Consider the following 126105-nt stretch of genomic DNA (forward strand, 5'->3'; position numbering starts at 1 on the left):
AGAACAGTCTAGGATCCACTGGAATGCTGAATTTCACAGTAGAGGGATCCTAGGATCATAGATTTAGAGCTAAAAGGGACCTCAGAAGTCAAGTTCAGCTCTTTCATTTTATAGATGAGAAAACTGAGATAAAGAGCCTTGACTTCAGTCATAGAGCTAGTAAGTATCTGAGGTAGGATTAGAATTCAGGACTTCTTGACTCCAAGTTTAGCTCTGCCTCTTGGGGAAAAATCCTTGCTGACCTCCAGCTCAGGGAAGATTGGGCAAGAGCCCCTCTCTGCTCTCTCCATCTAGATACCTTGCTTTGTGACCATTGGTCTTTGGGGAATGGGGGGAACTGCCAAAAGGAAGGGTCATTGAGGGCAAAGAGAAGAAAGGAGTCGGAGAAAAGGACCTGGCCCCAAGGGGTGGGGAGCCACTACAGGCTAGATAGAGATTGTCTTATTCTTTTGTGGCCATGGCTTGGGTTGGGGGTTGGGTGGCCACTGAAGTGTCTTCCAGTTCTGAGATTCTGGAATCTGTGCTAAAAGGGGGTGAGGTTCATCCGGCCCCACCTAGTCTGAGAGAAGCCCTGCTGGCTTTTGCAAGTAATGTTTTCCTCTCTAAGTACTCGGGAACCCTTTCTTTTATGATATCTCCTAGAATTTCTCCGGGACTCAAAGAGCAGCTCCCTGGCCTGGACTTGGAAGACTCCTGCCTCTTTCTTGCCATGTAAGAGTGTTGGGACCTCTGCCCATGACCTGTCCTCCAATGGCTTCTCCATTCTGGGAGGGCTTTCAGAGGATCCTGACAGTGGCTCAGCAGGCACATCTACCCACCAGTACTTTCAACCCCCAAGGGCCCAGCCTTGAATTCCTTTGTTCTTTTGTGCTTTCCAGGGCCAAACCCAAATTCATTGGTAGAAGAAACAGAAGTAAAAGTAGGTCTGGAGGGCAGCTAGTGGCTCAGTAGTTAGGGCTCCAGGTCTAGAGATGGGAGGTCCTAGATTCAAAACAGCCTCAGACACTTCCTAGCTGGGTGACCCTGGGCAAGTCACTTAACCCCAATTGCCTGCCTAGCTCTTGCCTTCTTCTGCCTTGGAACTGAGACTTAGGATTGATTCTAAGACAGAAGGTCAGGGTTAAAAAAAAAAAGTAGATCTGGGAAGTTCTAAATTTTCCCTTTCATCTGTATGCATCATCCCATCCCCCAAGACGGGTCTGTCCCTTCCTGGATCCTCCTCTCAGCTAGCATAGGAATGGGAAAAAATCAGCCATCAAGTGTCTAACGAGTGCCCCAGGGCAGAGGCAGCTGGCATCTCAGTGCTTTCCGGGCGCCGTTGCTGCCCACAGGTGAGGAGGAGTGTTTCTGGACACCATGTCCTTGGACTCCAAGTGCCAGGGCCCAGGAGGGGCTGTGGTATGGGCACATTAGGTTCTGAATGCCAAGTTTGGGGAACAGCAGTAAGATCCTGGAGAGAGGAGGTGGGATTGCTCCGAGGGCTGGCTCAGGCTTCCGTGGAAGGACAATGACATCTCAGAATGACTTTCCTGATAATTTCCCCTCAGCAAACTATCCCTGTGGAATCTGAGGCTGCAGGCTCCTTCCCTGTCACTAAATGGGCCCTTCCTAAGCCTGGGGTGTGCATTAGAGGCCTGGACTTTCTCCTTCCCTGCCTAGCCCAATCTGAAGGACAGGCTGCCTCCCTCCCAGAATCCTCTTGTCCTCTCCTTCAGCATCCTGTTGTCACGAATCAACATCAGGACCAGGAGAGCAGGCGCTGCTCTGGGCTTATCTTTTTTGAAGAATGAAGTCGAGGATTTTGCCAGATGCCTCACTTGGGTCAGAAAGAATCAGGGCATGTCCTGGCCCTTCAGCCTGTCCTGTGTCCCCAGGGCTCCTGCGATGCCTCCAATAGCCGTGGAGCCCTTCAGAGCCCTCCGAAGCCCTCTGATCTTTGGTCTCCCCAGCCTCTAGCCCAGTGTCAGGCACCGGGCACGCACTCAGATCATGTTTGTCTATTAGGGTCAGGGTTATGATGAGATCATGGGAGTTCCTTTTGTGTGGGGGTCTGATTTGATGACTACAGAGGCCCCCTCTACTTCTCATGTCCTCTGATGCTGTGGCTGACTAAAAATATCTTCCCAATAGATAGTTCTGTCCCTCCAGGGAAGAAAAAGAACAAATGGAAATAAGCATTTATATAGTTTCCACTATGTGCCAGGCTCTAAAGAAGTATGAGTTTATTCAGTCCTCACAATAACCCTGTGAAGTAGATGCTATTATCATCCCCATTTTACAGTTGAGCTAAATGAGGCAAACTGAGGTTAAGTGACTTATCTAGAGTTGAGTAACTAGTGTCTGAGGCTGGATTTGAATTTAGGTCTTCATACCTCCAGGCCCAGGGACCTAGTTACCAGGCTACCGGCTGATTTTATTTCTTCTCTATTTCCTTTGGATAAACTGTACCCTCTCAGAGCTCTGTTCTGCTCCTGAAGAAAATTCCTCCAGGTCTCTGCAGTGCCCAGCAAGCCAGCCTGCCTGCCCCGAGTTAAGCTCTCTCATTCCCCTCATTTAGCTTTGGTTCCGTTCAGGAAACAAAGGTTAGGGTGCTGGAGAGCCAAAGACAGGAGTGAAATGGTTTTTGTTTGGCCCCCAAGGACAGGACAGGGAAACGTGGAGAGATACAGCTGAGAGATTTCAGCTCAATGACAAGAAACATGAGAGGTGAGCCATTTGGGCCTGGGAGGTGGTGATCTCCCCATCCCTGATGGGGATGCCAGCAGAGGCTGGATGGCCACCGGTGTGGTAGACGGAGAGGATTCTCATTCAGGTTTAGTTGGACTCAACAGCCTTGGCGGTACCCTCTAGCTTGGAGATCTGGGATTCTGCAGTTCAGTTCCTACCCTAAGGAAGCTGACCCTCCAAGCGCCATATTCTACCCTCCCTGAAATGCTTAGGCAGTTGAGGCTGTGATCTCATTGGAAGCTCTTCCTTATGGAGTTTGTGCCCCCAGAGGGCCCCTCCATCAGGCACCCTGGATTCAAGCAGACGCGTTCCAAGCTTCCTGTCTCCTGACCATTCCCTAAGGGATCAGGCCCACTTACAATCTGTTTCCTGTCATTCTTCCCTCCCTACCACCTCCCCCCCAACCTCCTGTTGCTCCTGGTCCTGTCTCTGGGGCCCAGCAGAACAAGGCTGATCTGTCTTCTACATGTCAGCCCTTTAAACGCTTGGAGACCGGGAAGTTCCTCCTGAATCTGGGCCAAGTCTGATCAGATGAAATCTCACAGGGAAGAAACCTCCCCACCTAAAAGCATTCACTGCCCAGGTTCAGGACAAGAGGTGTGCTGTGCTTCATGGGAAAAGAATTTGGGGGTTCCGATAGCCTACAATCCATTGAGAGTCATCAGTGTCATGCCAATAGCAGATAGGATTGGGGGGTGCATTCAGTTTCATTCAGCAAAAGGCTTATATTGTGCCTAAATGGTGAAAGTCACTAGAAGGGCAGCAAGATGGTTCAGTGAATTGAGCGCCAGGTGTAGAGATGGGAGATCCTGGGTTCAAATCTGGCCTTATTCACTTCTTAGTTGCATGACCCTGGGCAAGCCATTTAATACTCATTGCCTAGTCCTTGCTGCTCTTCTGCCTTTGAGTCAATACTTAATATCAATTCTAGGAAGGTACTTAGTATTGATTCTAAGCAGAAGGTACGGGGAAAGAAAGAAAGAAAGAAAGAAAGAAAGAAAGAAAGAAAGAAAGAAAGAAAGAAAGAAAGAAAGAAAGAAAGAAAGAAAGAAAGAAAGAAAGAAAGAAAGAAAGAAAGAAAGAAAGAAAGAAAGAAAGAAAGAAAGAAAGAAAGAAAGAAAGAAAGAAAGAAAGAAAGAAAGAAAGAAAGAGAAAGAAAGAAAGAAAGAAAGAAAGAAAGAAAGAAAGAAAGAAAGAAAGAAAGAAAGGAAGGAAGGAAGGAAGGAAGGAAGGAAGGAAGGAAGGAAGGAAGGAAGGAAGGAAGATGGGAAGGAAGGGAGGGAAGAGGAAGAGGAAGGAAGAAAGGGAGGAAGGGGGGAAGGGAGGGAGGAGAAAAGGAGGGAAGGAATCACTAGGCTAAATAGTTCTTTCCCTCAAGGAATTTGTGCTTTATTGCAGGGGGAGGAAGGAAGCAGAGTCCAATAAACACTCTTTGGAAATGGCATCCAGACAGGGGGAGAAGTCAGTCCCCCATGCCTCCAGCCTTGGTCAAATGGCATCTAGACATGTATTCCATTTGGGCCGCCATGTTTTCTGAAAGATGTTGGCAAACTGAAATGTACCCAGAAGAAGCAGACCAGAATTAGTGAGATGACTAGAGATCACGAAGGGGTTGGGGATGTTTGGCTTGGAGAAAAGAAGACTCGGGGGCATAAGATCTCTCTTCCAGTATCCGAAGGGCGGTCCTGTAGAAGAGGGATCAGCCTTGTTCTGCTTGGTCCCAAAGGGCCAAACGAGGAGCAGTTGGGAGGGGAGGGAAGGGGAGATTTTAATCTGGTGTCAGGACAGACTTTCTAACAATGAGAGCTGGCCCAGAGTGAAATGGGTGGCCAAGGACTCCGAGGACTTCAACCCTGAGCATTAGTCAAGTCAAAAGGAATTTATTGTTCTGTGCTAGGTATGTGCTGTGCTAAGTGCTCAGGCTCAAAGAAAGGGGGAAAGTCTCTTCTCTCAAAGAGCTCACAGTCCAATGGGGAGACAACATGCAAAAACAAGATTTAATAGGATAAACTAGGGATGATCTATAAGAGAAGGCCCTAGCATGAAGCGGGGGAGGCAATGGGTTCCTACAGAAGGTGGGATTTTATTGGGGATTTGAAGGAAGCCAGGAAAGCCAGAAGGAGGTGGAGACAAGAAGGGACAGAATTCCAGGTTTAGAGTAAAGCTAGTGGAAATTCCCAGAATTAGAGATGGAGTGTTTGGGGCCCAGAACAGCAACCAAAGTTCCTAGATTGCAGTCCATAAAGGGGATTAAGGTGTAAGAACCCTGGGGAGGTAGGAAGAGGCCAGGTTGGGAAGAGCTTTAAAAGCCAGAGGATTTGATATCAGATCTTAGAGGTAATAGGGAGCCACTGCAGTTTACTGACCATGGTCAGACCTGCATTTTAGGAAGGCCAATTTGCCAGCTGAGTTGAAGAGTGAGCTGAGACTTAGGCAGGCAGACCCCTCAGCAGCTATTGCAATAGTCCAGGCATGAGATGATGAGGGTCTGTACAAAGGGGCTGGCAGTGTCAGAGGAGGGAAAGAGGTGAATTCAAGAGGTGCCACAGAAGGGGCAGCTAGGTGATTCAGGGGCTTGAGAGCCAGGTCTAGAGATAGGAGACCTCGAACCTGGCCTCAGACTCTTCCTAGCTGGGTGACCCAGGTAAATCACTTAATCCCCATTGCCTAGCCCTTACTGCTCTTCTGCCTTGGAACTAGGGAGCTGGGTAGCACAGTGAGTGGAGTGCCAGACCTGGAGTCTGGAGGACCAGGGTTCAAATGTGCCTTCCGACACTTTTTAACTATGTGATCCTGGGCAAGTCACTTCACCCCAATTGCTTAGCTCTTGCTGCTCTTCTGTCTTAGAATTGATACTAAAATCATGTAACCACGGAAAAATATTTAAAATTTTAAAAAATTAAAAAAAGAATTGATGCTAAGTCAGAAGGTAAGGGTTTAAACAAGAAAGGTCAGAGGAGGAAGGCCTGAAGATGGGAAAGCTGAGGAGGCCTGGGAGAGAAGGGGAAGCAGGGCCACCCCAGTCACAACCACCCAGCAAACTAAGGACTGTAGATGTCATTGTCCCCATTTTAAAGATGGGGAACTTCAAAGAGATAGGTTGAATCAGGATTTGAATCCAGGTCTTCCTGATTCCCAACCCCAAAGCTCTACCATCCCGAGGGCTTGTGGGAGAGGCCATGAGGAAGCTCCTGTCTTCCTGGATGCAGAAATTAGCAGCAGAGATGTTTGGGCTGTAAGCTCTTGTTTCCTGTGTCTTAGTCACCCTGAGTTGTTTAGTAAAATTGCTTCTGGGAAAATTCCATTGGCTCTCTCTGAAACCAGGAAAATGTGCACCCATCGGCCCTGGCCTAGAAGGTCTCGGTGCCCTTGGAGGGCAGTGAGCAGCTCCTGGGGGGCAGGGCCAGGCCTTGGCTAAGCAGGCTGGCAGAGAGGCCCAGGAAAGAGGGGAAAAGGAAAGCTTGTGGACATTGACCCCATGGTGACTGGGCTGGGCGTTCCCCCCTCCCTACCCGCCTTGTGCAGTTCTGGGTTATCCTGACTTTCCTCGAGGGTAGAGACTGATGTGGTGGAAGGAGGGAGAGTCAAGGAGACAACTCGTACCCACGATTCAGTTCCTGTGCCCGCCGGCACCTCGAGCCTGCTTCAGTCTCCCTTTCTGTCCTTTGCCCCCCCTAGAATCCTGGGGTCTTTTCCGGTGGCCCTTTCCGGTCACTCTGGCCCACTTTGCATTCCTCACGAGGCAACGGCCTCTGCAGCCTCCCCAGGGAGTCTTTCTGTGCCCTCAGCATCCCAGGATGGTGCCCAGTGGCCCTTTGGTTCTCACACAGCAGTGACCCAGGCCCACCTATGGAACACGTTCTCCGTCCACTTGTCCTTGTGACTTCTAATTGGAGAGTCCACTTAGCAAGATCTCTCCTCCAGCCCCAGCAGCCTGCACCAGACCCCAAAGGGCCCCAACCACATCTGGACAGCACCATTCCCCTCATGACTGGAGCTCAGGGACCAGTAAGGATCCCCCAAATTCTAGAGACCCCCCCAAACCAAGGGTACCTAGAAAGCTCCCCAGTCTTGGAGGGAGAAACCCTGAGGGGACCTTCGAGTCATTCAGTCCTCCCAGTCCCTGAGCTTGCATCCTTTTGGAATCATTTCTCACATCTGCCTGGAGGCCAGACTACAAACCCCTCAATTGAGCCCTGAAAGATCCCCCCAGTCTGGCCGGAGCCCACTTCTCCACACATGACTTCCCTGTTCAAACTTGCCATTCCAGCTGAATTGGCTGATTCCATCTCTTACCTCCCTGTCTTTGAACTAACTGGCCCCATGCCTGAAATGCCTTTCCTGCTCACCTGTCTCCTTCCTAGAACCATGGCTTCTTTTAAGGTTTACTCATGCACTATTCCTACAGGAAACCTTTCTTGGATCCCTCTAATTGACAGATTCTCTCTTCAAAGTCCTGGCTTTGAGTCTCGATGGCTAAATCTTATCATTTCTGCCTCCTTCTCTCCTCTGACACTTCTGGCCCTCCAGTGTAGACCCTCATCACCTCCCTCTTGGACTAGTGGCTGGTGGCTCTCCCTCTTCCATCATCCATTCAGCCACTAAAGCAATTTGCCTAAAACACAGTTTTGACCATGTTCTCCCTCCATATGACAGACTCCAGTGGCTCCCTATTTCTCTCTAGGACAAAATATAAACGTCTCGTGCATTTCACAGCTTGGTGTCTTCTTGGGTTTCCAGAATGCTGATTTCCTGGCTATTCCTGGAATGAGACACTTGCTTACAATGGAATGCCAGTCGCTTCACATCTGCCCCTTGGAATCCTTGACTTCCTTGGAGACTCAGTTGAAATCCCGCCTTCCCTGAGACCTTTTCTAGCCCCCCACCTCAAAACTCCCCGTGCTGTTCTCCTTCCCCTTTGGAACTGAGGCCACGTTTTCCCAGAGACTTTTCCTTCGGCCACTTAAACTTGGGGTGCCTCTTTCATCTCTGGCCCATGCTCAGAGAAGACTCTTGCTTGGAGAATCCCAAAGGAGATTGTCTGAGAACTGAAGTTCTTGCCTCTGGCCAAGTCCTACTGGCCCCTCAGCCAGGGCAGGGCATTTATCTCCACCATGCAGGACGCTCCTCTGCCAGTGGAATTTGCGACAGGGGTTATCCTAATAAATAAATGCTTATTGGCCTGGATTGCATCCAGCCTTCACCCAAAGACTTCGAGATGATAATAATTAGGGGCCCCTCCACATACTTCACTTTGAGGCTTCTGTGCAAAGATTATTATTCTTTCTTTATCGATGAGGAATCAGGTATTGCTAAGTGCCAGGGGCAGAGATTTCCTGGCTTCAAGCTACATAGCTAGGTGGTACAGTATACTGAGCCCTGGCCTTGGAGTCAGGAAGATCTGAGTTCAAATCTTAGCTGTGTGACCCTGGATAAGTCAGTAAACTTCTTCTCAGCCTCAGTTTCCTCATCTATAAAATGGGGATAATAAAAACACCTTACTTCTCAGGGTTTTTGTGAATATAAATTTTTGTAAAGTGCTTTGCGAATCTTAAATTGATATGCAAATGTTAACTATTATTATTAATTATTATATTACCCTTAGTTAGAAGGAATCCACTCAAGGCAGCCCCTTCTACATTTGGGAAACTAATACAATTGTTACAAGTTCTCCCTGATGTCAAGCCTAAACTGACCTCCCACAACTTCTCCTAATTGCTCCTGGTTTTGCCCACTGGGGCAAGCTAGGTGGTACAATGTATACAGTGCTGGCCATTGAGTCAGGAAGACCTGAGTTCAAATCCAGATCCAGACACTTATTAGCTGTGTAATCCAGGGCAAGTCACTTAAGTCTGTTTGCCTCAGTTTCCATATGTGTAAAATGAGCTGGAGAAGGAAATGGCAAACCACTCCAGTATCTCTGCCAAGAAAACCTCTAATGGCATCAAGGAGGAGTCCAACACACCTGAAACGAATGTTCCAAATAGAATGACAGGCCTTCAAATACTGGAGATGATATGAATCTCTTATAAGCTCAGTTCCTCCAACCAATCAGATTGAAGGTCCTTTCCCATTCTAGTCGCCCTCCTCTGGACCCTATGATGGGTCAAGGCTCTTCCTAACACATGCTGCCCAGAACTGAACCCAATTCTCTAGACGAGGTCTGGCTGGGGCAGAGAGCAGTCTCCTCCTTATTCCCCAAAGCTCTACTTCTCTCCAGATTGCACCTGCTGACTGCCCATCAGGGAGCCTGTCCACCAAACCCGGGACCTACCCTCCCTTCCCTGGGAGCGTTGCCATGGAGCTTCAGTGGCATCCAGACATCACTGAAAACTCCCCAAATTTCTGTGGAATTTTTGGCTTTGGAAGGACTTTCTTCAATCATGAAGGCCCAGATGAAACAAGGGCAGCCAGGGCAGAACCGACCCCCCACTCTTGCAGTGGTGGTGGTGGGGTCTGGCATGAAGATAAGGAGAGACGCTGTTGGGTAAGGTGGGGACGGGGACCAGGAGGGGAGAGCAGGCCAGAACTGGGGGGGACTATACCAGCCCAGCCCCCATCTCCTGCCCACCCCATTTCCCCGAGTGTTGTCCTGGAGAAACACCATTCATTTCTCTTCCAATTGATGGAAGGGCAGCCTCAACCCTCTTGGCCATTGGAGCCTGAATGCGGAAGGCTGTTTCTTTACCTTCCTATTTTATTGGCGATTGCTATTAAAACGTTCAGTCAATTTACAAGGACTTGAATCAAAGTCAATAAATACCTGGTTGGGGATTGAGAGAGGGGAAGCTAACCCTTGGGAGATTTGCCTTAGCTCAGGCTGAGAAGGGAACAGAGCCTAGGAGAGAGCTAATTAATGCAGCTAATGATACCTGAGATCCCCAGACCTGACTGCTGGTGACCTCAGGAGAGACTTAACAATGAAATGAGCCAGTAGCGAGGGGAGGTGGTGGTTGGGGTGTTTATTCAGGTAATCACCGCCCTGCCTAGCACCCAGCCAACACCCCACCTGACTACATTTATTATCCCATTTCCTGTGAAATTATTTAATTTTATTGATCTCTTTCATCACCTTCATTTACAAATATACCCTTTCTTCCTCCTCTCCCCAGAAAGGAATCCCTTGGGACAAAGAAATATTAAAAAATAGTTCAGACCAGGGTATTGACTGTGTTCTGTACCCATAACCCTCTGCCTCTGCACACAAGGCTGGGAGGGGTGTTTTCTCATTTCTCCTCCAGGTCCAACCAGTCATTACAGTTGCATAACATCATTTCCCATTTTTTTGTTGGGGTTGTTCATTCCATTTACATTGTTGTAGTCATTGGACAGGCTGTTTTCTGATTCTGGTTACCTAACTTTGTATCAGTCGGTCGGTTAAACTAGCATTTATTGAATATCCATTACATACTGAGGATGCAACAGCAAAAGCACAGTCCTTGCCCTTTAGGAGCTCACAGCCTAATGGAAGAACCCAATTGCAAAGGAGATGTAGGTAGAATGAATTGGTGGACCTCCACAGAGGGAAGGCACTAGCTTTAAGGGGGATTGGGAAAGGCTTCTGGTCGGAGATAGGATTTTATCTGGGACTTGAAGGAAGCCAGGGAAGCCATGAGGTGAACATGAGATGAAAAGGCATAGGAGGCAGTGAGTAAAAACTCTAGGAGTAAGTAGAGTCTTGTAATTAAGGAACAACAAGGGGAGGGGGCCACTGGACTTGAAACAAAAGGTATGTGGGGGAATGTAAGGTATAAGACTAAAAGGGGGGGCAGCTAGGTTGTATAGTGGTTAGAGAGCCAGATCTGGAGTTGGGGGGACCTGGATTAAAATCTGGCCTCAGATAATCCTAGCTGTGAGACCTTGGGCAAGTCACTTAACCACAATTACCTAGCCCTTGCTGCTCTTCTGTATTAGATACTAAGATACTTAGAAACTAACACAAGGTAAGAGTTTAAAAAAAAGACTGGAAAGGTAGAAATGAGAAGGATTATGAAGGGCTTTGAAAGCTGAATGGGGGATTTTATAGTTATCTTGAAGGTAATGAGAGTTATTGGAATTGAGGGCAATGATAGGGTCAGAACATTTTAGGAATATCACCTTGATTGCTGAGTGGAAAAGGATTGGAGAACGGGATAGACTTAAGTCAGGGAGATCAACCAGCAGACTATTAGAGTAGTCCAAGAGTGAGGTGATAAGGGCTTGTCCCAGAGTAGTGCCAGTGCCAGAGGAAAGAGAGAGAGACAGAGAGAGACAGAGACAGAGACAGAGAGAGACAGAGACAGAGAGAGACAGACAGAGAGAGAGAGAGAGAGAGAGAAAGGGAGAGAGAGAGAGAGGAATAGGAGAGAGCTGTTATGAAGGTCAAGTTGGCAGGTCTAGGAACCAGATTGGATACAGGGAATGAGAGCGAGAAGTTGAGGAAGGCACCTAGGTTTTGAGCCTGGGTGATTGGGAAGATGGCAGTACCATGGACAGTATAAGGAAAATGTGAAGATTAAATTAACTTCCCTCCTGCCCATTTTTAGATTTAATCACCAAAGCGTATACACCCCACTTAAACTTGAGTGGGGGAGGTTGGTGACTCATGTGTGCCATAGTGGGTGGCAAATTAGAATCAACTGACTGCCCCCTGGGCAGTCCTTTGGCTGTAATTGGTACATGTAAAATGGAAGAAAGTCACAGGAAGTGACGAAAAGGAATGGTCTTTAAAAATGCCAAGAACTTCCTGTGAAGGAGCCCTTCAATCTTTCTTCTTCAACTTGACTTTGGATGAGCTTTGATTGAGGATCTCTGAGATCTGCTTAGGACTGCCCCCTGGGCAGTCAGTTGATCCTGATTCATCACCCACTATGGCACATGTGGGTCACCTCCCTCCCTCACTCAAGTGAAAGTGGGATGTATACACTTTTGGTGATTAAATCTAAAAATGGGCAGGGAAGAGTTAATTTAATCTTCACAAAAGTTAGGAAGAAGGGAGTGTTTATGGGGAAAGAGACAGTAAGTTCAGTTTTGCACAAGATGAGGATGTACACCCAGAATGAGAACTTCTAAAAGGCACATGGACATAGGAGACTTGGAGGTCAGGAAAGAAGTTAGGGTTGCACAGGTGGATCATCAGAACCAGAGGAGTTCTGGATAAGCTCTGCAAGTGAAATCAGCTAGAGGGAGAAGCTCCTGTAAGTTTTCTCATGCTTCCTTGAATTCTTCATGCTCATAAATTTTTGTAGCCCAGCAAAAATTCTATAATGTTAATGTGTCTTAATTTGTTTAGCCATTCCCCATGGACGGAAATCTACTTTGTTTACAATTCTTTGCTATTACAAAAAGAGATACTGTGAATATTTTTATATCTATGGGATTTTTTTTTTTACTTTGTTCTCCTTGGGGTATGTGCCTGATGGTGTGATCTCTGGGTCAGTGTCTATCGACATTTTAGTCACTTTTTTTGTGTGATTCCAAATTTCTTTCCAGAATGGCTAGATCAATTTAGAGCCCCACCATCTGTGCATTAGTGTGCCTATCTTTCCATAGCCCTTTCAATATTGATCTCTTCCATCTTAGGTCAATCTGTCAATTTGGGGGGGTATAAGATTTAAAGCCTTACCTAGAGATGGGAAGTCCTGGGTTCAAATCTGGACTCAGATACTTCCTAGCTGTGTGACCTTGGGCAAGTCACTTAACCCCCATTGCTTAGTCCTTACCACTCTTCAGCTTTGGAACCAATACACAATATTAATTCTAAGACAGACAGTGAGGGTTAAAAAAAAAAGTTTAAAAGGCTTAGTTACTTCATTTCCCTTATTAGTGATTTGTAACATTTGCTCATATAGTTGTCGATACTTTGTAATTCTTTTGAAAACTGTTGGTTTATATTCATCAAACACTTTTCCGGTCCCCCAGATTTTTTTCCCTCATAGGAACTATCATTTAGCCGTGTCTACTTAATAATTGTGTAAATGATTTTCAAAGACGTGAACACAAGACTTTATGTATAGTCCTACTAAATTTCATCTTATTACATTCATTTTGATGCCACAGTCAAGTAACACACACACACACACACACACACACACACACATTTGGGTGTTGAATCTCTCATTCAGTGTGTTAATATTCCTCCCAACTTTGTGGCGTCTGAGAATATAACGAGTGAGCCATTGATTCCTTTAAGTAATTGATAAAATGTCAAACAGCACAGAGCCAAGTATGGATCCTTGTGGCATCGTTCTAGGGACCCTCTTCCAAGTTGACATTAAGCCATTAAAGACAACTTCCTGGATCAAATCATTCCATAATAATCACATCCACCATTTGAATGGGCAGCTAGGTGATGCAGTGGCTAGAATGCCAGGCCTGGGGCCAGGGAGACTCGTGTTAAAATTTGTCCTCAGACACTAGCAATGTGATCGTGGGCAAGTTGCTTAACCCTGTTTGCCTCAGTTTTCTCATCTGTAAAATGAGAAGGAAATTGCAAACCACTCAAATATCTTTAAGAAAAGTCATGCAGAGAGATCTATGACTGAAAGAGGCATTTAAAGTGTTTTAAAATCTGCCAAACCATATATTATTTAATCCTTACAATAGCCCACCCAAGAAGGTACTGTTATTCTTCTTCTTCTCATTTTACAGATAAGGAAACTGAGTGACTTTCTCAGGGTCATACAGTTAGAAGTCTCTGAGGCAGGATTTGAACTCAGGCCTTTCAGATTCCATGTCTAGCTCTTTTTATGCATGAACATATGTACCTACCTATACCATAATATAACCTGCTTTTCTCCATCTTTAGCATGAAAAGCTTCAGGATCCCAAAGTACTTAGAAATGCCAGAGGTACTCCCTACTGCAGAGGTCTCACTATATTTCAGAGATTCCTAAGATTCTAGAGGCCTTGGAGAAGTTGGAGTTAGAGATGGCAGAGAAAGACCTACCTGGGCTGCCTCGGTTGGAGCCATGAGTGACCACTGTGGTCAGTTCTGGGTGGTGGGTTAGGAAGGGCTTTGCTCAGCCCTGGAGTGTCCCTGCCCCAGGGATGGAGGTCCTGAGAATGTTTGGAGTGGAAAGAGAGCTGGATCTGGCATCAGTTCAAATCCTACCTTGGACATTTATTACTTTCCATGTGGCCCTGGGCAGGTTCTTGTCTTTTGTGGAGCCTCAGTGTCCTCATCTGTACAAGGGGAGGGTTGGATCAGAATGTTTCAAAGCTCCATTGGAGTTTGCATTTTTCCAGTGGGCTCACTTTGAGCTGGAGCAATCAGATCTCTCTCCTAAGCCCTCCCTAGGGCCCGAACTGGGTTCAAACTAAGCACTCAGTACACAGGAGATGCTCCATAAATGTGGACGCCTTTGCATGTTGTCGTTCTGCACCTTTATTTGGGAGCCTGATCTGACATGAGAGGGGTTAGCTGGGTTAGAGGGGAGGGTCTCTGAGCTGGGCTGGGGTGGTCAAAGGGGGTCCCTGATATGGGATGGGGGACTTAGGGGATCCATGAGCTGGGGAAGGGTCAGGAGGGGGATCTCTGAGCTGAGATAAGGGATCCCTCCTAAAGGATGGGGCTCACAGAGGAGTCTCGGAGCTGGGATGGAGGAATAGGAAGAATTTGTTAAGTCCTTTTGTGCCAAGGGCCATGCTAAAGGCTTTCCAACTATTCTCATTTAATGGGCTCTGAAGGAACCTCTGACTTGGGATGGAGGATTTTCTGCTTGTCAGCTTTTAGGGGGTTGTTGGAAGGTGGGAGGTTTTGGGATCCCCAGGAAGAATGGAATATGGGAAAGGGCCTGCAGGGCAGGTAAAGGGTTTCTGATTCCAGATAGCACACACGCCCAAGCAGGACTAACATGTGAGCCAGACCTCTTAGTGATGATGGGAAACGGGAGGATAGAGATGGGGGCCGGAGTGTGGAGACAAGCGGTGAAGGTGACCCCTGATGAAGATGGGAGGCCAGAGGCTGGACCTAGAGGCCACCAGTGAAAGTCAAAGGGGTGGCAGCTGCTCTGAGGTCAGTCAGAGGAGGTTGGCGATGCTGGGTGTGGCTGGCAGCCGCCCAGAGATGCTGAAGATGCTGCTGCTTGCTAGTCCCCGGCCTCGACCTGAGCCTGTAGTTGTGGTGGGCAGGAGGCATCGGCCTCCCAAGCCCGCTTGGTACAGCAGCAGTCCCAATAGCAGGAGGGCCCCCACCACACTCAGGACAATGCCCGCAGTTAGCATGGTGGCCAGGGGCCTGGCTGGGCTGGGGCTGGGGCCAGGACCAGTGGCAGGGGAGGCCGCTAGGCTGGCCAGCACTAGGCCACTGACCAGCAGCACCAGGCCACTGACCAGGACCACGAGACTGTCTGCTCCTCCTCCACTGCGCAACAGGGCCACGTGCTGGGGCTGCCTGATACAGTTCATGTCCTGCACGGCTGAGCCCAGCAGCTGCTTCACCAGCACCAGCAGGGCCAACAGGCAGAGCACAGTGCCCATGGCAAGGCGCCACTCACCAGAGCGGCTGTTGGTGGAGTAGAGCAGGGCCACTCCTCCAGCTCCACAGCCAGCCACTAGGGCCACAGCCACAGAGAAACAGAGAGCAGCACGCCGGGGCTCCTGAGACCACCACAGCTCCACATGCTCCTCCAGTGCATCAAGGGCTCCAGCCATGGGCATGGTCATCCCCTGCTGCTGCAGGCCAGGGGAAGCTTCCAACTGAGCCATCTGCTGCAGCTGTACTGGGGGCTAGGCTGGAGTTAGAGAGGACCAGGGTAGGAGTGTTCTGGGAGACTGAGGGGGAGTCCCAGGGGCCTCAAGGGCATAGCCCCATGGTTGCCTCCTGCTCCACAGCTGGCCTAGGCCCTGGGGGTCTAGTCCCTCCACATAATCCACAGCAAAGACATTGTCACCTAAGAGGACAGAGACATAGTTGAGATCCTTGCTTGCTACTCCTGAAAGATACTCTCTTCCTCCAGATTATCTTTCCTAGGAAGATCTCTGTTATCCTCTCTCCAGCACCCTCCCGGGGGTCCTTTGGCCAGTCCTCCTTCCCAACAATGCCCCTCCCCTATTTTCCCAATAGGACCTTTCCTCAACATCTTTCTCTCCCTTCCTTCCCTTTTTTCTCTTCCACCTTTCAAGATTCCTCTCCTTCTTCCTTCCATTCCCTCTTTCTTTTCTTCATTCTCCCTTCCATAATATTTTCTCCCCCCCCCCCCAATTATATGTAGAAAGAATTTTTTTTCTTGCCCACCTTTCAAGATTCCATTTTTCTGGCTCCTTCATGTTGAGCTGGTTGGGTGCCTATCTGGACAGCTCCAAAGCTGTGCTCACAGTAGCATCCCCAGCAGTGCCTGGAATAAAGGCCCATTGAGACTCAAGCCACTCCCATGACCTCATCTGCCTCTTGTCACCACCAGCTCCATGGGGCTGCAATGTAACTGTTTAGCACCCAGAGAGTTGGAACCCCCTACTCCCAGGGCCTAGGCACTCCCTTTCCCAAAGAAGAAGGGGTTCATCCCTAGGGGTCATCATCTTGGCTAGGTATTAAACTCAGGCTAGGGCCCTTAATGCTTACCCACGATCTGAAATCTAAAGACACAAGAGCTTCTGGTCAATAAGGAGAAGAAGAGAGCAGGTGAAGCTTTGGTCCATGCCTGATACCAGCCCTGAGACATTAATCAACTTACCTTGACCTCAGACTTCTTTCTCCAACCCCGGGGGTTTCAGATTTTTTGGTCCAGATTCCTTTGTACTCTTAAAATTTTCCCATCACCCCCAGGAACTTTTATTTTTATGGAATATACCTTTTGACATCTACTTTATTCAATACAAAAAACATCTTGGTATTATTATGAAGATAGTTTTGATTTCAAAGACCCCCCCCCCTGAAAGGGGACCCTTAGAAACCCGGGAGCAGACTTTGAGAACTGCTCTTTTAGTGATCCTTCCCCTTTCTGGCATTCACTGAGTCCTTGCTTCCTCCCCCCTGCCCCCCACTCCCAACCCCAAAGATATGGCATCCCTGGTCATCATCTCCAACCTTGGCTGTACCTCCTCTCCCCAAGTCATGTGGGAAAGTCAGAATCCTCACTGCTGCTTCCAGAACCTTCCTTTGTTGCCATGGTTAAGCAATCCCTCCTTCTCTGAGGTTCATGCTCTCCAAATTTGCCACCCAACCCAAATCCTAATAGCCATTCTCTACCAGCTCCCAAATCATTTCCCCTTCTTTCATGAGGGATTCAGTTCTTGACTTACAGCCTTTCTCACTGCCTTGCCATCCAACCCTATTCCAGGAGGCTTCAATGTGCATATGGATATTCTCCCAAACACTCTGACCTCCTAATTTCTCCGGCTCCTCAATTGCCATGATTGCCTCCTCCTCCTCTCCGTCACTCTGGTCTCACCCAGGGATGGATGGGGACACCTTTGCTCTTACTGTTATCCACGAGTGTTCCCAAAATCTGGAAATGCTTTATCTGCTTCTAATCTCCCATCATTCCATCTCTCCCTCTGCTTCACTCTTCTGAAACTTATTCCTCAACTAAACTAACACTATTTGCAGATGATATGACAGTATGGTTAAAGAATCCTAGAGAATCAATTAAAAAACTAGTTGAAATAATAACCTTAGCAAAGTGCCAGGATACAAAATAAATCCACACAAATCTTCAGCATTTCTATATGTTTCTAACAAAGTCCAGCGGCAAGAGTTAGAAAGAGAAATTCCATTTAAAATCACTCTAGACATATCAAATCCTTGGGGATCTTTTTGCCAAGCCAAACACAGGAATTATATGAACACAATTACAAACCACTTTTTCACACAAATAAAGTGAGATCTAAACAATTGAAACTTATCACTCCCAATTGGCATGACCTCCTTCCCCTGCCTCTCTTAGTCCCCAGGTCATTTCCCTTGTTCTGGCTTTATTTTCCTCCCTTCCAATCTTGATCTTGGAGCAGACTAGTTTGTTTTCACTTTGTCCTCTCTCCTTACATCCTTTGTCCTATCAGTTCTTATGAGAGATCAGGAAGTCACCCAATTGTGCTTACTAGATCCACTGTCAATCTGTTAGCTAATCTTACTTGGGTCCTTACCTCAGTGAGGTAATTCTTTCATTCTTGTTGTTGGTCCTCTCTCCACAATTGATGTTCCCAACTTTCTCTTCACTTTCAGCCTTCACTTCTCAGCTGAGGATCTTACCTCATACCTTTACTGAGAGAATTGAGGCCATTCACCTCAAGCTACCTTTTCTTCCCTTCTCCTCATCTTACACTTTCCTAACAAAACTTTTTCACTATCTCTTCCTTCACTCTTGTTTCTAAAGAAGGAACTTTTTTTAGCTACAAAACTGCATACATTTTGACCTAGCAATAGTGCCACTAGGTCTCTAACCCAAGAGATCAGAGGAAAAGGAAAAGGACCAGCAAGTACAAAAATATTTATAGCTGCCCCTCTTGTGAAAATTGAAGGGATGCCCATCAATTGGGGAATGACTGAACAAGTTGTACTATATGATTTTGATGGAATACTATTGTCCTATACGAAATGATGAAGGAGATGGTTTCAGAAAAACTTGGGAAGACCTATATGAGTTGATGCAAAGTGAAATGAACAGAACCAAGAGAACCCTGTACATGGCAACAGCAATACTGCTTTTTTATTTTTTTAAACACCTTTCGTCTCGGAGTCAGTACTGTGTATTGGCTCCAAAGCAGAAGAGTGGTAAGGGCTAGGTAATGGGGGTTAAGTGACTTGCCCAGGGTCACACAGCTAGGAGTGTCTGAGGCCAGATTTGAACCTAGGACCTCCCATCTCTAGGCCTGGCTCTCAATCCACTGAGTAACCCAGCTGCCCCTGCAACAACAATATTGTAAAGATAATTGACTGCAAAAGATTTAGCTACTCTAATTGATACAATGATCCAAATAATTCCAAAGAATTCACAATGAACTCTCCATCTCTAGAGAGAGAACTGATAAACTCTGAAATCAGGTCAAAGCACTGAAAATCTTTTATTTTATTGCTTTTTTTGGCCACACGATGTGTGGGAACGTTTTGCATGATTTCATATGTATAATGGATATCCCTTTTTTTTTGCCTTCTTAATGGGTATGAGAAGGAAAATTAAGAAAAAAAGTAGCCCTTCTCCTTGCCAAGGAAGACCCTTCTACAAGCACAGGAATTCCCTTTCTATTCCATCTTCTCCAGTAGATTGCCCCCCCCCCCATCTTGCCCCGCCTCTCTCTAATCTTCAATTTCTTCTTGTCTTTCCTTCCTACATACACACACTCATATCTCCCCTAATTTGAACCCTCCCCCAAAAACAACAAACTAACTCTTACTAGACTCTACCATCCCTTCAAGCCATATCTCTCCTCCCTTTCACAAAGTCCTAGAAAAAGCTGTCTACACTTGTGGTCTCTTCTTTTTCTCTCCCTCACTTCTCAACTCTTCTTCCAACTTCCAACCCCCACTGCTCTCTTCAAAGCCACCAGTGCCCTTTCTTAATGGGCAAGTCTCTGTCTTCATCCTTCCTGAGCTCTCTGTAGCCTCTGACACATCTCCAGACACTGCCCCTTCCTTGTTTGCCTTCTGCATGAGTGACCATTCCTTCTCAGCCTCTTGAGCTGGGTTTTCATTCACCTCACACTCTTTTCCTGTGGACATCCCCCAAGGCTCTGTCCGGGGCCCTTGTTTTTCTCTCCTCTTTTATTTGTGACTCTCCTAGAGTCAATTATCATCTCCAGGCAGGTGATTGCCAGATCTATACATCCAGCTCTCCTGAGCTTCAGTCTCATGCCATTAAACCAGAGAAGGTCATTAAATAGGGAACTCCTTGAGACTGGAACAGTCTTTTACCTTTCTTTGTAACCCGAAAACTTAGCACAATGCCTGGGATAGAGAAGTGGCTTAATAAAGGTGTCTTGACGGGCTGTCTGGAAGAACAACAGCCAGGATGAGGAAAAGCTTGGAATCTATGGCATAGGATGCTGGATTGAAAGAAACCAGAGTTTCAGGGGCGGCTGGAGAGCTGTCTTTAGGGGTCTGGAGGATTCTCAAGGGAAGGAGGGATGGGGCAGAATTGGGAACACATGGGGGGAAGTTGCAAAGAGGCCAAATGAAGCTGAACGATAGAAGAAACTGTCAACATTGACAGCTATCCCAGAGTGGAAGGGGCTGATGGTAAGGCTTGCAGCAGAGAGGAGACAGCATTTGGCCCAGGATCTAGCTAAGAAGGCCTGACTCTGACTGGCTCCGGAGGATGGAATCCTTGAATCCTGAGGGTGTGAGAGGCTACGATGGGGAGGTGTGCACTTTTAGCTGTTCAGTCTTGTCCTTTTGCCTCCATGGACCCTAACCACATGCTACCCCTTGTCTCCCCTCAGTGCAGTTCTGGGAGGTGGCCAGGGAAGATCACCTTTAATCATCTTTATTTGACAAGAGGAGACATGGAGGCCCGAGGAGGGTCAAAGACTTGCCGAAGAGTTCAGGGCAGAGGTGGGGGTGGGGGTGGGGAGGCATACCCTGGGCCCCTCCCTGCAGGACTCTCAGGGATTTCAGGAAGGCACAGGCTGAGGACTGACCTGCAGGCAGAGGTGGGGTCCATGGGGTCCAAGGACTGAGAAGGCTGGGCAGCAGGGAGGGGAGGCGTGGAGCTGAGCCCGGAAGGAAGCCTAAACCCTGAAGAAAATCCAGATGGAAGATTACCAGTCTTCACCGGGCCTCAGGTGAGCTGGGAGGAGGCAGGGCAAACAGCAGGTGGCCCTTCCTGTCCCTGAGCCTTCCCTGGATTGGCTGCAGCTGATCTGCCTGCCCGCCTCCAGCCCCCCCCTGCGGGACCTGGGCAGGGACATTCCCCTGTTGGGTAGGGCGGGGGCCTTGCTGGAAACTGAATCTCTTCAATTCCGGGCCACCCTGCCCTGGGAGAAGAAGGAAAAGGGAGAAGAGGAGGTGTGGGCTAGGAGGGGAGGAGGAATGCTGCCTGTCCACTCTGATCCTCTGGTTCCCCCAAATTTCCCCTAAACATCCTGAAGGGACGGGGTCCAGAGGACAGCCAGAGCCCCTCTGGATACGCTGCAGCTCCCTAACTGTCCCCATCACATACTTCCTACCCAATTGCTGCACCCACTGATCCTGTAGAGCCTTTTTGATATACTCTTGGCCCTCTGACTGCCCCCCAAACCCCACTTCCCCAGACTTATCCACTCTAGCCTCTACTGACCCAGCAGGGTGCACCCACTTTGGCCCCAGGTGCTCTAAGTGCTGCCACCTCCTCAGCTCCAGGCTCTCTCACTGCCTACCCTGATGTGCCTCAAAGCCCCAGAATGATCCCTGAGCCCCTAGATCTCTCTTTGCTCCCAGTGGGGCTCTGGCTGTCCTCTGGACCCCATCCCTTCTGATGTTTAAAGCTGATCTCTGGGGACTCGGGAGTATGTAGGTCTCATGGGGAGCTCTACCGGATAGGTCCTGATGGAAGAGGGTCTGCATCCTGCTGAGTCTTGCTGAGCCTATCCCTGCTTGCTTTCAGTTCCAACCTCCCTCCATTGAGCATTTATTACTTCCCAAAGTCCTTATCCTCATGGAGTTTACATTCAACTGAGGGATATGACTTGTATACGGACAAGTGGGGGCACCCGAGACAAGCCAGGGATTCAAGGAAGTCAGACATTCTAAGAAACAGACTTGAGGAACAGCCTGGGCAAAGGCTCAGTGCTGGTAGATGAAGCGTTATGTACAGGGAACAAGCAAGGCCAATTTAGTTCAACTGACAAATGTGTGAGGAAGACCCCTAGGACAAAGCTAGAAATGTTGGTTGGATCCAGGTTGTGAAGATGACAGGGGCTGAAGGTCTAGACCAACCTTGTGGCTATGTGAGTGAAGAGGAGACAGAGAAAGTGGAGGATGGCAAGATATAGCAAATGTCTGGAAATATGGGGCGAGAGGGAGAATGAGGAACCAATGAGGAGGAGGTGATGAGCCTGGGTCACTAGAAGGATGATGGTGATCTGGGCAGAACATGGCAGGGATAGAGGGCAGGGAATATAATGAGTTTTGTTTGGTCATGTTGAGTTTGAACAAATTGTTCTCATCCACCCGTTCTGCTGGGGGGAGTCTTTACATGGTTGGGCTAGACATATCTCAACTAACTAATGGTTTGAGGTCTGTTAGTTACCCTCAACCTGGTTCGGCAAATCAAGACATGACCCAGTGATGCCACTGGTCCTCTTTGAAAATGAAGGATGAACAATTCCATCAACAAAAAGCTGGGAAGTGTCTGAGAGTGGATTCACACTCAGGTCTTCCTAACTATAAGTCCCTACTGTAGCACTCAGCTGCCTCTAGAATTCTCCCCACCCACACCCTCCATCCTCCTCTCTGTCAGTCTCTGCCTCTCTTTGTGAGTTTTACATCTTTCACTACTTCCCTTGGTTTTGGGTCTTCCAGTCTTCTTCCTCAACTTGTACCTCTGTTCATCCCTTTCTTTGCTAAGCACTGGGGATACATGGAAAGGTAAAAACACATTCCTTGCCCTCAGGTAGTTTACAGTCTACTCACAATGTAGATGTCCAGTAGAAAGTGTGAGCCTAGAGCTCAAGAGAGGAGAGGGCTGGATTCATAGTCATTTGTATAGAGATCACTGGAACCCATGGGAACTGGAGACACCCCCAAGTGAGAGTAGAGAGAAGAGGGCCTAGGGCAGAGCCCTGTGGGACACCCATAGGTGGGTGATGGGAGGATGAGCTAGGGAAAATGACAGGTTTCTGACAGGTGGGAGACCCAGGGGAGAACAAAAGCTGAGGGAGGAGTGTCTGGGAGGAGGGTGACAGTAAACAGTATAAAAAACTGGAGGTGGCAAGCTAAATGAAGACTGAGGAAATGCCATTGATGGAAGCAGTGGACCTTTGGTGATCTTGGAGTGAGCATTTCTGTGAAGTAGTAGAGTTGGAAGCCCAGCTGGAGAAATTTGATAAATGAGTTGGTGATAATGGAGACCAAAGTGTAGACAAAGCTTCCTGGGGCTTTGGTTGTGAAATGGAGGAGAGATGATGCCATTGGACCTGAATCTGAATCCCAGCCCTGCCACTCAGTGGAACCTTAGGCAAATCAAAACTACTCTGGCCTCAGTTTCCTCCTGTAAAAATGAGGGAGGTTGGACTAGATGGTCTCCAACTTCCCTTTGTAACAGTTAAAACTTAGGGGAGACTATGGGGAGACTGAGACAGGTAGAAATTAGTTTCTCTCTGCAAGGAGTATTATATTTTTTAGAGGTTTATTAAAAGTTAAAGATTAAAGAAAATACAGAATAAGAAAAAACACGTGCCTAGGCAAGATAACCTACATTATGGAAAGAGCCACTTCTGCCCCAAAACGGAAGTCCAAGAGAGCGTACAAAAGCCTTTGTAATCAGCTTAAGTACCTTCTCAATCTCGCCCACCTCAGAATTCCGTGAGATTACAAAGTATTTTGGGGAAGTGGAGCAAGGACTTGTGGGGATTGAAGTCCAGAGTTCAAATCTCAATTTTACATCCCGCCCTTTGATCCTCTGGGAAGAAGTCCTTCCCCAAAGGATCATAAAACATAATCAATTTAAAGATTACAATAATTTGAGGATAAGAAAAAAAAAGAACAAAACCAATAATTGCTGAACGCATTGACAAAAAGCCAGTTGGGGGCAGTCCCCTTTGGCATAAAAGTATACATACAAATAAATGTTCAATCAACCACACCCAAAGTTCAATTTTGTGCAACTTGTGGTCTGGAGGCTTCTTCATGGTGGCTTCTCCAACAGTTCAGTTCTGCATTCAGAGAGGTAGCATCTTCTTTACCTAAAATTCTTCTCAAAAAGAATTTAAACTTTGCAATTTAAATAATGATATTTTTTACATTCCCCCCGTTAAGAGGGTGATTGACAAATACAGAATCACTTAGGGATGCATGGCTGAGGTATGAGGTATATGAATCAATTGGCAAGAGATATTAAAAAGATATCAGAAAAATCCAAATAAAAGAAAAATTTCTGGATGAAAATATAGACCATCAAAGTCTTATGTGTAAAAATTCCAAGTAAAAGAAAAATAAATCTACAACAGGTCCTTGAATCAGGGCCCAATCAAAATGATCTAAGCAATGATGCATTTACCCAGTCAGGAGCCAGGACTACAGAAAGGTATCACATTATGGAAGGCAGAAAAGGGACCAGATTACAGGAGCCAAGTTTGGGGATACTCGTCTGTGAGTATCTTCAGAGTGAGTGTGGACACAAGGAAAGCCTATGTCTAGCAATGATAAACACAGTAACCTCGAGTCTTCACACTAGGTTCAAGACCTTTGTATTGGCCTAGAAGTGCATCAATCCATCCTGGATTGGCTTTTCTTTGGCTCTGTGCAATGGCTCTTGTGTGTATAGCTTGTCCTGGAATCAGACAGAATCATTAAGCAAAGTCCCATAATTTATTTAAATAATTAGTGGCATCATTTTTATAGTCACAAGCTTTTTGGGGCATGGATTAGCAAATATATTTCAAACTTGTAGCACTGAAAAGTCAAAAGGTTAAAGAAAATCTTAATACTGGTGACATGTGCTTGAAATATAAAAAAGAGAAAAAACAAATAGTATATTGCACATGCAAGAAAAATATAATAATAAAAGAGCTTTTAAAAATTAAAAAATATAGCTTATAATCATTGACACTCTGTGTCAGATAAGAAAATATAAAATGCAAGGCTTTCTCACCAAAAATAAGATCCATTTCCTCTTAATATCTGGCCATGATCACTGTGAGTAGAAGGCAAATGAATTGAACAAGGTTAACAATTTTTTCATTTTTAAAAATACAGTAGTACAAATATGTAGTTATCAAAATCCACAAAATTCTCAATAGCCCAATTAATTACAACAGCAAACAAACACACTTTCATATTCACAAGAGTTGCTGTATGGCATTTAAAAACCTATGAATTGATGGATATTTGTCACAAGTTTTTACAATCATGGCAATCTTTCAACCTTGGTAATAAACATATTTTTAAACAAAGTAAAACTCATCTTGGGTTAAGAACATAATCAAGAAATCTATATATCATTCTGGTGCAAGTAAAATAGTGAGCTGAAGAGTATAAATAAAAGATGCTCCTTTTTTGGAGGCTTATAGGGATACAAATGCCCTGAGATTAACTGCCCAACTTCCATTCACTGTGGGAAGGTTGGGGTTTATAAAATGTATTTCACTTCAGCTAATGGGCCTTACCTCGGGGATAGGTGCAGGCAAAAATAACCAGAGATTGTTTAAAAAAATTACAAAAATCATATTTAAAAACCCTTAAAATCATTTGAGACATTTAGCACATTAAAACTTCCAAGGTTTTATACAATTGTAACCAGTCCTGAAGTCCATCTCTCCTCTGTGACAATTTACAAAGTGAAAAATAGAAAAACTGTTTTTTTTTTAATATGGGCTTAATTACAATAATATTTGTTCAGCACAGTTATAGGGGAAAACAATAGAATTTCAAAACTCAGTACATTCAAAATAAATTCAATCAACCTTCAGTGTAACAGAGTAATATTGAATCCAGTAATATATGAACTTAAAATCACAAAGTTATATCTTAAAACAATCAGGAAAAATGCAATAGAGTACAGAGATTTGTATAAACCATTGGAGTCTGAAATGCCTCAAAATTTATCCTTTAGTCTCTTTGAAGTTCTTTAGGTGTGTTTATCCATTTAAATGTCTATTGTCCAAAGGCAGAGTGGTAAGGGCTAAGCAATGGGGGTTAAGGGATCTGCTCAGGGACCCACAGCTGGGGAGTATCTGAGGCCAGATTTTATGTCTTTATGTCTTTAGGCCTGGTTCTTAGTTTGCTGAGCCACCCATTTGCAAATTCAAAGTTGAATCTTTGGGCTGAATCTTTCTTCTGGCACACAGGTGAAATCAATGAAATTACCAGAACAGTCAAAAGGTATCCTTTTAAACAGCCCATTGCTATTAAGTTTCTGTTTGAAAAATCTGTTTCTTCTCTCTCCCTTTCTCTGAACCCCCTTTAGTCAATACCCCCATCCACGTGGAGGCTTAACTTAAGGAAAAATTACCTGTTCTCCTTTCCCTCTTGTCTCTCCCCTCTGCCCACATGGCCAATACTGTTACCAGCTGGTCGCAATGAGTCCTGAGTGATCTGCTCCAAGGATCTGGGTGATGAGCTGGCTGGGGTCACGCTCGTGGGTCTGGGTCTGGGGTTGGAGGCCAGATGGGTGAGAGACAGACCACCAGGGTGGGTAGGGCCGGGAGCTGGAGCGCAGACAAGCAGGGCCGGGAGCTCGGGCACCAGGTGAGATGCCAGGAGCAGAAGCAGGAGCCGGAGAGGGCCGCAGGCAGGAGCTGATCAATATGGTTTTCTAAAAAGCATCTTGGAGAAACGTGGCTTTAAAAATCATTATCTAGGCTAAAAAATTTGAGAAGTTCTCATCCCTTCGTGGTCACCATCTGTAACAGTTAAAATTTAGGGGAGACTATGGGGAGACTGAGACAGGTAGAAATTAGTTTCTCTCTGCAAGGAGTATTATATTTTTTAGAGGTTTATTAAAAGTTAAAGATTAAAGAAAATACAGAATAAGAAAAAACATGTGCCTAGGCCGGAGGCCTAGACAAGATAACCTACATTATGGAAAGAGCCACATCTGCCCCAAAACGGAAGTCCAAGAGAACATACAAAAGCCTTTGTAATCGGCTTAAGTACCTTCTCGATCTCGCCCACCTCAGAATTCCGTGAGATTACAAAGCATTTTGGGGAAGTGGAGCAAGGACTTGTGGGGATTGAAGTCCAGAGTTCAAACCTCAATTTTACACCTTCCAGCTTTAAGTATTTATTCATGTGAATTCTTGCCACTGTTCACTGTAGCAACCCCTGAGGAGTCTTGGCTTTTGCCCCTACTTCTGTGGAACCCAGCTTCTCAGCTACCACAGCTACCATAGAGCCAAAAAAGAAAGTTGTGCCACATACTGTTCCATATACTAATAAAATGATATAGCTAATATTTAGATGCCACCTTGAGGTTTGCAAAGAGTCCTTTACTTGGCTTACCTTATTTAAAGGTGTATCTCCCCTTCACACTCCAGCCAAACTAGATTACTTATGGACCAAGCTGTACCATCTTATCTATCACTGTGTTCCAAGACCTTCCTGGATTTTCCCATATGCCCTGCATACAAACCCTCTTCTGTGTGTTGTCTTCTGCTAATAGAAGACCATGGGCTCCCTGAGAGCAGGGAGTGGCTGGTTTCTATGAATTTTATACCTCTTGACACATAGTGCTTAATGCTTTTTCATTCATTCATTCATCCTTTGATAAAATAAAGGGCTTGAGGGGGACACTAGGATCAAGGAAAGGTTTATTTCTTAAGAAAGGGGGAGATCTGGGCATGTTAACAGGTATGGGGAAGAGCCAGTAGAGGAGTATGAAGATGAGAGAATTGGATCAGGTGCAGTATAGGTGGAGGGTCTGACCCTGGGGAGAAGGAACTTGTGGTGAGTGGCCTTGATTTTCTAAGTGAAGGAAGAGTAGAGGTTCTCTGTTGGGATGTGGGGCCAGAGGAGAGAGGAGGTTTGGAACAGCCACTGTGGAGGGGGCAATTAAAAAGTCAATCAGAAGAGAAGAAAAGACTTCTGGGCAGTGGGAAGGCCCTAGCTGAGGACCTATTTGTCATGCATCCAATCATCAAGATCACATTCTCTTTCTCTAAGAGTGTGTGGCAGGAATTGGAGAAGGGGGAAAGAGGAAGTAACTAAGGACTGGGGTATGGCAAAGAGGATCCAGGCCTAAAGGGAACAAGAGCAGCTGATAAGGTAGAGTTGAACAGGCAGGAATACATGAAAGGATGAACAGATGTAGAATAAGGAAGAAGACTGAATGACCCAAAGCCAAGGGAAAGAATGAACAATACAAGATTCCCACAGAATCAGAGAAGAGACTGATAGGAGGTGTGGGTGGACAGCTGGGTACCACAGTGGGTAAAACTGGACTTGTAGTTAGAAGACCTGAATTTGAATCCAATCTCAGCCACATCCTAGCTTCGTGATCTTGGCCAAGTCTAACTTCTGTTGATATTAGTTTCACTTGTCAAAAAATGGGGATAATAATAGCAGCATCTGTCTCTCAAGGCTGTTTTGAGGATCAAATGTGATAACCAAGTGCTTTGCACATCCACAGGGATTCCATTCAAATGCTATCATTGTCTTTGTGGCCGACTAGAGCAAAGAAACTATCTGGGAGCGACTTCTGGTTCAGGGCACGAGAGGAGCATCCAGGACTCAAGAAGCTGCCTAGGGATGTGGGGTCTCTCCTGTGAGAATTGGGGGGGAAGAGCATGGAGGAAGCCTTAGTCTGTCTTCCTGGAGGTTCCGGGTGCCAAATGCTCTGCAGTCCTCTTCACTCATACCTCATTAACCTTCTTATCACTGTAGCTGCTGGACAGCGACACCTGTCTTTGCCTCCTCTCACTCATTTCCCAGAAGCTGCCTGATCTCCCCAGCAGAAGTCATCTCTCCCCTCAGGTTTTCTAAATAAGGTCCTTGTTCCCCAGGGTGTGTCCCCCCCCTCCCCAAGAGACTGGAAGCTCTTGGAGGGCAGGGAGTCCTTCGCTCCGTGTCTTTTTCTCTTCAGAGCTAACCATGTGCACAGTTGGCATCCAGGAAATGTGGGAGCCTTTTGCAGAAGTTAAGAGGCATCTTTGGGCTGGATGGTACATGTGCCTTTCGGCCAGTGAGTCATCCCTCTGAAGAATGGGCTCCCTGGAGAGATGTAGCACTCCCTTCCCTGGAAGTTTTCCAGCAGAGGTTGGTGACCCTGGGCTTATACATAGGTGTAGAGCTGGGAGGGACCTTGGAGGTCCTTGAGCTCTTCTCCCCCTTTCCCTGCCCCTATGGGAGCTCAGCCAAGTCAAAGTGGATGCCCAAGACCAAGAGGGCAAGGATTCAATCCAAGCCAGGTCCTCTGACCCCAAATTCTCCCTCACTGATGGCTGCCACACGGGTCAAAGGTGATAAAGAGGGGCTTTGTGTTTGCATACAGGTTTGTCTGGATGCCTCAGAGGGTCCTTTTACATGAGATTCTGTGACTCTGAATGGGTGTCCCCCCTCCCACCCCTCGCCCCATCCTCATGCAACATTCTGGCTCCTAAACGGGTTCTAGAGACAACAGGGGATTCAGGAATCAGGACCGGACTCTAGTCTTGGCCCCATCCTTTATTGGGAGAGTGAGTGACCTCGCCACCATCACAACCTCTTCGAGCCTAAAACCAGAGCTGGCAGAAGTGAAGAGGACCTTGAGCTCTGAGTCCCAAGCAGCAATCCAGTTTTTTTCTTTTTAAGCCCTTCCCCTCTGTATTAGTAACAACATTTACTATGGAGCCGGGGAACAAAAGGAAATCAGGCCCTGCCCTCTCGGAGCTCCTGGCCTAATGGGGGGACAACAGGCAAGGGCTAAGTCCGAGCCAGGTATAGGACAAATGGGAGGTAATTTCAGGGGCAAAGTGCCAAGGTGTGTGTTGGGGGACAGGAAAGACCTTTTAAAGGCAGAACTTAAGCTGAGTCTTAAAGATAGGAAAGCCAAAAGGTGGCGGTAAGGAGGAAAGCATTCTAGGTGGGAAGGGAGATGACAGGTGTGGAGGCTCAGACCTGGCTCCATTCAAAAATGTACAAAAGGAGGTGGGGTGGCTCAGTGGATGGAGAGCCAGCCCTAGAAATGGGAGGGCCTGGGTTCAAATCTGACCTCAGACACTTCCTAGCTGTGTGAGCCTGGAGAAGTCACTTAACCCCCAACTGCCTAGTCCTTGCTGCCCTTCTGTTTTAGAATTGATGGTAAGTCAGAAAGGGATGGAGTCCCCTGGCTAGGGTGGGTGAGGGAATGGCATTATTCAATTTTAACAAACAAGAAAAAACATTTGATGAGACAACTTCCTTTTTCCTTGTTTGCCTGAATTTACTGGCAGCAAAACCTGTAGGAAAGTGAGGCAGACGGTGCCCAGCTGTACAGGGGACAAGGAGGGTGGCAAGGCCCTGGGGCCCAAGCAAGAAAGGTTAGTGACAAGCCATGGGAACCTCCTGGGCCTCCTGCCCAACAACTGAGGCTTCGGAGGCTAAGGGCAGGCATCTTTCTTTATTCCTCCTGCTCCCCTCTCCCCTGCCTTCCACAGGACCCAGGACCCACGGCAGAGGCGGAGCAGGCCCGTGTCCTGAGGGGCCAGGGAGGGCAGAGGCCTCCCCGTGGCAGGCCTCAGCTAGCTTGAGGGTCGTCTCCCTGGATGGGAGGCTCAGTTGCTGCTCTCTAGCTCCTTCTCGCTGTCCAAGGAAGGCAGCCTCCCGGGGGGGTGCAGCCCTAGGATCAACTCCTGTTCCAGGATGTGGTCTCGGAGGCGCCGGATCTCCAGGCGCTGCATCTCTATGATTCTCTCCGTCTCTTCTTCCTCGTGCAGTCTCAAGATCCCGGGCGTGACGGGCTTCTCCGCAGTGGTTACGACTATAAGGCAAAGAGGAGGGAGAGATCCGGCGATAACCCCAGACAGGAGGTGCAGCTACGAGGGCCAGAACATCAGACATGTCTGGGGAGGGGGGGACCCGGAAATCCCGCGCGGGAATGAGACGGCGGGGGGGGGGGTGTCCAGAACGTGACACCCCACGGTAAAACCAAGGGAGCTCAAAGGCTGGGCACCGCAGAGAAGAGACCCAGAGGCCTGGAATGTGAGACAAAGGCGCAAGGCCAGAGGCGACAGGAAGCCAGGCCCTGGAGGAGGTGCGGACATCCAGAGGAGCAGAGATGGGGATCATGGGATGGGACTGAGGGCCCCAGAAGATCTAACAAGGGACTCCATCTGGGGATCCAGACTGCGGCAGGGGCCCAGGGACGTGTGTGTGTGTGTGTGTGTGTGTGTGTGTGTGAAACACCAGGCCTGTGTGTGTGATGTGTGTGTGGTATGTGTGTGATGTGTGTGGTATGTGTGTGTATGTATGGTGGTGTGTGTGTGTGATATGTGTGTGGTGTGTGTGTGTGATGTGTGTGGTGTGTGTGTGTGTGATGTGTGTGTATGGTGTGGTGTGTGTGTGAGATGTGTGTGGTGTGGTGTGTATTATGTGTGTGTGGTATGTGTGTGTATGGTGGTGTGTATGTGTGGTGTGTGTGATGTGTTTAGACACATGTGTGGTGATGTGTATGTGTTAAGACACCAGGCCCGTGTGTGTGTGTGTGTGTGTGTGTGTGTGTGTTTAGACACCAGGTGTGTGTGTGTGTATGTGGTGAAGGTCATATTCTCAAATAATTAAATCTTGATCCTTTTGCTACAGCCCTTCCTAAATCTTGTTACCCTGAGTAGGGTGGAGATTGTAAGTTCTAAGACCTGGTTCTGTCATTCCAAGTATCTCTATTGTATCAATTCTAAAATCAATCATGACTCAAAGAACTTCCTGTTCTATGCTTAAGCATAGGTCAAAGCCCTTTCCATTGTTTAGCAAAAGGTTTCTGTCCTAAAATAGTCTTAGGTAGGGAGGAGAAGGACCCTCCCATGCCAAGGGTTTCACATTCCAATAGAGTTTCTTACTATCAGTAGGAAATTTTTTCCAGTATGAAATTTCCCAATGGGGAAATTTCCAACATTTATAAGTCTAAGAAATTTTAAGGTTTACAGTGGGGTGTGTGTGTGTTTAGACACCAGGCCCGGCCAGCAGGGCCTTTCCCCACTTCCTGCCTGGCTCAGCCTCCTGACAGCGGAAAGCCCGAGGACCCAATGGCCCAGGCTCACCTGCTTCTGGCGTCTCGGTGTGTCGAAGCTTTTTGGTGAGTCTCAGGGCCGACTCGAGGTCGTGCACCTGCGTGCGGGTGATCTTCAGCTCCCTGCGCAGCTCGTTGATCTCCTTGATCAAACTCACGTTTTCCTGCACAAGAGAAGGCGGCCACCCTCGTCAGCCCCTTCGGGACAGCAGGGTCCCCTGGGAGCGGGGGTCTGGCTGGGGGGACTCGGCCTGGGGCAGTGGGGGTCAGCGCTCTCATCACTGCCCAGTCACCCTGGGCCTGGGCAGTGGGTACCTGCATGATCCGGACGTTGTCGGAGCGGTGCAGCTCGTTCTCCTTGAGCACCTTCTTCTTGAGGGTGGCCAGGTTCCTCTCCAGGTGCTCCCTCTGCCTGATGTACTCCTGCTGCAGGTCTGTGTCCACCCCCACGATCTCCACCTGAGAGGGGGGCAGCAGGGCAGGCCAGGTGGGCGGGGGGGACACCTGGCCAGCGGGGGCCGAGGAGGGCGCTTGGGGGTCCCACTCACCATGTCGGCCTGCTGGACGTACTTTTCAAAGAGGTTGCGGATCCTGTCCTTCAGCTGCCGGGGCTCCTGGATGAAGCCCACGCAGTTGTGAAGGTCGATCTTGAACCTCTTAACCAGGGCTTCCATGTCCCGCTCCTGAAAGAAGCCCCCACACTCAGCAGCTGGCTGGGGCAGGCAGAGGCCTGGAGTGTAACATCATAGGCACCTGAGGGTGGGGGAGCTCTGCTCCCGTGTCCCACCCAACCCCCTCCCTCCTCATCAGGGAGTCAGGCACCTTCCCCTCATCTGAGCCCTACTGCGCCAGGACCAACATCTGCTCATCTCTAGGTCAGGGCTCTGGCCCTCAGCCGGTACCTTCTGCCGCTCTCGGCGCATCTCCTGGTCTGTAGCCCTGAGCTTCTGCCACAACTCCGTGATATTTAATTCCAGCTGGGTGTTCTGTTTGTGGAAGCGCTCTAACTCGGCCTCCATCTACAGAAAAGGAGGAAGAGAAGGAAGGCCTCGAGTGAAGTGGCACAAGCCAGGGGGCATTTATTCAGCATCCCCTGTTCTGGGTAAGAGAAATACAAAAACAAAAGCAAAAGTCTGGGTACTCGAGGAGCCTACACAGGGCAAAGGGAACAGGGAAGAGAAATATATTTAGAAAATTGAACTCAAAGTAATTGGGCCTAAAGTAGGAAAGGCTTCCTGGAGTTGATGCCTGAATGAAGCTTCCAAGGTGTTCCAAGAACAGTTGAGGAAGGAGGGCATTCCAGGCAGCTGGGACAGTCTGGGTAAAGGTATGGAGATAGGAGATGGGAGATGGGGTGCCGTGGCATGTACTACACAGCAAGCAGGCTGGGCTGTTTGAAACAGAAGGTGTAAAGTGTATAAAAGGAAAAGACCAAAGCAATGAAAAAATTGAATTTTGAAGAAAAGTCTCAGAAGAAGAGCAGATGGAACCCCAGCTGAAATTGAGGAATGGTATGAAATTTTCCAGCCAGGCTCAAAAGGCAGTTGGGGGAAAACCAGGAGTTCTTGTCTTTGGCTCTAGGAGCTGAGAAGGAGAGAACTACCCTTGGCTGTGAAGATACACATTCCTCAATCCTTTTACCTGAGCAGCAGAAGATCTTATCTCTCAACTATTGACATCTTTAGGATAAAGACTCCTTTTTCCCTTAGGGGAACCCAGAGCTTATTTCTAAAGAAGACTCCCCTGGTTCAGACCTTCAAGATTGGTACAGGGAAAATAGCTAGGGATTTCCTTATCCCCCTGTCCTCATTACCATTCAACCCTTTATACCCAAATAAATAGAAAATCTTGATTTTAATAGAGACTTCAATCAGAGTCAATGTGTTAGGAGGGGAACTTCAAAACATCATTTCAAGAAGGAGGGCTGAAGGGAATTTCACTTACCCTTTTAGTCCAATTCAGAACTGACTCCATTTGTTAACAGCTCAACTTGGGGGATGGGGAGGAAGGAAGTGTTACCTTATAATTATTCCCCAAGTAGCTAAACTTTGGTTCCTTCTTCAAGTCCCCCACTAATACAAAAGGAGATGAAGTGCCAGCCAGACACTTCCTAGCTGGGTGACCCTGGGCAAGTCACTTAACCCCTCATTGTCTAGCCCTTACCACTCTTCTGCCTTGAAACCAATACACAGGATTGATTCTAAGATGGAAGGTAAGAAGAAGAAAAAAAAGAATGAATGAGTCAAAGACCAAATCGTAGAAACAATAATTTCGTTAAATAGAATGGAAACAAGGAGACAATATACTAAAATTTATGGGATGCAGTCAAAACTAAAATGTATATCTCTAATTGCTTACTTTAATAAAAGAGAGAAAAGAGCAGATCAATGAATTGGGCATGTAACTAAAAAAACTGGAAAAGGGCCAAATTAAAAATCTCCAAATAAATACCAGATTGGAAATCTTACAAGTCAAAGAAGAGATAAATAAAATGGAAAATAAGAAGACCATTAAACTAACAAATAAAGCCTGGAACTCCCCATCTTGTCCAGGGTGGAAGTGCAGGGGCCACTTGGGGAACTGAACTCACTCGTGACCAGTGGGGGACCTTTTACCTCTTCTGATTTCAGCCTGAACTGGTCGGCCCTCCAATCTGTGTAGCCCACTGTAGCAGCCCAGAGCTCTCTGATCAAGAAAACCCCCCTGGGGAAGCCAGTTGTCTCAGGGGATAGTGTTGAACCTGGAGAGGGGAGGTCCTGGGGTAAAATCTGGCCTCAGACACTCCCTAGCTGTGGGACCCTTGGCAAGTCTCTTAATCCCAAATGCCTAGCCATTACTACTCTTCTGCCATATATGGTATTGCTTCTAAGATGGAAGAGAAAAGGTAGATAAAAGGTTTAAAAAAAATAAAAAAGGGACCCACCCACGTCAGCTGCCCAGGCAGCTGGGATTCCAGGTGTGCCACCATACCCAAACCTCTAATAAATTCCACACTTTCCTTTCCTAATCCTACCCACAACAAGCAGTTATAACTAATGACGTCACTCCTTCCTCAATAAATTCCAATGGCTCCTTATCATCTCCAAGATCAGATATAATGCAATCTCTGACAAGTCCTTCATGATGAATCTCCTGACACCCTACACCCCCTGGATTCTAAAGTCTGGGCACACTGGCTTCCTGGCTGGGCCTCTAATCTAACACTCTATTTCCCTCCTCTGGACCTTTGTACTGGCTGAGCCCCATGACTGGAGTGCTCTTCCTCCTTATCTCAGCCTCCTGACTGTCCTGCCCTTCCTGTTTGTGCCTTCCCTTTGGGATTACTTCCATTTTTATTGTGGATATTGCATGCCTGCTGTCTCTCCCTAGAGTATGAGGTGAGCTCCTCCAGGGCAGAGATATTTTTTTAACCTTTTTTCTTTTCCTTGGTGCCTAGAACATTGTTGTTTGATCATTTTTGTTGTGTCTTAATTTTTTTGTGACTCCATTTGGGGTTTTCTTGGCAGAGATCCTGGGTGGTTTACCATTTCCTTTTCCAGATCATTTAACAGATGAGGAAAGTGAAGTCAACAGGATGAAGGGACTTATCCACGGTAACAGTTAGTATCCAAGAATGGATTAGAACTCACAAAGATGAGTCTTCCTGGCTTGCACCACCTGGCTGCCGGGCACATAGTAGAGGCTAAGTAAATGCTAGTTAGAAGGGGCAGCTGGGTGGCTCAGTGGATGGAGAGCCAGGCCTAAAGATGGGAGGTCCTGGGCTCAAATCTGGTCTCAGATACTTCCTACCTGGGTGACCCTGGGGAAGTCACTTAACCCCAATGGCCCAGCCCTTACCACCTTTCTGCCTTGGAGCTAATACTTTGGATCGATTCTGAGACAGAAGGCAAAGATTTTTTAAAATGCTTGTTGAGTGACTCTCAAAACTTCCCTGCTGGCTTGTGCTTTCTTCTGAACTTCTATCTTCTTCCCACAACAGAGAAAAGAAACCCCTCCTAACAAATAGGCTCCGTCAAGGCCACCAGCGTCCTGGAGGTCTGGGGTCTGTTCCTCGGCTCCGCCTCTCCGGCAGGTCATGAGGTAATTAATAAGCCTCCAAGCAGGTCCTGTGAAGGCAGGGTCGGCTCTGGGTTCTTTGGCTGGTTCTGAGCCTCCCGCTTTCCAAGTTCTTCTAGAGTTGTCATCTTAGTCTACATTGTTCTGCTGCTTCTGCTTCCTTCTCTCGGGGCTGAGTGTGTGTTGGGAGCTGTGCCAGGGGGACTGTGTAGTCTGAAGCTGAAGTTGTTGGTCCGTGGGTCCAGGAGGCTGCTGGGGGAAATGGGATGAGATTGGCTCTTCTTGGCCTGGGAAGACGGAAGGAGGAGGTGCAGTGGGAGCTGGTGTCAGGAAGGCAGCTGAGAAGCTTCTGAAGAATGAGCGCTGGCTGGGGGTGGTGGTGGTGGTGTTAAGTGTATGGATTCCAAGGCAGAAGAGCAGCAAGGGCTAGACAATGGGGGCTAGGTGACTTGTCCAGGGTCCCACAGCCAGGAAGGATCCAAGGTAGAACTTGAACTCAGGTTTTCTTGACTTCAGGTTCAGTGCTCTAGCCATGCAATACCAGAATCTGTGAGTTCAGAAAATTCTAGACCAGTTCATTAAAGAGCCAGTTGGCTGAACACCCAGAAAGGGAAGTAATAATTACAAAGAACCTACCTGGCTTCATCAGGAATAGGGCATGCCAGGCTGGCCTCATTTCCCTTTTTTTCTAGGATTGCCAGACTGGCAGATGATGAAGATGATGCTGGGGAGAGAGTCTACTCGGATTTTAACAAAGCTTTTGATAAAGCCTCTCACGGTATTTTGGTAGAGAAGATAGAGAGATGTGCAGGAGCCAATAATGCTCTTGGATGGATTCAGGATGGGTGGGATGGTAGGACGCCCCACTGCCAATGGGAAGAGATGGGGAGTAGAGGGCTCCAGGATTGGGGCTGGGCCCTGGGCTACCGGAACAATTTATTAAATTATTTAAGTTAATTAGCTAATTTAATAAACAACAAATTAATACTTAAAGAATAGTCACACCGTTAACTATGAAGCTATTTCTAAAAATGTTTAATGTTAAAAGTGTTCAACTATTTATAAAGATATTCATGGCCCTCATTAAGGCATAGATCATATGCTCATCAAATCTGCATTTGAACCCAAGTTGGAAGAGAAAGTCCATCAGTCGGCTAGGATTCTTAAACGTCTGCTATGGGCCAGGTGCCAAGCTACGTGCGGAGATGCAAAGAAAGGAAAAACTAGTCTCCTTGAGGAGCCCCCGGTCTCATGGAGGACATAAAACCATTCGAATAGAGAGGTGCGAATAAACTCTAACCAGGATAAATTGGAAATGATCCCTACGAGGAGGGCATACACTGGTCTGCTCCAGAAGGATTGTGACAGGCTAGAGTCTTGGGTTGAATCTAAGAAGACACAATAATGGGAATCAAGGAGACCTTACCGCTGGGTACAAAACAGGGATCCCCAGCACAGCGAGACAGCGGGAGCTCTGGGGGTGTAGTGAGTGGGTAGGGATGGGATCTTGGGCTGCCCTGAGAAGGGCATCTACTCCAGGGGTAGGGAGGTTGGTGACTCTCTCTTTGCTCTGGAGTCTGAATGGCAGCTTGGCAGGGGTCTGGAATCAGGAAGACCCGACGTCAGCCTGGCCTCCAACACTAGCTATATGACCGTCGGCAAGTCACTTCATCCCTGTCTGCCTTAGTTACCTCATCTGTAAAATAAGGATAATAATAGTACCTACCCCAGAGGGCAGCTGTATCCAATGAAATATTTGTAAGGTGTTCTGCAAGCCTTAGAACGCTATATAAATGCTGCCATTATAATATTGTGTTTACTTTGTTTGGTCCCAGAGGGCAGAACCAGGAACAATGGGGGAAAGTTGCAGAGAAGAGTTGAGGCTGGATGCCAGGAAAACTTCCCAATATCAAAATCTGTCCTAGAGCTGAAAGAAGGGGCTGCCTCATGGTGGGGAGATCTCTTCCCCTGCAAGTCTCCAAGAAGAGGCTGCTTAGCGCCCTTTGGGCAGGGATGTTCTAGGGGGATTTCTTTGGGGTATGTGCGGACTTTGGGGTCCCGGCTCCCTTCCAGCTTCCCTGTTCTGTGATTCATTGCCTTCTAGGCCAGAGATGATCAGCTTTTCAAGCTAGAACAGCAGTGAAGCCTCACAGATAGCAGAGGGTCAAGGACAGAAGACTGGGCAGCCCTCAGACCAGGCGTCTACTGGGTTCTTTTGCAGCAGAGGAAGAACTTACATGTTGGTTTCAAGAGCATTCAGGAGGACATGTTGGATCTAGGCACAGCCGTGGGCTGTGCCCTATTTTTTGTCAGTGCCTCAGATGGATGGCTGTGCTCTGGCTCATTGCATCAGCAGATGAGAACACATAAGGCACCAGAGTCAAGCCGGCTCCCAAAGAATCCCAACAGGCTCAAGCCTTGGCCTGGACCTAAGAAGGTGTAATTCAATAGGGATCAATCTAATGTCTTATAAAAAGAAAAATCAACTCCACAAGCACAGGATGGGGGAAGGCTGGTTGGATGGCAGGGGCCCTGAGAAAGATTGAGGGGGTCTGAATGGACCACAAGCTCAGAGTCAGCAGATTGACAGGGCATCAAAAAGGGGAATGTGGGGGAATCTCAGAAGAGTTGTGATGGTCCCTGGAAGACTGTTCAGTTCAGGGCACTGCGACTTGAAGAGGCATTGACAAGCTGGAGGGTGTTCTGTAGTAAGGGATTTTAGCAGGAGCCAGCTGACAGCAAGAGATCCCACAAACCAACATTCCACACAGAACTCTCAAGAGCTGGGGAACTGAGCATACAGGCAGTTTTTCTGAGAACAGTTGGTAGACTCTCAAAGGAGAGTGTTCTCTAGCTGTCAAGAGAGCCCAGAGGGTGTCTGGCATTTCTGGGGTGGATCCAGACAACCAGTGATTCCTTCTTCTTTGGCTTTCTTAATATTCTCCTGTCTTTGCTGCTGTTGCCACAGAGAAGTAGATTTCACAGTGCTGGTGACTTACTACTGGAACTACTGCTTGAATCAAAGAGGACTCCTGTATTGTGAGATTCTTTGGTCCTTGTCCATATTCCTACCAAATCCCCCTAACCTTAATTACTACTTTAAGAATTTATAGTTAATAATATCTATAATTAATATATATTAATATAATATAATATATATAATAAATAGTTTAGAATAATTATATAAGTGGTAAGGGTTGTAATCTCTGTTTTGGGTTAGAAGTTAGGTATTCCCTGATCCCCTTTTCCCTTCTCCCTTTAGCAAAATAAACTTGTTATTTTATATATTATATAGTTAGTTTTGAACCCTTTCTTTTAACTCACATATTACAGTTCAGAGGAGGGAGGACTGGGTGGTGAAAGGCTTCCTACCACCCTGGAGAACAGAAGACAGCTAGTGACTCAGGAGACAGAGAGCCAGCCCTGGAGGTCCTGGGTTCAAATCTGGCCTCAGATACTTCCTAACTATGTGACCCTGGGCAAGTCACTTAACTCCCAAAATGCCTTTGCCAGTACTCTTCCTTGGAACCAACACTTAGTATTGATTCTAAGACAGAAGGTTGGAGGATGAGAGGAGGAAGTAGAGGAGGAGAAAAAGAGGAGAAGGCTCCCAGGAATATAGGGCTGACCTCTTGCCCCTGAAGGCCCAGTGAAGAAGGAGGATCAGCTTCATTATGCCTGGCTCCAGGAGGCACAATGAGGAACACCTGGGAAAGTTGTAGAGAGCCAGATCTTGGCTCTGTGTCATTTCTCCATGAGGAAAGAGCTGCCTGGGAAAGTGGCAGGGGCTTGTCCTCTCTTGGAGGCCTTCATCTAGAGGCAGTCCAGGCCCCCCCCCCCCCATCCCAGGGTTGGGGCCAGAGTCTGTGCCCAGGGGGAGGGCCTTGTCCCAGCTTGCTCAGGCAGTGAGCATCAGAGGTGGCAAGGCTAGTGTGTCATAGGGGAGACTCCCCCTAACAGAACTTTGTAAGCCCTCAGGGCTTATCCCCACTGCTCAGAGACTGAAGAAGCAGAAGGAAGAAGATGGAGACCAAGAAATCCAAGACATCAAAACCAAACCTGAGGGAAAACTCAGGGATGAAAAGGAAGCCAACATGTGGCTCAAAGGAGAAACTGGCATCACATGGAAGGGGAGGCCCCTTGCTCTGTGGCGAGGAGCTGAGAGGGGCAGAGGGCACGGGATGGCTGAGGAGGGCCCACAGGCTGAGTAGGAGGGTGTATGTGGTGCCTGGTCAGTTGGGCAGGATCCCTTCCTACAAAGGTGCTGGGATGCCCTGGGGAGTCTTGGCCAAACCCCTTCTCTGAGCTTCTGCCTGGGGATGCTGAGGCCTGTGTGACCCTGAAAGTGCTGAAGAGATGGACCTGCTGTGGGGCCTGAAGGAAACCCTCTGGACCCTCCCAACGGAATCACAGAATTCACTTTCTCAGCTGTGTCCTCCAAGGGTGCAGGTGCTGTCCCTCCAGCTGGGGGCTGCCATAGGGAGGGCAGAGGCCTGCCCAGAGGGGCGACCTGCAGGGAATGGGGAGCAGCTAACCTCTTGGATCTGCTCCTTCATGGCCTTGATCTCATTCTCCCTGGGCTCGATCTGTTTCTTCAGCTCCTTAATTTTGTAATCCAGCACAAACTTGAATTTCTCTAGTTCTTGGTTCTTTTTTTTCAGGTCATAGATTCTTCTCTCCTGAAGAGAAAAGGGTGGTAAAGACTCCTGTAAGGACTTGGGGAGCCCTCCCCTCTGCTCCCTGAACAGGCTGGGCCTGGACACCATGGAGGGGAAGCTCCTCTGTGGGGCAGGAGGTGAAGGGGCATGCTCTAGGGGCAGCCCCTTGGCCAGGGGCAATCAAGCTGGGGCTAGATACTGGGCTCAGCTGCTTGGGCACCTTGTCCTGGATCGTCTCGTCCCTCTCCTGAATCTCCCGCTTCAGGCCTTGGATATCCTTCTCCAGGGACTTGATGACACCTTGGAGTTTCAACTGCTCCATCTTCAGGGCCTCGATGTCCGTGCTGCGCTCCTCAATCTCCTTCTGCAAGCTGCTGAACTGAACCCCCCTCCCCCGGGGGACAGTTGCTGACCCGAATCCCTGGGTGTCCCTAGTGGCTCCCTGCCCAGGGATGGCCCCGGAGCATCACGTGTACTGGGCAGGACTCCAGGTGGTGTGTGAGTGCCAGGAGTGTCGGGGGGGCGGGGCTGGTGAGGATGAGGAATCCCTTTGGGCAGTCAGAAGTGGCCCAGGGATGTGGCCCGGTGATGGTGGGCTGGGGGCCTGCTGTCCCGGGACCAGCCTGGATGAGCTTGGGGGGCTCATCACTGGCTCTAGCAGCTCTCATGGACCACGGCCTAAGGCTGAGTCTCAAGGACTGAGTCCTGGATCCTTGCAGCATGGATGGGTCAGGTATGTGGCATATTTAGATTGCTGATAGTCTCTGAAGCTCCCCCAGGACAAGCTGGAAATGTGGGGCCAGGAGGCTGGGAACGAGCCGTGGCTAAAGCTCTGGGCAGACCACAAGGAGAGGCCGGGCTCTGCTCTGGGCCCCTCCTTTTAGGAGGGAGATGCCACAAGATGGGGAAGGGGCCTGGCAAGCTAGCCTGAAGGAGGATGGGTGGAAGGAGTCAGGTCTGTGTAGCCTGCAGCAGAGGAAAGGGCTCTGGGCCGTTTCGGGTGCTCACACAACACGCGCTGCTGGCCATGAATCAATGTTTGTGGAGGGAGTGAATGGAGAGGCTGGCCCAGAAGGACAAAGGGCCAAAGAAAGGGAAGCCAGGCCAGCGGGCACAGCCTGCAGCCCCTCGTGGGCCGTCCTCTTGGGCCAGAGGCTCCTCTCCGCCCCCCTCAACCCTCACCTTCTTCCGCATGATGCCCGTTTCTCCTTTGAGCCGCAAGTTGGCTTCTTTTTCGTCTCGGAGCTTTTTCTCGTATTTGGTTTTGATGTCCTGGATTTCTCGGTCTTCGTCTTCTTCAATCTGTTTCTTTGTCTCTTCAAACTCTCGCAGTTGTTGCCTCGCATCATCCTGAGCCTGGCTCAGAGATCGGGGTTAGGGGAGGACAGAAGGGAGAAGGAGGGTCCAGACAAGGGCCTGGGCCAGGGGCCCCAGCTTTGCCTTACTCCCTGGATGTGCTGGGAATGGGTAAGAGGCCACAGGCAAGCTCCCGCCCTGTGCTCCCTGTGCGCCGGGGGGTCACCCCGTGATGCCTCCTGCCCAAGGGGCCCTCGTTCCCTCCCCGTGGCCAGGCCAGTGAGGCCTGTCAGCAGCCGCAGCCCACCTCTTCCAGCAGGCTGGTCTTCTCGTGGAGCTTGGCCTCGTAGTACTCGGTCAGCTCCTCCAGCGCCTGGCTCTTGGTCTCCTCGTTGTCCCGGAGCTGTTTCTCATATTCTTCTTGCATCCGCTGAGACTTGAGCTGCAGCTCCTGGTACTTCTCATATTCCAGCAGCAGCTTCTGGTTGTTACAGCACTCTGGAAGGGACGGCGGCAGACGCGGACCGTGAACGTGGCCCTGCTCCGTGGGGCCGGGACTAGCTGCCCACGGCGGCCCCCCGAGTCACCTCCTCCCAAAGGGCAGGGCCAAGGGAGGGGGTGCCGCACAAGCGCTGCCGGTGTGCGGCGGGCCCGGTACGGAGCTCCAAGCTGCAGTCAGAGGTCGACCCTGCCCAGACTGGCCAGACATCCACACATGACTGAGGGACAAAGTGGGACACAGACGGTGAAGGAGAGACGCGGGACAGAGGCCGTGAACAATAGCTTTTGGCTAGACTTGGGAGGAGTGAGGGCCTGGAAGGGGGGGGGATCCTGGGGGACGCGGAGAGGAGGAGGAAGGAGCCCCTGCAGGGAACCGGCAGTCCTGCTGTCTGTGTCACTTTCGTGGGCACCATGCACGAGCAAAGGTGGAGAGGGGCAAGAGGACAGGAGGAGTCAGGGCTGGCAGCCCCAGGAGAAGGGAAGGCCTTCCAGGAGCTCGAAGATCTCCGGGTCAAGATGGACTTGTCCAAGCTCCTCCCACAGGGGAGCAGAAGCTGACCAGAGGGCGGAGTTGGGGCCATTTGGCCAGCGAGTGGGAGTACTCTGGGCTGCCGAAGTACCTGCCCAAGCAGATGACTCCTACCCTTCTGGGGTCACGTAGGCACAAGTGATATTGCTGGCAGGAACCTAGAAAGCGGCACCAGAAGAACAGAGTCCTGAGCAAGAGATGGGTGACCGGGGGCACCGGGGATGCTTCCCTCACAGCTGCCCATCAGCCAGGGAATGAGGAAGACAAGAGCTGACCCTGGCAGTGAATGGAGGTCCGCAAAGAGGTCCAGACCACAGCTTCGAGGACAAGAGAGTCCTAACAAGGCGGGGGGGGGGGGGAATGGGATGGTCCTTGTGGGGTGTCTTGCAAAGGGAATCTGTGACGCTTTAAAGAAGGCTGGAGGAGGGAGAACACGGTCTCCGCGTGGCCACCAGACGAGGCCTTCCGGCTCCAACAAAAGGAGAGAAGAGCAGCACAGACTCGAAGGCCACAGGGCCGAGATCCTACAAGGGAGCCAGCGGTCAGGCCTGGGGCGGGAGGGCCCAGGGATCCGACCCAAGGAGACGAGGGAGGCCTCAAAGGCATCCCCGAGACTTGGTGGGACAAAACAGGCCCCGCTTGGTACGGTGCCTTTCCATCCCCAGCGAGCAGCAGGGCCCTTGGCACACCAGATGTTCAAGGGTTACTGAACTGGTCTATGCTCTGGACATGTAGCAGTCAACAAACTGGTTCTCACCAGGTGTATGCTTGCTGGGCTAAGATATGAAGGCAAAAAGCAGGCCCTGCTCTCAGGAGCTCACAGTTGAACAGGGGAGACAATGTCTAAATGACAAGACTGGGAGGTAATGTTGGAGGAGGCCCAGTCGTGTGGTGGCAGCACTGGATCTGGAAGAAGCTCCTTCAGAAGACAGGAGGTAAACGGAGTCTTGAAGGAAGCCAAGGAAGCCGAGGCCATCCCACAGATCCGTTGCTGCAGCCCCCTCATTTCACAGAAGAAAAATCCAAGATAGCGATTAAGGCACCGGCCCACACAGGGTCTCCAGGAGGGAAACAGCAGGCCAGCAGGATGGTTCAGCTTCTCTGCCTCATTCCTCTGGGGGGTGAGGGGAGGTGCCTGGGCTCCCCCAGTTCCCCAGTATCTATCCCTGGCAGGCCTTGAAGCCAGGCCTCCCTGATTCCCAAGTCAGCTCTCCAACCAGACTGTACCCTGCCTTTCTGCGTCCAAAATATGCAAAAGAAACCGGTAGCCCACCTCCTGCCATGCCGACAGAGCAAGAAAGACTTGGGGGAGGGGCTGAGCTGCTGCTGGGCAGAGAAACAGATTCCCAAGTTTAAATTCTGACCCCGACCTGGAGTCTAAGAGGGTTTGAAGGAAGAAGCAGGAAGCTGTGAGGGGGAGCCCCTGGGGATGGCTGCCAGCATGGACGGATGGTCTGAGGACATCTGAACTGGGGTGAAGGGATGACGCACACCTCTGTGCAGGCACAAGCCAGACACCCTTTCTCCCTTCCTCTGTCCCTGGGTGGGGACTCTGGGCTGCTCTCTGGGGCTTGGGAAGATTTAGTGTTCACTGTCACTTCTGAGCTGTTAGACCCAGAAGAGGGTGTGTGTGTGTGTGTGTGTGTGTGTGTGTGTGTGTGTTATAGGGTCACACCTGCAGACTCCATGTGTGTGTGTGTGAGATAGGGTCACACCTGCAGTGTGTGTGTGTGTGAGAGATAGAGGGTCACACCTGCAGACTCCATGTGTGTGTGTGTGAGATACAGGGTCACACCTGCAGACTCCATGTGTGTGTGTGTGTTATAGGGTCACACCTGCAGAATGTGTGTGTGTCTTATAGGCTCCTACCTGCTGTGTGTGTGTGTGTGTGTGAGATATAGGGTCACACCTGCAGTGTGTGTGTGTGTGTGAGAGAGATAGAGGGTCACACCTGCAGTGTGTGTGTGAGAGATAGAGGGTCACACCTGCAGTGTGTGTGTGTGTGATATAGGGTCACACCTGCAGAATGTGTGTGTGTCTTATAGGGTCACACCTGCAGTGTGTGTGAGAGATAGAGGGTCACACCTGTAGTGTGTGTGTGTATGTGAGAGATAGAGGGTCACACCTGCAGTGTGTGTGTGTGTGAGAGATAGAGGGTCACACCTGCAGTGTGTGTGTGTATGTGAGAGATAGAGGGTCACACCTGCAGTGTGTGTATGTGTGATATAGGGTCACACCTGCAGAATGTGTGTGTGTGATATAGGGTCACACCTGCAGTGTGTGTGTGTGAGATAGAGGGTCACACCTGCAGTGTGTGTGTGTGTGTGAGAGAGATAGAGGGTCACACCTGCAGTGTGTGTGTGTGTGTGAGAGATAGAGGGTCACACCTGCAGTGTGTGTGTGTGTGATATAGGGTCACACCTGCAGAATGTGTGTGTGTGATATAGGGTCACACCTGCAGTGTGTGTGTGTGAGATAGAGGGTCACACCTGCAGTGTGTGTGTGTGTGAGAGATATAGGGTCACACCTGCAGTGTGTGTGTGTGTGAGAGAGATAGAGGGTCACACCTGCAGTGTGTGTGTGTCTTATAGGGTCACACCTGCAGTGTGTGTGAGAGATAGAGGGTCACACCTGTAGTGTGTGTGTGTATGTGAGAGATAGAGGGTCACACCTGCAGTGTGTGTGTGTGTGAGAGATAGAGGGTCACACCTGCAGAATGTGTGTGTGTCTTATAGGGTCACACCTGCAGTGTGTGTGAGAGATAGAGGGTCACACCTGTAGTGTGTGTGTGTATGTGAGAGATAGAGGGTCACACCTGCAGTGTGTGTGTGTGTGTGAGATATAGGGTCACACCTGCAGAATGTGTGTGTGTCTTATAGGGTCGCACCTGCAGTGTGGGAAGGTGCCAGACAGCTGAATGGATGATGGCCCACAATGGGGAGGGCTGGAGGTAGGCTGACCTCCCTCCCATCATCAGCTGCACACTGATCCAGAGGGGAGGGGATGCAGGCTTGCACCAGGGAGTGGCTGCATCAGAGGGGAGATGCTGCTGAGCTGAAATGGAAGGGCCTTGGCCATGGCTTGGCTATGGAGAATGGGGTGCAGAGAGAAGGCGGGGAGCTAATAGCCAGGCCTTGATGCTGGCTGCCCCTGCCAGTAACGGGGAAGTTAGGAAAAGGGGGGAGGTTTCAGGAGGAAAGAGAACGAGTTTGCTTTTGGACAGGTTGAGTTTATGATATCTCCCAGCCATCTGGTTTGAAATGTTCAACAGACAAGTGGAGAGAGGAGCCTGGAGGTCAGGAGAGAGGCCAGGCCGGACAGAGAATTCTGAGAACCACCCACCTAGGTGAAACCATGGGAGCTGCTGAGATAATCAAGTGAGAAAATATAGAGGGAGAAGAGAAGAGAGCCCTGGAGAGAGCCCTGGGGGACACCTGTGGTTGTGGGAATGACCTGGAGATCCAGCAAAGGACACTGAAAAGTTGCCATCAGAAAGGTAGGAGAAGAACCAGGAGGAAACAATGTCAGGAAAACCCAGAGGGGACACGTATCCAGGAAGAGGTGATCAGCAGTGTTCAAGGCTGTAGAGAGGTCAAGGAAGGTAAGGGGTAAAGAATCAGAAGAGATTTGGTAATGAAAATATTGCTGTGTGTCCCTGGGCAAGTCACTTAACCTGGTTTGCCTCAGTTTCCTCATTTGTCAAATGAGCTACAGAAGGAAATGGTCAGCCATTCCAGGATCTCTGCCAAGAAAACCCCAAATGGAGTCACAAACAGTTGGACACAACTGAAAAATGACTGAACAACCTTGCAGTTTCAGCTAAATGTTTGGATCAGAAGGCAGACCTCAGAGGAAGGGGATGGCACAAGCATTTGTTAGGCAGCTTCTATTTGCCAGGCAAAGTGCTGTATAAATATTTCTTTCTATCATTCCCCAAACTGTGGGAGGTTAGTACTATCATACCCATTTTACAGTTGGGGAAAATGAGGCTGACAGGTTAAGTGACTTTGATGTTCACCCGGTGTATGTTCCCCTCCATGCTTAGGGTTCCTGTGCCTTGGTCAGGGCCCATCCCTACCTGGCCCTGGTAAACCCCAGCTCTACACTCTGAGGCCTCCAGGTGTCTGCCTGGACAGGAGAGGCACTGCCCACCCATCCCAGGACCCCCCTGCTAATCTGGCTCCCTCACCCACCAATGTCCTGGAGTTCTCTGCCCTGCTTTTCCATGAGGTCCTCTATGTAGTTACTGTGTGTGACTTCTTGCTTCTCCCTCTCTGTTTTCAGAACCTAAAATCCAAGCAAAATAAGTCTTTTGGTATTATTTCCATTTAAGAGTTCCTGGGAGGATGGATAAAGATCTCTGAAGCCAGGTGGGACTTTGGAGGACAATTTCTCTTAAAGGGCCATCCAGCCTTCCCCGGCATCCTTCCAGGGAGGATCATAGAGGGAGGACTCTACTGGCCCTGTGACAATAACAACTTCTCCCTTTTCTAGGGTACATTGATCCTCCCAAAACTCTGGGATGTGGTCATGATTGTTACCCCCATTTTATAGAGGAGGAAACTGAGGCAGACAGAGGTAAACTGACTTGCTGAAGGAAAGCTACACAGCCAGGAAGTATCCGAGGCTAGACTGGAACTTGGATCTTCCTGATCTGTTACAGAGAGCCCAGAAGAGGTCCAAGCATAGACTGGTGCTTCTTAAAGCCTTACTGATTGATTTCCCTCTCAAGTGCTTCAATACTTCAAGGATCTGTGACACCCTGGTGTGGGTAGTCTCTCCCCTAGCACTGATGGCTACATCTCTGAAACAGTGTGTAGTCACTCAGAGTGGCCATTGCTGAGATAATGACTGTCCTGTAGCAGCTCTGGTGATGCTGACCCACAAGCCTTCCCAGGCTTAGAGAACCTACAATTCCCTCCACTTCCTCCAAAGTTCTTCATTGCCACGGACTTGTTCCTCATGAACACTGCTGGACTTGAGGCAGTGTGGCACAATGGATGGACAAAAGGAGTTGGAGTCTAGGTCCACGGGTGTCCATTTCATTGTGCTCAGAGCCTGCTGAGACTGGTATTGCATGATAGTTCTAAACATGGGCTTCCCATTCGGCCAGTTAGTCTCTTAAGATCCACAGCCTCAGATTTCTCCTGGAAAGCCCTAGGCACACGGTGTTCTGCCTAGAGAAGACAAAGATGTTGTCTGTGGCTTAAATCTGACCTCTGGTGTTGAGCTCAAAGTCTTTACTGTCTTCTAAGACCCAGGAGAATTTTATACGTATTACATTCAAATGACACTTTGCTAAAGTTGAAGGAAGTTTCTGCGAGATGTAGGAGCTGCTCAAAGTGCTCGAGTGGAGCTGTATCCCTTGGCGCATCCATGTCCATCCAGGGATTCCCACAACTCCCTCTGACTTGAAGGCCGTACTCATTGTTACTTAGGTAAGCCATGAATAGAAAAATGGTGTGACTATAAGCAAAGGCAGTATAAAGGTTGGGGTGGCAGCTCATTCAGTAATGCCCAGATTGACAAAGAATTGTTCTTTATACTCCTGAGACTTTCAGGGACACCCTTTTTGCTCCTTCATCAAGATATTGTTTTCTCATAAATGGCAGTAATTTTTTTTTTAAAGCAACGGTAAGCTGTGAATGCCTCCTGTTGAGTATTAGGGGAGGGGTTGTTGGTGAGCTCCTCTTCTGGTAGCCAATACAGGATGCCTTCCATCAGGTTTGCAGCAGGGAGGGGGCTGGTAATGCTCCACTGGTGAGCCAATAAATGATAGATCTTGGAATCGGTCACTCAATGGCTCAGTGGAGAAGCTCCAGTTTCAATCCTCCGAAGCCTTGGCTTCTCAGACCTCTATCTACCAGAGATTTCTGAAGGAGGCTGGATTTTTCACTTTTTGCTGTTCATTCATTTCTTCATCAGTTTGCTTCTCATTCCAGCTTATGGATAAGAAGAATGCCTGGCATGTTCCCCATGTTCTATTCCTCCTGGTTCTTTTTCTGGGCCCTTGAATTGTGTGGCCTCTACCTCCCAGGGTGGTGGCGAGGGTCAAACGAGATGCTGTTTGTAAAATGCTTAGCACAAAGCATGGCCCAGAGAAGACACAATGTAAATGCGTTAAAAAAAGAGTTTGTTACTACAGGTACCAGAGGTGAGCTTCCAATGACTTTGCCAAAGGCGGTTCCTGAGTTTTCCCAGGCTGATGGGTGTTTGACCAATGGCGGTGTTTGAGGCTTGTCCTTACGAGTATTTCTGAAGAGCTCCTCCTTCTTCCTGACCATTGTGTGAAGTCCTGAGATAGTTTTACACTCTGTCAGACATTGTGGGAGAAGGTACCACAACACATACCAGCTATATTCCACGATCCCCTACTCTTAGGTAGGTAGGTGGCAAAGTGGATAGAATGTGGAGCCGGGAATTAGGAAGACCTAACTTCAAATCTGACCTCATACACTAGCTTTATGACCCTGGGAAAGCCACTTCACCTCTATATGCCTTAGTTTCCTCAGCTATAAAATGAAAATAACAGCACCGACACCTCTCAGGGTTGTTGTGATGATCGAATTTGTAAAATGTCTGATGCACAGTAGGTGTCTGTGAATGTTTATTTCCCTCTCTTTGCTACCACCCCTTTGAATTCTGGACTTAAATATTACCAAAAAGGAGTACTTTCATAGATTTGAAAGAACAGATAGTGACAGTCCTATTGGAAACTGCAAATCCCTATTATAAACAGTTGGCTTTTCTTTGCAGGATCTTAGCTCCTGGGGGCTGAGAAGCAATCACTCAGTGGGTTACTCTCAAAGCTGTCCTGCTTGTCTGGGATTCCTTCAGTTCCCTTTGATGCATTTTGATGACTCTTTCTTCCCCCTTTTTTGGGGGAACCCTGAAAAATGAAATCTTTGCAATAAGTATGCAGAGTCAAGCAAAAGAAATCCCCACTTTCCATTCTCTGTGTGTCTGAAATGTCATTCTGGCTTTTGACAATTCTATTTTGGTGGTCAGTCTATTAGCTGGAATTATGTCATTAAACTAAAAAAAAGATTTTTGGAAATGCTTCTCTGAAATAGTTCAAATCACTGAAGAATTTGAAAGATTAAATTGAATATAATAGAATAATAATGAAATGAAATGGAAATCACCTCCGCCTTCCTGCATGATGACTCCATTGGGGTTGGGAGGGTGGGCTAATCAAGTGGACTGATGAGTTCTTGCTCAGAACTGTCATCTCCCCAGCCACACTACTTGCTTGCCTCCTTCTCTCCTTTCCAGCTTGTCAATCTGCCCCACGTACCCATTGGCCCTCTTCCCCCACACTAGTCCCCTGTCCCCCACTTTCCACCTCTCTGTATGTGTGGTAAAGCTCCCTGAGGGAAGGGACTATCTTGTTTTTATATCTTCCATGGTTGGCAAAGCTTAGCCTGGCATGCAGTAAGTAATTAACAAATGACCTGTCTGTCCTTGCCATGTGTTCCAGGGCTCTCAATGCCCTTGTGTGTGGTAGCCCTTTAGATTTCAGCCACTCCTTTACTCCCACCCATGTTTCATGTCAGCTGGGTCTAGGATTAAAGGGATTTTTAGTAATGAGGATCATACTTCTCCCTTCCTGCCAGGTGGGTTGTGCATGTCATCACCACAGATGGATGGATACATGGATGGAGGAAGCTGGGATGACTTTTCTTGGGGGCTCCCTCGACCACAGACATACCTGGTTCTTTGTCTTTAGAGACTCCATCTCCTGGACAAATTTTTCTGTCAGCTCCTTGATCTTCTCTGTGTAATTCATGTCCTTTAGACGTAGCTGGTACTCATTTTCCATCTTTAGCTCCTCCACGCGAGTCTTCAGTTCCAGCATGATCTGAGCCTGTAGAGTGAGATATCACAGTCTTAGGACAGGCTGCCCTGGGCAATGGCCCTGGTCCTGGGTAAGGATTGCGTTCATTCATGGAGGCAACCTGATCCCTGAGGGAAGGGCCCCTGTCTTGTATCAGTTAGCTTCTCTCCCAGCATCTGGAACAGTGGGTGTCTAACACTCACAGTGGCTATGCATGTGGCTAGGTTATACATGTATTACCACACAAAACATATTTCCACATTATTCATTATTGTAACTAATAAGCTTAAAAAACCAAAGCCCCCAAACACATACCCAAATAAACAAATGAAAAATTGTATGTTTTCATCTATATGCCTATTCCAATACTTCTTTCTCTGGAGGTGGCTAGCATTCTTTCTCCTAAGTCCCTCAGAATTGTCCTGGATCATTGCATTGCTGTTAGTAGCTAAGTCTTTTATGTTTGATCGTTCTACTATATTGCTATTTCTGTGTATGTTTTCCTGGTTCTGCTTATTTCAGTTTGCATCAGTTCATGGAGGTCTTTCCATATACTGATGACTTTCAGAGTGACTGGTGAGGGGCAGAGTCAAGATGGTGGTGTAGAGGCAGCAAATGTCCAGACCTCTGAAAACCCTTCCTTACGGATTACAAACTAAATGCTCCTAGGGGACTGAAAATCAAACCTAACAAGACAGAGCCAAGGAATCCTTCTGCTGAACTCAACTTAAAAGGTATGCCCCCCCAAAGCCAGAATTTGAGAACACTCAGGTTTAAGGGGAAGGAATTAGGAAGGTCCTGGGACCCTTCCCCCAGCTAGAGTGATAAACCTCCAGCAGCAGCTGGAACTTCTGGGTGGGCAAAGGTGCTGGTCTGGAGGGAGTACCTTGCAGGCAAAGCTGTGCCAGGCTCAGGCACAGGCAGTAGGGAAGCAGATAGAGGAGAAACGCAGAGCACAGAGCTGGAGGCATAGTTGCAGCAGCAGAGACACTCCATATTGCTCCCCCCCTCCTTCCTGAGGTTTTGGCCTCAGGGCACATCCAGAAGACCAGCCTGACTTAATCCCATCAAAGTCTTCAGAGGGCAGGGAAGCTCAAACTCCAAAACTCCTCCCCCACAGACTGTTGGACTTAATACCATCAAAGCATCCAGAGGGCAGGGAAGCTCAAGCTCCAACACCCCTCCCCCACAGACTGCTGGACTTCATCCCATCAAAGCCTCCAGAGGGCAGAGAAGCTTAAGCTCCAACACCCTCCCCCCACAGACTGCACTGAGATATTTACTGACAAAACCCCATGGGTGAAGGTGAAAAGAAAAGCCCAAAACCACAAAAAAAAAAAGAGAGGAGCAAGAGCTCAGGCAACTGCAGGGAGTAAAGAAGGGGTAAATATGAGTGAACAACAGAAAAAGAAAAAAGAAATTACAATCGACAGCTTCTATACAGGCAATGAACAAAGAGCAAATGGAACAGAGAAGGATGAGGGAACACCAAGCAAAAAAAGAGAAAACCCAGTGAATTGGATACAGGCTCTGGAAGAACTCAGAATACAATTCAAAACAGAATTAGGAGAGGCTGAGGACAACTGGGAAAAGAACTTAAAAAGTAAGATAGGTCATCTGGAAACAGAAAACAGTGTCTTGAAAGCCAAAATTAATCAGCTTGAAAATGAGGCAAAGGTGATGAAAGATGAGGCAAAGAAAATGAAAGATGAGGCAGAGAAGATGAAAGATGATCTCCAAAGAAAATCAGACCAGAAGGAGGATAACCAAAAAGCCAGGGAAGAAATCCAATCTTTAAAATCCAGAATACAACAACTAGAAGCAAGTGACTTCACAAGGCAGCAGGACACTATAAAATAAAATTAAAAGAATGAAAAAATTGAGGAAAATATGAAATACCTTACTCACAAAACAGAAGATTTAGAAAATCATTCCAGGATAGATAACTGAAGAATCATTGGTCTACCAGAAGACCACGACAAAAGAAAAATCCTGGACATCATACTACAGGAAATTATCCAAGAAAACTGCCCCAATATTCTAGAACAAGAGGGAAAAATGGAGATTGAAAGAATCCACAGTTTACCCCCTATACTTAACCCCCAACTGACAACACGCAAGAATGTTATAGTCAAATTCAAGAACTATCAGACCAAGGAAAAAATATTACTAGCTGCTAAGAAGAAGTCATTCAGATACCATGGAACTACAGTGAGGATAACATAGGATCTGGCTGCATCAACACTGAAGGACCAAAAGGCATGGAATATGATATTCTGGAAAGCAAGGGAACTAGGTCTACAACCAAGAGTCAACTACCCAGCAAAACTGACTATATTCTTACAGGGGAAAGTATAGTCATTTAACAAAATAGAAGAATTCCAAGAATTTGTAAAGAAAAGACCAGACCTGAATAGAAAATTTGATGCCTAAGCACAGAACTCAAAAGAATCATAAAAAGGTAATTTAAAAAAGGGAAAAAAGGAAAACAAAACAAACAACCTCCCCCCCTTTTTTAAAGAGACCTGATAAGTTAAAATGATATGTATCCCTATAAGAAAAGAAGTCAAAGAAGTCTTAAAAATTGTTATTATCACCTGGGCAGCTAGAATAATTACACTTAAAGGGAACAGTGACAAACTGTATAGGATGAAATGACAAAACAAATATGTACACACACACACACACACACACACACACACACACACACACCCCTAGAGCTAAACAAAAGGTTAATACTAAAAGAAATGGGAAAAGAAACAAAAGGGGGAAAATGTATATGTCTCAAAGAAGCTCATGGTGGGAGGGGGAAAGAACACCAATAGACCAGAAGGGTAAAGAGGCTGGAGATAGGAAATACTCAACTCTTATGTGCATTGAAATTGACTCAAAGACAGAAGAACAATCCAATCCATTGGGGCAGAGAATTGATTTGTGCCCTATAGAGAAGTAGAAGGGTAACAAATGGACTGGTGGGGAGGGAAGCAGTACAAGGGAGGGAGAGAGTGGGGGGGTAGTTTAAAAAGACTGTAAAGAAAAATAAGGGGGGAATAAGAAGGGAGGGGTGTAGAAAGGGAAGTAAAATAAGGGTGGGAATTAGGGGGACTGATTAAAAACAAAACATTGATGTAAAAGGAAATAGTGAAAGAAGAAAAGACAGAAACAATTGACTATGTATTAAGGAATAAAAACAGAGTGACTGGTGACCCCGCTGGGCAAGAGTCTATCTGTGCCATTACCCCCACCCTAGATCCCCTCTTCTCTCCCCTGAAGATTTATTTCCTTCCTTAGCTCCCTCCCCTTTCTTCTAGACTGAAGATAAGCTCTACCTGGAATGGCTTCTTTCTGAGTCCTGCTCAGCTCAGCTCAGGCCTGGCACCTACTAGGTGCCTGGCACGTATTTTTCATTGTGTGGCCACTGACTCTGGAGGGGAATGACCCTTGGGAAACTGGCATAAATTACATTCAGCACCTTCCTTTAACAGCTGTTTTCATACATGTTCTTCTGAAAAGAGGGTGGGGCCTGTTCTTTGGCATCACAGAAATGGCTTTTAAAAAAATTATTTATTTTATTGTTAATTTTTTTTTCATTTATAAAGCATTTATTTTCTCTCTCTCCCATCTCCCCCCTTCCCCCAAGGGAAAACCCAAACGAAGCCAACACTTATAACAAATATGTATAGTCACGGGGAGGCTAGGGTTAGGCTTAGTGTTAGTGGATAGAGTGCCAAGCCTGGAGTCAGAAGGACTTGGGTTCAAATATGGCCTCAGACAACTTCCTAGCCCTTGTTTGCCCTCCTGTCTTAAAGCTGTTACTTAAGACAGAAAGCAAAGATTCTAAACAAACCAAACCAAGTAGGAAGTCAAGAAAAACAAATTCTTCTATTATCCATTCAGAAAATGCATGTCTCCTTCCACTGCAAACTTACTTGAGGCACATATTGATACCAGTAAAAAGTCAGTTCATGTATTAAGTTTGAGTGATGCCACCCTCCAAGTCAAACCCAAGGGTCACAGAATCACTGACTATGAGGCCTAGAAGGGACCTCAGAGGCCTCTGGCATTACCTATACTCATTAATACATGCCAACAACCTTAGCTCCAAGGCCTCCCACATGGGGCAGGGGCTTTGGGACAGCTCTCGTTTCTACACACAAAATCTAAATTGGTCTTTTTTGCAATGTCCTACCACGTGGCTCTTGGTCCTGCCCTTTGGGGCCAAGCAGAAGTGGGTCATCCATCCTCTCCAGAAGAGCCCTTCCCATTTTGGAGACAGCTCTTAGGTCTCCTCCAGGCTTCTCTTCTCCACACACACAGCTCCTTCAAGTGATCTTATGTCATGGACTCGAAGCCCTTCCCTATCCTGGCTGCCTCCTCTGAACTCTCTCCAGCTCATCTATGTCCTTCCTAAGCTTCCTAGGTGTTAAGGACTGGGCACTGGACTCCAGCTGAAATGAGACCAGGTCCAAGGAGAGAAGGTCTCTTTCCTCCCTAGGTCTGGCAGAGCAGTTCCTCTGAATGCAGCCCAAGATGGCATTCTTTTCTCTGGTGGCTGGGTCATTTAGAGCTCGCAGCACACTCAAATCCTGAAATTCTTGTCACAACACCTGCTATTTATCCACGCCTATTGATGTCTCTGCCCTCTTACCACTGGTGAAGTGACTTTACATTGGTCCCTGCTGAATTTCATCTCATTAGGTTCATCCTAATGGCCCAGTCTGTCAAGAGACTGTTTGGGATCCTAACTATCACCGAGTGTGGGAGTTTCTCTCTCTCTCTAACTGCATATCATCGACAACCTTGATTAGTACAACATCTATCCCTTTATCTAAGCATTGATGAAAATAATAATATAGGGCCAAGCCTAGCTCCCTGGAGTCTCCACTGGAGACTTTCATTTTGACATTGAGTCATTAACCACTACTCTTTGAATCTGGCCTTCTAGCCAGTTTTGAATTTATCTGATTGCATTATAGCCTGATCCATATCCCTCTATCTTCTGCCCAAGAATAATCTAAGAGACTTTATCAAAGATTTTGCTAAAAATCTATGAAAACTGGGGGCAGCTGGGTAGCTCAGTGGATTGAGAGCCAGGCCTAGAGACGGGAGGTCCTAGGTTCAAATCTGACCTCAGATACTTCCCAGCTGTGTGACCCTGGGCAAGTCACTTGACCCCCATTGCCTAGCCCTTACCACTCTTCTGCCTTGGAGCCCATACACAGTATTGATTCCAAGATGGAAGTAAGGGTTTAAATAAAAAAAAAATCTATGTAAACTATATGCACATATCATTCTGTTTATCTATTGTCTAGAAATCTTGTTGGAAAAGGAAATGAGGTTGGTCTGGAAGGACCTGATCTCTCTCTCCCTTTCCCCCTCTCTCTTTTCTTTTAAATACTTATTTTTAAAGACTAAGGTATATTAATAAGCACATGAAAAAGTGCTCTAAATCTCTGATAATCAGAAAAATGCAAATCAAAACAACTCTGAAGTACCACCTCACACCTAGCAGATTGGCTAACATGGTAGCAATGGAAAGTAATGAATGCTGGAGGGGATGTGGCAAAGTGGGGACATTAATTCATTGCTGGTGGAGCTGTGAATTGATCCAACCATTCTGGAGGTCAATTTGGAACAATGCCCAAAGGGCGATAAAAGACTGTCTGCCCTTTGATCCAGCCATAGCACTGCTGGGTTTGTACCCCAAAGAGATAATAAGGAAAAAGACTTGTACAAGAATATTCATAGCTGCACTCTTTGTGGTGGCCAAAAATTGGAAAATGAGGGGATGCCCTTCAATTGGGGAATGGCTGAACAAATTGTGGTATCTGTTGGTGATGGAATACTATTGGACTCAAAGGAATGATGAACCGGAGGGATTCCATGTGAAGTGGAATGACCTCCAGGAAGTAATGCAGAGTGAGAGGAGCAGAACCAGGAAAACATTGTACACAGAGACTGATACATTGTGGTACAATCGAATGTAATGGACTTCTCCATTAGTGGCAATGCAATGTCCCTGAACAACCTGGAGGGATCTATGAGGAAGAACACTGTCCATGTTCAGAGGAAAAACTGTGGGAGTAGAAACACCAAAGAAAAACAACTGCTTGATCACATGGGTTGAGGTGATATGATAGACTCTAAATGAATATCCTGGTGCAAATACCAACAACATGGAAATGGGTTCTGATCAAGGACACAAGTAATACCCAATGGAATTGCATATTGGCTATGGGAGAGGTGGGGGAAGAGGATGGGAGGAATAAAAAATGATTTTGTAACTAAGGAATAATGTTTGAAATTGACCAAATAAAAAAATGTTAAAAAAAAAAGACTAACGTATATTTAGACAACTTTAAATATAGTTCCAACAGAAATTCTCTGAAAAGTTGTCTTTTGTTCTTACTTTCAAACATTGGCTGGGATTATCCAAGTCTTTAAATTTTTTGGACTTTATTGGCCTCCATACTTTTTCTCTACAACTTAGTCTATTGCCTCTGTGGACACTAACGGTTCTATATCTATGTCAGTGATTTCTCACCCAGATTTATCTCACATGGCCTTTAGGATTTTTATTTGATACAAGCTCTCCAAGCTCAGCCATGAGCTGTTTTTGCTGCACCCAGGCTGGCTCTGTGATTACTGTATCCTTTTCTAGATACTCACCAGCCCTCTCTTTCTGGCCATCTCCACACCTGCTCCCAGCACATAAATACTCTGGTTGGGATTTAAAATCCTGGCCATCTTGCTTCCACTGGACCCTTGGACTCTACCTCAGGTCTCCTAGCTCTGAAAGGGGATGCTATTTCTCCAGATGAGGCCTCCATGGCACTTTCTGACCACCTCTCCACACCATTAACTCTCTCCTCCCCAGCCTCTGACTCTCCTTTATATATTGCCTTCCCTCAGTAGAATGTAAGTTCTTTGAGAACAAGATTGTCTGGCCAACTCCCATTGGTATGCTTGGCACTTGGCACCATGCCTGGCAAACACTAAGTTCTTTCTGTCTTTGTCTCTCTCTCTTTAATTATCCATTCTAGAATCTTCCCAAGCTCACTTGCCTCTACTTTTTAGGCTCTGCTTTCTTTTCCTTTTTAGGGGGAAAATCAGCCTGCCCTTCTGGAATCTTGTGCTACTTCTGTTTTCCATGAATTTTCAAGTTCTATTGAGTGGCTCAACAATTCTATCTTCCAGATCATAATTAGAGCTGGAAGGGACCTCAGAAGCCTTCCAGTCTAACCCCCTTATCTGAGAGATAAGAACGTGGGCCCAGGAAATAAGATTTGAATCCAGGTCCTCTGATTCCTGATTCAGTGCTCTCCCCCAAAGTAGGGTGATAAAAAGAGATCAAAGGTGCCTGTTTCTTCAGCACTCATAGTCCACCCTGCCAGTGAGCCCACAGCCTGTAGCTGTGGTGTGGTGACATTTGCAGAAAAGTGGCATGAGATCAGCAGGAAGATTCTGAAACTTTGGAAGGGGTTTAGGCTGAGACCAAGACAGTTAATGGGCTCTCTCCAGAATCTCTGAAGGAGTCACCTGCAGATTTCTTGGGGTCTATCCTTTCCTGATTCCTAGTTTGCTGTTATTCATTAAGGCTGTTCCTGGTGAACCTGATTCTAGCTACAGAGACTGTGAGATCAAGTTTGGATCCTTTTGGATCTAAGACCTTCCCTGGCCTTAGCAAAACCTTACCTGGACCCTTTCTTTAATTCTAATGAAGAGGGGTATAGTTGAGGGTTTTAGTTAAGTTTAGGGACTGTAGATTTAGGTTAGGGAGAAGTAGAGTAGGAAGCTCTCTAAGAAGAAATTCCTGTGAAGAGATTATTAGATCTGGTGGGGATAGATCCATTAATAGTTTAGATAAACCCAAACCCCTTTTCACCTTCCCCTTATTTTTTAAACCCAAACTGTCCTCTGATTATATATTGTCTGTGTTTATTAGCTCAGGGTCTGGCTCTGCCTGCCTTGGGCTTGTCTACCCGTCCCAAACCAGATTACTGACCCTAAAATACCATTCTCTGTTATCTCAGACAGTCACATCAGTTTCCAAATAGTTATATCAGGTGTGAATCCAAAAGATCCTGACCCAAGCCCAGAGACATGCAAGCTCTGGCAGGGATCAGACACATGGTGGGAGGGACCTTCCCTCTGGCAGTAACTGGCAGGACTTGGGTTCATGGTGGGGGGCCTCCCTCTGACAGCTATTGCTGCTCCTTTGGTAAATATGTTCCTTCTCTGGAACAATCCCCTAAGCAAACAGTTGGGCTGCTTACATAGAAAAGAGAGCTGTGAGCCAAAGGTATGCTCCCCAGACAAATGAGTGAATGGCCAAGGAAGGTCTCTAGGATCTTACATAAACACTGCTTGGGATTGCCTTTGCAATCTTATTACACCTTCCTCCTTTCCTCATATTCTATGGGTCTGTCATGTTGGCTTCCTTGCTGTTCCTCACACACAACCTCGATGTTCCATCGCCAGGCCTTTGCCCAGGTTGTCCTTTGTCCTTGGAACATTCTCTCCAGCCCCTGCCTCTTAGAATCTCTGGCTTCCCTCCAGATACAACTCAACTCCGAAGGCCTTTCCTGGTTCCCAAGCTGCTACTACTGTGTCACCCATTTATTTTGCATGTTGTCTCCTTTAGGGAGATGGTAAGCCTGGAGGTCAAGGCTGCTTCTCCTTGATCGTTATGGCCCCAGGGCTGCATGCACAGCAGGGGCTGGTGAAATGGTTGGCAGGAGCAGCTCCTGTGAGGGTGCTCCATCCACTGAGCCACCTAACTGCCCCTTAGCATGGCTTCTTGATTTGCCTTTACAGGACATGCTCCGCCTGCTCAAATTCCACTTCTTTTCTGGTACCTAAGAATCTGGGAAACTTCAGGGGGCCCTCAGCCTCTTCCAGAACATAGTTTATCCACATACATACATATCCATACAAACACACCCCTATACATATTCTATATGTACACGCGATATGTGTGTGGAAATATAGATACATACATATACATCAATCTTTATAGCTTGCTTTCTCTCCTCTCCCTCTCTGTCTCTCTCTCTCTTTCCTCTCCTCTCTTATCTCTCCTCTCTTACCCCCCCTTTCTCTCTCTCTAACTTATTGTTAGTAATCAGTACCACAAGGAAAGTCTGCCTTAAAACCAAAAGGGCATTGCCCACGCAGCATAGGATGGGCACCATTCATCATACTTTGTAAGCTGAGGCCTCTCAGATGGGCTGACTGATGGTTTTACTCTCTTCACTGGTCCCTGGGTGCCTACTGCTGGAAGCAGTCAGCTTGGGATCAGTCAGTCATCATTCAAGCCCAGGCATCAAGCTGAGCACCAGGGAGCTGAGCTCTCCTAGGCTTGCTGGAGATACCTACTGATAATACCCAATTATTTCCTTCAAAGTCAGTAACTCACTGGTGGCACAATGAACCATGCATATGTAGGACTTCTTGATTAAGGTCACTTAGCTAAAAGAAGTCCTGGGGGAAGCCCTGGACAGCCAAAGGGATGGGGGTGGCTGATGGTTGACTTCAGTAGTCAAATGGAAGATTTGAATGCAATAAGCCCTTCAGCAGCAGAACCCATAGGATAAGTCAGCAAATCCCTGTGGTGCCAGCCTTGGAGCCAAGTATTCATCCAGGAGCCAAAGGACTGTCACTGAGAAGAGGGATCTAATTTATTTTGGGGGGTCTCAGAGGAAGGCATCAGGGGTGGAGGAAGAAGCAAGGAAGTGGTTGTGTTGTGTGTGTGTATGAAATGGATCTCCTAGTTAAGGAGCTGAAAAAATTCTTTCCGATTTAGTTGGGAAGGCCAAGAAGCCAATGTGGACTCTGTTTCAGGGCACGTGTCCTAACAATGAGAGCTAGCCTAGAGGAGATGGGGCTGCCTGAGGAGGAGGGGGCTCTCCTCACTGGAAGTCTTTCTGTAAAGATAGGACAACCATGTGCCGGGTTCATTATTGGGGAAGGGTGTGCTGGTAAATGTTTAACCAAGTGTTTAACAAAAAAAGGCATGCCCAACACATTCAGAGTTTACTCTGCATTTTTCCATCACTTTATAAAATCTAGATAAGCACAATCAAGCCCTGACCAGCAGCTTGGTGTAAATGCTCATGGTAACAATTGAACCTGTGGGCTCTCCCAAGCCAGTACACTCTGGCTCCAGGATACTCCTGCACTCAGAGCAGGGGCTGTATGGCCTCTGGTCCACTTGTGAGGCTCCACACTGACCGACATCGGAGACTGTGGTAAGGAATCCTCCTACCAGTGAAATCTTAGCTCCTGGGGACACCACCCAGGAACTGGCCAGGAGAGGGCAAAAGGGACAAAGAAGAGCTGATCCCCCAGCCCTTACCTTCTCTTCCATGTCTGTCTTAGTGACCAGCACTTCCTCAGCAAAGCCCACTTCCCGTTCCCTTTTGACACCCCGGCCATCCTTATCATAGACTTTCCAGGTGATGAGGCAGCCATCTTCAGCACAGGTCAATAGGAACTGGTCATCAAATGTAATGTTCATCTAAAGAGGGAGGAATGAGGGGTGGTGAAGAGGTCATTTGGGTCTACAAGGGCAGTGGGGGCCACACTTCTCAGCCACATCTAGCCCTTATTATCTCCTAGAAAAACAAGACACACCTTGACTTTTGAGTAACAGGGGATATCCTGCCCAGAGCACCAGTCAAGGAAAGAGGAGGACAGGGCTCTTTTCTTCAGATTCTTAATCTCTAAACAAGGGAATATCCTCTTTGGAAGCCAGAAGGAATAGCATTCCCAAAAGTGTATGGCCGTCCCAGACTGACTGTCCAGAAGGCTTCACTTATGGCTGGTCAGCTCTAAAGGAAGGAGAGAAAAGAGGGTGGGGCGGGAGCAATAGCAACACTTGCCCCATGGTTCCTCATTGTCATGTCCCAAGGAAAATGCAACCTTTTAGTCCAAACTTATGAATCCATTTCAGTGCCAGGCTCACACTAATCCTCAACCCCTTTCCTTAGGCATACCATGCCATTAGGACATCTCTAATCCTGGTGTAAGAGACAGTGTCCTCCCATGAGGCACTCTTTAACCCCACTTTGAGAGATAATACTCTTCTTAGGTGTCTCTAACACACACACACACACACACACACACACACACACACAGAGCAATCTGACAGGCCATATGCTATCTCATTAGGGCTAAGGTGTCTTGTTCTCCATTGGTCTTATGGTAGTTAGAAGGGAAGTTTCCATGAGTCCTTTGAAGCCTTTTAGCATTTCTTGGCATTAAAAGACATCTGAATAATTGTTTAAATCTTTCCCATCTTGAGCCTTTGCAGGAAGTAAGTCAACAAGAGCCAGCTGAAGAAGAGATTTAGAACCCTGGAGAATAGAGGAGGGGAAGTCAGGAGGACCCTCTTACCTTTGTGATAGGCCCAGCATGTGCCTGATACTCATTGTATTCCTTGTGTATAGGCAGGGGGTACTTCATGGATCGGATGGTGCCCGTCGTGGTGCCTACAAACACCATGCGTCCCGAGTGGGAGATGACAATGGCTGTGTAGATGACATCAAAGGCAGATACTTCCCGAAGCACCTGGCACACAGAAAACTCTGCTCAGAGGCTGAGCCACCTTGGGGTGTCCCTCTGAGAGGCAGCCACCAGATGTGTCTCTTCTGTGGCTCACCCACACCAGACCCAGGTCCCTCCTCCTGCAGGTGACAGGTGAGGGCAAATCCTAGAAAGCAGGCACTAGCCTGCTGAATTTTGGTCCCTTCTCCCAGATTCTAGCCCTCCACACACTGTAGGTGGGTGATAAAGAGAATAGATTCCATTTTCATAGGGCCCCACTACCTACCTGTCTAGCCCTAAACTTTCTCATGAGCCCCAGTCCTGCACCCCAAACCACCTATCGGACAGCTCAAACTGGACATCCCATGGTCACCTCCAAATCAATATGTTCAGAACTGAACTCATCATCTTCCCCCTCACCAAGTGCTCTTCTCTTCTCAACTTTCCAGTGACTACTGAAGGCACCATCGTCCTCTCCAGACTGCCCCCCTGACTTTCTTCTTGGACTCTACAAATGCTCCCAGAAATGCATCCGACCTGAAAGCTCTCTCCAACTCTGGGCTCCACACATTGAAAATATATATTGCTCCAACTCTGGTCCCTCTCTCTGACTGGTTGGTTCCTCCCCTTCAGATCCTAACCTCTGCCTACCTTTTCAGGCTTCTTGTACACCCCACACAGCAGCTACACTGGCCTCCTTGCTGGTTCTCACTCAAGGCCCTCCACCTCCATCTCTATTCCTTCACCCTGGCTATTTCCCAGGCCTGGAAGGCTCTCCCTCTTCACTTCTACCTTCTGACTTCCTTCAAGGCTCAACTCCAGCTTCACCTTCTAAAAGAGCCTGTCCTTGCTCCCCACCAGCTGTCAGCGCCCACACTCTCAGACAACCTTCCCTCTGACTGTATCTACCCTATATGAGTAGTTTGCATGTCATCTTCCCTGTCAGAACATGAGCACCTTAAGCCATGCTTTTGCTGGGTTTTATATTCCCCAGGCTTAGCACAGTGCCCAGCACAAAGGAAACACTCAATAATAGCCTGCTGCTGACACAGACAACACACGGATACCCTCCTCCTCATGGATCTTCTACTAAGAGGACACAAAGTCACTCTTCTGTCCCTCAATGATTCCCCTACAAAGTGTCTGAGCTATTCTCCTATCTATGTCTTGGTCATCTCATAATCTCTGGGTCACTCAGTTAGAAGGAAAGCGTGGAGCCCTGAAGCCAGCAAAAGTCTTCTGGTCTGTTACCCTCCCCGTGCCCACCTCTGTGTTTGAAGACTCACCCAGACGTGGCAGAGACACTATGTGTGTAGGGCATTCTCCTGGCCTGCCAGCATAGAGACTTTGTCTGCCCAGGACCTGGATGAAGCCATTCTGGATCTTTGCCATTATCATTCCCTTCCCTAGACACTCACTAAGCATCCCTTTACAGACCCATTTGCCTCCCCAGAGATTGAGGTCAAGTCCACTGGCCTATGGTCATCCCCAGCAGCATTCTGCCCCCTCTTTGTTCTTTTCTCTTTCCCCAATCTAGCTGTGTGGGTGTGGGCTCATGTGTGCACAGGCTTGGAAGGAGCTGGTCAGGACATTGTGGATTGATTGATTTTCTTCCAGCCTAGCCATTAGATGAAATTACAGAAGGTAAGGAGCAGGCCGTAAGAGACAACCAGGTATGAAAGTCTTAATGCATAATGAACATCTTGTCACTCCCTAACAAGATGTGAAGAAATCCTTCAGTCCATGTTGATGGAAATAGAGGGCACGTAACCACTGGCTGGTCAGGGATGGTGCCATGCCCTTGGTTGCCCTGAAATAGAAAGATGTGCTCTAAGGAGTCAGTCAAGGGTCAGCTCTGAAAGGGATGGCCTCTAGCATCAGATCACAGTGTCAGCTACAGAAGAAGCCAGCTCTTGAAAAAGAATTGTTCCTTACCATTTGGGGAGGCGATTTCTTTCCCTTCTTTATATTCCATTCACTGTTCTGCTTTGTAGGCAGACTACTTGCCCATAGGAGAAACTAGGCAGTGCAGTGGATAGAGTGCCTGGGCATGGAGTTAAGAAAACCCAAGTCCAAATCCAGCACCGTGCTTACTAGTTGTATGACCTGGGAAAGCCACTAAACTGCTTCCTGCCTCAGTTTCCTCAACTATGAAATGGAGATAATATCACATATCTCTGTAACAATATCACCTACCTCTCAGGGTTGTTGTAAGAATAAAATGAAATAATATTGTAAAATGTTTAGCATAGTGCCTATCAGAGAAGATGCTTAATAAATGTTTATTCTTTCCACTCAGAGTGGAGTAGGCTTTGCCAGTCAAGACCCAAGATTGGAAAATCTTTATGAATTTAGAGGGAGTCCAACAGAGACACTGCACTCAGGGGACCTTCATGAAGATACTCTGAGAAGGAAAAGGACATTGTCCTGCAGTCAGAGGTGAGAGCTTCCTGGACCATGTGTGTTTCCTACATGTATACCTCTCTTATGTTCCATATGTGTTTCTATTCTTCCTGCTGATTCCACGTGTGCTGGTATAGCAGTCCACCCCTAGCTATGGGCAAGGGAAACAGTTAGTATATACAGAGTAGCTTAGAAGAGAGCATGCTCAGTCTTGAGCATGCTCAGTCTTGTACATGGCTGGGAAAGCCTCTGACCCTTGACCCCAGCTTCCCCCAGGTAAGGCGGGAAAACAGGTTTCTTTGTGCTCACCTGGCTAAGAGAAACCACACCTATACCTTGTCATTAACCAATGATGATCATCCCTATGTATTGTGTATATTTGCATATCAAAGAGATTAAATACAGGGCACAGCAAGCTCCGCCTTGCTCTCTCTTCCTTCTCTTCCTCACTTGGATCTCAGCTCTCACTGATGCCTGTCCTTGCTGGAGCTTGGCCTCTGGCCAAGCTCCATCTTTGATTCCTTTCCTGATCTACCTCTCCCACCTGGGACCTGGCCTTCGGCCAGGCACATTCCTTTCTCTATTAGGTCTCCGACCTGTGTGGTATTAAATTTGGATCACTGGACGGGTATAAGCCTTCTGAGTAGTCCACTGATCGGAGTTTCTGCTGTGGCTCCTTTGTAATCAATAAGGCCTGGATTTCTGACTCATTCCTGCCGATCTCTAACTTGACTCCGCCACCCCCCTCGCGGCATACAGAACTTCTATCCTTCCTCTATCTTCCTATCTTGAGGCTTCTCATGGGTTCGAGGAAGCTTCAGCTGGGAAGAGAGTGCCCCAAGTTTACAGAGGGAATGCTTTACTTCTGTTTTTCATGCTATGCCATTTCAATAAAAATCTTTGCTTTGAGCTAGCTGTGTCCTCTGGCTAAGTATTAAAGGTAAACACATTGGTGGGGGCTCATGAGTTTTATTTTGAGGAGGGTAACCCCAGAGTACCTTGAATCTTCAAGCAGATGCCCCTTTGGGGTCCTACCCCTGAAAGTGTGAGTTGGGAGAGGATAGCTCAAGAGGGTGTGCTATACTACAGGGGCTCTATCTGGGATATATTTGGGGTGTCCTATGTGTACTTACAATAACCCACTGAAGAGATTCCCTATCTGGGATCTCCCTCCACAATGGCAATTAGTCAGCCAAGAATGCCTGGTATGCTGCTGCTTTGGTTCCACCTCAGCCCTTTCTCCCCATGTCTTGCTCACCGAAGAGTCTGCAATCTCCTTGAGAGTCTGGTCAGATCCAACAGCAAAAATGATTTTAGAGTCAGGAGAGATGGTCACATAGTTGTAGCTGCAAGACTTGAGCACGCACTCAGTCTCCCTCCTTCCTAAGGATAGGTTCCACTCATACACAGCACCATCTGTGCCACAGGAAATCAGCTTGCTGTCATCCAGATTCCATGCAATTGACTTGATCTGGAAGAGAGTGAAGATTATTAGCCAAGTAAGGTGCTATGGGCCTGGAAGATTAAATCTGACCAACATTTATTAAGCCCTTATTATGCTCAAGGCCCTGGGGATATAAAAAAAATGAGAGCTTGCCCACTCACAAGGGCTCTTTGGAACACACAACCTGTACACATGTAAGGAAATATAAATTTAACTGATTTAAATCAATTGCTGTAATGAAAAGACCCAAAGAACCCAAAACTGCCTTAGTGGTAGAGATCACCTCTGCAAACCAAGAAGCAGGGAAGAAAACCCTCACCTTGCCTGTGTGTCCCTTCAGGTTACTGATGTTTTCTAGGCTGGTCGAGGTGTAGATGTGGATGACGTTCCCATTGACAGCGGCAAATAGGTGACCTCCATTACTAAAGGCACACTACAGGGTTGGAGTAAGAGACATACATGAACCTTGGGCTGAGCATCTAGCAGGCAGTGCCAGCTGCTCAGTGTCTAAAGGGACAACTACATCAGGCTCAATGGAATTGAGAAACAAGTCCATCAGAATGTCCAAGGAGGGCCAACACCGTCTACTAGCTGCATCCACTAGTCCCTAGGCACAACAAAGGGCTTCATGCCTGCAGATCCTCTCACTTGCTCCCCACTCCTGGCCAGGACCTCCTTTTACTTTCTCCCAAGGAACTCTGAGTAGATTATTGTCTCTAATCCATTTGGGGGGGGGGTAGTAAGAGAAGGGGCTGGAAGTTTCCATTAATGACCAGGAGCCAAAGCTGGTCTCTACTCTGGTCCTAGAAGGCCTTATGATGACAGTCATGCCATCAATGAAAGGGGGGGGGGGAGGTAGGTCTGGGTACATTGGACATTAAGAAGGTTCCTCATGGGAGAATATCCAGAAATCAGAGGAGGGAGAAGTTTGGTGGAAAACATCTGGGTGAAGATCAACAGAGACAAACAGAAGTTTATCTTTTGACTTGGGCAAAGGGAAGAAATAAATGATGAAATGGATCATGAACAGGGTGGCCCAGAGCTGAGCTTTATTCATGGAAAGGAAACAATCCTAAGGGGAAAGCTAGTGGAAAGAGAGCTAGGCCTACAGATGGGGAGGTCCTGGGTTCAAATCTGGCCTCAGATACTTCCTGGCTATGTGACCTGGACAAGTCATTTAACCTAGACATTTGCAGTCTTTTTTCTTGGAATCAGTACAAATATTGATTCTAAGACAGAAGGGAAAGGTTTTTTTTAAAAAGATAAAGAAAAACTCATAGCAATCAGAATCAGAGGTTGCCTTGGGCTTTAGGAGAGAGGGAGCTACCTCTTTCATGGGGCCCTTAAGGTTCTAGGTTCTTGAATTCCCCAGGAGGCCTGGCCTTGCTTTCAGCTCTTCTGGAAGTTCTTACCTCTCGGCACCCTCGGATAGGGAATTCTTTGAACGACCGGATGTCATTAATGAGAAGGTTCATGATGCGCAGTTTGTCAGCAAAGCCAACCACAGTGTAGTGTCCAGAGGGGTGAAGAGAGATGGTGTATGCCTCTTCTTGGTATTCCTTATACAGCTCCAGGTTACTGAGGGCAGAATGGGGATCCATCATTCTCTTCCAAAACCCATCAGGTGACTACCCAGTTCCCATCAAATAGGCAGCTCCCTAGCATCAGTTCTTTTAAAGAGTTCTTGTCAAATAAAGGGTTCTAGGCAATCAGCAAGCTTCACCACTCCCACATCCCCTAATAGAACAGAAGCTCCCTGATGGTGGGATACAGTTTTTGCTTCCATATCCCTGGTACACAGCAGTGCCTTGACCTTATTTCTTGGCCTGGACTTGAGATTTCATTGGAGAGGAGAAGTCTCAAGTGTGGACAAGCTTACATCCAATGCCTATTGGCATCTCCTCTGATGGATGGTTTCAGAGATGTCGGGGGATCTGAGGCCCTGAGAAATGAGGGTCACACATAGCTAGCAGGTGCCAGAGGCAGGGTTAAAATGGATTTCTAGCCATTTCTAGCATTTCTAGCCTGGCACTTAGGAAGTGAGTTGGGATAGCCTAAATCATCTAGATAGGATGGCAATGAGGCAAACATCTCACTCTCATCTTTTTCTTTCTTACTTGTTCTCGTAGTTCCAGATGCGCACTGATCGGTCCAGAGAACATGTAGCAATAAGGGGCTTGCGGATACAGATAGCCATCCCAGTGATGGATGCAGAGTGCAGCGGGAATGTGAGATACTCAAAATGAGCAGGCTCCCCCTGGGAAAATCACACAAGGAGTCATCGATGGGGACTTGCCCGGGTACCCTAAGCCCATCCCAATCACTCCAGGCTGGATAGGCTGAGAAACCAGAAGAAATCACATTTTGAGGGAATAATGCTGAGAAAATCAAAGTCCACCTCACAGTCTCCCAGTGCTTTCCTGCTATTAATGACATCATGTAGGCATTGTGTGTGGAGAAATGGACATACAAGGGACACCAGCCCTTATAGGAATGACATATGCTGGATCCTGGGACATCTAAGAATGGCTTCAGGTCTTTTAGATAGAGCACAGACTTTTGTGGTTTCTTTTCTTTTCTATATATATTTATCCCAGTACTTGGTACACCAAAGGTGTTTAATAAGTGCTTATTGACTTAGGACATCTGTAGAGGTGGAAATGGTTTGGACAACTTGACTGTGTAGGAATTACTTAGAAAACTGGTGAGCATGCTTCTTTTTCATAGAGTCCTGGAACTCTGAGCTTCTGAGCTGAGAGTCCTCATCTGTACCCCCTCGTTTTACAGATAGGGAAACTGAGGCCAAGACACACCCAAAGTTGGCCCTTCTTCACTTACCTTGCTGATCTCTGTCAAGGACATAGTGATGCTGTAGAGCTGGCTTTTGTTGGTGCTGACAATCAATGTCTCCTCGGAAGGACTGAAGCACATACAGAGAATCTCCTGTTTGTCAGACTGGCTTGGGTCATTGCTTTGTGGGTCCAGAGGAATCTGCATGGCCACCAAACCCAGAGAGAAGAGCTCACATTTCTAGTGTCTGACATTTTAGATACGCTTCACATGCATTGTCTAATTCTTCCTGAACCTTGAAGACTCTTGTTATTACTTCCATTTTACAGAAGAGAAAATTGAGGCTGAGAGAAGGGAAGCAATTTGCCAAGGGTCTCACAGTTACTAAGTGTCAGAAGCAAGATCTGAAATAGATCTTGACTCCAAGTCCAGTACTCAAACTCACTGTGCCATGGGATAACAGTAGGGACCAGCTTCTCTGCAGAGCCAATAAATTATTTCCTTTGACTCTTCTCACTGATCATTTTAATTTTAATATCTTTAGCTCGACCCAGTCAGGCTTGGAGAGGGGGAAGGAAAACTTAGAAATCCTCAACTTCTCCACTCTGAATAGCATTTATCAGAGAATAGGTGTTTGGTTATTATTGGTTTAAGATGAAGCTTTTCCATTTCCTGGTAGGATTTTCTGATGAATCACTTTCTTTTTAAACCCTTAACTTTTATCTTGGACTCTTAGATACAAAGAATTGGTTCCAAGGCAGAAGAGAAGGTAAAGACTCCTTTTTTGAAACTTCTGTTCATTCTCTGTGTAGTTCTGCCCTCTATAGCTATGCCAAGTCAAGCTGATCTCTCCTCCAAATGACAGACTTTCCAATACTTAAGAGAGCTGCCATATCGTCCCAAAGTTTTCTGTTCTCTGGATTCCATCCCCATACCTTTAAAGCTGTTCTTGGGAATCATGGCCTTTAGGCCCTTTTCTGAGTCACCTAGCTACCCTGACAAATCATTGCACAAGAAGGCCCAGGGAGCTAAGCTGAGCATAAGCTGCCCAGGACAGACACACTGAGGGTCCAGGGGACAATAGATGAGTGAGGAAATCATGAGAAGAGAAAGACTTCGTGGGACTCAGAGCACTGGAGGCAGGTTACCTTGGCGACCTTTCCTGCTCACGTGTGCCCCTTCTTCCCACTGAGGCCACATGTATTCCATGGGAGAGTGTGCTCTCAGTTTGGGGAATAGGATGGTTTTCTTACTACTGTTCATATCACACTATTTCAGTAAATGCTTATTTTGCCAACTGTCTGACCCATAAAGGGTGGATTCTATTATAGCCCCTTCGTTTTATATTCAAGGACACTGAATGATGCCCCAAAGCCTGGGGGTTCACTTCCAAACTCATGGGATTTAAACCTATCATGTGACCACATTCAATTTATTCAGACTTGTCACTCATAACCCAGCATGGACCTGACGCCTGTGTCCATCCAGGCTTTCATTGATCCAACAATCTGTCCTCTCCCTCAACTATATATCAAGAAAATTCACAGAATCACAAAACTTCAGAGTTGGAAATCCAGGTCATCCCTGAATAAGAATCTTCTTTTCTTGACAAAAGGCCATCTGGTCATTTTGGAAGCCCTCAAGATGGAATGCCTTCTTTGAGGAACAGCATGGAGGCCAATCACTGGATCATAGACTATATGAAGGGGAAGAAGATTTACATCTTATTGAAGACTAGACAAGTGGAGGGAGGGAATGGCTATAAAAGGTCTCTGAATGCCATGCAGAGGATTTTATATTTGATCTAGATGTGATAAGAGAGCCACTGGAGTTTACTAAGTAGGGGAGGAAGTGATATAACTAAATCTGCACTTTAAGGAGATCACTTTGACAGCTAAGTGAAGATAGTCTGGAATGGGGAGAAACTTGAGACAGGCAGACCCAGTAGTAGCTAGTTGGGAGTGTGATAAGGGCTTACTCCAGGGGTGGGGCAGTCTAAACAAAGATAATCTGTGGACATTCTAATATGGAGAGTACAGTACAGTACAGTGGTAGTCTCTCGGTGATCAAGAATGACTATTGTCTTTGTGCATTTTCATCTATGGTGTACCCTCATGTGGCTTTGGAGTCCAAAGGCTGAGGCGCAGAGTTTGTGGCACATGGGGCATGGGACGCCAGTTGTTACAGGAGGTGCGGTTGTGGCCTGGTGTCGGCGTTCACGCACAGCGGCAAGACGTCGATGTCGCTCATCTTCAAAGGTGGTGGTAGCGGCATGGTGAATGTGGGCTCGCCAGCTGCTTCTGTCAGAGGCAGCGAGTTCTAGTTGCTTTGGTGTCATGCCAGCCCACTTCAAGTTGGACTTTAGCTGATCCTTGAATCTTCTCTTTGGTCGGCCTTAGAGAGTGTGTCCCCTCTAAACCCTATCATTATCTGGGGTCATATAAGGAGTCTAATCAACAGAAGGCGTGGGAGGGAGTGTCTTGTGATGTCTTCCTTATCTTATAGGAAGAAAATGGCAAAGTTGGGCACAGAAATAATTCTCTCAAGAAAGAAATAGGAGAGAAAGGGAAGAAGGGAGATGGAGGAAATTAAAGGGAGGCTACATTATGGGAGAGATTTAATGTTCAAAGCAAAACAAACTTTAAGAATGTACAAAAATGTCACTCTTTTTGTGGTCACAATGAATTGGAATCTGAGGCGATGCCTATCAACTGGGAAATGATTAAACAAATTCTCATATATGGAATGGAATATTCTTGTCTTGTAAGAAGAGATTGAAGAAATGGTTTTAGAGAAACTTGGGAAGACTTGTATGAACTGATGAAGTGAAGTGAGCAGAATGAGAACAATTTATACAGAGACAAAACAGTAAAGCCAAAGGCTGAGTAACTTAGTATAAGAACCAACAACAATTCCAAGAGTCCCAAGAAAGGTGAAAGACTTAAAATGTAAGATAAGCCATATAATGAGATAATATGGAAATCTGTTTTGCTTGGCTATACATATTTGAAACTGAGGTTTTCCTTTTTTTTTTTAATCAAGGAGGGACTACATGGGTGGGAGGGAAAGGAAGATTTTTGCTGATTTAAAAAAAAATATTTTAAAAAAGGGGAAAAAACCCTCTAACTGGGAGATTCCAATGTATCTTTTCTCACCTTCCAAACTATTTTCATGCCATCTGCCTAAACAAAGCCAATAAAAAGACAAATAAGAATTTAAGGATATAAATAGAACTTTGGAATGAGAACAGAAAGAAGCTTACATATTGTTTTTGTTGTTCATGGCCTCTTTCCAAAAATTGACAGTGGGGCATAAATAAATAAATAAATGCAGAAAAGCAAAAATATTAACTATATCATTTACTGACTATGAAATAATAAAATTTATATTCAGTAAGGGATCTCTGAAGAAAGAATAAAAAGTAATTGGAGTATACATCTTAAAGAATTAAAGAATGGAAAACAAATCACAGGTATAATAGAAAATTTTATGAATGAAAATGAAAAAAATAAGACATATACTAAGAGGTATGGGATGCAGCTAAAGAAATTTTTAGAGGAAAAATTGTAAGTTTAAACCCTTTCATCAATAAATGAGAAAAAGGACAACTTAATACTTTTGAGCATATAGCTAAAAATACCTCAAAAACTAGGAAAACAAATCGAAACCCTCCAATAACAAAAAAAAATCTTAAAATTGAGGAAGATTAAATTAATAAGTTAAAAAGAAAGGACTTCGTTGAGTAGATAAATATTTCTTGAAATAGTTTTTCTTGGGGAAAACTAATAAAATAGCTAGTTTAACTTTTTAAAAGATAGGAAAAGCAAAGTGTTCATATCAAAAATAAAAAAGAGAATTCACAACTACTTAAGTGTTAATGTGGGGCAGGACTGAGTCCTGGTAAGGAATGAAGAAAATAATAGAGGAATAACAAAGGTGGAAATTATAGGGACCTTGCCTTTAAGTAAGGGCAAGGGAAAAGATAAGAATCAAAATAATAACAGACACAGTGTGAAGTTGGAAGGGTTTTTGCCCACTGATGGTGGACAAAATATGGCTTACTGCAGGCAGCTAAGGATTTTTAAAGGTACAGATTACAAAGAATGAAGTCATATCATTGAGATGGGTCCTTGGCGATGGGCTCAGACAGTCCTTGGGAAAGTGCAACAAGGATGATAGATATGACACCTAGCGCAAGATAAGGATTCCAGAGTGAGAGAATATTTTCAAGAAATGCAGATAGGCACTTGGGATAAGATTATGACTCAAACACCATCCAAGGTTCATGGAACAGATAGCAACAGCATGTCTTTGCCAGCAACAGATATGTATTACTATGAGAGGCCTAAAGAAGGGGAGGGAGAGGGCACTTGGGCTCGCTCTCAGACAGACTCTGAGTTTCGATCTTTTGACAGAGGGCGCTCAGATCTCTATCTAGATGAGCTCCAAGTTCTCAACCTCTGACACTTAAGAAAATTATGAAGGAAACTATCAGAAGCTATTTTGCTTAAGTCTAACATGCCAATGAAATTGATAACTCAGATGAAATGGATGAATATTTGCAAAAAATATATAGAATCCCCTGATTAACAGAAGTAGGTTATTTAAGAAAGTTATTTAAATAACTAATATCAGAAGAAGAAATTGAATAAGCTATAAATTAATTCCTGAAGGAAAAAAAACTCTGGGACTATCAAAAATTTAAAGAACAATGAATTTTAATATTACCTAAGCTGTTCACCAAAATAGGAAAATAAAGGAATCTTCCAAGTGCCTTCTATGATACAAATAGGATCCTGATACCTAAATCATGGAGAGACAAAGCAGAAAAAGAAAAGTATAGACCAATATTCCTAATGAATATTGTTATAAAAAATTTAAATAAAATACTAGCAAAGAGACTAAAATATCATATTAAAAATATTATATACACTGACCAGATTAAATTTTTACCAGAAATGCAGGTTCAGTTCAATAAAAGGAAAATTTATCATAACTATAATCGATCATATGAATAAGAAAAATAACATTATATACATAGATGTTGAAAAGATTTTGACAAAATCCAAAACCTATTTCTGTCAAAAACATTTGAAAGCATGAGAATACATGGACTTTTCCTTAACATGGAAAGAGGCACATATCTAAAATCAAGAACAAATATATGTAATAAAGATTAGAAGACTTTCCACAAAGAACAGAGGTAAAGCAAGGGTGAATGCTTATTACTATCACTACGATTTGATAGAAATCTAGAAGTGCTCAATCTAGTAATAAGAGAAGAGAAATAAACCAAAGGCATAAACATAGGCAAAGAAGAAATTGAATTACTATTTTCTACAAATGACATGATGGTGTATGTAGAGAAATCTATAAAGAGTCAAGTAAAGGGACAGCTAGGTGGCTCAGTGTGTGGAGAGGCAGGCTGGAGTCAAGAGGTCCTGGGTTCAAATCTAGCCTCAGATACTTCTTAGCTGTGTGACCCTGGGCAAGTCATTTAATCTTGATTGCCTAGTCATTACTGCTCTTCTGCCTTAGAATCAACATTATTATTGTTATATATTAGTAGACAGAAGACAAGGGATTTAGAAAAAAGTCAACTAAAAATGAACTGAAAGAACTAATACATTCAGCACAACTGCAAAATATAAAACAAATCACCAGAATTTCTGTATATTACCAAAAACCTAGTAGGAAGAGATAGAAATTTCATAAAAAATAATGACAGAAATAAAATATCTGGGAATGTATTTACCAAGACACACAGGAACTAAATGAATATAATTTCAAAACAATCTCTATAGAAATACAGACCAAAAATAATTAGAAAAATATTAATTGCTCAAGACTAGGTTAAGCTAATATAATAAAATTACTAACAAAGAACTTATTCAATGTCATGCTAATCAAAGAGCCAAAGTACTATTTTTTTTTTAATGGCTAGAAAAATAATAATTAAATTGATCTGGAGGAACAAAAGGTCAGGAATCTAAAGGGAAAGAAAGGAAAAAAAAAGGTGGGAAAGAAGAAGGCCTACTTGTACCAGGATCTCCAGCTAGATTATAAGGCAGTAATAATCAAAATTACTTGGTCCTGGTTAAAAAATAGATATGAGTGGAAGAAATTATATATACAACACACAGAAGGGTATAAACACAGTCTGAGAAATGCAAAGACCCTAGGAGTTAGGATAAGGACTTAATAGTTAACAAAAGCAGGGGGCAGCTGGGTGGCTCAGTGAATTGAAAGCCAGGCCTGGAGACAGGAAGTCCTGGGTTTAAATCTGGTTAGACACTTCCTAGCTATGTGACCCTGGTCAAGTCATTTAACCCCCATTGCCTAGCCCTTACAAATCTTCTGCCTTGGAACCAATACACAGTATTGATTCTGGCGCATGGTAAGGGTTAAAAAAAGAAAGCTAACAAAAGCAATTGGAAAAACTACAAAAATAAAATCTGGCAGAAACTTCTATTAAGATAAATTCCAAATACATGCATTAGATATAGAGGTGATATTATAAACAACTTAGAGGAACAAAGGAGAAATTAATTGCCTTTCTTTTTAAAAACAACAACCACCTCACCTTCTTTCTTAGTATCCATTCTAAGCCACAAGAGTGGCAAGGCCTAGGCAATTGGAGTTAAGTGACTTGCCCAGGGTCACATAGTTAATTACTGTCTGAAGCCACATTTGAACCCAGGTCCTTCTAAACTCCAGGCCTGGTTCTCTATCCATTGTGCTACTCAGCTGCCCCTTTAATTACCTATCATATCCATGGATAAGAGAAGAGAAGAGCTCATTACCAAAAACTGGATATTGTATCACAAAAGAAAAAGTGGGCAATTTTGATTATATAAAATTTAAAGAATTAAAATAAAATAAAATTTAAAGAAATTTAAATAAACATGTATATATGTAATATAATTAGAAGGAAAAATATCTGTAGCAAGTTTCTCTGATCCAAGATATAGATGGTACTGATTAAAATTTATAAGAAAAACATCATTCCCCACATGATAAATGCTATAAATCACTAATAAGAAAAATACAGATTAAAGAAACTGAAGTTCTACTTCACATTTATCAGATTTGCAAAGCTGACAGAAGGATATGACTAATGATGGAGAGAATGTGAGAAAACAGGTAGACATACACTATTAGGAAAGATGTGAATTGGTCCAGCCTTTCTGGAATGTAATTTGGAACTATGCACCCAAAGTCACTAAACTGTGCATACCCTTTGACCATGTGAAACCACTACTAAGCATATACCCCAAAGAGATCAGAGAACAGAGAAAAAGGACCCATGTGTGTGAAAATTATATGTTTAGGGCAGCTCTTTTTGTGGTGGTAAAAAACTGGAAACCAAGGGATTATCTACTTATTGGGCAATAGCTAAAGAAATTATGGTATACGAATTGAAATGAAATATATAAATGATAAATGGTTTTGGAGAAACCTAGAAATAATTTGGAAAACTCATGCAGAGTCAACTGAGAAGAACCATGAGGACAAATTATACAAAAACAATAGATTTTGAGATTTGAGAATTCTGATGAGCACAATGATCAACCATGACTCTAGAGGCCTCATGAAGAAGTGTGCTCCTACTTCTTACAAGAGCGGTGATCAACTCAAAGAGTCTGAAGAAAGCATACATTTTGGATATAGCCAGTGAGGGAATTTGTTCCTTTTTATTTTCCAATGGAGAAAGCAAAGGTAGGGGTAGATACAAAAAGGGAAGTAATACTTTAAAAAAAGAAAAGGAAAGAAAAATAGTTATTGAGGAACCTTTTTTTTTTTTAAATCAGAGAAGGGAAAAGAAGATAGGCTAGAGAGCATCAAGTAAGATGGCATTGAAACCTAGATCCTCTGGACCTCAGCACCTTTCAGGCCATTAGATTGAGTTATAGAGCACATGGCAGCTTTGGAGAGAGTGGTTCAATCAAATGATGATATTCATAATAGGGAAACCACAAAAGAAATGAAGGCAGGGCAGGTAAGGAGATGGTGCTGTCCCACCTTGGCTCTCCCAGAGCATTTTCCCAGTGTGAATTTCAAAACTACTCAACCCTATTCAGACCATTCTTTAGAAGATGGGATTTAGCTATTTCCTGATCAATAACAATACAGATATTTGGAATAACAGAATCAGGTCTTGGAAACTACATTCTCCACCCTACTCAGGGTAACAAGATTAGGAAGGGCTGCAGCAAAACTCAAGATTTAATTATTTGAGAATATGGCCTTCAACAGACATGTGCAAAAAAGGACAGACCTCTGGGCGGTCCTGGGTTAAGCTAGAGCCACCATTGGCACATGTGAGATGCAGGAAATGAGGTAGGGAACAGCCTCTGGAGTTCTGGGGATTTCCTGTGAGGAGGGGAGAGTCAGTGGGAGGCTGGAGCTTGGAGTTAGAGGAGCCGGAGGACTGTTTTTCTCCAGTTTGGTCATGTGAGTGATAAGGACTGATATCTTTCCTTGCCTTGGCTAATCCAGGGCCTTGGGCCTGCTTTGGCTCAGCCTGAGCAGAGTGGGTATTTAAACCCCCTTTCCTTCTCTCCCTTTTCCTTCTCTCTCTCTCCCTCTAATACTTTCTTCTTCCTATTTTGTAATTAAAACACCATAAAAAAAGTTGGCAGCTGACTTGAGTGTTTCATTTAGGAATTACATAGCTGAATTCCTTGGCGATTAATACATATATCAGTCTTTTAAAGTGATTTCAATATCACACAGGTACAAGGATGCTACATCGAGTATTGTGTTCTCCTCCTCTGGATGATGCCTCTCACTTTCCACCCTACCAACTTTCTTGTTCTTTCAAAATCTTGGGGTTTCTTCTAGATCAGGCTTCTGGCACAGGTTTGGGCTGTTTGTCTCCTAGCACAGAGGCCTCTCATTCATTATTCATTTAGTACCTGTTTTTGTTTTAACTTCTTATGTGATAGCATTTATCTTCCAGTGGTGAGTAAGCTGTATGAAAGCAAAGACTGCACCCAGCACATAGTAGGCACTTAATACTCTTTGTGTTGAAGGTTCTTCCTCCAGTGGCATACCCTTTCTTGTAGGACCTAGCTTGGTAGAAGCTTCCATATGGGCCTTCAAGAACCCAGGAGGACTTTGGAAAGATGCAGGAGTATCTGTCCTCAATAGCCCTCCTTGTACCTTTTCCTTTGGGAGACTCCAGGACCTTTCCAACAAGATCTGTCTTCAGGTCAGTCTGGTCTTTTAGACCTCTTCCTTTTCTGCTCCTTCTATCTTCTGGCCTTCACAAAGAACTAGCTTCCCTTATAGCTGATAACACCATATCCCTAGCCACCCTTTTTTGGACCATTTGCACCTCTCACACCCATGATGCAATGATCATGGAGGGAGTCACACCACTCCTTGGTCCCCAGAATCACTTCTAGGTATTCCTTCTACTGTAGTCCCTTAGCTATTTATCTCCTTGGAGGTTTCCTGAATCTAAATCTAACTCCTAATCCATATCCAGGGGGCTGTCCTCCTTACTTTCCCAAGGAATCCTGAAGAAGACAGACAGGGGAGCTCTTGCTATGCTTTCAGCCCCCTTCCTTACCCGAATCTCTCGACTCTCCCGGTAGGAATCTTTCTCTTCCATCTTCTCAAAGAGCAGGACTCTCCCTAGCCCAGCAGAGCAGGCAAAGCCCTTCGAATAGGGAGCAATGGCAGACACCTGGGGCAACAGATTCTGGCTCTGACCCTTTTCCAAAAAGAGGTGCTCATTGGACATATCGGGAGAACTTGGTACTGGGAATTCAATGAGGCTGCAAAAGGAAAATACCACATTACATGAATCCACAGGAGCCTCCAAAAAAAAGGGTGGGGGTGAGGGGGCTCAAGCTACTTGTGGTGAGAAGAAACCCAATGGCTGCTGGACAGGATGCTCACTTTAAGGCCTGCATCTCTCTTCCCAAGATTAAGCCAGACAGATGCTCTGAAGTACCAGTGACCCAGAACAAAACACGTGTCTCAGGACACCAGGCATAAAGGATGCTTAAAACAAAGAAGAAGGGTGTAGCAGTCCAGGCATGTAATTAATCTTTTTTTTTTTAAACCCTTACCTACTGTCTTAGAGTCAATATTGACTCTAAGACAGAAGAGTGGTAAGGGCTAGACAGTGGGGGTCAAGTGACTTGCTCAGTCACACAGCTAGGAAGTGGCTGAGGCTGGATTTGAACCTAGGACCTCCGGTCTCTAGGCCTGGTTCTCAATCCACTGAGCTACCCAGCTGCCCCCCATGTAATTAATCTTGAAAATATTTTAGGGTTACTCAAAAGCTGACTCTAAAGAACAATTTGCTCAGTAACCTTGAGTTCAGTTAAGACCTTAACCTATTCAAATTCCTAACCCATCCACCAGATATCTCATTATCTTTGTTTGGCCAATAACAATCAATTAACATTTGTATCAGACAGGCTTAGATGCCTTAGGCCAAAGGAATTCCAGATCTAGCTATACCTATTTTAGGATCCAGCAGGATAACCTTGTAATGTTAATAGATCCAACCATCCTTAGATTATTGTTCTCTCTTCCTCCTTTCCTTTTTGTATCCCCCAAATAAAAATAAGCATGTCAGGCTAAGGGCTAAGAGTCAAGTTCTTTTTCACCAGAGCCAACTCTGTGAGGCTGGCAGCCTTATGGTTATGCTGGAACTCTTACGTGTGTCTCTCTTCTATCTGTCTTCTCTTCTTTAAACTTTAACCCATCCCCCATATTCACCCAGGCCCCAGTCCCCCTTTTCTTGTGTTCTATCTATGAGGGACTTTAGGGAAGTCAGTGGTCAGCTTCAAAGGGAGTCCGCTCATCATTTTGTCCCCCTGGCCTCATCCAAGGCCCTCTTGGTCTCTGGTAGGGAGATCCGAAGAGTCTGGGTCCCTTGTTCCAAGTGAGAGGCTAGGGGGAGAGAGGAAGCACAGGAGTGATGAGCCACAAGGGAGGGCTCAGGAGCTGCAGTGGGAGCAGCTGTTGCTCAAAAGAGATGGATCAGAGCAGGAAGGTGAACGAGCTGTTTGTGGTCTCCACCAGAACAAGAAAACAGCTAACAACACAACAGGAGGCGCACTCACCTGCCTAGGCCAAGCAGTCCTGTTTGGAGGCCTCTGGATACCTGTTGGGCTTTGCCTACTCCACCAGCTTAGGAAAATGAGTTGTCCATACATGGAACAAAGAACCCAACCACCCAGGGTATGTCAATATCTGATTTTCTTTCTGCATTTACACATTCCGCGATGATTTAGTCATCTGCATACTCTTTATAAGTATGTGTTCTCTGGATTTGGAGGAAAGTTTCCTTAGGGTAGCTCTGACTTGCTAAAAGAAGGTGTTCCTCAGAGCTCTCCTTTTCTCCCTCTATAGCCCAGTATTTCACTTGGTGATCTCCTCAGCTCCCGTGATTTCAGTTATGATACTCAAGTCTACTTATCCAGCTCTAATTTCTCTCCTAACTTCTAGTCTCCTGCTTCTAACTGCTTATTAGACTAGATATCTCAAACTGGATGTTCCACAGACATTTTAAACTGAATGTATCCAAAACGGAACTCATCTTCTCTCCATTCCCCAAAACTCTTACCTTCCTTCCTAGACTCAATACTGAGTATTGATTCCAAGGCAGAAGAGCCATAAGGGCTACACAATTGGGGTTAAGGGACTTGCCCAGGGTCACACAGCTAGGAAGTATCTGAGACTAGATTTGAACTCAGGTTCTCCCGTCTCTAGGCCTGGAGTGCTAATCCACTGAGCCATCTAGCTGTCCCAGCTACGTTTCAAAAGAATTGGTTTCCTCTCTGTTTTATTTTATATATTTACACATATGATTCTGAGATGGGGTCTCAAGGCTTCACTAAACTGGCCAAGGGAGTCTATCACACACACACATCCCTTTAACAAAACAATCTCTTTCCCCACTCTGGGAATTTTCATGGGTTGTCCAAGGAATGTATGAGGGATGCTCTCCCTCTCCTTCTCGACTTCCTGGTTTCCATGGCTTGAAGCTCCAGCTAACATCTCATCACTTTCCATGGGAGTCTTTCCTGACCATACTCATGCTCCCTCAAAACCAGGCCTTCCTTTGGTTGATTGTATAGAACACTTGTCTGTACAGTTATTTGTATGCTGTCTTCCTCATTAGATTGTGAGCTTTGAGAATAGAGACTGCCTCTGATCTTTCTTTGTGGTGGCACTTAGCACAATGCCTGGCATATTATTAATAAATGATTAAGTTAAGCCAGTGGTTCTCAACCTTTCTAATGCCGTGACCCCGCAACACAGTTCCTCATGTTGCAGTGACCCCAAACCAAAAAATTATTTTGGTGGCTACTTCCAAACTGTCATTTTGCTACAGTTATGATCTGGAATGTAAATACCTGATATGCATTATGTATTCTCATTGCTACAAATTGAGAGGTTGAGAACCGCTGAGTTAAGCAGTCTGACTTTGGGGTCTGGGTTGGACTAGAGGCCTTGAAGGACCCTTCTCTCTTAATCTGAAGTCAGAAGGAGGACAAAACCAAAGCATGGTCAGTTGCTTGTTGGTTTCCGTTGAGCCTTAGGCCAGTATCCACAGGGATGGGAATTGCACGGGATGAGGGGATTCCTCTTCAATTCAGAGGGGGTTAAAATGGACCCAGAGCCAATTAGAAGTTGTGGGCTCTAATAATTCAGAAATGCTTGTGTTCACTGATGTGAGGGATGAGATACTTTCCAATATCCTTAAAATGACAGCAGAGTGGAGTGGTTAAAACTGGGGCTTGCTACTATTAGAAATTGAGGACCTTGTTGGAAACATGGCACTGAAGGAAAAGAGGTCTGTCAGATACATTTCATGTATCTGACTTTGTTCATCTGGTGAGGAAGTCTCCTAGTTTCATAAAATGTACGAAGGCTGGAATGGAGATTGGGATGTGGAGGGCACCTTGGAGTACCTTTAATTACATTCAACAAACAGGTGGTTGCCTGGGTTTGCCTGAGGTGGTTGCCATGGGGAAGGCTAGGATGCTGGGGGGTACAAAAGCAAAGGACTACTCTTAGGGAGTTTATATTCTATGAGAGGGCAGCATGCCTCCAGGTAAGAAATGACAAGCCAATTCAGGGCAGGAGCATGTGCTGACAGATGGCAAGAATTAAGCAAGGACATCTTGTGTCCAACCTATACCTGGCCAGAAGGGATGTTCCCTCCAGAGTATCCATGATTGGGATTCAACGAGATCACATGCACAGTGCTCTGCAAAGATTAAAGTACTATGTGCTTGCTGGCTATCACCAACATCATTACCACCACTTCCACCACCACCACCATCATCATCTGCATCATCATCATCCAGCCTTCATATGAAGATCTCCAGCTGGGAGTGAGGGTGGGGTGAGACAGTTGGACATTAAACTTTTGGATAGTTCAAAATGTCACAAAGCTTTCCAACTCAATAACTTAAAACATTTCTTAAAGCACTTACTATGTGCCAGGTACTGAGGATATAAAAGCAAAATAACAATGGAGATTGGTATGTGCCTTCCTCTTGAGGAATTTCCATTCTAACAGGGGAGCAACACCTAAAGGGGAGGTGAAAAGTAGGGGAGAGAGAACTGAGTTGGGGCAGGTAGGATAGACCAGAAAGTGAGCCTGGAAACTGGGTTCAGATTGCATCTCCAAGTCACCAGCTCCATGATCTGGTGTCTCCATTTCCTCACTGACAGTGTGAATGATGGAGACACATTCTTTACCTGAGTGGTGAGGAAAGTGCTTTGTAAAACTTCAAATGCCACACAAATGGAAGGCATTAGTAGACAGCTGGTTTCCTTTCTCTTTTGCTCCCAGTTAATCAATCATTTCTGGCTCTGAAGGGGGAGGAATCTTTCTTCCCCAAAGCCTGAGTGGGAACAACTCCCTTCTTTCCCCCCCTCCCCCTCCACTTGGTGGGTGAGAAATCTAGACAGTCTAAGGCAGGGTTACAGCTGCCCTGAGGTAAATGGGTTCATCATATGACCCTAGATCAGCTTTAGCAAATCTTTTAGAGATTGAGTGGCCAAACTGCACCTTTAACTTGCCTGTAAGTATACTCCCCTCTCCCCCAATTACCCCAGACAGGGAAGGGAGGAAGTGCTCATATTAGGGTGCTGGGTAGAAGGGCAGGGCAGGTAAAAAATGTACTCGGGCACAGTGGAGAGGGGGTACAGAGGAGTCAGTCCCCTCCAGCGCTAGGGCACACATGCCATGTCTTCACCAACATGGCCCTAGGCTGTTTTTCTTGAGACTTGAATTTACCCAAGGGCAGCAGGGCAAAATGGACATCACAGACCAGGTACCAATTCCCTGTTGGATGTACTATCTGAGAGTTCTTTAGTCAGCAACCCTTTGAGTTTCAGTTTCTTCATCTGTAGAATGGTGGCTACAGCAGGGACTTTGGGAGGGTCCAGTGGGATGGTGGGTTCTCTCATCTTTGCCACACAACTTCTTGACACATCTTAGTTGAGTGACCTCTTGTGGGTGACTCTGGAGCAAGGGCCAATGTGCCCCTGCAGGTTGAGGAGATTCCTCTCAGAGTGTGCCCAGCCCTTCACTCATCACTGGCCTGACCCCAAACTAGGCATCTGAGAAAGTAAGCACCCACAGGGCATGGCCTATTTCTGTTATTGTGACTTGAGTACTCACAGCAGGGGGTACCTCATAAATGTGCCAGTCCCTTCTAGCTCTAGGATTTGGCTCCCCACACTCCTCTGACATTAGGAAAACTTAGGAGAGCTCATGAGGGAACAGATCAATTTGATTATACACATTAGGCAACACAAACCAGGGAATAGATCTGTTCCCTGAATGCATAGAAAGGCTAATTGCACTACTGGTACCCATAAGGCTGGCCAAGGGCCAGGCATCCCGCAGAGATGGGATGGAGGCCAAGATGGATAGCCACCTCTTCCTCCACACTTGCAGCTCTGTAATCTCGGGGGGTGGGGTGTGGGGGAGGGGGGGGTCAAGGAGCTGGAAAAGGCATGGAACAATGCTCCCTAATGACCAATGGATAGGTGTCCCCAAGTAAGATTTATTAGCAGACCCCTGTCTGATGACCCCCTGATCCATGACTGAGACAGCCAGGCCTGGAGCTGGATTAAATCAGGCCTGCCGAGAGGCTTAAAGAGAAGCTACTGGCTGCCCTGCACCTCATCCCTCCTCCCTGAACCCAATGGGAAAAGCCCTGTTACCTCTCAGACTCCTGGAGCTGATCCAGCTTCTTAGAATCAGTGGTGGACTCCTTGCATACAATGCTAGTTTCCCAGCGCACATCTCCTGATTCATACAGGTAAAGTTTGCCCATATCGGTGCCCACAACAATTCGGTCTTCAGAGATCCAGGCATGGGCCAGGTAATTCTGGGGCTCTCCCCGTGGAAAATTGGTTTGTTTCAATGCTCCCTCAGCGTAACGGAAAAGTTTAAAGATTCCATTTCCAGTGACACAAATCTGAGTGCTATCTTGGGGGTTAAAGCTCACCTGTAGGAGGGAAAAATTGAAGCCAGTTTTCTCAGTTGCATCCAAAAAAAAGTATCTTCTTTTTGCAAATAGCTCATGCTTCAACCAAACAGAGCTACTCACTATTCCCTAAGATGCCCCATGTGTCCATGGGCATATAGCCCATAGGTACCACGTGCTCTTGGGCACACAGGTAACCCTCATTCTAGCTTGTAGCTTAATATCACTGAAAGGAGAATCTCAACAGAAGGAACCAGTTAGCCTGACTGCCTGGGTTATGAAGGCCCAGAGGGATGCCAATTCTGGTGTACCTTCAGATCTGACTTGTTGGCACCTGAACTTTGATGAATTAGTAAACTGGTGCCCACAAAACAGGTGTAAAATAAGGGGAGTCCCTGTGTTTAGGCAAGTCTGGGATGAAATTAGGAGTTGACTTTCAATCCTAGTCAAATTTTGAATATGGGTTTTAGAAAAGGCTAGTGACTAAACCCCTAGAAAAGGGAAAGGGGAATCGCCAGGTATTGGTTGCCAAAGTTATTACTCTAATGGGAAGTTCCACGTCTAATCTCTGTGATGAGGACTGTAGTGAGAGATGGCTTGTGGTAAGGGTGTGAAGAATTAAAGGGAATCGCAGTCAGAGGTGACAGCCAGGGCTGGCCACTCACTGATCCCATTCTGTGCTGAGCTGGTCACAGCAAGCTGCAGCCAGAGGACCTCAACAAATTTCATGTAGAAGCAGGAGTAATGAGTGGGCTGCCCAGGAAGGTGGTGGGCTCCTCCTCTTTGGAGGTCTGCAAACAGAGGCTATTTCTTCCTCTCTCTCTAGTAAGGCGCTCTTATTCACCTCCACCTATAGGTCCCAACCTGACCTAGATTAGGGGATGCCTAAGCATCTGACCATTTATTCAACATTTATTAAGCATCTATGTTGCACCAGACACTGCACTGGGTATTGGGGGGCAAAGGCAGAAATGAGACCATTTTTCTGTCCTCAAGGAGTTAATGTCATACTGAGGGAAGTACCAAATAGAAGTTTTTGTGTTCAGAGAGGAATCAAAAAGTGTCTATATGGAAGGGAGGCTGGGGAAACTTGGAAAATGAGTTGAGGGAATGGTAAGGGCAAATATACACAAGTGTCTTTATTTTTTTGGTTCAATTTATCTAGATCTGATAGGAGAAGGTTGAGGTCCCCCACTAGTATATCACTCTGACTGTGATTCCCTTTGATTCCTCACACCCTTACCACAGGCCATCTCTCACTACAGTCCTCATCACAGAGATAGACGTGGAACTTCCCATTAGAGTAGTTACATTCTATTTGCTCCTTAAACTCCAATAGTTTCTTCTTTAAAAATCTGGGTGTTATACAATTTGGTGTATATATGTTGAGTAATGATATTTCTTCATTTCCTATACTGCCTTTGATCAGGATGTAATTACCTTCCTTACCTCTTTTAATCAGATCTATTTTTGCTTTAGCTGTGTCAGAGATCATGATTGCTACTCCTGTCTTCATTTTCTCGGTTGATATTCAATAAATTCTGCTCCAGCCTCTTATCCTAAATGACAACTCTTCTATTTATTAAATACTTTACCCTGAAAGTATATTGTCAGTATGGAATATCATATTCCAAGTCTTGTTCCTTCAGTGTGGAAGCTGCCAGATCCTTTGTCATCTTGATTGGAGCTTTCTGATATCTGAATTGTTTCTTTCTGGCTTCTTGCAGTATTTTTTCTTTGGCCTGGGAGCTCTTCCACTTAGTTATAACATTTCTGGGAGTTGTCATTTGGGTATTATTTCAATGTATTTTGCCCTTTTGTTCAAGAATATCAGGGCAGTTTTCTTGGATAATTTCTTATAATATCTAGGCTTTTTTTTTTTTGGTCATGATTTTCAGGTAGTCCAACAATTCTCAAATTGTCTCTCCTGGATCTATTTTCCAGGTCAGTTTTTTTTTCAATGATAAATTTCATGTTTTCTTCTATTTTTTCATTCTCTTAACTTTGTTATTTCTTGATGTCTCATGAAAACATTAGCTTCTCCTTGCCCAATTCTAGTCTTTAAAGACTGATTTTCATCCATGATCTTTTGATTCTCCTTTTCAATTTGGTCTCTTCTACTTTTAATAGCACTCTTTTCATCACTGGACTTTTTTGTTTATTCTTCCAGCAGGTCAGTTCTGGTTTTTAATCTGCTTATTACTTCATTTGATTTCTATATCTCCCTTTCCATTTGGCCAATTTTGCTTTTTAAGCTGTTATTTTCTTTTTGCATTATTTTCATTTCTTTCCCCCACTTTTCTTCCCATTTTTCTTCTATCTGTCTTGGTTCTTGAACTCCTTTTTGAGTTCCTCCAGAGCTTCTGACCAGTTTTCATTTTTTGGGGAGAGTTTGCATGTGTTTGCTTGTTTTTCACCCTCTCCTGTTGCTTCTGTTTTTTTATTTCTTTCCATAGAAATTTTCCAGGGTCAAGAGCTTTCTTTGTTGTTGTTTACTTATTTTCCCACTCAAGGACTGGAAATCCTATAAGTTGTTGGGCATTTCTATCTTAGCTTCTGGTTTACAGGGTTTGACCTTGAGGCTATAGAGCTCTGGACTTCACCTCTAGGGCTTGGGCTTTCCAGGGGTAGGTTTGTGGTGTTTTTTGGTTAGTGTAGCACACTTCATAATGTTTTGCCCTGAGGCTATCTTCATTGCTGCAGCCACCACTGTTGTTGCTGTTACCACTGCTGTGAGACCCAAGTGATCCCAGTGTTATGGAGCTCTGAATCTTACCACCAGGGCCTGGCACCTCCAGGGGTGGGTCTGTAGCACTTTTTTGTTAGTATAGCCCATATCCTAGAATCCTGTGGTTGCCCAGGTCCTGGCTCTGCCTCTGACATGGTGAATTGGGGGGAGGGGGAGGTAGTTGGTCTGTACTTTTTCTTGTGCAGTTTTGCCACCGGTTACCCTTTAACTAGTGGAAATCCACTTTCTCTACCTACTTTTCACATTATGTTCAGTGGAAGAGCCCCCTCTCTTGTCCTGCTTTGACTTTTGTCCTTTTGAGGAGTTTCTTAAAAGATTGGTTTATAAGGATATTTAGAGCAGTTTCAGGATTTCCCTGCTATTATGCCTCCATCTTGGCTCTTCTTCCCCTACAGAGGTGTTTTTAGAGAAAAGCCAGTATGCCAGTTGCTTCTGTGAGGGTGGACCATTCCATCATATCTCACTCCCTCTCCTTCCTGGAGGCTTCAAGCCAAGCCAAGAGGAGATCTCTGACCTAGAAGACTTCAAGGTCCCTGCCTGTGGGCCAAAGAGAGCTGACTGGCTCCTCCCTGGCCTCACACATGGGCCATGTTAAGAAGACAGATGTTTGCATTACGGGGTCACCAACTACCTCACATTATTCTTGGCTTTAGAAGGCAGCAAGCTATGGTGGGAAATGTCTAGAAGTGGAGGAAATTCCACCTGAGTGTTGTTTACTCATGTGTCAGAAGTATGCACTTCATTGGGTCTTGTGAGAACCAGCTGAGATGAGGTATGCAAAACCTTTTGGAGACTTGAAAGCTTTAGAGAAGGGGGAATCATCACCATCAGGCTGGTTCCCAGGAAGCATTCTGGCAGATGCTTTGATCTGGGGCCATCTGTTCCAACCCATTCCTGCCTGGCCTTCACAAAGAGAAGGCAAGGCAGAGATGCCAAGGAAGGAAGCTTGGATTGGAAAGTGGAGCTACCAGGGCTAGACCTGGTCCCCACTATTCTCGGCCTGTGTAAGCCCCTTCTCTGGGGTCCTACTCCCTTGTCAGTCCTCCTGTAGTTCTGTGTGTCTACCATCTCATGATCTTGCACCATTTTTTCTCCCCTTGAGGCCTCAAAGTTGGACCTTTCCTATGGACTTATCCAGCCCCTAGAGAATAGGAAGCACATACATCTGGATAGCCCTCCTGGATAGCCTAGACAGCATACTCCACACAGGTATACCCACAGAGAAGAAAGGCTCAGTTTGTGTTTACTGGGCACATGAATGAAGGTGACATGGACACCACAACACAGCTAGGCTTCATGCCAACCCTTGGTTCTGTTTCCTATGTCACTCAAAGCTCACAGCTTGAGAAGCTTGGAAATCTACAATCTTAGGAAAGTGTGCCCTGGTTCTCCCCCGGTATGTGCTGGATGTGAGCCCCCATCAAAAGTCAGAGGGGCCAAGGACACATTTGGTTTCTGCCTTCGGTCTCTTCATCTCTCCTGGCCTCATCTTAATAACTGAGGGAAGAAAAATGCCCCTCCAGGCCTTTCCAACTCAGGGATGCTGTGATGCTCTGACTTCCTGACCCTAATCACTGGCCCAGAGGCCATAAGCTTCATGAGGAAAGGTCCCACCTCTTATTCATTCCCACAGCCATAGACACAGCCATGCTGTAGCAGGTGTTACCTGGTAGGCTGCATTGCCTTGGGTATCAGTTTTAATCATTGCCATCACTTTCTGCTTCTCCCACATCCAGTAGACTAAGTTGGACTCAGGAGCTCCTGTCTGGGCCACAAGATACTTGGAGTCTGGAGAGAAAGCCATGCTAACAAATTTCTGAACTGGGAAGTCAAAGCTGCTGAAGACTTTTCGCTTCCTGCATGGAAGTGAAGATAGTTCGTAAATGGTGATGGTAGCTTTGTCTTGAACAGTCTCTGAAATGGCCAAATAGCGCCGATTGGGGCTGATGGCCAAGGCTAGCATACCCTGACTCTTCTCTGAACCTGCAAATGGAAGTCAATGCAATTGGGTCATGTGGAATGTAGTGTACTTTTCTATCAATCTGCTCATGGCAGCCAATAATTATTAGTCATAATGGGCCAACCAAAGATAAATGCTTACATTCTAATGAGGAGATAATGTGTTCCTGCTTTAACTATCATTATCAGAAGTCACCGAAGGCTGAGAGTGTCTCTGTTATTGATGATCTTAAGAGGAAAATGGAGAGAGAGGGGAAAAGGACTACACTAGGCTGAGGGGAGAGAGGAAGGGGGAGAAAATCCCCTCATATAACGGGGGTGCACAAGCAGACATTTGCATAGACAAGGAAGGAGTGGGAGAACCGATGACATGAGCCTCAAATAAAACTAAATACCAACAAACTACAGACAGGATAATTGGGAGCTAATTGAAAGAGGGCAGGGGAGCTGAGACAGGCTGCTTATAGAAAGTAGGATTGTAGCTATGACATCCACAGGGTGAATTTTCCACCTGGGCAAACTGTGGAACATAAAATTGCTTGGCTAGATTGGGTGGATGGTCTTAAATGTTGTGCTAAGGATTCTGAGCTATAATTGGTAGGAAATAAAGTGTCTTCCAGGGTTTTGAGCAGGGATCTAATGAGTTGTATGAGTAGTGAAAAATTAATCTGAGTTATTAACAATCTTTTTCTCTTGAAATTGCTTTGCCCTTAATGATTATGTGGTTTCCTCCAAGTAGGAAGTAAGCCCCTAAAGGGGGAGGGGTTCTATGGAGTCTCTCTGCTTATCTCCATCTTCTGGCAAGGTGTCATGAATGGAGAAGGGGCTTCATGAAATGTGTATGGAGCTGAATTGTTTTGATTAGGAAGGATGGGTCAGGGAGAGAGTGAGAAGAAAGGCAAAAAAGGCCTATCAGGAAGCCCCCAAGTCAACCTGTTTCCAAAATTGTCTTCCTAGATCAAATCTCTCCCATTTTTCACCCAGCCACCAAAGTGATATCAAACCCAGATCAGAGAATGTCACCCTCCTGTTTGATTAAGTTATAGCCTTCCTATTACCTCAAGGAACAAAGAGAAAGCCCTCTATTTAGTTATTCATACCCATTCCAGGTGGTTCCTTTCCAGTTTCCCCTTTCCAGTCTTTTATACTAAGTCCAACTAAAATCCCTCCCTCTACAGGAAGTTTTCCCTAACCCCTCTTAATTTTAGCATCTGATTACTTTCTATTTATTCTGTAAATGGCCCGCTTTGTGTATTTGTGTGTTATCTCCCTCCTTAGATAGTGAGCTACTTAAGGACAGGGACTCTATATATATCCTCAGAGCTTAGCCCAATGCCTGGCACATAGTAAGTAGTTAACGAATGTTTAATAAACAGAACTAAATCTTACTCTTCTTCCCGTACTCCAAAAGTTTGCTTTGCTGGCCTCCTTACTATACCACACACAAGACATTTCTTGTCTAGGTTGTTCCCTATGCTAGAATGCTCTTGCCACCCCCCCCCCCCCCCTAATTTCATTGGCTTCCTTTGAGACCACAAATGCCAAACTCTAAAAGAAGTCTTTCCTAGTCCCTCCAGCTACTTAAGAGATCACCTTCAAGCTACCCTCTATAGATCTTTTATATTTCTAGTTATTTGCAAGTTATCCCTTAATACTCTAAGGGTAGGGGTGGATATTTTGTATCCCTAGCACTTGGAACAGGATTTAGCACATGGGGAGGATTAAAACGAGTTTTTCTGTTTGTTAATCCAATTTTTACAATCAATATAATGTTGATGGATAAAAAAGAAAAAAAAAACCAAACACCATGATTTAAAGGAGGGGAACCTTCAAGTATTGACTTTCTCCCTACTACCACTCACAAAACCCCTAAGAATTTGGACAATCCAAAGCCATGATTTCTGCAAGTGAGAAGCTCCCTCATGAAAAGTCTGTCTGCTCCCCTGACTTCAAGGAGAGGCATGTTCAAGTACCACCCATGAGAAACCTGACTGGCAGAGCTGGGGATTTCAGCTATAGGTAGCCTGTAGGCAGTTCCAGAGAAAGGGGTGAGTCAAGAGGGTCTTTTTATGGTTCTGTCCTTACACAAATGAAAGCTTTATGGATTTACTTTTTTTCTAAGACAGAAGATCAAGAAGGGCTAGGCAATGGGGGTTAAGTGACTTGCCCAGGGTCACACAGCTAGTCTGTGGTCAAATCTGAACCTAGGACCTCCCATCTGTAGGCCTGGCTCTCAATCCACTGAGCCCCCAAATAAAAACTTTAAATGAGAGTTCATACCAGTGTGGAGAGGAGAATGCCAGGGACTGGCATCCTCTACAAGTATGTCAACTTTGATCATCTGATAAAGGCTTGTGGATTGACTGGCATAAATTTAGTAAATTAAAGACTGTGAAAAGGCACATGAGATTTCCAAAGTGACAGAGAGAGGGAGCATGAAAAGAGGCTACAGTGGGAAAAGGGATTCAAAATTTTGCCTCAAACACTTACTAGTTATGGGTTTTGGGAAAGTTCCTTAAACTGTCTGTCCGGATTTCCTAATTGTAAAATGAGATTAACCATAGAACCTACTTCCCGCATGGAGATAATACTTATAAAAGTTCCCCAGAAATGAAGCAGTCATTCAATGTTACCTAAGGTCTGTTAGTAATGTGGGGCACCATGGTAATAGGGGAACCTTGAAGGGAGAATGTGTATCGGACGAGGGGAGGGAGAGTAGGGGTGCCCCGAGCGGTCTGCCTCAGTTTCCCTGCCTGCCCGAAGAGGTACTTACCTGGGATGAACTTCTGCCACTTCTGGTCCACGTTGTACTTCACGCAGTGGTTCCCACACGGAAAGATGATGATTTGCTCGTCGAAGAAGCAGATATTGTTGACGACGTGGGCGCGGAGCCCATAGATGTGCTGGGCTTGAGCCACCACAGAGGACATGGCGCCGCGGGGAGCAGGGGCTGCAGAGGTGAAGAGTGACCGTGACCCCTGACCTGTGACCCCGACCGTCCGCCCAGGCTGGAGCCTCCCGACCCTTCGGAGCTGGGTTCCCACTGCCCCACCCCCTGAATGTGACCTCTGACCCCAGGGTCCTCGCTTCACCTGGTCCCTGCCTCGTCTCTTTCTCTCTTTTACTCTCCTTATTTCTTCCGCTTCGCCTCTCTTAGCGATCTGGGTTTCCACGGCAACGGTAAACAGGAAAAGGCGTGTTTGCCTGCCGGAAGCGGAAGTATCTATCCGGACGTGAAGGCGGCGGGGTTCCGGCGGCGCTTGGGCTGCTTGGGCTGCTTGAAAAGAGTAGGAGTGTTGGATAGAGGGAGGCAGCGATGGCACTGTTAGCTTCAGTCTCGGACTCGGAGACGGATTCGGAGGCGCTCTCGGATGCCGAGGTCAGTGACCCCCTTAGCCCCCCCCCACCCCAGGCCCAGCCCTCAATCTCTTTCTGAATCTAGTCGTTCCCTGATCCCCCTTTTGTGTTCCTGCAGCTGCAGGAGGCCTTCGCTCGGGGCGATCTGAAGCCGGGGCTCAACGTGGAGCTCGAGGCGCCGAAACGGAGGCGCAATGACGTGGTGAGCTCGTGTGGGGAGAATGTGGAGAAAGGGAGTGGAATATTGCTTAGGCTCCATGTGCGGCTCTTGGAGCTGAGGAGCATGCGTGCGGTGCGGGGGTGGAGCCTGGAGGGCCTCAGCGAGGCTGCTGGAGCTTTGGAGCATGCGCGCAGGCCAGGGGGCGGAGCTAGGGAGCACGTGCGCGTATTTATGTGTTTGACCTGGGTTGGGGGTCGCAGCTTAGTGCACCGGAAGTTTGTTCTCCCCATTTCCCTCCGACCCCAGCGTAGCTCACTGCGAATCCTCCCCAGGCTGGGCTCGGTCAGTGTCTGGCTGAGTTCCGAAGGGACCTGTCATGGTTGGAGCGACTGGACGTGACCGTGGGGCCCGCGCCCGAGCTCCCAGGGCAGCAGACGCCCGTGCAGCCTGGATCCGTGGACCCCGAGGACGATTTCCGAAGGGAGATGACCTTGTAAGTGGTGGGAGAGGGGCAACGTGATCTTGACCCTCCCGCCGGGCTGGAGTCAAGTGGATGGGGAGGCAGCGGAGGTGCCACTCTCCGCAGCACCCCCTGTCTTTCTGCCAGCTACCGCCAGGCCCAGGCTGCCGTCCTGGCTGTGCTGCCCCGGCTCCACCAGCACCATATCCTCACCAAGAGGCCTCAGGATTACTTCGCAGAGATGGCCAAGTCCGACCAGCAGATGCAGAAGGTGGGTGTGGGGGGGTGGGGCGCAGTGCTACCCATGTTTTCTTCTCTTTGAGCTGTGTTTGCTGGAAAATAGGTTCTTGCTTCTTCTAATGGAAGAAATTCAGTCAGGTGGGATTTAGTTCCCTTTAGATCTTCTGGCAACTAAATGTCAATGCCCAGTAGAGCATTTACTGATTTTTGCAAGAAAGAAAGTTCTCAGTTTGTAGTATTGGAAACCACTTTATAAATTATCCCTTCCCAACCATATATAAAAAATAAATATCCTCTTAGGGCACCTCTCCTGTCCCACAAAGTGGTTATTCATCCTCTCTTTGAATTAGGAGTAGAGGGAACCACCTTCTCTTTAATTCCTTCGTTTCATTATCAAACACTGGAATTGACAGGACATTTTTCAACTTTATAATATCTCCTTTTGGGCAGATAAGTGGATAGAATGCCAAGCCTAAAGTCAGGAAGACGAGTGGCCTCAGACACTTCCTAGCTGTGTGATCCCAGGCATGCCACTTTAAACCTGTACACAGAGAGGGAAGTTACATAGAATGTGACTAAGCAGATTTCTGGGATGTGCAGACCTTTAGGGATGACTTGGGATCTGTCCATTCAATGACTTTCTGAGTACTGTTGGCTAAGGTCACCTAGCCTGCATCTCACCATGTCTTTGTATGTTTCTCTTGTCTATTTAGGAAATATCCAAAAGGGAATGTGAGCTTCCTTGGGCACAGCCCTGCTGCTGTTTTTTTTGTATCCACTGCTTGTTAATAATCCCAAGTTCAGCTCTCTGTCCTCACAATGAGTGTGTAGGCTCCACTTTTCCATCATTTATCCCTGTGGTGCCTCTCTTCTTTATGGTCTTCTAGAGACTGCCAGTTCATTTGGTCACCTGAGATGTTTCTCTGGACTAGGTGATCAATCACAGAAGGTGACATGGCCTAGTAGGTAGGGCTTAAGCTAGAGTAGAGAGGGCCTGATTTGAAGTCTGACTTTACTTACTGTTCGAGAGACTCCCTTGGATGCATTCACCTGGCATTTCTATGGGCCTCCACTTCCTCAGCTATTTGAGAGAGGATTGGACAGGCTGATCTATCAGGGTTGCTTCCTTGTCTTAGATCAATGACTTTATGACTTGAACCCTTTGAAGGTGCTGAGTTTTTCTTTGTTGTTGTTATATCTGATTCTTGGTGGCCTCATTTAGGGTTTTTGTGGCAACAATCTTAGAGTGTTTGCCATTTCCTTTTCTAGCTCATTTGATAGATGAAGAAAATGGAGGCACACAGCTAAAAAGTGTTTGGGGATGAATTTGAATTTAGATCTTCCTGACTCTAGGCTTAGCACTGCTGTATTATCTTGCTCCCCCAAATTTTTTTGATACTTCATTATTCACCATGGGTGCTAGCCTCTTTTATATTTTCTGATCCAGAAGTTGTTCCCTTTGACTGAGGAAAGAAGTAAATAGGAAATACATGTCTTAACCAGGTGGAAGGTGAGAGTGGGTGATGTGTCTGGCTCTCCTCAAGGTGCCAGTGAGTTCCTCACAGCCAGGACAGCATCAGGGCCAGGACATCCCCTTCCCTTTTGAAGGATGAAAGTTAAGAAATCAGTTTTTGCACTGCTGTTGACCAACACTTGGGGAAGGAGTTGGGGCAGGTGTATGCTAGTGTATGGCTTCTCCCTTCTCTTACCAGTGGATTTTTTTTGGGGGGAGGGGGGTGGAAGCCCTGTTGGTTCTGTGCACAGGATCCCCAGTTGTGTCCATCTAAGTTTTCATGACTCCTGCTTGCTGGATACTCCCTGACACCCTCCTTGGCCCCCATATCCAAGAATTCACTCCTGCCCCTCTACAACATTCTCTAATCCACCATCTCCTACTGTAATGGCCTTCTGGCTTGTCTTCCTGCTTCCAGCTTCTTCGTTGGTCCTCTACACAGCTGCCCAAGTGCTGTTCCTCAAGCATGGGTCTGATGTCAATCTTCCTCTGCTCAAGGCCCTTCAGTGGCTCCCTGGCCTCTAGGGCAATACAGATGACCCTCTGTGGCACTTAAAGAGACCTCTAGCCTCTCTTTCCAGACTGATTACATTTTTCTTATTTTTAAGTTATCAATAGGCTTACTTGGCTGGTTCTTAGACAAACTACTGGCATATAAATGCTTGTCTCCTTCCTTCCTATTCCTTGGATTCCATTCTCCATCTTTAGCCTCTCTGCCTTTGTACAGGTTGTCCTCCATACCTGGAATGCCATCTCTTGGGATCACTCGCTCCCTTTAAAACTTTAACTCAGCTAATATCCAGGAACAACCTTTCTTGATTCTTTGTTTTTAGCGCTTCTCTCTGAAATCCCTTTGTGTTGATTGCATAGAATATGTATTCTGGAGGTCAGGGACTCACTTCTCTGTTTGTAAGCTTTTCCCTGAGCTCCAGGCCTGGCCCACACAGAGAGTAGGCATGGTGCTTAATGAAAGATTCTTTAACTGAAATGGAATAAATTGCTTTATCACTACTGTGAAAATTCACCTGAAGTAGTGCTTCAGGTCTTGCCTCTGACAACTACTGGCAGTGGAGTCTTGGGGGTCACTATTCATCCAGCTTAGGGAAGATGTCACTTGACTTTCAGGGTCAGAGTTTAGAGTTTACATATATTCAGCAGTTCTAGGTCTGGACTTCAAGTAGTCCCTGCTGTAGACATCATGAGTCCAGCCACCATTAGAATTTCTCATCCATTTCCTTTGAGCAACCTTCTCCCTACTTCCATCAGCCTGTTCCTTTGGGTTCTGGTCTGTCTCCCCAGGGCCATGTGCTAGGCCAGAGTCCCATTCCACTCAGGCTTCAGAGATGCCTCCTCATGTGACAGTTCTTCAGAGGGCCAAGGTTGGGTTTGTCCCACCCTTGCTAGATGGCCCTGAGGCCCTTCATCTTTAGATCTGTGACCCTAAGAGTAGCTCTCCCCAGACAGATTGAATTTGATATGCTCACCATCTCCTTTGCATCAGAGACAGATAGGGGCAGCTAGGTGGTGTAGTGGATAGACTGCTGAACTTGGAGTTCAAGTTCAAGTTTGGCCTCAGACACTTTCTAGCCCTGTGATCCTGGGCAAGTCACTCTGCTGCTGTCTCTTATTTCCTCCTCTAAAATGGAGATGATAAACTCCCAAGATTGTTATGAAGATAAAAAGAGAATATTTGCAAAGTTTTCCCCCACTGATAGTAGTAGCAGTGGGGCAGAGATTTTACGTCCAACATTCTTCCCAGTTTCCCTTTGATGGGGACTTATTTCTATATCCCATTCTACACACTGGGAATGAGGTCATTCCTTCTCATCAGCTCTGGGTGTCTGAGAGTGTTGCAAGATGAATGCTCTCCCTCTTGCCTCTGTCTCCTGACTCTTTCTCATTCTGGGTCCCATGTGTCACTCCTTCTAAAGTTGACATATTCTGTATCTGTCTTGCTGGCACACAGATATCGGCATGTTGTCTTCTCTCCTTGGACTGGGAGCTCCTTGAAGGCAGTGGCTATGATTTCTGCCTTTGTATTTTCAGTGACTGCTACAGAGCAGCCACTTCCCAAATTCTTGTTGATGTTAATGAGTAGATTTCTGCCTTCTAGGACTTAATGCTGAGCACTAGGGGACCCAGATGCCAGTCATGGCATCATTGGCCTCAGGACTTCTGTTGTCTTCCCTCTAGATTCGACAAAAGCTGCAAACAAAACAGGCTGCCATGGCGAAGTCTGAAAAGGCCAAGCAACTTAGAGCACTCAGGAAATATGGCAAGAAGGTGAGAGGAAGAAAGTGGAGCTTTTTAGGGCTCAGCTTTGATGCTTAACTTCGGAGTCAGACATCAGGGGAGGTGGCATCCAGTCTGTTAGTAGGAGCAAGACATGGGCCCCGCTCCCACTCCTGATGCTGTTTCTTTATATTACTAGAGAAGGGGTTTTTCTCTGGATCTGTGGATGTATATTTAGCAGCCAGAGAAGAATGCCATAGGACAGCATTGGTGTTGCTGCTCAGGGATCATTTATCCTGGTCTGGGTTTCTGAAGATTTGCATCCTTGATCGGGTGAAAAGAAATTTAGGGCTTCATCTTGAGGCTCCACCTTGATGTTTCTATGGTTTTGGGGTACCTTAGCCCTGGGCTTGTTGGTTCCTTGTTTCTACTTCTGTTTTCTGGGGCATTGTGCATGTGTGTTGTGTTCACCAGCATGTTCGGAGTTTCTGGATTGGCCCAGGGTATGTCTTTTACAGGTGCAGACAGAGGTTCTTCAGAAGAGACAGCAGGAGAAATCAAAGATGATGACGGCTATCAAGAAATACCAGAAAGGTTGGGGGCTAACTTGGGTAGGAAATGGGGGGGGGGGGAGAAGCAGATTCTCCTGGGACACAGCCCTGCTCACCAGCTCACTCTGCACATCCAGGCTTCTCAGACAGACTAGACTTCCTTGAGGGAGATGACAAGGCACTCTCACGGGGCCAGAAGGAAGGAGCCAAGGCCAAGCAGATGAAGAAAGGGTGAGGCTGGGTTTTTTCCTGCTTTTGTCTGGGTAGGATAAGACCAAGACACCTATTTAAGAATCTGGGGGGAGGAATTAAATGCTACTGTGTGCCAGGCATCATGTTAAGTGTTTGATCCTCATAACGTTATGGTAAGTCCTGGTTAGTTTTTTTTTTTAACTTTTACCTTCCATCTTAAAATCAATACCTTTCCAATGCAGAACAGTAAGAACTAGGCAGTGGGAGATAAGTGACATGCCTGGGTTCACATAGGAAGTATCTGAGGCCAGATTTCAGGACCTGCCACCTCTAGGTCTGGTTCTCAACTCACAGAGGCTAAGGGATTTGCCTTAGGGTCACACAGCTAAATCAAATTTGAGGTCTCTCCATTGTATTACACAGAAACCACCCAGGGGCAGAAGCCTTTGGTAGGCTGGTCCACTTGTTTTGCATTTATTTGATATCATCAGTCCCTTCTTGTCCTCAAGAAAACCCAAATTCTACTGGGAAAAACATGTGATCAGTGATGTATATAGAGGCTAGATTTGAGGGGGATGAGAGGTAAACTCAGAGAAAGGGCCCTGGAAGAGAAGTGTGGTGTGGTATGTGGTGGGTGGCCAAGAAGGTGGTGGGGCTTTGAGGTAGGCTGTGGCAAAGGAAGGAGGCCATTGTCACTGAACATGTTGCTCATGGAGGAAGAGAGGGAGGTGCCAAGTTAGGAAGGTCTGTCAAAGCCAAACAAGATTTTCTTTTTGATCCTGGAGGTCACAGGGAGTCACTGAATTTAACTGAGGAGAGGACTCCCAGAGTCAGCCCCAAGCTTTAGAAAGATGACCATAGTAGACAAGTTGTGGGGAATACATCTAAGAAGACCTTTAGATCTTGGAGGGGAGAGACCTTAAATATTTCATTTTAGGCCCAGCGCCAAGCGACGGTACAAAAACCAGAAGTTTGGTTTTGGTGGGAGGAAGAAAGGGTCCAAGAGGAACACTAAGGAGAGCTATGATGATGTGTCCAGCTTCCGGGCCCGGACTGCCCATGGCAAGGGCCCCCACAAGATGGGCAAGAAGCTGTCCAATGTGAGTCAACCAGGAGTCTGGGCCTAAGGGTTGTTGGGAGGGAAAGAGCAACAGGACACATTCAAGACTGAATTTTTGTCTTTATTTTAGAAGAGACCTGGAAAACGGGCAAGAGACAAAATGAAGAATAGAACACGCTAAGTGCCACCTTTTATGCAGAGGATTGGGAAGAAAAGACAGGCCGCAGGCTTATGCCACAGCCATCCCTTGGCTGCCTTTGTTTTCTGAGCTGGTGGGGCTGGGCAGATGGGGGCTACCCCTCCAGCACTGGCTGGTTGGGGGGGAACTGGGGGTGGGGTGGGGACCATAGGATGGGTTGGGGCAGTTTCAGAGGATTGGGGTGTGTCAAGGACCAAGGAGCCAAATGTCCCTGACCCAGCTAGTCTGAGCTCTCCCTGGCCTTCATGCGCCAGAATTCTGCCATATACTTCGTGATGTCCATGTAGTGACGGAAAAAATTGACCCTTCTGTCCCAGCGCTCACTGGGGACCTGGAGAGGGAAGGACATGGCTGTGAGCAAGTGGGTAGGCAGCTGTCCACGCTTGTACCCTGCCCCAAGTCTCCCTGTCCCTGCCTCTAGGCATCTTAGCCAGCCCCTTTCCACGGGTCATGTAAATAAATGACTTGTCAGGAACATTAAGGCTCCTATGTGTGCTGTGTACAGCCCTGAGCTGGCCCAAGGAGTGGCTTCCTTTCCTATTGCTTCCTCTGAACAGAATGGCTTCATCTATTTCCCCCTTGCTGCTCTGGAATGGCAACCTCAGCCCACTGTGCCCTATTTGCCATACCCACCACTTGTGATGTGACGGGTCAGCACTGGACCTGGATTCAGTCCTGAACTCACTGGGTTACTTTATATTTCAATTCCTCATCTCTGAGTTAAGGACGGAAAGCATGGGGGAAGTGGGGAAAAAATGGACATGGGAAGTGGCTAATTGTTCAACCACAGCATCAGGGCTAAAGGGAAGGGAGGGAGGGGACAAAGGATGGAAATCCAGGGGGCTGGCAGTGGACAGAGGGCATGATCCTACATTGGAATCCTGATTTGCTTTCCTTGAACATAACATTTCATCCTACTCCCCAGTTTTATTATAAAAAGGGAGGCAGAGGTTGGAGAAGGCCTTTGAAGTCTCAGCTTTGAAGCTTGCTGTGTGGGGGCTTAGGGATGTCTGCTGGTGGAGGCTGAGGGAGGCTGCTCCTGGGGGGCTACCTTTTCCTGTTCCTTATGTTGTCTTTAGTTACTTTGTCTCTGGCTGTAGGGGATAGGTCAGAAAATCTATTCATTGGTATTCCTAATAAGTGAGAGTTTACCATTTGGCACCGGGATGGATGGCTCCAGGATGTGGGGTTAGGACACTCACCAAGGGATCCGAGTCCCAGCCAATTTCCTGGCTCTCTGTCTGAGGTTCTGAGTATTTCTTCTTGGGTCCTTGGGCAGCATAGTGAATGATATTGAGGAATTTGGCTGTGAGGTAAGAGACAGATTAGGGAGGATTTGGGATGTGATGGTCAAAAGGCCAGCTTGTACCATATAAGCCGTCCTCTAAGTAGCCACTAGATTGGCATTTCTAAACAAATCTGACTATCATGCTACCAAGATGAATATACAGAATGCTCAACCTGGCCTTGAAAGCCTCCCAGTTTCATGTCAGTGTTAAGCTTGTGGTCCCTGCATGAACCATGTATTGCCACACTTCTCTATCATCATGTAATTAGGAAGGGGGTTGTATGGGGTGAAAGGGTGTCAACAAACTCAACTGAGTCATAGAAATGAGCTTGAGGGAGGGAACTGTTCCCTCTAGATGTGCTATGTGAGAATGCCATGGGACCACACAGATGTCCTCCTAATTCTCACTTAGCAGCCACGCACTCTTTTCAACCAGGATCAATAGGAAGTCAGCATCAAGGAAGTGAGACAAAGCTGGGGATGGTGGAGAGTCAGGTGAAGGCAAATACTCTGCCTGTGGGCTGTGAGCAGAGAGCTTGTACAGCAGGCAGGTGGTTTCAGGTCCACCTGGTGGGCACCTTCTACATCATTCCGTTTCCGGTTAACAAGACTTTTCCCCTTAGGATTGTGGAAATCAGGGCAGATATAGATTGTTGTTGCTACTGTAGCACCTCTTATCACCTGGGACACCTTCCAGTGCTGCATCAAATGTATGACCATATTGATGTAAGGACTTCTTTCTTGAGGTCTGGATTGCCACCCAATTGTATTCTGGTCTTTTCCCTCCATAGATGTGCCACAGTAGGCAAATGGGCCACCCACTGATCTTCCTCTCACCATGTGGCCAGTCCAATGGCTGGTGGTGGTAGGTTTTCTCATCCTGTGTTACTTTGATGACTTTTAAACCCTTACCTTATTAGAAACTATACTAAATATTGGTTCCAAGGCAGAAGACTGATAAGGGCTAGGCAATGGGGGTTAAGTGACTTGCCCAGGGCCACACAGCTGGGAAGTGTCTGAGGCCAGATTTGAACCTAGGACCTCCTGCCTCTAGGCCTGAACCCAGAGGACATTCTTAATACCACTTCTGCACAATTTGTTGATCCCTTATGTAGCCTGACCTCACTTTCCCCATGATTCTACTTGCCAAGATGATACAAGAATGTTTGGTGTTAAAAAATTAGCTTTCATTTTCCAGAGAAGTCTATGGACAGTAAAAGCACTGGACAGTTTCTCAGGCTGCTTAGCCCATACATCCCTACCTCCAGATCCAGTTCATTGTCCTTTTACAGATCTGGCCCACATAAGTATGCTTATAAATGATCTCCATTATTTATCCATGCAACATTGAGCCCAACTTGAATGCCATAAAGCTCTGCTCTACTTTCTTAGCCTTTGGGGATCCAGGGTACCCCCTGGCTGTGATGAAAAGTCAGGGGGAGATGGATTTTGGTGAGCGTAAACTCTTCCCCCCACCTGCAAAATCAAGCTTCTGGATGATCTGGCTGTAGTCTAGACCTGAGCCACATTAAAATCTGAGCCCTCTGAACCCCATTCTGAACAGTACCACTTGTATGCTTGTTATCTTACTTCTCCTGCCCCACAGCAAAGGAGCCAGAATGGGGCAGAGCCAAGCTTATGGGGTCTCAACAGGGTAAAATGTTTTCACTTAGTTCACCAGTCTGAGCAGAGAGAATCCTTACCATCTGCAGGTTCCTCTATGTTGTCATGCCAAGACATAGGTTTTCTGGTGATGGTGTAACCTGGAGAAAGAATACAAGAAAGCCATTATCCCAGTACTAACCCCCTTCCCTCCCTCCACCCCCATGCCCCCAGCCTGGTATAAACTGGAGATAAACCAATATGAGGGGCATTAACAATTCTCCATGACCCACACTCATCCCAAGCTTGATGTGAACTGGAGAGGCATTAACTCTACACCCGGCTTCTGTCCCAAGCCTAGTGCAAAATGAAGAGAGGTATTGTCTCAGCACTAATTCTCCCTCTACCCAACTTCTGCCCCAAGCCTGGTTGAATTGGAGACAATACCTGGGACTTGCTGTCAGTTCTAATCCTACCCAAGTCTGGGGGTGATTCAGATACCATGAAAGAAGGCCTTTTCTTCAGCATCTCCCTCCCTCCCATCCCTGGAGTAGTGATGGTATGGGATGTAGATAAATAGTAATGGAGAACTATTAGTCTAACATTAACTCTACCTTCTTTTCCCCGCCCAAAGTATAATAATGGTGTGAATTGCAGAGAAACCAGGAGGTGGAAGGATGACTGCTTGGGGATGTAAATGGGGGTTCCTTTGTGGGCAGGGGTTGGACTATGGCCACTAATGTCCCTTCCACACACCCCCTTCCCATTCCATGATTCATTAGAACATTACTAAGAGACCATGACCACAGCACTAACTCCCCCTGCCAAAGTCAGAATGCCAGAGAACCATGACCCGTTTTCACTAGTTCCCTCTTTTGCCTCACTATCAAGAGGGTGGTGATAGCGGACATCTAGATCCCACTTTATGCATCATTCTGTTAGCACTTCACAACCAACCCCTTGTAGTCAGCATGGGTAGTCTTCTGATTTTATTTTATTTTGATTTTTAAACCCTTTCTTAGTATCAGTTCTAAGAGGGGCTGCAAGAGCTAAGCAATAGGGGTTAAGTGCACCCGGGACCACAAGCTAGGAAGTATCCAAGCCCACATTTGAACCTGGGTCCTGACTCCAGGCCTGTTGCTCTATTCACTGTACTAACCTAACTCCTCCACATCTTAGTTTTTCAGTGTAATAAACCAAGCTCCAGAGTGCTTCCTCTTGGCCTTCCTTGGCCTTCAACTATCATCTTCCCACCTCGATATCCTCCATCCAAGATTTCCACTCCGTGCTGGGTCCAAGATCTGGAGTCCTTCCCTCCCCTGCCCCAAACTGCTGCCCCCCCCCCTCTATTCATGATGCCCAATTTTGTCCCCAACTTCCTAACTGTCCATAGCATTCCCTGGGTTTTGTCTTTCTTGGCATCCCTAGAGCTTGGTAAATGGACTGGCACCTAGGTGTTTAATAAATGTTTGTCGATTGTCTTTTCGAACCATGTCCACTTTTCACTGTAATGATCTAGAATGGAAAAGGAAGTAAAAAAATTACCTGCAAGATCTGGTTTCTTGGTTAAACTAGAACACATTATTAAAGGGATGGCTGAGTAATATCTAGAAAGGGAAGCAGTGACCACAGAAAGCCAATATGGGTTCATCAAGAGCAGATCATGCCAGATGAACCTTATTTCCAAACTCTGAGATTCTTTGTTTAACCATTGGGCTAAGAGAGGCAGCATGGTGCTGGGTATGGAGCCCAGGCTTCATAGTCAAGGAACCATGAGTTCAAGTCCCACTTCTGATGTGTGACCCTAGGCTCCTTGATCTCAACCTGAAGGAGGAAGCTTTCCAAGTCTAAGGCGAAGAGCACTTCCAGATCTGCCTTGGTAGGAGGATTTAGGTTTGGATGAATTGCAAACCCCCCCCCCCCACCCCCCCATCTCAACACTGTAGAATGTCTCCACCTAGTTGACCAGTTTGAGCATAGAGAGAATCCTTACCATTCCCAGATTCTTCTATATTATTATGCCAGGACATAGGCTTATCCTAGTATTCCAGATACTAGGGCAATGATGGTGAACCTTTTAGAGAAGGAATGCCAGGCCCTGCCCTCCCAGCCCCCCAGAGACAGGGTGCAGAGGTGGGTAAAGTGAGAGATGACCTCAGCCAGTGTATGGAAGAGGAGGGGAGTGGCCTGGGCACCCCACTCCCCTCCAGCTCTGCCACTTGTGAGCTACCCACCTTATCCTCTATGCTCCCCCATTGGGCTGCTGGGCAGAGGGGTGGGGATATGAAAAAAATGTCATGCACAGTGGAGAGGGGGAAGGGAGCAGCCTTTCTAGGAATGAATTGGGGGAGGGAAGTGGTGTGTGTGCCCACAGAGTGCTCTGCATGCCAGCTTTGGCATCTGTGCCATAGATTTGGCATCACTGTACTAGGGAGAGAAAAATGAAATGAGGGGGGCAGTTTAGCAAAGAAAAGCAAATATATAATACACAAGGAGTAAAAGGTCAAATAACTTGGGCTGAGAAGTTCAAGGAAAGTCAGAGGGACCACTACTCACTGGGGACAGTGGAAAGGGGAAGAAGCTATGTAGGCTCTGTTAGACAGGTGATCAGTGGCCAGAGTCCCTCACTTAAGATTAGAAAGGACCAAGTTCAAATTCTGCCTCAGACCCTTCTTAACAGTAGGGAGGCAGCTAAACTTTTGTCTTGTTTCCTCATTTAACAGATTGGGAAACTAAAGCAGGGGACAAATGAGCCACTAGGGTCCCTCAGCCAATACATGGATGAAGCAAAATTTGAATTCGGTTCTTTGGGTCTCCAGGTCCAGCACTTTAGTTGCTGTGCCACCTAGGACGCTTCTCCTTTATCCCTTCTCCCCGAAGCTGCCCCCCTCTTGGCTTCTCCTGTCCTCCCCCTACAGATACCTCTCATTAAAAAAGTAGGCTGGGGGAATTTCCAGGCAGATTCCCACTAAGCCCTTGGGGACTAAGGGTGAGCGTGGGAGCACTCTTAGTAGAGTTCACGTGCTCTTCCTAGACTCTCGGGGCTCCCATAATCCTCTCGCAGGCAACCCTGGACCCGGGGGGCCTGTCTTCCCCGCCCCCACCCCCACGGGCGGAAGACGCACCCTTGCGATTGGGGTTCACGTGGTAGTGAGTGTACAGCTTCTGGGTTCGCAGCTCCTTGCGGATCACCTCACACATGATCTGGGTCTGGTGCACTTCGTCAACAGGCTCCTTCTCTCGCCCTTTAGCCGCCATGTCCGGGATCCTTTGTTCTGGCTGCTCTCTGAATTAAGGCCGCTCACCTAGACGCGGTCTCTAGGCAACCCCGGTCCACCTTCACTCCCCCAAGTCTCCCGCAGTGGTAGAGGCCGCTCCGACCCCGGCACTGCATTTGGAACAGCCCAGGGCTCGCTCCGGGCCTGGGACCCTCCCGAGGGGTGGTGCAGCGCCCCCTCCCCAATTGGCGTTACAGCAGCAGAGCCCTCCCTCAAGGGATCTGTGAACTCTCCCAGTACGTAGTGTCCCTCCGCCACAGATGGATGCCTCCATTGCCCAGCACCCTGTGACGCGGCCACGGCTCTGCCCCCTCTCGTCTGCTCCCCTTGTCCTGGCTTTGGCCTTGGCCGAGGGCTCCCCAAGGCTGGGAATGGTCACCGCAGGCACTGGAAACACTGCCCTGGGTTCCTCGTTTTGTTCAGCGTCCGCCACCCCCGAAGCCGGATCCCGATCTGGGGGCTGAAGCACTCGTATTCACTTGCAAGGAGTTTGTATTTAGGTGTTTCACGCCCCTGGTAGAATATCAGCTTTTTATTTTCTAAATCCTTTCCTTTCCTCTCAGAATCAATACTGTGTATTGACTCCAAGGCAGAAAAGCAGGAAGGGATAAGTGACTTGCCCAGGATCCCACAGCTCGGAAAAGGCTGAGGCTGCTTCGGAACCCAGGACCTCCTGGCTCTAGACCTGTAGAATATAAGTATTTGAGGGCAAGATCTGTGCTTCTATCCTCATCATCTGGTATGGGGCCAGCACAGAGTAGGTGTTGATTTGAATTGAAAAAATTTATGAAGGCAGAACCAACACAGAGTAGCAGGAAGTGGCAGGATGAGCTCTCCTCTCAAACCCCTTCAAACTGACCTAGGAAAGCACCCAACTGAATCCTGTTGGGGAAATCCAAGAAAGAGTGGTAGTGAGTCATTTTTCTGGCCATGGAGGACCCAGGGAGACAGAGAGGTCTGGGGATTATCAAGGAAGGGATCAAGCCAGGAGCCTGTTGTGTTCCAAGTCCAGTGCCCAGGGAGAGGCTGTGCACCCTGGCCACAGGAGATGCCAGACCCATACCAAGACTGTGAATTTGGCTCCTGGAAACCCAAAATGCTATCCTCCATGAAGTGGTCCTTTCCCCTGAAGCCAAGCTATGCCTGCCTCCTCTTTGAGCCACTCACACCTTCCTGTTGGTACAGAGGCATCAAAACCTTTTGGGGAAAGAATTCCTGATTCTGGTCTCCTGTTCTCTCATTCTTAAGCACAATTCACTGTTATTGGAATATTTCCCTATCTTGAGAGGTGTGATGAAATTGTTTGATCTGTCTGTTAGATGAGACTCTAAATACCAGCTAGATGCTCAGTGATAGAGCCTGGAGTCAAGAAGGCTCATCTTCATGAATTCAATCTGGCCTTAGACACTAGTTATAAGACTCTGGGCAAGTCATTTGACCCCCTTTGCCTCACTTTCCTCATCTGTAAAATTGGCTGGAGAAGGAAATAGCAAATCACTCTAGTATCTCTGCCAAGAAAACCCCAAATGGGGCCATAAAGAGTAGGACACAACTGAAATGACTGAACAACAAAGTTCCAGCAGCCAAGAGACCCTGGAGTCATGGGAATTGGAGCTAGTAGGTACCTAATCTTACCAAGGAGGAGGTGGGCCCCTGAGTATTTAAGCTTGTATTCAAACCAATTCCTTTTAGCCGCCCCTATCCCATGGCTGAGAATTAAATGAGTTTTTGCAATGCATCCCTCCACCTGATACCTTGCTGGGTAAACCCTAGGGAGATTCCTGAGACACCAAAGGAAAGATGACTTGTCTAGGGTCATGGACAGAAGTTAAACATCAGAGGAAGACAACAGAGGAAGCCCCCTCTTGCCTATACCACACAGCCTCTAAAGTGGATTTTTAGTCTTTATTTTCTTCACCTCCATGATTTTCATCTAGGATAGGGTGAGGCCTCCTTCCTTGGTTCACTCTATCCCACTTTCCTCTACTCCCTATCCCAGTGATGGGGAACCTTTTAGAGACCAACTGCAACCTGCAAAACACTGCCTGTGAGTGCCCTCTCCTTTACCCCAGACAGGAGAGGGAGGAAGTGCTCTCATTAGGCTGCAGAGTAGAGGGGCAGGTGATGTGAGAAATTTCCTCAGGTACAGTGGAGAGGGGGAAGGGAACAGCTCCTTCTGGCACAAGTGCCATAGGTTTGCCAACATGGCCCTAACCCTTCCCACAAAGTACAGAAAAGAGTAATCTTGAGTAAGTAAATTTTATCCCCTGATATCATATACTTAGACACTGGAGCCATTGCTCCTACATTCAGAGGATGCTCAAGAAATCTTCAGGCGGATGGTTCTGGTTGTGGAAAGGAGACCAGGGCTTCTCCAGATGTCTGTCACCACAATCTGTCCACAATCCTCCTGAGCTGGCTGGTCTCCATCTTTATAGAGCATTAAGAGAAAAAGCTCTGGGTCTCGGAGAGGGGACGCGATATGTTCTGGAGTGCCCACTGCAGGATTCCATCAAAAGAGTTCTGGAACACAGAGCCGCCCCACCGCATGTTCTCAGTGGGTGCAGGGGACCACCATGCTATAGGAAAAGGTGATGAGGCCACCCACCTGCCTCCCTCTTAGCAAAGCTTGCCCCCCTCAGCCTTCGAGTGGGCAGAAGGGGTTGGAGTCCCATTCACCCCTCTACTTGAAAAGCGGCAAGGGCTTAGTGGGCAGAGTGCAGAACTTGGAGATAGGGGCACCTGCAAGCCCTGCCTCAGACACCCAATAGCTGTGGGACTCTCAGCGACTTATTGAGCAATGCTCAACCTCGGTTTCCTCACTCCTAATATGAGAGTGTGTGGACTTCATGGCTTCTAAGGTCCTTTCTAAGTCTCAGTCCAGAATCCTAAGAGTTAGGGCCTTTGTTCTCCATTTTCCTAGACACCAACCTTTAAGATCCTCTCTCTTCACCCATCTACCCCAATCCATCCCCCCTGAAAAAGAATTATCTTTGACTGGGAACTTGATTAGATGTAGGGACTTCTCATGCCAGGTCCTAGGACACTGCAGATGCCAGTAAAATGTTTCTATTCCTTGACACCAAGACCAGATGAACAGAACTGGCAGGACCCTTAAAGACCCTTCAGTCCAGGCCTCTCATGTCATCAATGAAGAGACAAAAGTCCAAAGAGGTACCCTGGGGTCCTAGAGTCCCAGGCTCTTATGTCACCAAGTCTGACATGAAAGATGATGAGGGATAGGGAGGCTGACTAAGTGCCCAGGCACGTGCCTGGCTGAAGAACTGGCTTCACAGATTATTATTTTATCCATCCATTTTGACCTTGAGGGAGGTCTCTAATGGGGTGCCTCAGGGATCTGTGCTGAGCCCTGGATTATTGAGCATTTTCAGCAATGACCCAGACACTTCTCCAGGCTCACGTGATGGATGGCAGAATCAGGCTTTGGGGCAATCTCGGGATGGAATTCTCGAGGGAGGGGCTCATGTAAGATCCCCCAGGTCAGTTACCTCTCCCAGAAGCGAGTCTAGCTCATCTTTGTTCAGAATGGTCTCCTTTCCAGAAGAGTCTCCAATCATCTGGATTGGAGAAAAGTGAATTGTCAGCCCCACTGCGAGTGGAAATTGGGGCCACAGTGAGATATTTCCCCAAATTACCAGTTCCCCGATCCTCCTGAGTACTGCTAGCCTCTAATCCTGAAGGATGAGGGACCAGTGCACACCCTGCCCTCCATCCTTCCTCACAGGCCCAAAGGGGCTCTGCCTTGAGCTCCCTTTGATAGTCTGGAGAACCTCGTGGATTAGGGAGCCTTTATAGGCTGGCAACATGAATTTAGGGTTAGTTAAATTAATTAAGTTAAGATTAATCAGGCAGCTGCATGGCTCGGTGGATCGAGAACCAGGTTTAGAGACAGGAGGTCCTGTGTTCAAATTTGACCTCAGACACTTCCTAGCTGTGTGACCCTGGGCAAGTCACTTGACCCCATTGCCTAGCCCTTACACAGTATTGATTCTAAGACAGAGCTAAGGGTTAAAAAAAAGTTAGGGTTAATTAATTAAGACGTTAATCAATGTCTTCTGGACTGACGAATACAGAGAATGGCCCATTCTTGGACCTCCCAGCACCTGTAAAGCCATGTACAGAGCAGAGCCTGAGGCCTCCTGTGGCTCCTGGGAGAGCCTATACAGTGGGCATCTCAGCATTGCCCCTGTCCACATAAAGGAGGACTCCCTAGACCTTGTAGGATGGGTATGATTGCATGCATATTTAGGCAAGTGTCGGGCAGTGGATTGGTAAAGGCTGTAGGTGCACTGACCTTCACAGACTCGAGGGCTGAGACACCAGAGCTCAGAGCATCCTCTTCAGCAGTGAGGACAGGGACTTCAGAACAGGGTTTGCACTTGACCATCCCCCTAGAATGGGAAGAAAGGTCAGAGAGGGTGCCCTGGGCACCTGCAACGGCAGACGCAGGCAGACAAAGGGGAGCAGAGGCTCGGGTTCCCCTCACGTGAATGTTTCCACGCCTGGGGAAGGGCTCAGTTTACCAGGCTCAAGGAACTAGGTTTGAAAAGGCTGTCCCAGGTGTTTCTGTAGTCAGTAATGGCCCCTGGGTCTAGATAAAGTCTATCTTAAAACGTTTTAAAACGTATTTCATTCAGTATTTCCCAATTACAGTGAAACATTTTAGCATATGCTTTTTAAAATTTTGATTTCCAAATTCCCTCCTTCCCTCTTGGCCGTCCTCCATCCCTTGGGAAAGCAAACAATTCTGATGTCTTCTGAAGCTTTGACGTTCCCCTATTTTTGGTGTCCTGTGGAAGCCCAGTCTCCCATCTTCCCCATCCACCCCTGGCCTTCCCTCTGGACTGTAAGTTCCAAGGTTACTCCTTCATCTCTTTCTTTCTAATTTAAGCTCTCAGTAATATGTGAAGGTCCCATAATGCCTGACTCCCAAAGTAAAGCATCCCTGAAGGCAACATTTCAGTATCCTTTGAATAGGTCATAAGGTGTGTTTAAGGTACCAATTCCTGGAGTTTCAAGGGTATCTTTTCTTGGACCTCTATGGAGTACTGAAAGTATATGTCTACACAGGCTTGGTGGATAGAGAGCCAGGTCTAGACCTAGGTAGGTTCTGGGTTCAAATCTGACATTTTCTAACTGTATGACCCTGGGTAAATCACTTAATTCCAATTGCCATTCATCTTTACCATCCTTCTGGCTTGAAATCAATACAAAATATTGATCCTCAGACCAAAAGTAAAGGTTTACAGAAAAGTACATGGCTACAGTCCTAGAGGGCTTCATTCCAGCAGGCTTGCTTTGGCCAGCAGCCTGGTATTATCCAGAACTCACTCACCCTGTTCTGCTAGAGTTGGCTGGAAAATAACAGTGCCAATGAAAGACCCTGGAACACTGGGCACAATGAAGCAAATCCTCGCTTCCTTGGCAGACCCCACACGTGTCCTCCGCTGAGAGATTCTGCTGCAGAGAGAGTCCGTCACCAGAAGGGAGAGTGGGTATGTGAAGCCAGGCAGCACAGCATATCCCCTCCTCCCATGTCCCCCCAACTACCAATGCATCCCTCCTTTTCTGAGAGAGCCTGCCAGAGAAAAGGAGACCTGGGGATGAACGGTTATGCCTTTGAGCCCATAGCACTGCCTTGGGTGATGGAGAGGCCCCCATCTAGGCGGTTCTGTAGGTACAGCCCCACAGTGGACCCTGATGATGGGTAAGGAGCTGCCCCCTTTCTTACGTGGCCATTGTTTTTACTAAAAAAAAGACAGAAAAAAAGGACTTCTGGGGTGAAAACATAGAAGGGCAATCTGAGACTGCCGAGAGAGGATAGAATAAATGCAGCCTCATCCATCCACATCCTGAGAGCTCCCCAGAATGAAAGGGACTTCTGGAGAGATCAGAGAGCTCCTACTTGCTATTGCACCAGTTTGCAACTCAGGAACAAGCTTCTCCTCTTGGATTAAGCTCAGCACCATGTTGCTAACTCAAGTTTTGACCTTGGAGTTTTCTTGCCAAAGACAATGGAGTGGTTTGCCATTTTCTTTTCTAGCTCATTTTACAGTTGAGGAAATTGAGGGAAACAGTTAAGTGACTTGTCCAAGATCACACAAGCTAGTAAGTGTCTGAGGCTTGATTTGAACTCTGGGCTTCCTGACTCTATCTACTGTGCCACCTTTATACATGCCACAAGCTTTACTATCTTCTCATCCCGAATCATAACTTTAGTTGTAGTCAAAGGGCCTCCCAGGCCAAAGAAAGTGTAAGTCTTTGGCTTATAGATCTATCTCCCTGAGGGACAACCCGCCACCTCCAGAGGCAGTTGAGGTCTCTCTGGATCTGGTGGGTGGATTGACTCTCATTGATAGCAAGTTCTTCCCTCAATCAAGCTTTCAATGGTCTTTTCTGGCATCCACCATGGCTCCTTTAGGGCCAAAGAAAACCAGTTTAATCCCTTTTCCAGGTGGCAGCTCATCCACCATTTGAGGACCATGTTCTCAGGTCCCATTTGCCATCTTTCCCATCCTTCCTTGCCCAAGCTAGTCTTTTCTCCTCCAGTCTAAACACGCTCAGTGCACTGGGCCAGACTTCTAGCTCTCTCCTCAGTCTGGCTGCCTCCCTCTGGACACTCTCAGGCTGAGAACACTCTTCTTAAACTGTGGTACCCAGAACTGCCCACAGTCCTCTCCCTGTGGTCTGACTAAGGCAGAGGACAGAGCTCACTTCCCCAGCCCAGGACCCCATGCCTCTCAGTGTGGCCCCAGTTTGAACTTGCCTTTGGTGGCTGCGACCTCATGACATTTTGCATCAGTTGGACCTGAGTCTAAAAGGCCTGGGCTGCTCCCCTCTAAGGGATGCTCTGGATACCTGTCAGTTGCTTTGGTCCTTAGTAACTTCCTGATCAGCACCTGCCCTGTCAAATTACCTGTCTGAATGCAATTGTAAGGAGGAAAGAGTCGAAGGGCCTAGACTCCTGGAATCAGGCCCAAAGAGCGAGGAGGCAGACCTGCGGGTTAGAAAAGGCCCATGACCCTGCGGCATCTCACTCACCTGCTGTCTCTCAGACCCTGGGTTCTGCAGGGGCTGGCAGGTAGCCAGAGGAATTGCCGGCATCAGAGATGGAGAAGGAGCAATGGGAAGAGGCTGTTTGAAGGCAAAAGTAGCCACCAGGCCTGGGCTGGGCTCCTCGATGGGGTTCTTCTCCTGTGTTCTGGCTGGCCTCAGCCCAAGGAGAGCCTGCCCAGACAGAACAGGAATGACCAGCCCTGAGTGTTAAATGACTGCTTTTGGACGATGTCAATGGAAGGGAAGACTGACCCTGAGGCTGACCTTCTCCCTACCCCACAGACTTTTGGGTCCTGCCCCTTCTGGGAGAGATGATGGGGACCATGGCCAAGGTAACCCCAGATCCAAGGGGCCTCAGTTCAGGTACATACCGCAGTCTCTGAGTGGGGGTCTCTTTCCTCTCCGTGATGCCCATCCTGGTGCACCTTTCCAACTATGCAGCATCCACACCGCCACATCCCGCTGGAAACAGTGTCTCCCAGCAGGCAGAGGAGGGCAGAGAAGGGGAGAAAGGGAGAGCTCTTTCACCAGTGCTTCTGAGCGCCCCTTCCTTCCAAACAAATTATTTTAGGAAGTCTAGAAATGACTTTATTTTGGTCCCAGAATTATAGCGTCTCAGGGCTGGCAGGGGCCCCCCGAGGCATCTAATCCGACCCTTAACTAAAAGGAACCCCCACCTTAACAAATAACAAGTGACCTCTGCTTGGGGCTCCAAAGAGGGAGAGCCCACCGTTTCCCAAGGCAGTCCTTTTCTCTTCTGGATGAGTCTCATGATTAGGGAGTTGTTCCTTATAGCCAGCCTGTACTGCCCAGAACTGACCACAGGGCTCCAGAAGGAGTCTGACCAGAGCAGAGGCCATCAAAGCACTTAGCCCTCTGGTCCTGGATGCAGCTTAAGAACTCATTGTCTGTGTAGCTGGGTGGCTCAGTGGATAGAGAACCAAGCCTAGAGATGGGAGGTCCTGGGTTCAAATTTGACCGCAGATACTTCCTAACTGTATGACTTAGCCCTTACTGCTCTCCTGCCTTGGATTCTAGGATGGAAGATTGTGGGGGACTGTGGGGACCAAAGGGTTAACCCCCCCCAAATGCTTTCCCCTCTTCTCCTGTAAAAGGGTCATGGAAAGAACACAGCTTCAACAAAGAGTAACCTTAAATATAAAGATGTGAAGGCAGAGAGAAATCTCCTCCTTGGCTCCAGAGGCCAGGCTCTAGTCAAAACTGTTTGTTGACTGTTTGATTCCTCTAATGAGCTAAGTTCCATTCCCATAGAAAAAAGAGATAAAGTAGGGTCTGCTTCTAGCTTAGGAGGAAGCAGTAGCCTGTTGATAGAGGAACATGGTGGAATAAATCTAGATTGCTAGTAGCCTGCCAGTGTGAGTGTCTCTCTCCTTCACACTATCCTGCCCCCTCGGTCCCTCTCTGGGACCCCCAGCTTGTGACAGAAGATGAGGGTTTAAAAAAAGACCTCTAGTTACTTTAAACTAAACAGCTCTCTATTCAGCAATATTAAATATTGGTCCCTCTTGAGCTTGTCATCCACTTACCCACTTACTCTTTCTTTTCCCCACTTCCACAGTCTAGCTAAACCTCCCCTCCTCTGGTTGGGAGGTAGACTAGAGAGTGGCTTGTGATGATAATGCACTATAGGATGCCCCCAATACCCCCATCTGCCATGCTGAACAATGGCTAGGACCATGGTTAATTGGGCAAATCATACCCTGCCCCCTTAATTTTCCTCCTCAGTTTGAAGAGGACTCATACAAAGGGATATCCAAGGTTGACAAGACTTCCAAGCATGGGAGCCTTGGACTGAACTGCTCAGCAGAGTCAGGGACCTCCCAGGCTGCTCTATGGTCACATTGTCTTCCCTGGCCTCTTACCTGGGAATATCAGTCAATGGTGGTTCTAGGCAGGCCAGGTGGAAGGCCCGGGGACAACCGTCACAGCAGATCAACTCACCACCATCCCTACATACGGCACACTCATCGTCATTCCTCTAAAGCCGGAGGGAATCAAAATGCCAGTCTTAGGGCCGCTCTGGTACACTTCCTCCTTAAGCAGATTTGAGCCAGAGACCCCAAACTGATGGGTTCATTGAAACATGACAGGCAACAACTACCGTTTATGAGGTCACCCACCCAGTGAACAGGTTCTTCAGCCTCATCTCTTCTATCCTGGGAGCTGTGAAGATTGGATTTGGCTCTCTCCTGATTGTAACAATGAAGATACTTAGCTCTTCCTTTATTGTGAAGATTAAATTGTAATCCCCTGATTGTAACAATGAAGGTGTTTAGCTTTTCCTTTATTGGGAAGATTGAATTGTAATCCAATCTATTTTTAGATTTTAATCCCCCAAAAGGTGATAACTCAGTATTTTAAGTAGATCTACCCATTTTAACTACAAAAAGGTGTTAAGTAACTACAAGAGGTGAACTAGCCAAAAAAGGTGTTAAGTAATCCAAAAGATATAATCTAACCAAAGAAGGCATGAACTAAAGAGTGGGCAGTCCTGGAGAAAAGTCTCTGCTGTGATTGGTGGATGTGAAATTTAGAGGAGGTGACACAAGGGAAAAAGATCTTTAAAAAGAGGACCAGAGGCCAGAAGAAGAGATACTCGATTCGAGATTTGGGTTGGATGGAGGATTCTCTGACTCGGAGTTGGATTGGAGTAACTGGATCCCTGGAGGAACTCATGCAGGAGACTTCAGACTGCTTTTCTATTTTTGATGGTCACTGTTGGTGAATGAAAGGCTGACTTGGTGACCCTGCCTTTCTCGGAGGTCTAAACCTCTGAGAAAGGCCCATGGTCTTGAGACTCTCTTCCCCTGGCTGGGGCTTAGAAATTCTAACTAGTATCAGAGGAAGCCAGAGCACTCTCTCCCTTTCTCTCTCTCTCTCTCTCTCTCTCTCTCTCTCTCTCTCTCTCTTTCTCTCTCTCTCTCTCTCTCTCTCTCTCTCTCTCTCTCTCTCTCTCTCTCTCTCTCTCTCTCCCCCCTCTCTCTCCCCTTTTCTCTCTTCCTTAATATCTTCCCTCTATTGTAAATAAAGTACCATAAATTCCATTTACTTTAATAATTCATTTTGGGATTTAGAAATTAAATCCCTGGTGACCATCTATATAAATATTCAGAGTCCAACCACAAATAAAATTTAACAGAGCCCATTCCCTCAGCTGGCTTTGGCTGCCTTGAGGGTCTTCCCAACGTCCAGGGAGCTGCTAATATAATCATGTTGTGACTCTCATCCCCTCAGAGACTGTCTTCTCTACTGTATCCTTAGAAAGGGGTCACTCAGCCTCCACTTGGAGGAGGAGCTCCCTTCTGAGGCAGCCCATGCTACATGGAGATAGTTTGAATTGTTAGAAAGTCTTCTCTGCCATCTAATTTGTAGTTCTTCCTCTTCCTCACCCCTTGTTCTGTCCTGGGGGGCCATGTGGAACAAGGCTGATTCCTCCTTCCTAGGACAGCCCTTCAGATCTTGAAAATGGCCACATCTATCCAAATTAAAATGTAGCTCTCTTGGATATTGGACTTGGCAAGGATACCGGTAGAGGCATTAGGAGGGCACAGGTCCCAAGCATTATGGAAATGGTGCTCTGTGGTGGCAGGATGGGTCATGAATGACTCCATTTACCAGGAGTTAGCTACCTAGAACTCTCTAGAGGCACAAGCTTCTTCAGGAGGGGCCCCAAGTATGGAATCCTGCATCTATGGCTCTCCCAGCCCTGCCATGGTCTCCAAGCAGAAGCCAGCTGTCCATTCCTTAGCTCCACTATAGAAGGAATACTTGTCCTGACTAGTCCTGAGGTCCTTTGGGCCTTGTGATTCTGGGTCTTTCAAAGGGAAATCTGTTCATGCAGCTAAATCACCTGGCAGCTAAGCATGCCAGGAAGAGGCCAGTTTGCTGTTGCCCCCTGGACTGCTCTGGAAAGGGCAGGTGCAGCTCTAGTTTTCTGTCTAGCATCATTCAGGAAGGACATCTGGACTCCCCAGTAAGGTCTCCCTAGGATTCTTGGGCTGGGCTTCTCTGGGGCCTGGGTCAAAACAATCTTGCTGGAGAAGATGGACAATGGAGTGATGAGAGCCCTGGACATGGAATCCAGTCCTGGAGTGGTCATGTGTTGGGGTAACCTTGGATAAGTCATGCTCCTCTCTGCAACTTGTACCTCAATCAGAGCAGATTAGAATCTCTAAATGCCTGGGCCTGGGCTGCCTGGTGAGAGGAGCAGGGGAGGGGAGGAGGGGAAGGAGAGGGAACAGAGAAGGGAGGGTAAGTGGGGTGAAGGGGGTAGGGGAGGAGGAGTTAGCCTATATTTACCTGGTGGAGGTGCAGCTCAGGGGGCTGGGCTGGTGTGGCAGGCACACTGCCATGTTGGCTCAGCTGCATCTCTGCTCTGCTGCCCTGTGGTTGGAAAACAAGAGGGCACTCTTGCTCTGCCTCCAAGCCATTGCCCTCCACAGTGGGCAAAGCTCCTTCAAGAGGAGTTTCCACAGCAGTTCCATGAAGATGAGCTATGTCCCCATTCTGCAGATGTGACTGAGCTACAGAGAAGCTGGAGGGGCACCCAAAGTGCCTTTGGAGATTTCAGAAGCAGTTCTTCTGGCTCCCAAACCCATGTATAGATGAGGAGATTCTATGGGGGTCCTGTCTACCCACTGTCTACCCATCATTCCATTGTCTCTGGCAGGGTGATCAGGGATGGTGCCTGGCTGGGCTTGCCCAGGAGAACTGGGAGTCAGAAAGGGGCCACCAGCAGCTCAGATGAGATGATCCAGGGGACCACTTGAGCTCTGGCACTGCCTTTGAGGCTTCTCAGCTCCTGATCAGCAGCTTTTGTTGGTTCTCTGTTGGGTTGAGGCCGCTGTTGAACAGGGTTGGGTAGTTCAGGGGAGAGGAAGCCTTAGATGCCTACTTTAGGGAACAGGACTTTGCATTCTCAGACAGGGGCTGTAAATCCTACCTCCCTGCAGGCCTTACATGGTGGGGTGCTTGGGTAGCTTTGGTTCTTGCTGGTGGTTTGGGGCTTCTTGTTTTGTTCTTTCCACTGGGATCCTCAAACTTGCCTGGTGTATAAAACTCTCCACCAACTTGGATACATTTCTTGGAGCCACCTGGAAAGTGGGGCAACTGGGGTCAGATGAGGGGTAGTGTGGGAGCCACGGAGCCCCCCTCCTGGAGCCCTCAGTCCCCGTGTCAGCTCTCTTGGCCTCATGTCGGTGATGGAGTGGCTGGGCCATCTCCTCAGCTCAGACTCAGGCCCTTTCCCTACGGTGGCCAAAGTAACAATTTGGCCTGAGAATCTCTCATCCCTCCTGCTTCAGCTGCCCCCCAACATCATCTACCTGACTCAAACACCTGTTTAATAAGGACGCCCTCCACTGCCCCACAGGTGCCTGGGAGCTCGCTGGAAGCCACAGCCACAGACCTCTGGACCGATGCAGACATGCTCCGAATTCCTATGGGGACAAGAGATAAGAAGATGGTTGTCAATCCACTCAAGCACCAAAGCACACACTGATTTGTCCATTTTCTATGTACAACCTCCCCCCATTTCTATCATACATCTTCGTCCTCACTGCAACCTCCAATCTCTCCATCCCTCAGTTCTTTCCCAGGCCAAAACCCTTGTTCTGGCTACATTGTCCTCCCTTCCCCATCTGGACCCCTCGATGAAACAGTTAGTCTCTCTCTTGTCCCCTTTTATCAAGTCCCTTGTTCTGCCAGCTTCAGTCTGGGATCACTCCCAGCTTTTGATGCCTGCACCCCAACTCACGAATTAGTAAATGGAGCCAGAAGAGAAAACCACAGAACCATCCATAACAAATTTATTTCATAGAATCTCAACTGGGCTCTCACTGCAGCAAGGCAATCCTTTTATACTTCTACCTTCTGTCTTAGAGTCAATGTCGTGTCTTGGCTCCAAGGCAGAAGAGTGGTAAGGGCTAGGCAATGGGAGTGAAGTGACTTGTCCAGGGTCACACAGCTGGGAAGTGTCTGAGGCCAAATTGGAACCCAGGACCTCCTGTCTCTAGGCCGGGCTCTCAATCCACTGTGCCAACCAGCCGCCCCCTTCCTTTTATACTTTAATTGATTCACCATCCTGCTCACCACAGTAGCTTTTCTAAACATTCCCTATCAGCTGAACACCTTCACCTCACACTTAAAAAAAATGGAGACCATTCATTGAGAGCTTCTCCTTCTCCCCTCTTCTTCCTCCTCTCATAACCCCTCGGCATCATCCTCTTCCCCCTCCTTTATACAGGTTCTTATAAAGAGACGGATATCTCTTCACTAAGGCCAGCCTTTCCTCATGTAGCCTTCATTCCATTTCTTCCTATCTTTTCTAGCAGATCGCCGCCTCAATCGCCACCGTTTTCTTCTCTTCAGCCTTTCCTTGTCTATTGACTTCTTTGCTGCTGCCTACACATGTACACATGTCTCCCTCAACACCCCTCAGAGACCCCATCATCTCTGCCAACCGCCATCCCCTCTCCCCCCTCGCTTTCTCACTCAGATGTGAAAAAAGCCGTCCACACCTACTCCCTCTTCTTTCACTTCTCAGATCTTTGTAACTTGGCTGGCGACGTCATCATCCAACTGAAACTGTTTTATCCTGTTACCTGTTCTCTTTCTCTCTGTCTCTGTCTCTGTCTCTGTCTCTCTCTGTCTGTCTGTCTCTTTCTGTCTCTGTCTTTCTCTCTATCTCTGTCTCTCTGTCTCTTTCTCTCTCTTTCTCTGTCTGTCTCTGTCTCTGTCTCTCCCTCTCTCTTTCTCTTTCTGTCTCTGTCTTTTTCTCTCTCTCTGTCTCTTTCTCTTTCTCTGCCTCTGTCTCTGTCTTTCTCTCTATCTCTGTCTCTCTCTGTCTCTTTCTCTCTCTTTCTCTCTCTGTCTCTGTCTCTTTCTCTCTGTCTTTCTCTTTCTCTCTATTTCTCTCTCTGTTTCTGTCTCTTTGTCTCTTTCTCTTTCTCTCTGTTTCTCTGTCTCTGACTCTGTCTCTTTCTGTCTCTCTGTTTCTCTGTATTTGTCTCTTTCTCTTTGTCTCTCTCTGACTCTGTCTCTTTCTGTCTGTCTGTCTGTCTCTCCCTCTCTCTGTCTCTTTCTCTCTGTCTTTGTTTCTTTCTCTTTCTCTCTGTCTCTGTCTCTTTCTCTCTGTCTCTGTCTCTCTCTGACTCTGTCTCTGTCTGTCTGTCTGTCCCTCTCTCTGTCTCTGTCTCTTTCTCTCTGTCTCTGTCTTTGTCTCTGTCTCTGTCTCTTTCTCTCTGACTGTCTCTGTCTCTCTGTCTCTCTCTGACTCTGTCTCTGTCTGTCTGTCTGTCCCTCTCTCTGTCTCTGTCTCTTTCTCTCTGTCTCTGTCTTTGTCTCTGTCTCTGTCTCTTTCTCTCTGACTGTCTCTGTCTCTCTGTCTCTCTCTGACTCTGTCTCTGTCTGTCTGTCTGTCCCTCTCTCTGTCTCTGTCTCTTTCTCTCTGTCTCTCTCCAGAGCATCGCCAGTCTGTTTACACCTAATACACGCTCATCGACTGACAAACTGAATATTGGACATTCTAGACTGGATGCCCTGGAGACGTCGTGCCTCGCCACAGGCTAGCCTTTAGTCCAGCTTCCACGCCTTTGACAAGGGGGACGGACATCAGGCAGGTCACCCAGGACGGGCCCAGGACTGCTCTCCCCGGGACCCAGGACTTCGGTGGTGCTCATCTCCATGTGGGCAGGCAGTTCTCGCCAAACTAGTGCCTGTTCAGTGACTAACAAGGAGGAGAGTTTGGGAAGAGGATGATTCTCCTGGCTGCTGCCCGTGACGTCCTGCCATGGAGAGTGAATTAGCTGCCGTCGGCCCTTCCTGTCGTCTCCTGTTCGTCTCCCCCCTCCCCGCCCAATCTCTGAGCTTGGATCCTAATACTTATTCGCTGGATGACTGTGGACATCACAGACACTCGGAACCTCAGTCGGAACCTCAGGGCTTTGTGAAATGGGCCTGATGGCAAGCATGGCAAATCTGAAGCCGAAATGGAAATGTTGGTGATTTGGGTGAAGGAGTGTGAAATGCAAACAGAGACCATGGGCAGGGGGCAGCTGGATGGCTCAGTAGATGGAGAGCCAGGCCTAGAGATGGGAAGTCCTAGGTTCAAATCTGGCCTCAGACACTTCCCAGCTGTGTGACCCTGGGCAAGTCACTTGACCCCCATGGCCCAGCCCTTACCACTCTTCTGTCTTGGAGCCAATACACAGTATTGACTCCAAGACAGAAGGTGAGGGTTTAAAGGAAAAAAGAGACCCTGGGCAGAGCAGTCTCAAGAGCCCTTGCTCTCTTCCATTGTAGGGCAGGCAGGCCTTTGTGGGGTGCCAGCTCGGTGTACCCCAGCCCCTGAAGGAGGATGGGCCTGCTGTGGGTTAGGCGCTGACTTGGCTATGGCAGTCGGTGGGGGAGTCGGGGTACCCTACAGTATCCGACACCTCAAAGAGATTTTACTCACCGTTTCCCAGAGGGAAGCGTGGGGGCTCTGGGTTCTCTGGCTTCTTGGGGGGCTTCACCTTGTGGGGGGGTCCTGCATGGTTACAAGAGAGCAAACAACTGCTGGATGGAGGTTGGGCCCGACGTCCTTCGAGGGGAGGGACGGGGGGCCTGAGAGCTAGGCAGAGCCGCTAAGGCAGGGTGTGTGTGTGCTCGGCGCGGGTGGTCCCAAGGGGCCATGGGACCGCCAGGCCAGTTGCAGGCCTCTTTGCGGCACCCACCTGGGCTGGAGGCGCATCTCAGAGCCTGGGGGGCCGGTTGAGGGCACTCCTTCCTCTTCCCCTGGAGCCTGGGGGCGCTGGCTGCCACTCTCCTCCCTTTGTGGCTTCGGCTGAGGTCCACATCTGCAAGACACGGTGAGCTGGGCCGGGCAGGGCGCCCTGGGGAGGGCCCTGGGGGCTCCGGAGCGGGTATTGGGATCTCCTCCGGCCTGGTCGAGGAGGTGGAGGGGGCGGCCGGGCTCAGGGCTCCAAGCCGGCAGCGAGGCCCCAGGCCAGCCTCCCTCACCTTTGGGGAAGCTGCTCCGGATGGCTTGTAACCTCCCGTATCTCTCCAGGTTGTAGTCCTTGAACAGCACCGTCCAGAAGCCGCGAATGGAGGCCGAGTCCCTCCCCAGGAGCCAGCTGAGCAGGGCATGGAGCGCCTTGTGGCAGCCGTCCTTTTCTCTCAGACTCTGAGTCTCCTAAGAGGAAGCACAGGGCGTGGGAAGGTCTGGGCAGCTCTGCTCCGTCCTGAAATCGGGGAGCCCCCCGTGACTGGAGGCCGGGAGCCCAGCCGGGGCCACTGGGACCAGAGACAGGAAGGAAGCGCTCCCAGGACACACAGCAGTCCGTAGAAGGTTGGGGATCCCGACTTCCAGCCCGAACCTCAAAGGCCTGGAGTGCGCCGAGATCAAGGCTCCTGCCCAGTCGGGGATGGGAGGGCGGAGGAGCAGCCCTGCAGGGGGCTTCATCCAGCGCCAGGCACGAAGAGGTGGGAGATGCCCGCTGCTTCTGGGAGGAAGCCTTCCTCCTCCTCCTCCTCCTCCTACCTTGAACTTGTCTTCCGGGATGACATCATGATCAGCCAGGCCATGGAGCAGCGGGAACGTGTCATCCACTGCCATAGAGATCTCAGTGCGGTAGAGTTTCAGGAGCTGCCGGACATCCGTCTCCCCCGAGGGTCGGTCTGAGCTGGACATCCTGTGAGAGGCAGGGCCAGGGAGCATGGGGAGCTAGCTGACCTCAGCGGCTTCTCTGGTCAGGCAGAGAGACAGAGAGAGACAGAGAGACAGAGAGAGACAGAGAGAGACAGAGAGAGGGAGACAGAGACAGAGAGAGAGAGAAACAGAGAGACAGAGACAGAGACAGAGAGAGAGAGAGAGAGAAACAGAGACAGAGACAGAGAGAGAGACAGAGACAGAGACAGAGAGACACAGAGAGAGAAAGAGATGGAGAGGGGAGGAGAGGGAGAGAGAGAGAGAGAAACAGAGACAGAGAGAGAGAGAAACAGAGACAGAGACAGAGAGAGAGACAGAGACAGAGAGAGAGAAACAGAGAGACAGGGACAGAGACAGAGACAGAGACAGAGAGAGATGGAGAGGGGAGGAGAGGGAGAGAGAGACAGAGAGACAGAGACAGAGACAGAGAGAGACAGAGACAGAGACAGAGACAGAGAGACACAGAGAGAGAGAGAGAGATGGAGAAGGGAGGAGAGGGAGAGGGGAGGAGAGGGAGAGGGGAGGAGAGGGAGAGAGGGAGAGAGAGACAGAGAGAGACAGGGAGAGAGAGAAACAGAGACAGAGAGAGAGAAACAGAGACAGAGACAGAGAGAGACAGAGACAGAGACAGAGAGAGAGAGACAGAGAGAGACAGAGAGAGAGACAGAGACAGACTTCCGTTAATCAGAGGGAGGGAAGGAGAGACAGACAGGGAGACAGAGAGAGAAAGAGACAAAGGTTTCCTGAGTCAATCAGAGTGAGAGCGAGGTGGAGACAGACAGAAACAGACAGACAGAGATAAAGGCTTATCTAGTCAGTCAGAGGGAGAGATAGACAGACAGACAGAAACACAGAGAGAGAGACAGAGACAGCTAGAACCAGAGACACAGAGTCAGACAAGGAGACAGAAAGGCAGAGAGAGAGAAAAATAACAGAGACGGAGCTAGCGAGAGAAATACAGAGAGAGTGTGAGGGAGAGAAAAACAGGGATAGAAAGAGAAATACAGAGACAGAGAGACAGAGACCAAGAAAGAGGATATTCGCATCACTTTGCTTGGAAGCAACAGGGCCCCGGCTACCCCTACCCAAGCTCGTGCCATTTCAAACGCCCTTCCCCCACTCTGTCCCCCGCTGGACTCCGGGATGCTTTGTGAGGGTCTCCTGGTCTGTCTCTGCCTCTACCTGATTCCGCCTCGGTGCCAGGACTTGTCTCTGGGGCTCTTTGACTCCCCGCAGGCCGCTCGCCTTCTTTCTCGGGCGAATGCAGCCGGGATCCTGGGAAAGAGGGGCAGGACGACCCAGAGGGCCCCTGAGCGGCCCCCTTTCTCAGGCCTGCTTCCGATGGTATTATAGCCAGGCCATCCATGGCGAGAGCAGAAATGCCCCCGCCAGAGGAACTCATGAGGACCCCCAGGGGAACCTGTGACCCGAGAGGAGTGGCTGAGGCGTGGAGAACCTGGGGGACTTTCCCGAGGCAGGCTTCGGGGCCCTGAGCGACACTTCCAGGCAACACGAGAATTGCTTGGTCAGCATTAGTCACAAGCATCCTGGGGAGCCTGTGGGCCTGGCCTGGGGGGGCCCTGGAGGGGGCCCAGGTCAGTCTGGGGAGAACCTAAGCAGAGCAGGGCATGTGGGCTCCCCTTCTGAGATCTCTCTGCCTGGGCCCAACTCGGCAAGGCCAGCACCCGGGGATGGACACCCGCAAGGCCCTGCTCAGCCGGACAGTTTCATGGCTGTGTCTGTGTCTGTGTCAGTGACTGACGGGGAGAGGACCAGAAGCTGCTGCTTAAGAGGAAGATGGACCCGGGGTGTGAGCCCTAACCAGCCCAAGGGGCTCCCTTGAGGACCCCCAGAACTTCAGGGATCTCGAGCACCTCCTTCTCTAATTCAGTCCAGCCGGGCCCCTTCCACAGAGCCTCTGGCAGGTGGGCATCCATCCAGCCTCAATTTGCAGACCTCGGGTGTGGGGAAGCCTCCTGACCGGAGAGGAAGGCCCTTCCCACAATGGGACAGCTCACTGATCCGAAGCTTTCCCCCAGAGCTGACCCGTTGGAGTTTTTAAAACTCCTCCTCCCGCCTTTGCTTCTGGTTCTGCCTTCTGGGCCCAACAGAACCAGTCTGACTCCCCTCCTACAATAAGGACCCTTTGAATTCTTGAAGACAGCTCTGCGGTCTCCCAGGAGTCTCCTCTTCTCCAGGATAAACACACTGAGTTCCTCCAGCCTTTCCCCAGGAGACAGACCCAAGACCCTTGACCATGGAGGCTCGCCACCTCTTCTGGACACGTCCAGTTTCTTAATGCCTTTTTCTTTTTTAATAAATTATCTTCCATCTTAGAATCAATACTGTGTAATGGTTCCAAGGCAGAAGAGCGGTAAAGGCTAGGCAAGGGGGGTTAAGTGACTTGTCCAGGGTCACACAGCCAGGAAATGTCTGAGGTTAGATTTGAACCTGGGACCTCCCATCTCTGGCCCTGGCTTTCTATCCATTGAGCCACCTTAGCTACCCTTCTCAACATCTCTCTTAAACCAAGTACTGGGTCTGGAGACAGTAAGATTTGGCTTCAGATACTTCCTAGCTATGTGACCCTAGGCAAGTCACTTAACCTCTGCTTCAGTTTCCTGATCTGTAAAATGGAAATAATAATAGTTCTTACTTTAGAGGGTTGTTGTGAGGATCAAATGAGCCAATAATTGTAAAATGCTTTATATCATGCTGGCCACATAGTAGGTGCTTAATAAATGCTCATTTTCTTCCTATTATAGGAAGAACTAGTCTAGTCCACATGGATTAGACAGTCTTTCTCCAATGCATAGACTGAAATAAAAGTGCTTTTTAGGGAAAAAAAACAAAAACAACTAATGGGCTAGTGAATTCCCTCTCACTGGACATCCACAAGCACAGTCTGGATGGCTGATTGTTAGGGACACTGCAGAGATTCTCTGTCAGGCGTGGGTTGGACTAGGAGGATTCTGAGGTTTCTTCTCCCTCTGAGATTCAGTGACTGTGATGGCCTGAATATCTCAAGATCTTACTGTATCCTCAGACTTCCCTCCATCCCAGAATCACTTGAGACTATCTCTGGCTTTGTTATCGTTCAGTCATTTTCCAGTCATGTCCAACTCTTTCTGACCCCATTTGGGGTTTTCTTGGCAAAGATACTGGCTTGCCATTCCCTTCTCCAGCTCATCTTACAGATGAGGAAACTGAGGCAAACAGGATGAAGTGACTGGCCCAGGGTCATACAGCTAGGAAGTATATGAAGCCAGATTCTAACTCAGGTCTTCCTAACTCCAGGCTGGATACTCTAACCACTGAGCAACCTAGCTGCCTTGCTTTTTCTCCTTTCTAGAAGACTTCTGTCCTGGGGGTTGTAGTGGGACTAGAGAGACACTGTTGTCCATGAGCCTTCCTTGTGTAGGAAAGATCTCTGTGGTCCTGTAGAAAGGACAGGAATTCTTTTTTTCTTTTAACCTTTACCAGAATCAATACAAATATCAGTTCCAAGGCAGGAGAGTGGTAATTGACCAGGGATAAGTGACTTGCCTGGAGGATCACCAAGCTAGGAAGTCTGAGGTTAGATTAGAACCCAGGACCTCCTGTCTCCAGCCCTGGCTCCCTATTCGCTGAGCCACCCAGCTACTTCTGGAGAGGAATTCTTCATGTTCTCTCTCCCTGTCCTTCTGACCCGCACATTCCCCGTCCCACGTCTGTTCCTGACCGCTCAGGTTCCTGGAATCTGGCTAACCTTGGAACTCTAACTTCGCTCTCCTGTGGACATGGGCAGCTTAGCTGGATCTTCCTTCTCCCCAATAACTGCCTTCTAGGATTGCAGAGAAAAAAAATGAAGACAAGAAATAAAACCATCCAGTGGAGGAGCTGCTGCCTTGTTCCCCATAGTCGCTCAGAGCGATGCCCTCTCTGCCCGAGGGGGCTGGTCTGGCTGCCCCTACTGCCCCTCCCTGGTCAGGAGGCATGAGCGCAGTCTCTGGTGGCTGGGACATGTGGCCCGACACTCCACTGTTTGCCCTGGACTCCCCTGAGATGGGACTTTTGTGGCTCTGTTTCTGGTTCTCATGTTGCCGATATCTTCTCTGTTTCATCTAGCTTTGGGTTAATTAACACTAATGGGACATCAACAAAGGGAGGAGGCCAGACAGCAGGGCTAGAGTTCACATTTTTTATTTAAATATACAGCTCGGCTTCTGAAATCAGGAACGCTTGATTAAGTTCGCTTAATGAAGGCTCTGATTCAGCAAACTCAGCTAGTAGAGAGGGGGTAACCCATCTGCCCACAGGACAGAGAGGGCCAGGCCTCCTACGGTTTGGGGCCACCAGCAGAATTTATGGACTTTCCACAGAGCTGGAGCGTTTGTTGGGTTTTTTCTTTTTTTTTTTTAACTGTTTATCAAGGCTGCTGTAGAAACCGAGTCCCACCTCCTCAGTGACCAAGCACGGATGCTCTGATTGAGTTCAGTC

General features: G+C 47.3%; 5 protein-coding genes across 7 annotated transcripts; 1 reads left to right on the plus strand and 4 right to left on the minus strand.

The window, feature by feature from the left end:
* Nucleotides 1-14074: 14074 nt before the first annotated feature.
* TMEM125 (transmembrane protein 125) lies at nucleotides 14075-20490 on the minus strand. Of its 3 annotated transcripts, none has more exons than XM_007480299.2 (3): nucleotides 20281-20490; nucleotides 15944-16043; nucleotides 14075-15599 (listed from the first exon to the last, which is right to left on the minus strand). In XM_007480299.2, the coding sequence occupies exon 3, from the start codon at nucleotides 15412-15414 to the stop codon at nucleotides 14728-14730; it is 687 nt and encodes a 228-aa protein (XP_007480361.1). In that variant the 5' UTR covers nucleotides 15415-15599; nucleotides 15944-16043; nucleotides 20281-20490; the 3' UTR covers nucleotides 14075-14727. The 3 variants fall into 3 exon arrangements, with proteins under 3 accessions (XP_007480361.1, XP_056671290.1, XP_056671291.1); XM_056815312.1 differs by lacking the exon at nucleotides 20281-20490 and adding an exon at nucleotides 16733-18407; XM_056815313.1 differs by lacking the exon at nucleotides 20281-20490 and adding an exon at nucleotides 16380-16647.
* Nucleotides 20491-29654: 9164 nt separating this feature from the next.
* On the minus strand, nucleotides 29655-91930 carry CFAP57 (cilia and flagella associated protein 57). Its single transcript, XM_007480300.3, has 23 exons — nucleotides 91798-91930; nucleotides 91479-91655; nucleotides 88413-88729; nucleotides 83732-84018; nucleotides 78096-78303; nucleotides 68567-68719; nucleotides 67846-67985; nucleotides 67141-67306; nucleotides 66048-66161; nucleotides 65543-65755; nucleotides 61732-61905; nucleotides 60692-60853; nucleotides 50209-50364; nucleotides 46691-46784; nucleotides 41775-41965; nucleotides 41354-41527; nucleotides 40392-40550; nucleotides 40049-40192; nucleotides 32360-32476; nucleotides 32006-32140; nucleotides 31773-31916; nucleotides 31489-31621; nucleotides 29655-30212 (listed from the first exon to the last, which is right to left on the minus strand). Exons 2-23 carry the CDS (start codon nucleotides 91633-91635, stop codon nucleotides 30007-30009), a joined length of 3744 nt encoding a protein of 1247 aa, XP_007480362.2. The 5' UTR covers nucleotides 91636-91655; nucleotides 91798-91930; the 3' UTR covers nucleotides 29655-30006.
* A 14-nt stretch (nucleotides 91931-91944) lies between these two features.
* On the plus strand, nucleotides 91945-99144 carry EBNA1BP2 (EBNA1 binding protein 2). Its single transcript, XM_056815317.1, has 9 exons — nucleotides 91945-92084; nucleotides 92181-92264; nucleotides 92555-92715; nucleotides 92830-92953; nucleotides 96629-96718; nucleotides 97186-97261; nucleotides 97356-97449; nucleotides 98348-98510; nucleotides 98601-99144. The coding sequence occupies exons 1-9, from the start codon at nucleotides 92022-92024 to the stop codon at nucleotides 98649-98651; spliced, it is 906 nt and encodes a 301-aa protein (XP_056671295.1). The 5' UTR covers nucleotides 91945-92021; the 3' UTR covers nucleotides 98652-99144.
* Nucleotides 98571-105130, minus strand: CFAP144 (cilia and flagella associated protein 144). The gene is made up of 4 exons (XM_056815318.1): nucleotides 104685-105130; nucleotides 101661-101720; nucleotides 99872-99975; nucleotides 98571-99000 (listed from the first exon to the last, which is right to left on the minus strand). Exons 1-4 carry the CDS (start codon nucleotides 104815-104817, stop codon nucleotides 98890-98892), a joined length of 408 nt encoding a protein of 135 aa, XP_056671296.1. The 5' UTR covers nucleotides 104818-105130; the 3' UTR covers nucleotides 98571-98889.
* A 1952-nt stretch (nucleotides 105131-107082) lies between these two features.
* AIRE (autoimmune regulator) lies at nucleotides 107083-121623 on the minus strand. The gene is made up of 15 exons (XM_007480374.3): nucleotides 121459-121623; nucleotides 120936-121110; nucleotides 120650-120772; nucleotides 120391-120462; nucleotides 117260-117373; nucleotides 116895-117028; nucleotides 116225-116318; nucleotides 115951-116021; nucleotides 113798-113913; nucleotides 112286-112376; nucleotides 111900-112085; nucleotides 110194-110318; nucleotides 109153-109249; nucleotides 108347-108415; nucleotides 107083-107360 (listed from the first exon to the last, which is right to left on the minus strand). Exons 1-15 carry the CDS (start codon nucleotides 121606-121608, stop codon nucleotides 107280-107282), a joined length of 1698 nt encoding a protein of 565 aa, XP_007480436.2. The 5' UTR covers nucleotides 121609-121623; the 3' UTR covers nucleotides 107083-107279.
* Nucleotides 121624-126105: the final 4482 nt, after the last annotated feature.

The sequence above is a fragment of the Monodelphis domestica genome, chromosome 2 (assembly GCF_027887165.1).
Source record: "Monodelphis domestica isolate mMonDom1 chromosome 2, mMonDom1.pri, whole genome shotgun sequence".
In the NCBI taxonomy this organism is placed as follows: domain Eukaryota; kingdom Metazoa; phylum Chordata; class Mammalia; order Didelphimorphia; family Didelphidae; genus Monodelphis; species Monodelphis domestica.

Bases quoted from the DNA above. Each gene is read 5' to 3' on its own strand.
- EBNA1BP2 (XM_056815317.1), top strand. From the start codon at position 92,022: ATGGCACTGTTAGCTTCAGTCTCGGACTCGGAGACGGATTCGGAGGCG. The intron at 92,954-96,628 runs GTGGGTGTGGGG...TCTTCCCTCTAG, and splicing joins CCGACCAGCAGATGCAGAAG to ATTCGACAAAAGCTGCAAAC. The intron at 98,511-98,600 runs GTGAGTCAACCA...TCTTTATTTTAG, and splicing joins TGGGCAAGAAGCTGTCCAAT to AAGAGACCTGGAAAACGGGC.
- AIRE (XM_007480374.3), bottom strand. From the start codon at position 121,608: ATGTCCAGCTCAGACCGACCCTCGGGGGAGACGGATGTCCGGCAGCTC. The intron at 117,374-120,390 runs GTGAGTAAAATC...TTGTCCCCATAG, and splicing joins ACGCTTCCCTCTGGGAAACG to GAATTCGGAGCATGTCTGCA. The intron at 117,029-117,259 runs GTAGATGATGTT...CCCACTTTCCAG, and splicing joins TAAACAGGTGTTTGAGTCAG to GTGGCTCCAAGAAATGTATC.
- CFAP144 (XM_056815318.1), bottom strand. From the start codon at position 104,817: ATGGCGGCTAAAGGGCGAGAGAAGGAGCCTGTTGACGAAGTGCACCAG. The intron at 99,976-101,660 runs GTAAGGATTCTC...CTTACCTCACAG, and splicing joins CATAGAGGAACCTGCAGATG to CCAAATTCCTCAATATCATT. The intron at 99,001-99,871 runs GTGAGTGTCCTA...TTCCCTCTCCAG, and splicing joins GCTGGGACTCGGATCCCTTG to GTCCCCAGTGAGCGCTGGGA.
- TMEM125 (XM_007480299.2), bottom strand. From the start codon at position 15,414: ATGGCTCAGTTGGAAGCTTCCCCTGGCCTGCAGCAGCAGGGGATGACC.
- CFAP57 (XM_007480300.3), bottom strand. From the start codon at position 91,635: ATGTCCTCTGTGGTGGCTCAAGCCCAGCACATCTATGGGCTCCGCGCC. The intron at 68,720-78,095 runs GTAAGGAAGGGG...GTGGCCATGCAG, and splicing joins GGGAGAGTCGAGAGATTCGG to ATTCCTCTGGACCCACAAAG. The intron at 67,307-67,845 runs GTAAGAAAGAAA...TTCTGCCCTCAG, and splicing joins ATCTGGAACTACGAGAACAA to TAACCTGGAGCTGTATAAGG.